The sequence below is a fragment of the Phyllobates terribilis genome, unplaced genomic scaffold (assembly GCF_046119375.1).
Source record: "Phyllobates terribilis strain yellow unplaced genomic scaffold, ASM4611937v1 Scaffold_8__6_contigs__length_399053987, whole genome shotgun sequence".
NCBI classification, from domain to species: Eukaryota; Metazoa; Chordata; class Amphibia; order Anura; family Dendrobatidae; genus Phyllobates; species Phyllobates terribilis.
In genome coordinates this window covers 378,607,752-378,751,930 of record NW_027362768.1, presented here as the reverse complement: position 1 = coordinate 378,751,930, position 144,179 = coordinate 378,607,752, and positions in this window count along the sequence as shown.

Sequence of the window (144,179 nt, the reverse complement as noted above, 5' to 3'; positions counted from 1 at the left end):
AACCATGGAAGAGTTCCAAAGCATGTTTAAACTTCAGCAGAATTCCGAGAACAATGGAAGAGTTCTGAAGCATTTTTAAACTTCAGCAGAATTCCGAGAACAAAGGAAGAGTTCCGAAGCATTTTTAAACTTCAGCAGAATTCCGAGAACAATGGAAGAGTTGCAAAGCATTTTTAAACTTCAGTAGAATTCCGAGAACAATGGAAGAGTTCCGAAGCATGTTTAAACTTCAGCAGAATTCCGAGAACCACGGAAGATTTCCGAAGCATGTTTAAACATCAGCAGAATTCTGAGAACAATGGAAGATTTCTGAAGCATGTTTAAACTTCAGCAGAAATCCGAGAACAATGGAAGAGTTACGAAGCATGTTTAAACTTCAGCAGAATTCCGAGAACTATGGAAGTGTTACAAAGCATGTTTAAACTTCAGCAGAATTCCGAGAACTAAGGAAGAGTTCCGAAGCATGTTTAAACATCGGCAGAATTCCGAGAACAATGGAGGATTTCAGAAGCATGATTAAACTTCAGCAGAAATCCGAGAACAATAGAAGATTTCCGAAGCATGTTTAAACTTCAGCAGAATTCCGAGAACAATGGAAGAGTTCCGTAGCATTTTTAAACTTCAGCAGAATTGCGAGAACAATGGAAGTGTTCCGAAGCATTTTTAAACTTCAGCAGAATTCCGAGAACAATGGAAGAGTTCCGAAGCATGTTTAAACTTCAGCAGAATTTCGAGAACAATGGAAGAGTTCCGAAGCATTTTTAAAGTTCAGTAGAATTTCGAGAACAATGGAAGAGTTCTGAAGCATTTTTAATCTGCAGCAGAATTCCGAGAACTATGGAAGAGTTCCAAAGCATGTTTAAACTTCAGCAGAATTCCGAGAACAATGGAAGAGTTCTGAAGCATTTTTAAACTTCAGCAGAATTCCGAGAACAAAGGAAGAGTTCCAAAGCATTTTTAAACTTCAGCAGAATTCCGAGAACAATGGAAGAGTTCCAAAGCATTTTTAAACTTCAGTAGAATTCCGAGAACAATGGAAGAGTTCCGAAGCATGTTTAAACTTCAGCAGAATTCCGAGAACCACGGAAGAGTTCCGAAGCATGTTTAAACATCAGCAGAATTCCGAGAACAATGGAAGATTTCTGAAGCATGTTTAAACTTCAGCAGAATTCCGAGAACAATGAAAGAGCTCCGAAGCATGTTTAAACTATAGCAGAATTCCGAGAATAATGGAAGAGTTCCGAAGCATTTTTAAACTTCAGCAGAATTCCGAGAACAAAGGAACAGTTCCGAAGCATTTTTAAAATTCAGCAGAGTTCCTAGAACAATGGAAGTGTTCCGAAGCATTTTTAAACTTCAGCAGAATTCCGAAAACAATGGAAGAGTTCCGAAGCATGTTTAAACTTCAGCAGAATTCTGAGAACAATGGAAGAGTTTCGAAGCATGTTTAAACTTCAGCAGAATTCCGAGATTAATGGAAGAATTCCGAAGCATTTTTAAACTTCAGCAGAATTCCGAAAACAATGGAAGAGTTCCGAAGCATTTTTAAACTTCAGCAGAATTCCGAGAACAATGGAAGAGTTTCGTAGCATTCTTAAACTTCAGCAGAATTCAGAGAACAGTGGAAGAGTTCCGAAGCATTTTTAAACTTCAGCAGAATTCCGAGAACAATGGAAAAGTTCCGAAGAATTTTTAAACTTCAGCAGAATTCCGAGAACAATGGAAGAGTTCCGAAGCATGTTTAAACTTCAGCAGAATTCCGAAAACAAAGGAAGAGTTCCGAAGCATTTTTAAACTTCAGCAGAATTCCGAGAACAATGGAAGAGTTCTGAAGCATGTTTAAACTTCAGCAGAATTCCGAGAACAATGGAAGAGCTCTGAAGCATGTTTAAACTATAGAAGAATTCCGAGAATAATGGAAGAGTTCCTAAGAATTTTTAAACTTCAGCAGAATTCCGAGAACAATGGAAAAGTTCCGAACCATTTTTAAACTTCAGAAGAATTCCGAGAACAATGGAAGAGTTCCGAAGCATTTTTAAACTTCAGAACAAATACGAGAACAATGGAAGAGTACCGAAGCATGTTTAAACTTCAGCAGAATTACGAGAACAATGGAAGAGTTCCGAAGCATTTTTAAAGTTCAGTAGAATTTCGAGAACAATGGAAGAGCTCTGAAGCATTTTTAAACTGCAGCAGAATTCCGAGAACTATGGAAGAGTTCCAAAGCATGTTTAAACTTCAGCAGAATTCCGAGAACAATGGAAGAGTTCTGAAGCATTTTTAAACTTCAGCAGAATTCCGAGAACAAAGGAAGAGTTCCAAAGCATTTTTAAACTTCAGCAGAATTCCGAGAACAATGGAAGAGTTCCAAAGCATTTTTAAACTTAAGTAGAATTCCGAGAACAATGGAAGAGTTCCGAAGCATGTTTAAACTTCAGCAGAATTCCGAGAACCACGGAAGAGTTCCGAAGCATGTTTAAACATCAGCAGAATTCCGAGAACAATGGAAGATTTCTGAAGCATGTTTAAACTTCAGCAGAAATCCGAGAACAATGGAAGAGTTACGAAGCATGTTTAAACATCAGCAGAATTCCGAGAACAATGGAAGATTTCTGAAGCATGTTTAAACTTCAGCAGAATTCCGAGAACTATGGAAGTGTTACAAAGCATGTTTAAACATCAGCAGAATTCCGAGAACAATGGAGGATTTCAGAAGCATGTTTAAACTTCAGCAGAAATCCGAGAACAATAGAAGATTTCCGAAGCATGTTTAAACTTCAGCAGAATTCCGAGAACTATGGAATTGTACCGGAGCATTTTTAAACTTCAGCAGAATTCCGAGAACAATGAAAGAGTTCCGTAGCATTTTTAAACTTCAGCAGAACTGCGAGAACAATGGAAGTGTTCCGAAGCATTTTTAAACTTCAGCAGAATTCCGAGAACAATGGAAGAGTTCCGAAGCATGTTTAAACTTCAGCAGAATTCCGAAAACAATGGAAGAGTTTCGAAGCATGTTTAAACTTCAGCAGAATTCCGAGAACAATGGAAGAATTCCGAAGCATTTTTAAACTTCAGCATTATTCCGAGAACAATGGAAGAGTTCCGAAGCATTTTTAAACTTCAGCAGAATTCCGAGAACAAAGGAAGAGTTCCAAAGCATTTTTAAAATTCAGCAGAATTCCTAGAAAAATGGAAGTGTTCCGAAGCATTTTTAAACTTCAGCAGAATTCCGAGAACAATGGAAGAGTTCCGAAGCATGTTTAAACTTCAGCAGAATTCCGAGAACAATGGAAGAGTTCCGAAGCATGTTTAAACTTCAGCAGAATTCCGAGAACAATGAAAGAGCTCCGAAGCATGTTTAAACTATAGCAGAATTCCGAGAATAATGGAAGAGTTCCGAAGCATTTTTAAACTTCAGCAGAATTCCGAGAACAAAGGAAGAGTTCTGAAGCATTTTTAAAACTCAGCAGAGTTCCTAGAACAATGGAAGTGTTCCGAAGCATTTTTAAACTTCAGCAGAATTCCGAAAACAATGGAAGAGTTCCGAAGCATGTTTAAACTTCAGCAGAATTCCGAGAACAATGGAAGAGTTTCGAAGCATGTTTAAACTTCAGCAGAATTCCGAGATTAATGGAAGAATTCCGAAGCATTTTTAAACTTCAGCAGAATTCTGAAAACAATGGAAGAGTTCCGAAGCATTTTTAAACTTCAGCAGAATTCCGAGAACAATGGAAGAGTTCCGTAGCATTTTTAAACTTCAGCAGAATTCAGAGAACAGTGGAAGAGTTCCGAAGCATTTTTAAACTTCAGCAGAATTCCGAGAACAATGGAAAAGTTCCGAAGAATTTTTAAACTCCAGCAGAATTCCGAGAACAATGGAAGAGTTCCGAAGCATGTTTAAACTTCAGCAGAATTCCGAAAACAAAGGAAGAGTTCCGAAGCATTTTTAAACTTCAGCAGAATTCTGAGAACAATGGAAGAGTTCCAAAGCATTTGTAAACTTCAGTAGAATTCCGAGAACAATGGAAGAGTTCCGAAGCATGTTTAAACTTCAGCAGAATTCGAGAACAATGGAAGAGTTCCGAAGCATGTTTAAACTTCAGAAGAATTCCGAGAACAATGGAAGAGTTCCGAAGCATGTTTAAACTTCAGCAGAATTACGAGAACAATGGAAGAGTTCCGAAGCATTTTTAAACTTCAGTAGAATTCCGAGAACAATGGAAGAGTTCTGAAGCATTTTTAAACTTCAGCAGAATTCCGAGAACAATGGAAGCGTTCCAAAGCATGTTTAAACTTCAGCAGAATTCCGAGAATAATGGAAGAGTTCCGAAGCATTTTTAAACTTCAGCAGAATTCCGAGAACAATGGAAGAGTTCCGAAGCATTTTTAAACTTCAGCAGAATTCCGAGAACAATGGAAGAGTTCCGAAGCATTTTTAAACTTCAGAATAAATACGAGAACAATGGAAGAGTACCGAAGCATGTTTAAACTTCAGCAGAATTACGAGAACAATGGAAGAGTTCCGAAGCATTTTTAAACTGCAGCAGAATTCCGAGAACTATGGAAGAGTTCCAAAGCATGTTTAAACTTCAGCAGAATTCCGAGAACAAAGGAAGAGTTCCGAAGCATTTTTAAACTTCAGCAGAATTCCGAGAACCACGGAAGATTTCCGAAGCATGTTTAAACATCAGCAGAATTCCGAGAACAATGGAAGATTTCTGAAGCATGTTTAAACTTCAGCAGAAATCCGAGAACAATGGAAGAGTTACGAAGCATGTTTAAACTTCAGCAGAATTCCGAGAACTATGGAAGTGTTACAAAGCATGTTTAAACTTCAGCAGAATTCCGAGAACCACGGAAGAGTTCCGAAGCATGTTTAAACATCAGCAGAATTCCGAGAACAATGGAGGATTTCAGAAGCATGTTTAAACTTCAGCAGAAATCCGAGAACAATAGAAGATTTCCGAAGCATGTTTAAACTTCAGCAGAATTCCGAGAACTATGGAATTGTACCGGAGCATTTTTAAACTTCAGCAGAATTCCGAGAACAATGGAAGAGTTCCGTAGCATTTTTAAACTTCAGCAGAATTGCGAGAACAATGGAAGTGTTCCGAAGCATTTTTAAACTTCAGCAGAATTCCGAGAACAATGGAAGAGTTCCGAAGCATGTTTAAACTTCAGCAGAATTCCGAGAACAATGGAAGAGTTCCGAAGCATGTTTAAACTTCAGCAGAATTCCGGGAACAATGAAAGAGCTCCGAAGCATGTTTAAACTATAGCAGAATTCCGAGAATAATGGAAGAGTTCCGAAGCATTTTTAAAGTTCTGCAGAATTCCGAGAACAAAGGAAGAGTTCCGAAGCATTTTTAAAATTCAGCAGAGTTCCTAGAACAATGGAAGTGTTCCGAAGCATTTTTAAACTTCAGCAGAATTCCGAAAACAATGGAAGAGTTCCGAAGCATGTTTAAACTTCAGCAGAATTCCGAGAACAATGGAAGAGTTTCGAAGCATGTTTAAACTTCAGCAGAATTCCGAGATTAATGGAAGAATTCTGAAGCATTTTTAAACTTCAGCAGAATTCCTAAAACAATGGAAGAGTTCCGAAGCATTTTTAAACTTCAGCAGAATTCCGAGAACAATGGAAGAGTTCCGTAGCATTTTTAAACTTCAGCAGAATTCAGAGAACAGTGGAAGAGTTCCGAAGCATTTTTAAACTTCAGCAGAATTCCGAGAACAATGGAAAAGTTCCGAAGAATTTTTAAACTTCAGCAGAATTCCGAGAACAATGGAAGAGTTCCGAAGCATGTTTAAACTTCAGCAGAATTCCGAAAACAAAGGAAGAGTTCCGAAGCATTTTTAAACTTCAGCAGAATTCCGAGAACAATGGAAGAGTTCCAAAGCATTTTTAAACTTCAGTAGAATTCCGAGAACAATGGAAGAGTTCCGAAGCATGTTTAAATTTCAGCAGAATTTCGAGAACAATGGAAGAGTTCCGAATCATGTTTAAACTTCAGAAGAATTCCGAGAACAATGGAAGAGTTCCGAAGCATGTTTAAACTTCAGCAGAATTACGAGAACAATGGAAGAGTTCCGAAGCATTTTTAAACTTCAGTAGAATTCCGAGAACAATGGAAGAGTTCTGAAGCATTTTTAAACTTCAGCAGAATTCCGAGAACAATGGAAGCGTTCCAAAGCATATTTAAACTTCAGCAGAATTCCGAGAACAATGGAAGAGTTCCGAAGCATTTTTAAACTTCAGCAGAATTCCGAGAACAATGGAAGAGTTCCGAAGCATGTTTAAACTTCAGCAGAATTCCGAGAACAATGGAAGAGCTCTGAAGCATGTTTAAACTATAGCAGAATTCCGAGAATAATGGAAGAGTTCCTAAGAATTTTTAAACTTCAGCAGAATTCCGAGAACAATGGAAAAGTTCTGAAGCATTTTTAAACTTCAGCAGAATTCCGAGAACAATGGAAGAGTTCCGAAGCATTTTTAAACTTCAGAACAAATACGAGAACAATGGAAGAGTACCGAAGCATGTTTAAACTTCAGCAGAATTACGAGAACAATGGAAGAGTTCCGGAGCATTTTTAAAGTTCAGTAGAATTTCGAGAACAATGGAAGAGTTCTGAAGCATTTTTAAACTGCAGCAGAATTCCGAGAACTATGGAAGAGTTCCAAAGCATGTTTAAACTTCAGCAGAATTCCGAGAACAATGGAAGAGTTCTGAAGCATTTTTAAACTTCAGCAGAATTCCGAGAACAAAGGAAGAGTTCCGAAGCATTTTTAAACTTCAGCAGAATTCCGAGAACAATGGAAGAGTTCCAAAGCATTTTTAAACTTCAGTAGAATTCCGAGAACAATGGAAGAGTTCCGAAGCATGTTTAAACTTCAGCAGAATTCCGAGAACCACGGAAGAGTTCCGAAGCATGTTTAAACATCAGCAGAATTCCGAGAACAATGGAAGATTTCTGAAGCATGTTTAAACTTCAGCAGAAATCCGAGAACAATGCAAGATTTCCGAAGCATGTTTAAACTTCAGCAGAATTCCGAGAACTATCGAAGTGTTACAAAGCATGTTTAAACTTCAGCAGAATTCCGAGAACCACGGAAGAGTTCCGAAGCATGTTTAAACATCAGCAGAATTCCGAGAACAATGGAAGATTTCAGAAGCATATTTAAACTTCAGCAGAAATCCGAGAACAATAGAAGATTTCCGAAGCATATTTAAACTTCAGCAGAATTCCGAGAACTATGGAATTGTACCGGAGCATTTTTAAACTTCAGCAGAATTCCGAGAAAAATGGAAGAGTTCCGTAGCATTTTTAAACTTCAGCAGAATTCCGAGAACAATGGAAGTGTTCCGAAGCATTTTTAAACTTCAGCAGAATTCCGAGAACAATGGAAGAGTTCCGAAGCATGATTAAACTTCAGCAGAATTCCGAAAACAATGGAAGAGTTTTGAAGCATGTTTAAACTTCAGCAGAATTCCGAGAACAAAGGAAGAGTTCCGTAGCATTTTTAAAATTCAGCAGAATTCCTAGAAAAATGGAAGTGTTCCGAAGCATTTTTAAACTTCAGCAGAATTCAGAGAACAATGGAAGAGTTCCGAAGCATGTTTAAACTTCAGCAGAATTCCGAGAACAATGGAAGAGTTCCGAAGCATGTTTAAACTTCAGCAGAATTCCGAGAACAATGGAAGAGCTCCGAAGCATGTTTAAACTATAGCAGAATTCCGAGAATAATGGAAGATTTCCGAAGCATTTTTAAACTTCAGCAGAATTCCGAGAACAAAGGAAGAGTTCCAAAGCATTTTTAAAATTCAGCAGAATTCCTAGAACTATGGAAGTGTTCCGAAGCATTTTTAAACTTCAGCAGAATTCTGAAAACAATGGAAGAGTTCCGAAGCATGTTTAAACTTCAGCAGAATTCCGAGAACAATGGAAGAGTTTCGAAGCATGTTTAAACTTCAGTAGAATTCCGAGAATAATGGAAGAATTCCGAAGCATTTTTAAACTTCAGCAGAATTCCGAGAACAATGGAAGAGTTCCGAAGCATTTTAAACTTCAGCAGAATTCCGAGAACAATGGAAGAGTTCCGTAGCATTTTTAAACTTCAGCAGAATTCAGAGAACAGTGGAAGAGTTTCGAAGCATTTTTAAACTTCAGCAGAATTCCGAGAACAATGGAAGAGTTCCAAAGCATTTTTAAACTTCAGCAGAATTCCGAGAACAATGGAAGAGTTCCGAAGCATGTTTAAACTTCAGCAGAATTCCGAAAACAAAGGAAGAGTTCCGAAGCATTTTTAAACTTCAGCAGAATTCCGAGAACAATGGAAGAGTTCCAAAGCATTTTTAAACTTCAGTACAATTCCGAGAACAATGGAAGAGTTCCGAAGCATGTTTAAACTTCAGCAGAATTTCGAGAACAATGGAAGAATTCCGAAGCATGTTTAAACTTCAGAAGAATTCCGAGAACAATGGAAGAGTTCCGAAGCATGTTTAAACTTCAGCAGAATTACGAGAACAATGGAAGAGTTCCGAAGCATTTTTAAACTTCAGTAGAATTCCGAGAACAATGGAAGAGTTCTGAAGCATTTTTAATCTTCAGCAGAATTCCGAGAACAATGGAAGCGTTCCAAAGCATGTTTAAACTTCAGCAGAAATCCGAGAACAATGGAAGAGTTCCGAAGCATTTTTAAACTTCAGCAGTATTCCGAGAACAATGGAAGAGTTCCGAAGCATTTTTAAACTTCAGCAGAATTCCAAGAAAAATGGAAGAGTTCCGACGCATGTTTAAACTTCAGCAGAATTCCGAGAACAATGGAAGAGTGCCGAAGCATGTTTAAACTTCAGCAGAATTCCGAGAACAATGGAAGAGTTCCGAAGCATGTTTAAACTTCAGCAGAATTCCGAGAACAATGAAAGAGCTCCGAAGCATGTTTAAACTATAGCAGAATTCCGAGAATAATGGAAGAGTTCCGAAGCATTTTTAAACTTCAGCAGAATTCCGAGAACAAAGGAAGAGTTCCGAAGCATTTTTAAACTTCAGCAGAATTCCGAAAACAATGGAAGAGTTCCGAAGCATTTTTAAACTTCAGCAGTATTCCGAAAACAATGGAAGAATTCCGAAGCATTTTTAAACTTCAGCAGAATTCCGAGAACAATGGAAGAGTTCCGTAGCATTTTTAAACTTCAGCAGAATTCAGAGAACAGTGGAAGAGTTCCGAAGCATTTTTAAACTTCAGCAGAATTCCGAGAACAATGGAAAAGTTCCGAAGAATTTTTAAACTTCAGCAGAATTCCGAGAACAATGGAAGAGTTCCGAAGCATGTTTAAACTTCAGCAGAATTCCGAAAACAAAGGAAGAGTTCCGAAGCATTTTTAAACTTCAGCAGAATTCCGAGAACAATGGAAGAGTTCCAAAGCATGTTTAAACTTCAGCAGAATTACGAGAACAATGGAAGAGATCCGAAGCATTTTTAAACTTCAGTAGAATTCCGAGAACAATGGAAGAGTTCTGAAGCATTTTTAAACTTCAGCAGAATTCCGAGAACAATGGAAGCATTCCAAAGCATGTTTAAACTTCAGCAGAATTCCAAGAACAATGGAAGAGTTCCGAAGCATTTTTAAACTTCTGCAGAATTCAGAGAACAGTGGAAGAGTTCCGAAGCATTTTTAAACTTCAGCAGAATTCCGAGAACAATGGAAAAGTTCCGAAGAATTTTTAAACTTCAGCAGAATTCCGAGAACAATGGAAGAGTTCCGAAGCATGTTTAAACTTCAGCAGAATTCCGAAAACAAAGGAAGAGTTCCGAAGCATTTTTAAACTTCAGCAGAATTCCGAGAACAATGGAAGAGTTCCAAAGCATTTTTAAACTTCAGTAGAATTCCGAGAACAATGGAAGAGTTCCGAAGCATGTTTAAATTTCAGCAGAATTTCGAGAACAATGGAAGAGTTCCGAATCATGTTTAAACTTCAGAAGAATTCCGAGAACAATGGAAGAGTTCCGAAGCATGTTTAAACTTCAGCAGAATTACGAGAACAATGGAAGAGTTCCGAAGCATTTTTAAACTTCAGTAGAATTCCGAGAACAAGGGAAGAGTTCTGAAGCATTTTTAAACTTCAGCAGAATTCCGAGAACAATGGAAGCGTTCCAAAGCATATTTAAACTTCAGCAGAATTCCGAGAACAATGTAAGAGTTCCGAAGCATTTTTAAACTTCAGCAGAATTCCGAGAACAATGGAAGAGTTCCGAAGCATGTTTAAACTTCAGCAGAATTCCGAGAACAATGGAAGAGCTCTGAAGCATGTTTAAACTATAGCAGAATTCCGAGAATAATGGAAGAGTTCCTAAGAATTTTTAAACTTCAGCAGAATTCCGAGAACAATGGAAAAGTTCTGAAGCATTTTTAAACTTCAGCAGAATTCCGAGAACAATGGAAGAGTTCCGAAGCATTTTTAAACTTCAGAACAAATACGAGAACAATGGAAGAGTACCGAAGCATGTTTAAACTTCAGCAGAATTACGAGAACAATGGAAGAGTTCCGGAGCATTTTTAAAGTTCAGTAGAATTTCGAGAACAATGGAAGAGTTCTGAAGCATTTTTAAACTGCAGCAGAATTCCGAGAACTATGGAAGAGTTCCAAAGCATGTTTAAACTTCAGCAGAATTCCGAGAACAATGGAAGAGTTCTGAAGCATTTTTAAACTTCAGCAGAATTCCGAGAACAAAGGAAGAGTTCCGAAGCATTTTTAAACTTCAGCAGAATTCCGAGAACAATGGAAGAGTTCCAAAGCATTTTTAAACTTCAGTAGAATTCCGAGAACAATGGAAGAGTTCCGAAGCATGTTTAAACTTCAGCAGAATTCCGAGAACCACGGAAGAGTTCCGAAGCATGTTTAAACATCAGCAGAATTCCGAGAACAATGGAAGATTTCTGAAGCATGTTTAAACTTCAGCAGAAATCCGAGAACAATGCAAGATTTCCGAAGCATGTTTAAACTTCAGCAGAATTCCGAGAACTATCGAAGTGTTACAAAGCATGTTTAAACTTCAGCAGAATTCCGAGAACCACGGAAGAGTTCCGAAGCATGTTTAAACATCAGCAGAATTCCGAGAACAATGGAAGATTTCAGAAGCATATTTAAACTTCAGCAGAAATCCGAGAACAATAGAAGATTTCCGAAGCATATTTAAACTTCAGCAGAATTCCGAGAACTATGGAATTGTACCGGAGCATTTTTAAACTTCAGCAGAATTCCGAGAACAATGGAAGAGTTCCGTAGCATTTTTAAACTTCAGCAGAATTCCGAGAACAATGGAAGTGTTCCGAAGCATTTTTAAACTTCAGCAGAATTCCGAGAACAATGGAAGAGTTCCGAAGCATGATTAAACTTCAGCAGAATTCCGAAAACAATGGAAGAGTTTTGAAGCATGTTTAAACTTCAGCAGAATTCCGAGAACAAAGGAAGAGTTCCGTAGCATTTTTAAAATTCAGCAGAATTCCTAGAAAAATGGAAGTGTTCCGAAGCATTTTTAAACTTCAGCAGAATTCAGAGAACAATGGAAGAGTTCCGAAGCATGTTTAAACTTCAGCAGAATTCCGAGAACAATGGAAGAGTTCCGAAGCATGTTTAAACTTCAGCAGAATTCCGAGAACAATGGAAGAGCTCCGAAGCATGTTTAAACTATAGCAGAATTCCGAGAATAATGGAAGATTTCCGAAGCATTTTTAAACTTCAGCAGAATTCCGAGAACAAAGGAAGAGTTCCAAAGCATTTTTAAAATTCAGCAGAATTCCTAGAACTATGGAAGTGTTCCGAAGCATTTTTAAACTTCAGCAGAATTCTGAAAACAATGGAAGAGTTCCGAAGCATGTTTAAACTTCAGCAGAATTCCGAGAACAATGGAAGAGTTTCGAAGCATGTTTAAACTTCAGTAGAATTCCGAGAATAATGGAAGAATTCCGAAGCATTTTTAAACTTCAGCAGAATTCCGAGAACAATGGAAGAGTTCCGAAGCATTTTAAACTTCAGCAGAATTCCGAGAACAATGGAAGAGTTCCGTAGCATTTTTAAACTTCAGCAGAATTCAGAGAACAGTGGAAGAGTTTCGAAGCATTTTTAAACTTCAGCAGAATTCCGAGAACAATGGAAGAGTTCCGAAGCATTTTTAAACTTCAGCAGAATTCCGAGAACAATGGAAGAGTTCCGAAGCATGTTTAAACTTCAGCAGAATTCCGAAAACAAAGGAAGAGTTCCGAAGCATTTTTAAACTTCAGCAGAATTCCGAGAACAATGGAAGAGTTCCAAAGCATTTTTAAACTTCAGTACAATTCCGAGAACAATGGAAGAGTTCCGAAGCATGTTTAAACTTCAGCAGAATTTCGAGAACAATGGAAGAATTCCGAAGCATGTTTAAACTTCAGAAGAATTCCGAGAACAATGGAAGAGTTCCGAAGCATGTTTAAACTTCAGCAGAATTACGAGAACAATGGAAGAGTTCCGAAGCATTTTTAAACTTCAGTAGAATTCCGAGAACAATGGAAGAGTTCTGAAGCATTTTTAATCTTCAGCAGAATTCCGAGAACAATGGAAGCGTTCCAAAGCATGTTTAAACTTCAGCAGAAATCCGAGAACAATGGAAGAGTTCCGAAGCATTTTTAAACTTCAGCAGTATTCCGAGAACAATGGAAGAGTTCCGAAGCATTTTTAAACTTCAGCAGAATTCCAAGAAAAATGGAAGAGTTCCGACGCATGTTTAAACTTCAGCAGAATTCCGAGAACAATGGAAGAGTTCCGAAGCATGTTTAAACTTCAGCAGAATTCCGAGAACAATGGAAGAGTTCCGAAGCATGTTTAAACTTCAGCAGAATTCCGAGAACAATGAAAGAGCTCCGAAGCATGTTTAAACTATAGCAGAATTCCGAGAATAATGGAAGAGTTCCGAAGCATTTTTAAACTTCAGCAGAATTCCGAGAACAAAGGAAGAGTTCCGAAGCATTTTTAAACTTCAGCAGAATTCCGAAAACAATGGAAGAGTTCCGAAGCATTTTTAAACTTCAGCAGTATTCCGAAAACAATGGAAGAATTCCGAAGCATTTTTAAACTTCAGCAGAATTCCGAGAACAATGGAAGAGTTCCGTAGCATTTTTAAACTTCAGCAGAATTCAGAGAACAGTGGAAGAGTTCCGAAGCATTTTTAAACTTCAGCAGAATTCCGAGAACAATGGAAAAGTTCCGAAGAATTTTTAAACTTCAGCAGAATTCCGAGAACAATGGAAGAGTTCCGAAGCATGTTTAAACTTCAGCAGAATTCCGAAAACAAAGGAAGAGTTCCGAAGCATTTTTAAACTTCAGCAGAATTCCGAGAACAATGGAAGAGTTCCAAAGCATGTTTAAACTTCAGCAGAATTACGAGAACAATGGAAGAGATCCGAAGCATTTTTAAACTTCAGTAGAATTCCGAGAACAATGGAAGAGTTCTGAAGCATTTTTAAACTTCAGCAGAATTCCGAGAACAATGGAAGCGTTCCAAAGCATGTTTAAACTTCAGCAGAATTCCAAGAACAATGGAAGAGTTCCGAAGCATTTTTAAACTTCTGCAGAATTCAGAGAACAGTGGAAGAGTTCCGAAGCATTTTTAAACTTCAGCAGAATTCCGAGAACAATGGAAAAGTTCCGAAGAATTTTTAAACTTCAGCAGAATTCTGAGAACAATGGAAGAGTTCCGAAGCATGTTTAAACTTCAGCAGAATTCCGAAAACAAAGGAAGAGTTCCGAAGCATTTTTAAACTTCAGCAGAATTCCGAGAACAATGGAAGAGTTCCAAAGCATTTTTAAACTTCAGTAGAATTCCGAGAACAATGGAAGAGTTCCGAAGCATGTTTAAATTTCAGCAGAATTTCGAGAACAATGGAAGAGTTCCGAATCATGTTTAAACTTCAGAAGAATTCCGAGAACAATGGAAGAGTTCCGAAGCATGTTTAAACTTCAGCAGAATTACGAGAACAATGGAAGAGTTCCGAAGCATTTTTAAACTTCAGTAGAATTCCGAGAACAATGGAAGAGTTCTGAAGCATTTTTAAACTTCAGCAGAATTCCGAGAACAATGGAAGCGTTCCAAAGCATATTTAAACTTCAGCAGAATTCCGAGAACAATGTAAGAGTTCCGAAGCATTTTTAAACTTCAGCAGAATTCCGAGAACAATGGAAGAGTTCCGAAGCATGTTTAAACTTCAGCAGAATTCCGAGAACAATGGAAGAGCTCTGAAGCATGTTTAAACTATAGCAGAATTCCGAGAATAATGGAAGAGTTCCTAAGAATTTTTAAACTTCAGCAGAATTCCGAGAACAATGGAAAAGTTCTGAAGCATTTTTAAACTTCAGCAGAATTCCGAGAACAATGGAAGAGTTCCGAAGCATTTTTAAACTTCAGAACAAATACGAGAACAATGGAAGAGTACCGAAGCATGTTTAAACTTCAGCAGAATTACGAGAACAATGGAAGAGTTCCGGAGCATTTTTAAAGTTCAGTAGAATTTCGAGAACAATGGAAGAGTTCTGAAGCATTTTTAAACTGCAGCAGAATTCCGAGAACTATGGAAGAGTTCCAAAGCATGTTTAAACTTCAGCAGAATTCCGAGAACAATGGAAGAGTTCTGAAGCATTTTTAAACTTCAGCAGAATTCCGAGAACAAAGGAAGAGTTCCGAAGCATTTTTAAACTTCAGCAGAATTCCGAGAACAATGGAAGAGTTCCAAAGCATTTTTAAACTTCAGTAGAATTCCGAGAACAATGGAAGAGTTCCGAAGCATGTTTAAACTTCAGCAGAATTCCGAGAACCACGGAAGAGTTCCGAAGCATGTTTAAACATCAGCAGAATTCCGAGAACAATGGAAGATTTCTGAAGCATGTTTAAACTTCAGCAGAAATCCGAGAACAATGCAAGATTTCCGAAGCATGTTTAAACTTCAGCAGAATTCCGAGAACTATCGAAGTGTTACAAAGCATGTTTAAACTTCAGCAGAATTCCGAGAACCACGGAAGAGTTCCGAAGCATGTTTAAACATCAGCAGAATTCCGAGAACAATGGAAGATTTCAGAAGCATATTTAAACTTCAGCAGAAATCCGAGAACAATAGAAGATTTCCGAAGCATATTTAAACTTCAGCAGAATTCCGAGAACTATGGAATTGTACCGGAGCATTTTTAAACTTCAGCAGAATTCCGAGAACAATGGAAGAGTTCCGTAGCATTTTTAAACTTCAGCAGAATTCCGAGAACAATGGAAGTGTTCCGAAGCATTTTTAAACTTCAGCAGAATTCCGAGAACAATGGAAGAGTTCCGAAGCATGATTAAACTTCAGCAGAATTCCGAAAACAATGGAAGAGTTTTGAAGCATGTTTAAACTTCAGCAGAATTCAGAGAACAATGGAAGAGTTCCGAAGCATTTTTAAACTTCAGCAGAATTCCGAGAACAAAGGAAGAGTTCCGAAGCATGATTAAACTTCAGCAGAATTCCTAGAAAAATGGAAGTGTTCCGAAGCATTTTTAAACTTCAGCAGAATTCAGAGAACAATGGAAGAGTTCCGAAGCATGTTTAAACTTCAGCAGAATTCCGAGAACAATGGAAGAGTTCCGAAGCATGTTTAAACTTCAGCAGAATTCCGAGAACAATGGAAGAGCTCCGAAGCATGTTTAAACTATAGCAGAATTCCGAGAATAATGGAAGATTTCCGAAGCATTTTTAAACTTCAGCAGAATTCCGAGAACAAAGGAAGAGTTCCAAAGCATTTTTAAAATTCAGCAGAATTCCTAGAACTATGGAAGTGTTCCGAAGCATTTTTAAACTTCAGCAGAATTCTGAAAACAATGGAAGAGTTCCGAAGCATGTTTAAACTTCAGGAGAATTCCGAGAACAATGGAAGAGTTTCGAAGCATGTTTAAACTTCAGTAGAATTCCGAGAATAATGGAAGAATTCCGAAGCATTTTTAAACTTCAGCAGAATTCCGAGAACAATGGAAGAGTTCCGAAGCATTTTAAACTTCAGCAGAATTCCGAGAACAATGGAAGAGTTCCGTAGCATTTTTAAACTTCAGCAGAATTCAGAGAACAGTGGAAGAGTTTCGAAGCATTTTTAAACTTCAGCAGAATTCCGAGAACAATGGAAGAGTTCCGAAGCATTTTTAAACTTCAGCAGAATTCCGAGAACAATGGAAGAGTTCCGAAGCATTTTTAAACTTCAGCAGAATTCCGAGAACAAAGGAAGAGTTCCGAAGCATTTTTAAACTTCAGCAGAATTCCGAGAACAATGGAAGAGTTCCAAAGCATTTTTAAACTTCAGTAGAATTCCGAGAACAATGGAAGAGTTCCGAAGCATGTTTAAACTTCAGCAGAATTCCGAGAACCACGGAAGAGTTCCGAAGCATGTTTAAACATCAGCAGAATTCCGAGAACAATGGAAGATTTCTGAAGCATGTTTAAACTTCAGCAGAAATCCGAGAACAATGCAAGATTTCCGAAGCATGTTTAAACTTCAGCAGAATTCCGAGAACTATCGAAGTGTTACAAAGCATGTTTAAACTTCAGCAGAATTCCGAGAACCACGGAAGAGTTCCGAAGCATGTTTAAACATCAGCAGAATTCCGAGAACAATGGAAGATTTCAGAAGCATATTTAAACTTCAGCAGAAATCCGAGAACAATAGAAGATTTCCGAAGCATATTTAAACTTCAGCAGAATTCCGAGAACTATGGAATTGTACCGGAGCATTTTTAAACTTCAGCAGAATTCCGAGAACAATGGAAGAGTTCCGTAGCATTTTTAAACTTCAGCAGAATTCCGAGAACAATGGAAGTGTTCCGAAGCATTTTTAAACTTCAGCAGAATTCCGAGAACAATGGAAGAGTTCCGAAGCATGATTAAACTTCAGCAGAATTCCGAAAACAATGGAAGAGTTTTGAAGCATGTTTAAACTTCAGCAGAATTCCGAGAACAAAGGAAGAGTTCCGTAGCATTTTTAAAATTCAGCAGAATTCCTAGAAAAATGGAAGTGTTCCGAAGCATTTTTAAACTTCAGCAGAATTCAGAGAACAATGGAAGAGTTCCGAAGCATGTTTAAACTTCAGCAGAATTCCGAGAACAATGGAAGAGTTCCGAAGCATGTTTAAACTTCAGCAGAATTCCGAGAACAATGGAAGAGCTCCGAAGCATGTTTAAACTATAGCAGAATTCCGAGAATAATGGAAGATTTCCGAAGCATTTTTAAACTTCAGCAGAATTCCGAGAACAAAGGAAGAGTTCCAAAGCATTTTTAAAATTCAGCAGAATTCCTAGAACTATGGAAGTGTTCCGAAGCATTTTTAAACTTCAGCAGAATTCTGAAAACAATGGAAGAGTTCCGAAGCATGTTTAAACTTCAGGAGAATTCCGAGAACAATGGAAGAGTTTCGAAGCATGTTTAAACTTCAGTAGAATTCCGAGAATAATGGAAGAATTCCGAAGCATTTTTAAACTTCAGCAGAATTCCGAGAACAATGGAAGAGTTCCGAAGCATTTTAAACTTCAGCAGAATTCCGAGAACAATGGAAGAGTTCCGTAGCATTTTTAAACTTCAGCAGAATTCAGAGAACAGTGGAAGAGTTTCGAAGCATTTTTAAACTTCAGCAGAATTCCGAGAACAATGGAAGAGTTCCGAAGCATTTTTAAACTTCAGCAGAATTCCGAGAACAATGGAAGAGTTCCGAAGCATGTTTAAACTTCAGCAGAATTCCGAAAACAAAGGAAGAGTTCCGAAGCATTTTTAAACTTCAGCAGAATTCCGAGAACAATGGAAGAGTTCCAAAGCATTTTTAAACTTCAGTACAATTCCGAGAACAATGGAAGAGTTCCGAAGCATGTTTAAACTTCAGCAGAATTTCGAGAACAATGGAAGAATTCCGAAGCATGTTTAAACTTCAGAAGAATTCCGAGAACAATGGAAGAGTTCCGAAGCATGTTTAAACTTCAGCAGAATTACGAGAACAATGGAAGAGTTCCGAAGCATTTTTAAACTTCAGTAGAATTCCGAGAACAATGGAAGAGTTCTGAAGCATTTTTAATCTTCAGCAGAATTCCGAGAACAATGGAAGCGTTCCAAAGCATGTTTAAACTTCAGCAGAAATCCGAGAACAATGGAAGAGTTCCGAAGCATTTTTAAACTTCAGCAGTATTCCGAGAACAATGGAAGAGTTCCGAAGCATTTTTAAACTTCAGCAGAATTCCAAGAAAAATGGAAGAGTTCCGACGCATGTTTAAACTTCAGCAGAATTCCGAGAACAATGGAAGAGTTCCGAAGCATGTTTAAACTTCAGCAGAATTCCGAGAACAATGGAAGAGTTCCGAAGCATGTTTAAACTTCAGCAGAATTCCGAGAACAATGAAAGAGCTCCGAAGCATGTTTAAACTATAGCAGAATTCCGAGAATAATGGAAGAGTTCCGAAGCATTTTTAAACTTCAGCAGAATTCCGAGAACAAAGGAAGAGTTCCGAAGCATTTTTAAACTTCAGCAGAATTCCGAAAACAATGGAAGAGTTCCGAAGCATTTTTAAACTTCAGCAGTATTCCGAAAACAATGGAAGAATTCCGAAGCATTTTTAAACTTCAGCAGAATTCCGAGAACAATGGAAGAGTTCCGTAGCATTTTTAAACTTCAGCAGAATTCAGAGAACAGTGGAAGAGTTCCGAAGCATTTTTAAACTTCAGCAGAATTCCGAGAACAATGGAAAAGTTCCGAAGAATTTTTAAACTTCAGCAGAATTCCGAGAACAATGGAAGAGTTCCGAAGCATGTTTAAACTTCAGCAGAATTCCGAAAACAAAGGAAGAGTTCCGAAGCATTTTTAAACTTCAGCAGAATTCCGAGAACAATGGAAGAGTTCCAAAGCATGTTTAAACTTCAGCAGAATTCCGAGAACAATGGAAGAGATCCGAAGCATTTTTAAACTTCAGTAGAATTCCGAGAACAATGGAAGAGTTCTGAAGCATTTTTAAACTTCAGCAGAATTCCGAGAACAATGGAAGCGTTCCAAAGCATGTTTAAACTTCAGCAGAATTCCAAGAACAATGGAAGAGTTCCGAAGCATTTTTAAACTTCAGCAGAATTCCGAGAACAATGGAAGAGTTCCGAAGCATGTTTAAACTTCAGCACAATTACGAGAACAATGGATGAGCTCTGAAGCATGTTTAAACTATAGCAGAATTCGAGAATAATGGAAGAGTTCCGAAGAATTTTTAAACTTCAGCAGAATTCCGAGAACAATGGAAAAGTTCCGAAGCATTTTTAAACTTCAGCAGAATTCCGAGAACAATGGAAGAGTTCCGAAGCATTTTTAAACTTCAGAACAAATACGAGAACAAAGGAAGAGTACCGAAGCATGTTTAAACTTCAGCAGAATTACGAGAACAATGGAAGAGTTCCGAAGCATTTTTGAAGTTCAGTAGAATTTCGAGAACAATGGAAGAGTTCTGAAGCATTTTTAAACTGCAGCAGAATTCCGATAACTATGGAAGGGTTCCAAAGCATGTTTAAACTTCAGCAGAATTCCGAGAACAATGGAAGAGTTCTGAAGCATTTTAAAACTTCAGCAGAATTCCGAGAACAAAGGAAGAGTTCCGAAGCATTTTTAAACTTCAGCAGAATTCCAAGAACAATGGAAGAGTTCCAAAGCATTTTTAAACTTCAGTAGAATTCCGAGAACAATGGAAGAGTTCCGAAGCATGTTTAAACTTCAGCAGAATTCCGAGAACCACGGAAGCGTTCCGAAGCATGTTTAAACATCAGCAGAATTCCGAGAACAATGGAAGATTTCTGAAGCATGTTTAAACTTCAGCAGAAATCCGAGAAAAATGGAAGAGTTACGAAGCATGTTTAAACTTCAGCAGAATTCCGAGAACTATGGAAATGATACAAAGCATGTTTAAACTTCAGCAGAATTCCGAGAACCACGGAAGAGTTCCGAAGCATGTTTAAACATCAGCAGAATTCCGAGAACAATGGAAGATTTCAGAAGCATGTTTAAACTTCAGCAGAAATCCGAGAACAATAGAAGATTTCCGAAGCATGTTTAAACTTCAGCAGAATTCCGAGAACTATGGAATTGTACCGGAGCATTTTTAAACTTCAGCAGAATTCCGAGAACAATGGAAGAGTTCCGTAGCATTTTTAAACTTCAGCAGAATTGCGAGAACAATGGAAGTGTTCCGAAGCATTTTTAAACTTCAGCAGAATTCCGAGAACAATGGAAGAGTTCCGAAGCATGTTTAAACTTCAGCAGAATTCCGAAAACAATGGAAGAGTTTTGAAGCATTTTTAAACTTCAGCATTATTCCGAGAACAATGGAAGAGTTCCGAAGCATTTTTAAACTTCAGCAGAATTCCGAGAACAAAGGAAGAGTTCCAAAGCATTTTTAAAATTCAGCAGAATTCCTAGAAAAATGGAAGTGTTCCGAAGCATTTTTAAACATCAGCAGAATTCAGAGAACAATGGAAGAGTTGCGAAGCATGTTTAAACTTCAGCAGAATTCCGAGAACAATGGAAGAGTTCCGAAGCATGTTTAAACTTCAGCAGAATTCCGAGAACAATGGAAGAGCTCCGAAGCATGTTTAAACAATAGCAGAATTCCGAGAATAATGGAAGATTTCCGAAGCATTTTTAAACTTCAGCAGAATTCCGAGAACAAAGGAAGAGTTCCAAAGCATTTTTAAAATTCAGCAGAATTCCTAGAACTATGGAGGTGTTCCGAAGCATTTTTAAACTTCAGCAGAATTCCGAAAACAATGGAAGAGTTCCGAAGCATGTTTAAACTTCAGCAGAATTCCGAGAACAATGGAAGAGTTTCGAAGCATGTTTAAACTTCAGCAGAATTCCGAGAATAATGGAAGAATTCCGAAGCATTTTTAAACTTCAGCAGAATTCAGAGAACAATGGAAGAGTTCCGAAGCATTTTAAACTTCAGCAGAATTCAGAGAACAATGGAAGAGTTCCGTAGCATTTTTAAACTTCAGCAGAATTCAGAGAACAGTGGAAGAGTTTCGAAGCATTTTTAAACTTCAGCAGAATTCCGAGAATAATGGAAGAGTTCCGAAGCATTTTTAAACTTCAGCAGAATTCCGAGAATAATGGAAGAGTTCCGAAGCATGTTTAAACTTCAGCAAAATTCCGAGAACAAAGGAAGAGTTCCGAAGCATTTTTAAACTTCAGCAGAATTCCGAGAACAATGGAAGAGTTCCAAAGCATTTTTAAACTTCAGTAGATTTCCGAGAACAATGGAAGAGTTCCGAAGCATGTTTAAACTTCAGCAGAATTTCGAGAACAATGGAAGAGTTCCGAAGCATGTTTAAACTTCAGAAGAATTCCGAGAACAATGGAAGAGTTCCGAAGCATGTTTAAACTTCAGCAGAATTACGAGAACAATGGAAGAGTTCCGAAGCATTTTTAAACTTCAGTAGAATTCCGAGAACAATGGAAGAGTTCTGAAGCATTTTTGATCTTCAGCAGAATTCCGAGAACAATGGAAGCGTTCCAAAGCATGTTTAAACTTCAGCAGAAATACGAGAACAATGGGAGAGTTCCGAAGCATTTTTAAACTTCAGCAGAATTCCGAGAACAATGGAAGAGTTCCAAAGCATTTTTAAACTTCAGCAGAATTCCAAGAAAAATGGAAGAGTTTCGACGCAGGTTTAAACTTCAGCAGAATTCCGAGAACAATGGAAGAGTTCCGAAGCATGTTTAAACTTCAGCAGAATTCCGAGAACAATGGAAGAGTTCCGAAGCATGTTTAAACTTCAGCAGAATTCCGAGAACAATGGAAGAGCTCTGAAGCTTGTTTAAACTATAGCAGAATTCCGAGAATAATGGAAGAGTTCCGAAGAATTTTTAAACTTCAGCAGAATTCCGAGAACAATGGAAAAGTTCCGAAGCATTTTTAAACTTCAGCAGCATTCCGAGAACAATGGAAGAGTTCTGAAGCATTTTTAAACTTCAGAACAAATACGAGAACAATGGAAGGGTTCCGAAGCATGTTTAAACTTCAGCAGAATTACGAGAACAATGGAAGAGTTCCGAAGCATTTTTAAAGTTCAGTAGAATTTCAAGAACAATGGAAGAGTTCTGAAGCATTTTTAAACTGCAGCAGAATTCCGAGAACTATGGAAGAGTTCCAAAGCATGTTTAAACTTCAGCAGAATTCCGAGAACAATGGAAAAGTTCTGAAGCATTTTTAAACTTCAGCAGAATTCCGAGAACAAAGGAAAAGTTCCGAAGCATTTTTAAACTTCAGCAGAATTCCGAGAACAATGGAAGAGTTCCAAAGCATTTTTAAACTTCAGTAGAATTCCGAGAACAATGGAAGAGTTCCGAAGCATGTTTAAACTTCAGCAGAATTTCGAGAACAATGGAAGAATTCCGAAGCATGTTTAAACTTCAGAAGAATTCCGAGAACAATGGAAGAGTTCCGAAGCATGTTTAAACTTCAGCAGAATTACGAGAACAATGGAAGAGTTCCGAAGCATTTTTAAACTTCAGTAGAATTCCGAGAACAATGGAAGAGTTCTGAAGCATTTTTAATCTTCAGCAGAATTCCGAGAACAATGGAAGCGTTCCAAAGCATGTTTAAACTTCAGCAGAAATCCGAGAACAATGGAAGAGTTCCGAAGCATTTTTAAACTTCAGCAGTATTCCGAGAACAATGGAAGAGTTCCGAAGCATTTTTAAACTTCAGCAGAATTCCAAGAAAAATGGAAGAGTTCCGACGCATGTTTAAACTTCAGCAGAATTCCGAGAACAATGGAAGAGTTCCGAAGCATGTTTAAACTTCAGCAGAATTCCGAGAACAATGGAAGAGTTCCGAAGCATGTTTAAACTTCAGCAGAATTCCGAGAACAATGAAAGAGCTCCGAAGCATGTTTAAACTATAGCAGAATTCCGAGAATAATGGAAGAGTTCCGAAGCATTTTTAAACTTCAGCAGAATTCCGAGAACAAAGGAAGAGTTCCGAAGCATTTTTAAACTTCAGCAGAATTCCGAAAACAATGGAAGAGTTCCGAAGCATTTTTAAACTTCAGCAGTATTCCGAAAACAATGGAAGAATTCCGAAGCATTTTTAAACTTCAGCAGAATTCCGAGAACAATGGAAGAGTTCCGTAGCATTTTTAAACTTCAGCAGAATTCAGAGAACAGTGGAAGAGTTCCGAAGCATTTTTAAACTTCAGCAGAATTCCGAGAACAATGGAAAAGTTCCGAAGAATTTTTAAACTTCAGCAGAATTCCGAGAACAAAGGAAGAGTTCCGAAGCATTTTTAAACTTCAGCAGAATTCCGAGAACAATGGAAGAGTTCCAAAGCATTTTTAAACTTCAGTAGATTTCCGAGAACAATGGAAGAGTTCCGAAGCATGTTTAAACTTCAGCAGAATTTCGAGAACAATGGAAGAGTTCCGAAGCATGTTTAAACTTCAGAAGAATTCCGAGAACAATGGAAGAGTTCCGAAGCATGTTTAAACTTCAGCAGAATTACGAGAACAATGGAAGAGTTCCGAAGCATTTTTAAACTTCAGTAGAATTCCGAGAACAATGGAAGAGTTCTGAAGCATTTTTGATCTTCAGCAGAATTCCGAGAACAATGGAAGCGTTCCAAAGCATGTTTAAACTTCAGCAGAAATACGAGAACAATGGGAGAGTTCCGAAGCATTTTTAAACTTCAGCAGAATTCCGAGAACAATGGAAGAGTTCCAAAGCATTTTTAAACTTCAGCAGAATTCCAAGAAAAATGGAAGAGTTTCGACGCAGGTTTAAACTTCAGCAGAATTCCGAGAACAATGGAAGAGTTCCGAAGCATGTTTAAACTTCAGCAGAATTCCGAGAACAATGGAAGAGTTCCGAAGCATGTTTAAACTTCAGCAGAATTCCGAGAACAATGGAAGAGCTCTGAAGCTTGTTTAAACTATAGCAGAATTCCGAGAATAATGGAAGAGTTCCGAAGAATTTTTAAACTTCAGCAGAATTCCGAGAACAATGGAAAAGTTCCGAAGCATTTTTAAACTTCAGCAGAATTCCGAGAACAATGGAAGAGTTCTGAAGCATTTTTAAACTTCAGAACAAATACGAGAACAATGGAAGGGTTCCGAAGCATGTTTAAACTTCAGCAGAATTACGAGAACAATGGAAGAGTTCCGAAGCATTTTTAAAGTTCAGTAGAATTTCAAGAACAATGGAAGAGTTCTGAAGCATTTTTAAACTGCAGCAGAATTCCGAGAACTATGGAAGAGTTCCAAAGCATGTTTAAACTTCAGCAGAATTCCGAGAACAATGGAAAAGTTCTGAAGCATTTTTAAACTTCAGCAGAATTCCGAGAACAAAGGAAAAGTTCCGAAGCATTTTTAAACTTCAGCAGAATTCCGAGAACAATGGAAGAGTTCCAAAGCATTTTTAAACTTCAGTAGAATTCCGAGAACAATGGAAGAGTTCCGAAGCATGTTTAAACTTCAGCAGAATTCCGAGAACCATGGAAGAGTTACGAAGCATGTTTAAACATTAGCAGAATTCCGAGAAAAATGGAAGTGTTCCGAAGCATGTTTAAACTTCAGCAGAATTCCGAGAACCACGGAAGAGTTCCGAAGCATGTTTAAACATCAGCAGAATTCCGAGAACAATGTAAGATTTCAGAAGCATGTTTAAACTTCAGCAGAAATCCGAGAACAATAGAAGATTTCCGAAGCATGTTTAAACCTCAGCAGAATTCCGAGAACTATGGAATTGTACCGGAGCATTTTTAAACTTCAGCAGAATTCCGAGAACAATGGAAGAGTTCCGTAGCATTTTTAAACTTCAGCAGAATTGCGAGAACAATGGAAGAGTTCCGAAGCATGTTTAAACTTCAGCAGAATTCCGAAAACAATGGAAGAGTTTTGAAACATGTTTAAACTTCAGCAGAATTCCGAGAACAATGGAAGAATTCCGAAGCATTTTTAAACTTCAGCATTATTCCGAGAAAAATGGAAGAGTTCCGAAGCATTTTTAAACTTCAGCAGAATTCCGAGAACAAAGGAAGAGTTCCAAAGCATATTTAAAATTCAGCAAAGTTCCTAGAAAAATGGAAGTGTTCCGAAGCATTTTTAAACTTCAGCAGAATTGCGAGAACAATGGAAGTGTTCCGAAGCATTTTTAAACTTCAGCAGAATTCCGAGAACAATGGAAGAGTTCCGAAGCATGTTTAAACTTCAGCAGAATTCCGAAAACAATGGAAGAGTTTTGAAGCATGTTTAAACTTCAGCAGAATTCCGAGAACAATGGAAGAATTCCGAAGCATTTTTAAACTTCAGCATTATTCCGAGAACAATGGAAGATATCCGAAGCATTTTTAAACTTCAGCAGAATTCCGAGAACAAAGGAAGAGTTCCAAAGCATTTTTAAAATTCAGCAGAATACCTAGAAAAATGGAAGTGTTCCGAAGCATTTTTAAACATCAGCAGAATTCAGAGAACAATGGAAGAGTTGCGAAGCATGTTTAAACTTCAGCAGAATTCCGAGAACAATGGAAGAGTTCCGAAGCATGTTTAAACTTCAGCAGAATTCCGAGAACAATGGAAGAGCTCCGAAGCATGTTTAAACAATAGCAGAATTCCGAGAATAATGGAAGATTTCCGAAGCATTTTTAAACTTCAGCAGAATTCCGAGAACAAAGGAAGAGTTCCAAAGCATTTTTAAAATTCAGCAGAATTCCTAGAACTATGGAGGTGTTCCGAAGCATTTTTAAACTTCAGCAGAATTCCGAAAACAATGGAAGAGTTCCGAAGCATGTTTAAACTTCAGCAGAATTCCGAGAACAATGGAAGAGTTTCGAAGCATGTTTAAACTTCAGCAGAATTCCGAGAATAATGGAAGAATTCCGAAGCATTTTTAAACTTCAGCAGAATTCAGAGAACAATGGAAGAGTTCCGAAGCATTTTAAACTTCAGCAGAATTCAGAGAACAATGGAAGAGTTCCGTAGCATTTTTAAACTTCAGCAGAATTCAGAGAACAGTGGAAGAGTTTCGAAGCATTTTTAAACTTCAGCAGAATTCCAAGAATAATGGAAGAGTTCCGAAGCATTTTTAAACTTCAGCAGAATTCCGAGAATAATGGAAGAGTTCCGAAGCATGTTTAAACTTCAGCAAAATTCCGAGAACAAAGGAAGAGTTCCGAAGCATTTTTAAACTTCAGCAGAATTCCGAGAACAATGGAAGAGTTCCAAAGCATTTTTAAACTTCAGTAGATTTCCGAGAACAATGGAAGAGTTCCGAAGCATGTTTAAACTTCAGCAGAATTTCGAGAACAATGGAAGAGTTCCGAAGCATGTTTAAACTTCAGAAGAATTCCGAGAACAATGGAAGAGTTCCGAAGCATGTTTAAACTTCAGCAGAATTACGAGAACAATGGAAGAGTTCCGAAGCATTTTTAAACTTCAGTAGAATTCCGAGAACAATGGAAGAGTTCTGAAGCATTTTTGATCTTCAGCAGAATTCCGAGAACAATGGAAGCGTTCCAAAGCATGTTTAAACTTCAGCAGAAATACGAGAACAATGGGAGAGTTCCGAAGCATTTTTAAACTTCAGCAGAATTCCGAGAACAATGGAAGAGTTCCAAAGCATTTTTAAACTTCAGCAGAATTCCAAGAAAAATGGAAGAGTTTCGACGCATGTTTAAACTTCAGCAGAATTCCGAGAACAATGGAAGAGTTCCGAAGCATGTTTAAACTTCAGCAGAATTCCGAGAACAATGGAAGAGCTCTGAAGCTTGTTTAAACTATAGCAGAATTCCGAGAATAATGGAAGAGTTCCGAAGAATTTTTAAACTTCAGCAGAATTCCGAGAACAATGGAAAAGTTCCGAAGCATTTTTAAACTTCAGCAGAATTCCGAGAACAATGGAAGAGTTCTGAAGCATTTTTAAACTTCAGAACAAATACGAGAACAATGGAAGGGTTCCGAAGCATGTTTAAACTTCAGCAGAATTACGAGAACAATGGAAGAGTTCCGAAGCATTTTTAAACTGCAGCAGAATTCCGAGAACTATGGAAGAGTTCCAAAGCATGTTTAAACTTCAGCAGAATTCCGAGAACAATGGAAAAGTTCTGAAGCATTTTTAAACTTCAGCAGAATTCCGAGAACAAAGGAAAAGTTCAGAAGCATTTTTAAACTTCAGCAGAATTCCGAGAACAATGGAAGAGTTCCAAAGCATTTTTAAACTTCAGTAGAATTCCGAGAACAATGGAAGAGTTCCGAAGCATGTTTAAACTTCAGCAGAATTCCGAGAACCATGGAAGAGTTACGAAGCATGTTTAAACATTAGCAGAATTCCGAGAAAAATGGAAGTGTTCCGAAGCATGTTTAAACTTCAGCAGAATTCCGAGAACCACGGAAGAGTTCCGAAGTATGTTTAAACATCAGCAGAATTCCGAGAACAATGGAAGATTTCAGAAGCATGTTTAAACTTCAGCAGAAATCCGAGAACAATAGAAGATTTCCGAAGCATGTTTAAACCTCAGCAGAATTCCGAGAACTATGGAATTGTACCGGAGCATTTTTAAACTTCAGCAGAATTCCGAGAACAATGGAAGAGTTCCGTAGCATTTTTAAACTTCAGCAGAATTGCGAGAACAATGGAAGAGTTCCGAAGCATGTTTAAACTTCAGCAGAATTCCGAAAACAATGGAAGAGTTTTGAAACATGTTTAAACTTCAGCAGAATTCCGAGAACAATGGAAGAATTCCGAAGCATTTTTAAACTTCAGCATCATTCCGAGAAAAATGGAAGAGTTCCGAAGCATTTTTAAACTTCAGCAGAATTCCGAGAACAAAGGAAGAGTTCCAAAGCATATTTAAAATTCAGCAAAATTCCTAGAAAAATGGAAGTGTTCCGAAACATTTTTAAACTTCAGCAGAATTCAGAGAACAATGGAAGAGTTCCGAAGCATTTTTAAACTTCAGCAGAATTCCGAGAACAATGGAAGAGTTCCGAAGCATGTTTAAACTTCAGCAGAATTCCGAGAAAAATGGAAGAGCTCCGAAGCATGTTTAAGCTATAGCAGAATTCCGAGAATAATGGAAGATTTCCGAAGCATTTTTAAACTTCAGCAGAATTCCGAGAACAAAGGAAGAGTTCCAAAGCATTTTTAAAATTCAGCAGAATTCCTAGAACTATGGAAGTGTTCCGAAGCATTTTTAAACTTCAGCAGAATTCCGAAAACAATGGAAGAGTTCCGAAGCATGTTTAAACTTCAGCAGAATTCCGAGAACAATGGAAGAGTTTCGAAGCATGTTTAAACTTCAGCAGAATTCCGAGAATAATGGAAGAATTCCGAAGCATTTTTAAACTTCAGCAGAATTCCGAGAACAATGGAAGAGTTCCGAAGCATTTTAAACTTCAGCAGAATTCCGAGAACAATGGAAGAGTTCCGTAGCATTTTTAAACTTCAGCAGAATTCAGAGAACAGTGAAAGAGTTTCGAAGCATTTTTAAACTTCAGCAGAATTCCGAGAACAATGGAAGAGTTCCGAAGCATTTTTAAACTTCAACAGAATTCCGAGAACAATGGAAGAGTTCCGAAGCATGTTTAAACTTCAGCAGAATTCCGAGAACAAAGGAAGAGTTCCGAAGCATTTTTAAACTTCAGCAGAATTCCGAGAACAATGGAAGAGTTCCAAAGCATTTTTAAACTTCAGTAGAATTCCGAGAACAATGGAAGAGTTCCGAAGCATGTTTAAACTTCAGCAGAATTTCGAGAACAATGGAAGAGTTCCGAAGCATGTTTAAACTTCAGAAGAATTCCGAGAACAATGGAAGAGTTCCGAAGCATGTTTAAACTTCAGCAGAATTACGAGAACAATGGAAGAGTTCCGAAGCATTTTTAAACTTCAGTAGAATTCCGAGAACAATGGAAGAGTTCTGAAGGATTTTTAATCTTCAACAGAATTACGAGAACAATGGAAGCGTTCCAAAGCATGTTTAAACTTCAGCAGAAATCCGAGAACAATGGAAGAGTTCCGAAGCATTTTTAAACTTCAGCAGAATTCCGAGAACAATGGAAGAGTTCCGAAGCATTTTTAAACTTCAGCAGAATTCCAAGAAAAATGGAAGAGTTCCGACGCATGTTTAAACTTCAGCAGAATTCCGAGAACAATGGAAGAGTTCCGAAGCATGTTTAAACTTCAGCACAATTCCGAGAACAATGGAAGAGTTCCAAAGCATGTTTAAACTTCAGCAGAATTCCGAGAACAATGAAAGAGCTCTGAAGCATGTTTAAACTATAGCAGAATTCCGAGAATAATGGAAGAGTTCCGAAGCATTTTTAAACTTCAGAAGAATTCCGAGAACAAAGGAAGAGTTCCGAAGCATTTTTAAAATTTAGCAGAGTTCCTAGAACAATGGAAGTGTTCCGAAGCATTTTTAAACTTCAGCAGAATTCCGAAAACAATGGAAGAGTTCCGAAGCATGTTTAAACTTCAGCAGAATTCCGAGAATAATGGACGAATTCCAAAGCATTTTTAAACTTCAGCAGAATTCCGAGAACAATGGAAGAGTTCCGAAGCATTTTAAACTTCAGCAGAATTCCGAGAACAATGGAAGAGTTCCGTAGCATTTTTAAACTTCAGCAGAATTGCGAGAACAATGGAAGAGTTCCGAAGCATGTTTAAACTTCAGCAGAATTCCGAAAACAATGGAAGAGTTTTGAAACATGTTTAAACTTCAGCAGAATTCCGAGAACAATGGAAGAATTCCGAAGCATTTTTAAACTTCAGCATCATTCCGAGAAAAATGGAAGAGTTCCGAAGCATTTTTAAACTTCAGCAGAATTCCGAGAACAAAGGAAGAGTTCCAAAGCATATTTAAAATTCAGCAAAATTCCTAGAAAAATGGAAGTGTTCCGAAGCATTTTTAAACTTCAGCAGAATTCAGAGAACAATGGAAGAGTTCCGAAGCATTTTTAAACTTCAGCAGAATTCCGAGAACAATGGAAGAGTTCCGAAGCATGTTTAAACTTCAGCAGAATTCCGAGAAAAATGGAAGAGCTCCGAAGCATGTTTAAGCTATAGCAGAATTCCGAGAATAATGGAAGATTTCCGAAGCATTTTTAAACTTCAGCAGAATTCCGAGAACAAAGGAAGAGTTCCAAAGCATTTTTAAAATTCAGCAGAATTCCTAGAACTATGGAAGTGTTCCGAAGCATTTTTAAACTTCAGCAGAATTCCGAAAACAATGGAAGAGTTCCGAAGCATGTTTAAACTTCAGCAGAATTCCGAGAACAATGGAAGAGTTTCGAAGCATGTTTAAACTTCAGCAGAATTCCGAGAATAATGGAAGAATTCCGAAGCATTTTTAAACTTCAGCAGAATTCCGAGAACAATGGAAGAGTTCCGAAGCATTTTAAACTTCAGCAGAATTCCGAGAACAATGGAAGAGTTCCGTAGCATTTTTAAACTTCAGCAGAATTCAGAGAACAGTGAAAGAGTTTCGAAGCATTTTTAAACTTCAGCAGAATTCCGAGAACAATGGAAGAGTTCCGAAGCATTTTTAAACTTCAACAGAATTCCGAGAACAATGGAAGAGTTCCGAAGCATGTTTAAACTTCAGCAGAATTCCGAGAACAAAGGAAGAGTTCCGAAGCATTTTTAAACTTCAGCAGAATTCCGAGAACAATGGAAGAGTTCCAAAGCATTTTTAAACTTCAGTAGAATTCCGAGAACAATGGAAGAGTTCCGAAGCATGTTTAAACTTCAGCAGAATTTCGAGAACAATGGAAGAGTTCCGAAGCATGTTTAAACTTCAGAAGAATTCCGAGAACAATGGAAGAGTTCCGAAGCATGTTTAAACTTCAGCAGAATTACGAGAACAATGGAAGAGTTCCGAAGCATTTTTAAACTTCAGTAGAATTCCGAGAACAATGGAAGAGTTCTGAAGGATTTTTAATCTTCAACAGAATTACGAGAACAATGGAAGCGTTCCAAAGCATGTTTAAACTTCAGCAGAAATCCGAGAACAATGGAAGAGTTCCGAAGCATTTTTAAACTTCAGCAGAATTCCGAGAACAATGGAAGAGTTCCGAAGCATTTTTAAACTTCAGCAGAATTCCAAGAAAAATGGAAGAGTTCCGACGCATGTTTAAACTTCAGCAGAATTCCGAGAACAATGGAAGAGTTCCGAAGCATGTTTAAACTTCAGCACAATTCCGAGAACAATGGAAGAGTTCCAAAGCATGTTTAAACTTCAGCAGAATTCCGAGAACAATGAAAGAGCTCTGAAGCATGTTTAAACTATAGCAGAATTCCGAGAATAATGGAAGAGTTCCGAAGCATTTTTAAACTTCAGAAGAATTCCGAGAACAAAGGAAGAGTTCCGAAGCATTTTTAAAATTTAGCAGAGTTCCTAGAACAATGGAAGTGTTCCGAAGCATTTTTAAACTTCAGCAGAATTCCGAAAACAATGGAAGAGTTCCGAAGCATGTTTAAACTTCAGCAGAATTCCGAGAATAATGGACGAATTCCAAAGCATTTTTAAACTTCAGCAGAATTCCGAGAACAATGGAAGAGTTCCGAAGCATTTTAAACTTCAGCAGAATTCCGAGAACAATGGAAGAGTTCCGTAGCATTTTTAAACTTCAGCAGAATTCAGAGAACAGTGGAAGAGTTTCGAAGCATTTTTAAACTTCAGCAGAATTCCGAGAACAATGGAAGAGTTCCGAAGCATTTTTAAACTTCAACAGAATTCCGAGAAAAATGGAAGAGTTCCGAAGCATGTTTAAACTTCAGCAGAATTCCGAGAACAAAGGAAGAGTTCCGAAGCATTTTTAAACTTCAGCAGAATTCCGAGAACAATGGAAGAGTTCCAAAGCATTTTTAAACTTCAGTAGAATTCCGAGAACAATGGAAGAGTTCCGAAGCATGTTTAAACTTCAGCAGAATTTCGAGAACAATGGAAGAGTTCCGAAGCATGTTTAAACTTCAGAAGAATTCCGAGAACAATGGAAGAGTTCCGAAGCATGTTTAAACTTCAGCAGAATTCCGAGAACAATGGAAGAGTTCCAAAGCATGTTTAAACTTCAGCAGAATTCCGAGAACAATGAAAGAGCTCTGAAGCATGTTTAAACTATAGCAGAATTCCGAGAATAATGGAAGAGTTCCGAAGCATTTTTAAACTTCAGCAGAATTCCGAGAACAAAGGAAGAGTTCCGAAGCATTTTTAAAATTTAGCAGAGTTCCTAGAACAATGGAAGTGTTCCGAAGCATTTTTAAACTTCAGCAGAATTCCGAAAACAATGGAAGAGTTCCGAAGCATGTTTAAACTTCAGCAGAATTCCGAGAATAATGGACGAATTCCAAAGCATTTTTAAACTTCAGCAGAATTCCGAGAACAATGGAAGAGTTCCAAAGCATTTTAAACTTCAGCAGAATTCCGAGAACAATGGAAGAGTTCCGTAGCATTTTTAAACTTCAGCAGAATTCAGAGAACAGTGGAAGAGTTTCGAAGCATTTTTAAACTTCAGCAGAATTCCGAGAACAATGGAAGAGTTCCGAAGCATTTTTAAACTTCAACAGAATTCCGAGAACAATGGAAGAGTTCCGAAGCATGTTTAAACTTCAGCAGAATTCCGAGAACAAAGGAAGAGTTCCGAAGCATTTTTAAACTTCAGCAGAATTCCGAGAACAATGGAAGAGTTCCAAAGCATTTTTAAACTTCAGTAGAATTCCGAGAACAATGGAAGAGTTCCGAAGCATGTTTAAACTTCAGCAGAATTTCGAGAACAATGGAAGAGTTCCGAAGCATGTTTAAACTTCAGAAGAATTCCGAGAACAATGGAAGAGTTCCGAAGCATGTTTAAACTTCAGCAGAATTACGAGAACAATGGAAGAGTTCCGAAGCATTTTTAAACTTCAGTAGAATTCCGAAAACAATGGAAGAGTTCTGAAGCATTTTTAATCTTCAACAGAATTCCGAGAACAATGGAAGCGTTCCAAAGCATGTTTAAACTTCAGCAGAAATCCGAGAACAATGGAAGAGTTCCGAAGCATTTTTAAACTTCAGCAGAATTCCGAGAACAATGGAAGAGTTCCGAAGCATTTTTAAACTTCAGCAGAATTCCGAGAACAATGGAAGAGTTCCGAAGCATGTTTAAACTTCAGCAGAATTCCGAGAACAATGGAAGAGTTCCGAAGCATGTTTAAACTTCAGCAGAATTCCGAGAACAATGGAAGAGTTCCGAAGCATGTTTAAACTTCAGCAGAATTCCGAGAACAATGAAAGAGCTCTGAAGCATGTTTAAACTATAGCAGAATTCCGAGAATAATGGAAGAGTTCCGAAGCATTTTTAAACTTCAGCAGAATTCCGAGAACAAAGGAAGAGTTCCGAAGCATTTTTAAACTTCAGTAGAATTCCGAGAATAATGGAAGAGTTCCGAAGCATGTTTAAACTTCAGCAGAATTTCGAGAACAATGGAAGAGTTCCGAAGCATGTTTAAACTTCAGAAGAATTACGAGAACAATGGAAGAGTTCCAAAGCATGTTTAAACTTCAGCAGAATTACGAGAACAATGGAAGAGTTCCGAAGCATTTTTAAACTTCAGCAGTATTCCGAGTACAATGGAAGAGTTCCAAAGCATGTTGAAACTTCAGCAGAATTCCAACAACAATGGAAGTGTTTCAAAGCATGTTTAAACTTCAGCAGAATTCCGAGAACAATGGATGAGTTCCGAATAATGTTTAAACTTCAGCAGAATTCCGAGAACAATGGAAGAGTTCCAAAGCATATTTAAACTTCAGCAGAATTCCGAGAACAAAGGAAGAGTTCCGAAGCATTTTTAAACTTCAGCAGAATTCCGAGAACAATGGAAGAGTTCCGAAGCATTTTAACACTTCAGCAGAATTCCGAGAACAATGGAAGAGTTCTGAAGCATTTTTAAACTTCAGCAGAATTCCGAGAACAATGGAAGAGTTCCGAAGCATTTTTAAGCTTCAGCAGAATTCCGAGAACAATGGAAGAGTTCCGAAGCATTTTTAAACTTCAGCAGATTTCCGAGAACAATGGAAGATTTTCGAAGTAATTTTAAACTTCAGCAGAATTCCGAGAACGATGGAAGAGTTCCGAAGCATTTTTAAACTTCAGCAGAATTCCGAGAACAATGGAAGAGTTCCGAAGCATTTTTAAACTTCAGCAGAATTCTGAGAACAATGGAAGAGTTCCGAAGCATTTTTAAACTTCAGCAGAATTCCGAGAACAAAGGAAGAGTTCTGAAGCATTTTTAAACTTCAGCAGTATTCCGAGTACAATGGAAGAGTTCCAAGGCATATTTAAACTTCAGCAGAATTCCAAGAACAATGGAAGTGTTTTAAAGCATTTTTAAACTTCAGCAGAATTCCGAGAACAATGGAAGGGTTCCGAAAGCATTTTTAAACTTCAGCAGAATTCCGAGAACAATGGAAGAGGTCCGAAGTATGTTTAAACTTCAGCAGAATTCCAAGAACAATGGCAGAGTTCCAAACCATATTTAAACTTCAGCAGAATTCCGAGAACAATGGAAGAGTTCCGAAGCATTTTTAAACTTCAGCAGAATTCCGAGAACAATGGAAGAGTTCCGAAGCATGTTTAAACTTCAGCAGAATTCCGAGAACAATGGAAGAGTTCCGAAGCATGTTTAAACTTCAGCAGAATTCCGAGAACAATGGAAGAGTTCCGAAGCATGTTTAAACTTCAGCAGAATTCCGAGAACAATGAAAGAGCTCTGAAGCATGTTTAAACTATAGCAGAATTCCGAGAATAATGGAAGAGTTCCGAAGCATTTTTAAACTTCAGCAGAATTCCGAGAACAAAGGAAGAGTTCCGAAGCATTTTTAAAATTAGCAGAGTTCCTAGAACAATGGAAGTGTTCCAAAGCATTTTTAAACTTCAGCAGAATTCCGAAAACAATGGAAGAGTTCCGAAGCATGTTTAAACTTCAGCAGAATTCCGAGAACAATGGAAGAGTTTCGAGGCATGTTTAAACTTCAGCAGAATTCCGAGATTAATGGAAGAATTCCGAAGCATTTTTAAACTTCAGCAGAATTCCGAAAACAATGGAAGAGTTCCGAAGCATTTTTAACCTTCAGCAGAATTCCGAGAACAATGGAAGAGTTCCGTAGCATTTTTAAACTTCAGCAGAATTCAGAGAACAGTGGAAGAGTTCCGAAGCATTTTTAAACTTCAGCAGAATTCCGAGAACAATGGAAAAGTTCCGAAGAATTTTTAAACTTCAGCAGAATTCCGAGAACAATGGAAGAGTTCCGAAGCATGTTTAAACTTCAGCAGAATTCCGAAAACAAAGGAAGAGTTCCGAAGCATTTTTAAACTTCAGTAGAATTCCGAGAATAATGGAAGAGTTCCGAAGCATGTTTAAACTTCAGCAGAATTTCGAGAACAATGGAAGAGTTCCGAAGCATGTTTAAACTTCAGAAGAATTACGAGAACAATGGAAGAGTTCCAAAGCATGTTTAAACTTCAGCAGAATTACGAGAACAATGGAAGAGTTCCGAAGCATTTTTAAACTTCAGTAGAATTCCGAGAACAATGGAAGAGTTCTGAAGCATTTTTAAACTTCAGCAGAATTCCGAGAACAATGGAAGCGTTCCAAAGCATGTTTAAACTTCAGCAGAATTCCGAGAACAATGGAAGAGTTCCGAAGCATTTTTAAACTTCAGCAGAATTCCGAGAACAATGGAAGAGTTCCGAAGCATGTTTAAACTTCAGCAGAATTCCGAGAACAATGGAAGAGCTCTGAAGCATGTTTAAACTATAGCAGAATTCCGAGAATAATGGAAGAGTTCCGAAGAATTTTTAAACTTCAGCAGAATTCCGAGAACAATGGAAAAGTTCCGAAGCATTTTTAAACTTCAGCAGAATTCCGAGAACAATGGAAGAGTTCCGAAGCATTTTTAAACTTCAGAACAAATATGAGAACAATGCAAGAGTACCGAAGCATGTTTAAACTTCAGCAGAATTACGAGAACAATGGAAGAGTTCCGAAGCATTTTTAAAGTTCAGTAGAATTCCGAGAACAAAGGAAGAGTTCCGAAGCATTTTTAAAATTTAGCAGAGTTCCTAGAACAATGGAAGTGTTCCGAAGCATTTTTAAACTTCAGCAGAATTCCGAGAAAAGAGTTTCGAAGCATGTTTAAACTTCAGCAGAATTCCGAGATTAATGGAAGAATTCCGAAGCATTTTTAAACTTCAGCAGAATTCCGAAAACAATGGAAGAGTTCCGAAGCATTTTTAAACTTCAGCAGAATTCCGAGAACAATGGAAGAGTTCCGTAGCATTTTTAAACTTCAGCAGAATTCAGAGAACAGTGGAAGAGTTCCGAAGCATTTTTAAACTTCAGCAGAATTCCGAGAACAATGGAAAAGTTCCGAAGAATTTTTAAACTTCAGCAGAATTCCGAGAACAATGGAAGAGTTCCGAAGCATGTTTAAACTTCAGCAGAATTCCGAAAACAAAGGAAGAGTTCCGAAGCATTTTTAAACTTCAGCAGAATTCCGAGAACAATGGAAGAGTTCCTAAGCATTTTTAAACTTCAGTAGAATTCCGAGAACAATGGAAGAGTTCCGAAGCATGTTTAAACTTCAGCAGAATTTCGAGAAGAATGGAAGAGTTCCGAAGCATGTTTAAACTTCAGAAGAATTCCGAGAACAATGGAAGAGTTCCGAAGCATGTTTAAACTTCAGCAGAATTACGAGAACAATGGAAGAGTTCCGAAGCATTTTTAAACTTCAGTAGAATTCCGAGAACAATGGAAGAGTTCTAAAGCATTTTTAAACTTCAGCAGAATTCCGAGAACAATGGAAGCGTTCCAAAGCATGTTTAAACTTCAGCAGAATTCCGAGAACAATGGAAGAGTTCCGAAGCATTTTTAAACTTCAGCAGAATTCCGAGAACAATGGAAGAGTTACGAAGCATGTTTAAACTTCAGCAGAATTCCGAGAACAATGGAAGAGCTCTGAAGCATGTTTAAACTATAGCAGAATTCCGAGAATAATGTAAGAGTTCCGAAGAATTTTTAAACTTCAGCAGAATTCCGAGAACAATGGAAAAGTTCCGAAGCATTTTTAAACTTCAGCAGAATTCCGAGAACAATGGAAGAGTTCCGAAGCATTTTTAAACTTCAGAACAAATACGGGAACAATGCAAGAGTACCGAAGCATGTTTAAACTTCAGCAGAATTACGAGAACAATGGAAGAGTTCCGAAGCATTTTTAAAGTTCAGTAGAATTTCGAGAACAATGGAAGAGTTCTGAAGCATTTTTAAACTGCAGCAGAATTCCGAGAACTATGGAAGAGTTCCAAAGCATGTTTAAGCTTCAGCAGAATTCCGAGAACAATGGAAGAGTTCTGAAGCATTTTTAAACTTCAGCAGATTTCCGAGAACAAAGGAAGAGTTCCGAAGCATTTTTAAACTTCAGCAGAATTCCGAGAACAATGGAAGAGTTCCAAAGCATTTTTAAACTTCAGTAGAATTCCGAGAACAATGAAAGAGTTCCGAAGCATGTTTAAACTTCAGCAGAATTCCGAAAACAAAGGAAGAGTTCCGAAGCATTTTTAAACTTCAGCAGAATTCCGAGAACAATGGAAGAGTTCCAAAGCATTTTTAAACTTCAGTAGAATTCCGAGAACAATGGAAGAGTTCCGAAGCATGTTTAAACTTCAGCAGAATTTCGAGAACAATGGAAGAGTTCCGAAGCATGTTTAAACTTCAGAAGAATTCCGAGAACAATGGAAGAGTTCCAAAGCATGTTTAAACTTCAGCAGAATTACGAGAACAATGGAAGAGTTCCGAAGCATTTTTAAACTTCAGTAGAATTCCGAGAACAATGGAAGAGTTCTGAAGCATTTTTAAACTTCAGCAGAATTCCGAGAACAATGGAAGCGTTCCAAAGCATGTTTAAACTTCAGCAGAATTCCGAGAACAATGGAAGAGTTCCGAAGCATTTTTAAACTTCAGCAGAATTCCGAGAACAATGGAAGAGTTCCGAAGCATGTTTAAACTTCAGCAGAATTCCGAGAACAATGGAAGAGCTCTGAAGCATGTTTAAACTATAGCAGAATTCCGAGAATAATGGAAGAGTTCCGAAGAATTTTTAAACTTCAGCAGAATTCCGAGAACAATGGAAAAGTTCCGAAGCATTTTTAAACTTCAGCAGAATTCCGAGAACAATGGAAGAGTTCCGAAGCATTTTTAAACTTCAGAACAAATATGAGAACAATGCAAGAGTACCGAAGCATGTTTAAACTTCAGCAGAATTACGAGAACAATGGAAGAGTTCCGAAGCATTTTTAAAGTTCAGTAGAATTCCGAGAACAAAGGAAGAGTTCCGAAGCATTTTTAAAATTTAGCAGAGTTCCTAGAACAATGGAAGTGTTCCGAAGCATTTTTAAACTTCAGCAGAATTCCGAGAAAAGAGTTTCGAAGCATGTTTAAACTTCAGCAGAATTCCGAGATTAATGGAAGAATTCCGAAGCATTTTTAAACTTCAGCAGAATTCCGAAAACAATGGAAGAGTTCCGAAGCATTTTTAAACTTCAGCAGAATTCCGAGAACAATGGAAGAGTTCCGTAGCATTTTTAAACTTCAGCAGAATTCAGAGAACAGTGGAAGAATTCCGAAGCATTTTTAAACTTCAGCAGAATTCCGAGAACAATGGAAAAGTTCCGAAGAATTTTTAAACTTCAGCAGAATTCCGAGAACAATGGAAGAGTTCCGAAGCATGTTTAAACTTCAGCAGAATTCCGAAAACAAAGGAAGAGTTCTGAAGCATTTTTAAACTTCAGCAGAATTCCGAGAACAATGGAAGAGTTCCTAAGCATTTTTAAACTTCAGTAGAATTCCGAGAACAATGGAAGAGTTCCGAAGCATGTTTAAACTTCAGCAGAATTTCGAGAAGAATGGAAGAGTTCCGAAGCATGTTTAAACTTCAGAAGAATTCCGAGAACAATGGAAGAGTTCCGAAGCATGTTTAAACTTCAGCAGAATTACGAGAACAATGGAAGAGTTCCGAAGCATTTTTAAACTTCAGTAGAATTCCGAGAACAATGGAAGAGTTCTAAAGCATTTTTAAACTTCAGCAGAATTCCGAGAACAATGGAAGCGTTCCAAAGCATGTTTAAACTTCAGCAGAATTCCGAGAACAATGGAAGAGTTCCGAAGCATTTTTAAACTTCAGCAGAATTCCGAGAACAATGGAAGAGTTACGAAGCATGTTTAAACTTCAGCAGAATTCCGAGAACAATGGAAGAGCTCTGAAGCATGTTTAAACTATAGCAGAATTCCGAGAATAATGTAAGAGTTCCGAAGAATTTTTAAACTTCAGCAGAATTCCGAGAACAATGGAAAAGTTCCGAAGCATTTTTAAACTTCAGCAGAATTCCGAGAACAATGGAAGAGTTCCGAAGCATTTTTAAACTTCAGAACAAATACGGGAACAATGCAAGAGTACCGAAGCATGTTTAAACTTCAGCAGAATTACGAGAACAATGGAAGAGTTCCGAAGCATTTTTAAAGTTCAGTAGAATTTCGAGAACAATGGAAGAGTTCTGAAGCATTTTTAAACTGCAGCAGAATTCCGAGAACTATGGAAGAGTTCCAAAGCATGTTTAAGCTTCAGCAGAATTCCGAGAACAATGGAAGAGTTCTGAAGCATTTTTAAACTTCAGCAGATTTCCGAGAACAAAGGAAGAGTTCCGAAGCATTTTTAAACTTCAGCAGAATTCCGAGAACAATGGAAGAGTTCCAAAGCATTTTTAAACTTCAGTAGAATTCCGAGAACAATGGAAGAGTTCCGAAGCATGTTTAAACTTCAGCAGAATTCCGAGAACCACGGAAGAGTTCCGAAGCATGTTTAAACATCAGCAGAATTCCGAGAACAATGGAAGATTTCTGAAGCATGTTTAACCTTCAGCAGAAATCCGAGAACAATGGAAGAGTTACGAAGCATGTTTAAACTTCAGCAGAATTCCGAGAACTATGGAAGTGTTACAAAGCATGTTTAAACTTCAGCAGAATTCCGAGAACCACGGAAGAGTTCCGAAGCATGTTTAAACATCAGCAGAATTCCGAGAACAATGGAAGATTTCAGAAGCATGTTTAAACTTCAGCAGAAATCCGAGAACGATAGAAGATTTCCGAAGCATGTTTAAACTTCAGCAGAATTCCGAGAACTATGGAATTGTACCGGAGCATTTTTAAACTTCAGCAGAATTCCGAGAACAATGGAAGAGTTCCGTAGCATTTTTAAACTTCATCAGAATTGCGAGAACAATGGAAGTGTTCCGAAGCATTTTTAAACTTCAGCAGAATTCCGAGAACAATGGAAGAGTACCGAAGCATGTTTAAACTTCAGCAGAATTCCGAAAACAATGGAAGAGTTTTGAAGCATGTTTAAACTTCAGCAGAATTCCGAGAACAATGGAAGAATTCCGAAGCATTTTTAAACTTCAGCATTATTCCGAGAACAAAGGAAGAGTTCCGAAGCATTTTTAACTTCAGCAGAATTCCGAGAACAAAGGAAGAGTTCCAAAGCATTTTTAAAATTCAGCAGAATTCCTAGAAAAATGGAAGTGTTCCGAAGCATTTTTAAACTTCAGCAGAATTCAGAGAACAATGGAAGAGTTCCGAAGCATGTTTAAACTTCAGCAGAATTCCGAGAACAATGGAAGAGTTCCGAAGCATGTTTAAACTTCAGCAGAATTCCGAGAACAATGGAAGAGCTCCGAAGCATGTTTAATCTATAGCAGAATTCCGAGAATAATGGAAGGTTTCCGAAGCATTTTTAAACTTCAGCAGAATTCCGAGAACAAAGGAAGAGTTCCAAAGCATTTTTAAAATTCAGCAGTATTCTTAGAACTATGGAAGTGTTCCGAAGCATTTTTAAACTTCAGCAGAATTCCGAAAACAATGGAAGAGTTCCGAAGCATATTTAAACTTCAGCAGAATTCTGAGAACAATGGAAGAGTTTCGAAGCATGTTTAAACTTCAGCAGAATTCCGAGAATAATGGAAGAATTCCAAATCATTTTTAAACTTCAGCAGAATTCCGAGAACAATGGAAGAGTTCCGAAGCATTTTAAACTTCAGCAGAATTCCGAGAACAATGGAAGAGTTCCGTAGCATTTTTAAACTTCAGCAGAGTTCAGAGAACAGTGGAAGAGTTTCGAAGCATTTTTAAACTTCAGCAGAATTCCGAGAACAATGGAAGAGTTCCGAAGCATTTTTAAACTTCAGCAGAATTCCGAGAACAATGGAAGAGATCCGAAGCATGTTTAAACTTCAGCAGAATTCCGAGAACAATGGAAGAGTTCTGAAGCATTTTTAATCTTCAGCAGAATTCCGAGAACAATGGAAGCGTTCCAAAGCATGTTTAAACTTCAGCAGAAATCCGAGAACAATGGAAGAGTTCCGAAGCATTTTTAAACTTCAGCAGAATTCCGAGAACAATGGAAGACTTTCGAAGCATTTTTAAACTTCAGCAGAATTCCAAGAAAAATGGAAGAGTTCCGAAGCATGTTTAAACTTCAGCAGAATTCCTAGAACAATGGAATAGTTCCGAAGCATGTTTAAACTTCAGCAGAATTCCGAGAACAATGGAAGAGTTCCGAAGCACGTTTAAACTTCAGCAGAATTCCGAGAACAATGGAAGAGTTCCGAAGCATTTTTAAACTTCAGCAAAATTCCGAGAACAATGGAAGAGTTCCGAAGCATTTTTAAACTTCAGCAGAATTCTGAGAACAATGGAAGAGTTCCGAAGCATTTTTAAGCTTCAGCAGAATTCCGAGAACAATGGAAGAGTTCCGAAGCATTTTTAAACTTCAGCAGATTTCCGAGAACAATGGAAGATTTTCGAAGTAATTTTAAACTTCAGCAGAATTCCGAGAACAATGGAAGAGTTCCGAAGCATTTTTAAACTTCAGCAGAATTCCGAGAACAATAGAAGAGTTCCGAAGCATTTTTAAACTTCAGCAGAATTCCGAGAACAATGGAAGAGTTCCGAAGCATTTTTAAACTTCAGCAGAATTCCGAGAACAATGGAAGAGTTCCGAAGCATTTTTAAACTTCAGCAGTATTCCGAGTACAATGGAAGAGTTCCAAAGCATGTTGAAACTTCAGCAGAATTCCAACAACAATGGAAGTGTTTCAAAGCATGTTTAAACTTCAGCAGAATTCCGAGAACAATGGATGAGTTCCGAATAATGTTTAAACTTCAGCAGAATTCCGAGAACAATGGAAGAGTTCCAAAGCATATTTAAACTTCAGCAGAATTCCGAGAACAAAGGAAGAGTTCCGAAGCATTTTTAAACTTCAGCAGAATTCCGAGAACAATGGAAGAGTTCCGAAGCATTTTAACACTTCAGCAGAATTCCGAGAACAATGGAAGAGTTCTGAAGCATTTTTAAACTTCAGCAGAATTCCGAGAACAATGGAAGAGTTCCGAAGCATTTTTAAGCTTCAGCAGAATTCCGAGAACAATGGAAGAGTTCCGAAGCATTTTTAAACTTCAGCAGATTTCCGAGAACAATGGAAGATTTTCGAAGTAATTTTAAACTTCAGCAGAATTCCGAGAACGATGGAAGAGTTCCGAAGCATTTTTAAACTTCAGCAGAATTCCGAGAACAATGGAAGAGTTCCGAAGCATTTTTAAACTTCAGCAGAATTCTGAGAACAATGGAAGAGTTCCGAAGCATTTTTAAACTTCAGCAGAATTCCGAGAACAAAGGAAGAGTTCTGAAGCATTTTTAAACTTCAGCAGTATTCCGAGTACAATGGAAGAGTTCCAAGGCATATTTAAACTTCAGCAGAATTCCAAGAACAATGGAAGTGTTTTAAAGCATTTTTAAACTTCAGCAGAATTCCGAGAACAATGGAAGGGTTCCGAAAGCATTTTTAAACTTCAGCAGAATTCCGAGAACAATGGAAGAGGTCCGAAGTATGTTTAAACTTCAGCAGAATTCCAAGAACAATGGCAGAGTTCCAAACCATATTTAAACTTCAGCAGAATTCCGAGAACGATGGAAGAGTTCCGAAGCATTTTTAAACTTCAGCAGAATTCCGAGAACAATGGAAGAGTTCTGAAGGATTTTTAAACTTCAGCAGAATTCCGAGAACAATGGAAGAGTTTCGAAGCATTTTTAAGCTTCAGAAGAATTCCGAGAACAATGGAAGAGTTCCGAAGCATGTTTAAACTTCAGCAGAATTCCGAGAACAATGGAAGAGTTCCAAAGCATGTTTAAACTTCAGCAGAATTCCGAGAACAATGAAAGAGCTCTGAAGCATGTTTAAACTATAGCAGAATTCCGAGAATAATGGAAGAGTTCCGAAGCATTTTTAAACTTCAGCAGAATTCCGAGAACAAAGGAAGAGTTCTGAAGCATTTTTAAAATTTAGCAGAGTTCCTAGAACAATGGAAGTGTTCCGAAGCATTTTTAAACTTCAGCAGAATTCCGAAAACAATGGAAGAGTTCCGAAGCATGTTTAAACTTCAGCAGAATTCCGAGAATAATGGACGAATTCCAAAGCATTTTTAAACTTCAGCAGAATTCCGAGAACAATGGAAGAGTTCCGAAGCATTTTAAACTTCAGCAGAATTCCGAGAACAATGGAAGAGTTCCGTAGCATTTTTAAACTTCAGCAGAATTCAGAGAACAGTGGAAGAGTTTCGAAGCATTTTTAAACTTCAGCAGAATTCCGAGAACAATGGAAGAGTTCTGAAGCATTTTTAAACTTCAGCAGATTTCCGAGAACAAAGGAAGAGTTCCGAAGCATTTTTAAACTTCAGCAGAATTCCGAGAACAATGGAAGAGTTCCAAAGCATTTTTAAACTTCAGTAGAATTCCGAGAACAATGGAAGAGTTCCGAAGCATGTTTAAACTTCAGCAGAATTCCGAGAACCACGGAAGAGTTCCGAAGCATGTTTAAACATCAGCAGAATTCCGAGAACAATGGAAGATTTCTGAAGCATGTTTAACCTTCAGCAGAAATCCGAGAACAATGGAAGAGTTACGAAGCATGTTTAAACTTCAGCAGAATTCCGAGAACTATGGAAGTGTTACAAAGCATGTTTAAACTTCAGCAGAATTCCGAGAACCACGGAAGAGTTCCGAAGCATGTTTAAACATCAGCAGAATTCCGAGAACAATGGAAGATTTCAGAAGCATGTTTAAACTTCAGCAGAAATCCGAGAACGATAGAAGATTTCCGAAGCATGTTTAAACTTCAGCAGAATTCCGAGAACTATGGAATTGTACCGGAGCATTTTTAAACTTCAGCAGAATTCCGAGAACAATGGAAGAGTTCCGTAGCATTTTTAAACTTCATCAGAATTGCGAGAACAATGGAAGTGTTCCGAAGCATTTTTAAACTTCAGCAGAATTCCGAGAACAATGGAAGAGTACCGAAGCATGTTTAAACTTCAGCAGAATTCCGAAAACAATGGAAGAGTTTTGAAGCATGTTTAAACTTCAGCAGAATTCCGAGAACAATGGAAGAATTCCGAAGCATTTTTAAACTTCAGCATTATTCCGAGAACAAAGGAAGAGTTCCGAAGCATTTTTAACTTCAGCAGAATTCCGAGAACAAAGGAAGAGTTCCAAAGCATTTTTAAAATTCAGCAGAATTCCTAGAAAAATGGAAGTGTTCCGAAGCATTTTTAAACTTCAGCAGAATTCAGAGAACAATGGAAGAGTTCCGAAGCATGTTTAAACTTCAGCAGAATTCCGAGAACAATGGAAGAGTTCCGAAGCATGTTTAAACTTCAGCAGAATTCCGAGAACAATGGAAGAGCTCCGAAGCATGTTTAATCTATAGCAGAATTCCGAGAATAATGGAAGGTTTCCGAAGCATTTTTAAACTTCAGCAGAATTCCGAGAACAAAGGAAGAGTTCCAAAGCATTTTTAAAATTCAGCAGTATTCTTAGAACTATGGAAGTGTTCCGAAGCATTTTTAAACTTCAGCAGAATTCCGAAAACAATGGAAGAGTTCCGAAGCATATTTAAACTTCAGCAGAATTCTGAGAACAATGGAAGAGTTTCGAAGCATGTTTAAACTTCAGCAGAATTCCGAGAATAATGGAAGAATTCCAAATCATTTTTAAACTTCAGCAGAATTCCGAGAACAATGGAAGAGTTCCGAAGCATTTTAAACTTCAGCAGAATTCCGAGAACAATGGAAGAGTTCCGTAGCATTTTTAAACTTCAGCAGAGTTCAGAGAACAGTGGAAGAGTTTCGAAGCATTTTTAAACTTCAGCAGAATTCCGAGAACAATGGAAGAGTTCCGAAGCATTTTTAAACTTCAGCAGAATTCCGAGAACAATGGAAGAGATCCGAAGCATGTTTAAACTTCAGCAGAATTCCGAGAACAATGGAAGAGTTCTGAAGCATTTTTAATCTTCAGCAGAATTCCGAGAACAATGGAAGCGTTCCAAAGCATGTTTAAACTTCAGCAGAAATCCGAGAACAATGGAAGAGTTCCGAAGCATTTTTAAACTTCAGCAGAATTCCGAGAACAATGGAAGACTTTCGAAGCATTTTTAAACTTCAGCAGAATTCCAAGAAAAATGGAAGAGTTCCGAAGCATGTTTAAACTTCAGCAGAATTCCTAGAACAATGGAATAGTTCCGAAGCATGTTTAAACTTCAGCAGAATTCCGAGAACAATGGAAGAGTTCCGAAGCACGTTTAAACTTCAGCAGAATTCCGAGAACAATGGAAGAGTTCCGAAGCATTTTTAAACTTCAGCAAAATTCCGAGAACAATGGAAGAGTTCCGAAGCATTTTTAAACTTCAGCAGAATTCTGAGAACAATGGAAGAGTTCCGAAGCATTTTTAAGCTTCAGCAGAATTCCGAGAACAATGGAAGAGTTCCGAAGCATTTTTAAACTTCAGCAGATTTCCGAGAACAATGGAAGATTTTCGAAGTAATTTTAAACTTCAGCAGAATTCCGAGAACAATGGAAGAGTTCCGAAGCATTTTTAAACTTCAGCAGAATTCCGAGAACAATAGAAGAGTTCCGAAGCATTTTTAAACTTCAGCAGAATTCCGAGAACAATGGAAGAGTTCCGAAGCATTTTTAAACTTCAGCAGAATTCCGAGAACAATGGAAGAGTTCCGAAGCATTTTTAAACTTCAGCAGTATTCCGAGTACAATGGAAGAGTTCCAAAGCATGTTGAAACTTCAGCAGAATTCCAACAACAATGGAAGTGTTTCAAAGCATGTTTAAACTTCAGCAGAATTCCGAGAACAATGGATGAGTTCCGAATAATGTTTAAACTTCAGCAGAATTCCGAGAACAATGGAAGAGTTCCAAAGCATATTTAAACTTCAGCAGAATTCCGAGAACAAAGGAAGAGTTCCGAAGCATTTTTAAACTTCAGCAGAATTCCGAGAACAATGGAAGAGTTCCGAAGCATTTTAACACTTCAGCAGAATTCCGAGAACAATGGAAGAGTTCTGAAGCATTTTTAAACTTCAGCAGAATTCCGAGAACAATGGAAGAGTTCCGAAGCATTTTTAAGCTTCAGCAGAATTCCGAGAACAATGGAAGAGTTCCGAAGCATTTTTAAACTTCAGCAGATTTCCGAGAACAATGGAAGATTTTCGAAGTAATTTTAAACTTCAGCAGAATTCCGAGAACGATGGAAGAGTTCCGAAGCATTTTTAAACTTCAGCAGAATTCCGAGAACAATGGAAGAGTTCCGAAGCATTTTTAAACTTCAGCAGAATTCTGAGAACAATGGAAGAGTTCCGAAGCATTTTTAAACTTCAGCAGAATTCCGAGAACAAAGGAAGAGTTCTGAAGCATTTTTAAACTTCAGCAGTATTCCGAGTACAATGGAAGAGTTCCAAGGCATATTTAAACTTCAGCAGAATTCCAAGAACAATGGAAGTGTTTTAAAGCATTTTTAAACTTCAGCAGAATTCCGAGAACAATGGAAGGGTTCCGAAAGCATTTTTAAACTTCAGCAGAATTCCGAGAACAATGGAAGAGGTCCGAAGTATGTTTAAACTTCAGCAGAATTCCAAGAACAATGGCAGAGTTCCAAACCATATTTAAACTTCAGCAGAATTCCGAGAACGATGGAAGAGTTCCGAAGCATTTTTAAACTTCAGCAGAATTCCGAGAACAATGGAAGAGTTCTGAAGGATTTTTAAACTTCAGCAGAATTCCGAGAACAATGGAAGAGTTTCGAAGCATTTTTAAGCTTCAGAAGAATTCCGAGAACAATGGAAGAGTTCCGAAGCATGTTTAAACTTCAGCAGAATTCCGAGAACAATGGAAGAGTTCCAAAGCATGTTTAAACTTCAGCAGAATTCCGAGAACAATGAAAGAGCTCTGAAGCATGTTTAAACTATAGCAGAATTCCGAGAATAATGGAAGAGTTCCGAAGCATTTTTAAACTTCAGCAGAATTCCGAGAACAAAGGAAGAGTTCTGAAGCATTTTTAAAATTTAGCAGAGTTCCTAGAACAATGGAAGTGTTCCGAAGCATTTTTAAACTTCAGCAGAATTCCGAAAACAATGGAAGAGTTCCGAAGCATGTTTAAACTTCAGCAGAATTCCGAGAATAATGGACGAATTCCAAAGCATTTTTAAACTTCAGCAGAATTCCGAGAACAATGGAAGAGTTCCGAAGCATTTTAAACTTCAGCAGAATTCCGAGAACAATGGAAGAGTTCCGTAGCATTTTTAAACTTCAGCAGAATTCAGAGAACAGTGGAAGAGTTTCGAAGCATTTTTAAACTTCAGCAGAATTCCGAGAACAATGGAAGAGTTCCGAAGCATTTTTAAACTTCAACAGAATTCCGAGAACAATGGAAGAGTTCCGAAGCATGTTTAAACTTCAGCAGAATTCCGAGAACAAAGGAAGAGTTCCGAAGCATTTTTAAACTTCAGCAGAATTCCGAGAACAATGGAAGAGTTCCAAAGCATTTTTAAACTTCAGTAGAATTCCGAGAACAATGGAAGAGTTCCGAAGCATGTTTAAACTTCAGCAGAATTTTGAGAACAATGGAAGAGTTCCGAAGCATGTTTAAACTTCAGAAGAATTCCGAGAACAATGGAAGAGTTCCGAAGCATGTTTAAACTTCAGCAGAATTACGAGAACAATGGAAGAGTTCCGAAGCATTTTTAAACTTCAGTAGAATTCCGAAAACAATGGAAGAGTTCTGAAGCATTTTTAATCTTCAACAGAATTCCGAGAACAATGGAAGCGTTCCAAAGCATGTTTAAACTTCAGCAGAAATCCGAGAACAATGGAAGAGTTCCGAAGCATTTTTAAACTTCAGCAGAATTCCGAGAACAATGGAAGAGTTCCGAAGCATTTTTAAACTTCAGCAGAATTCCAAGAAAAATGGAAGAGTTCCGACGCATGTTTAAACTTCAGCAGAATTCCGAGAACAATGGAAGAGTTCCGAAGCATGTTTAAACTTCAGCAGAATTCCGAGAACAATGGAAGAGTTCCGAAGCATGTTTAAACTTCAGCAGAATTCCGAGAACAATGAAAGAGCTCTGAAGCATGTTTAAACTATAGCAGAATTCCGAGAATAATGGAAGAGTTCCGAAGCATTTTTAAACTTCAGCAGAATTCCGAGAACAAAGGAAGAGTTCCGAAGCATTTTTAAAATTAGCAGAGTTCCTAGAACAATGGAAGTGTTCCAAAGCATTTTTAAACTTCAGCAGAATTCCGAAAACAATGGAAGAGTTCCGAAGCATGTTTAAACTTCAGCAGAATTCCGAGAACAATGGAAGAGTTTCGAAGCATGTTTAAACTTCAGCAGAATTCCGAGATTAATGGAAGAATTCCGAAGCATTTTTAAACTTCAGCAGAATTCCGAAAACAATGGAAGAGTTCCGAAGCATTTTTAAACTTCAGCAGAATTCCGAGAACAATGGAAGAGTTCCGTAGCATTTTTAAACTTCAGCAGAATTCAGAGAACAGTGGAAGAGTTCCGAAGCATGTTAAAACTTCAGCAGAATTCCGAGAACAATGGAAAAGTTCCGAAGAATTTTTAAACTTCAGCAGAATTCCGAGAACAATGGAAGAGTTCCGAAGCATGTTTAAACTTCAGCAGAATTCCGAAAACAAAGGAAGAGTTCCGAAGCATTTTTAAACTTCAGCAGAATTCCGAGAACAATGGAAGAGTTCCAAAGCATTTTTAAACTTCAGTAGAATTCCGAGAACAATGGAAGAGTTCCGAAGCATGTTTAAACTTCAGCAGAATTTCGAGAACAATGGAAGAGTTCCGAAGCATGTTTAAACTTCAGAAGAATTCCGAGAACAATGGAAGAGTTCCGAAGCATGTTTAAACTTCAGCAGAATTACGAGAACAATGGAAGAGTTCCGAAGCATTTTTAAACTTCAGTAGAATTCCGAGAACAATGGAAGAGTTCTGAAGCATTTTTAAACTTCAGCAGAATTCCGAGAACAATGGAAGCGTTCCAAAGCATGTTTAAACTTCAGCAGAATTCCGAGAACAATGGAAGAGTTCCGAAGCATTTTTAAACTTCAGCAGAATTCCGAGAACAATGGAAGAGTTCCGAAGCATGTTTAAACTTCAGCAGAATTCCGAGAACAATGGAAGAGCTCTGAAGCATGTTTAAACTATAGCAGAATTCCGAGAATAATGGAAGAGTTCCGAAGAATTTTTAAACTTCAGCAGAATTCCGAGAACAATGGAAAAGTTCCGAAGCATTTTTAAACTTCAGCAGAATTCCGAGAACAATGGAAGAGTTCCGAAGCATTTTTAAAATTTAGCAGAGTTCCAAGAACAATGGAAGTGTTCCGAAGCATTTTTAAACTTCAGCAGAATTCCGAGAACAATGGAAGAGTTTCGAAGCATGTTTAAACTTCAGCAGAATTCCGAGATTAATGGAAGAATTCCGAAGCATTTTTAAACTTCAGCAGAATTCCGAAAACAATGGAAGAGTTCCAAAGCATTTTTAAACTTCAGCAGAATTCCGAGAACAATGGAAGAGTTCCGTAGCATTTTTAAACTTCAGCAGAATTCAGAGAACAGTGGAAGAGTTCCGAAGCATTTTTAAACTTCAGCAGAATTCCGAGAACAATGGAAAAGTTCCGAAGAATTTTTAAACTTCAGCAGAATTCCGAGAACAATGGAAGAGCTCCGAAGCATGTTTAATCTATAGCAGAATTCCGAGAATAATGGAAGGTTTCCGAAGCATTTTTAAACTTCAGCAGAATTCCGAGAACAAAGGAAGAGTTCCAAAGCATTTTTAAAATTCAGCAGTATTCCTAGAACTATGGAAGTGTTCCGAAGCATTTTTAAACTTCAGCAGAATTCCGAAAACAATGGAAGAGTTCCGAAGCATATTTAAACTTCAGCAGAATTCCGAGAACAATGGAAGAGTTTCGAAGCATGTTTAAACTTCAGCAGAATTCCGAGAATAATGGAAGAATTCCAAATCATTTTTAAACTTCAGCAGAATTCCGAGAACAATGGAAGAGTTCCGAAGCATTTTAAACTTCAGCAGAATTCCGAGAACAATGGAAGAGTTCCGTAGCATTTTTAAACTTCAGCAGAGTTCAGAGAACAGTGGAAGAGTTTCGAAGCATTTTTAAACTTCAGCAGAATTCCGAGAACAATGGAAGAGTTCCGAAGCATTTTTAAACTTCAGCAGAATTCCGAGAACAATGGAAGAGTTCCGAAGCATGTTTAAACTTCAGCAGAATTCCGAGAACAATGGAAGAGTTCTGAAGCATTTTTAATCTTCAGCAGAATTCCGAGAACAATGGAAGCGTTCCAAAGCATGTTTAAACTTCAGCAGAAATCCGAGAACAATGGAAGAGTTCCGAAGCATTTTTAAACTTCAGCAGAATTCCGAGAACAATGGAAGACTTCCGAAGCATTTTTAAACTTCAGCAGAATTCCAAGAAAAATGGAAGAGTTCCGAAGCATGTTTAAACTTCAGCAGAATTCCTAGAACAATGGAAGAGTTCCGAAGCATGTTTAAACTTCAGCAGAATTCCGAGAACAATGGAAGAGTTCCGAAGCACGTTTAAACTTCAGCAGATTTCCGAGAACAATGGAAGAGTTCCGAAGCATTTTTAAACTTCAGCAAAATTCCGAGAACAATGGAAGAGTTCCGAAGCATTTTTAAACTTCAGCAGAATTCTGAGAACAATGGAAGAGTTCCGAAGCATTTTTAAGCTTCAGCAGAATTCCGAGAACAATGGAAGAGTTCCGAAGCATTTTTAAACTTCAGCAGATTTCCGAGAACAATGGAAGATTTTCGAAGTTATTTTAAACTTCAGCAGAATTCCGAGAACAATGGAAGAGTTCCGAAGCATTTTTAAACTTCAGCAGAATTCCGAGAACAATGGAAGAGTTCCGAAGCATTTTTAAACTTCAGCAGAATTCCGAGAACAATGGAAGAGTTCCGAAGCATTTTTAAACTTCAGCAGAATTCCGAGAACAATGGAAGAGTTCCGAAGCATTTTTAAACTTCAGCAGTATTCCGAGTACAATGGAAGAGTTCCAAAGCATGTTGAAACTTCAGCAGAATTCCAACAACAATGGAAGTGTTTCAAAGCATGTTTAAACTTCAGCAGAATTCCGAGAACAATGGATGAGTTCCGAAGAATGTTTAAACTTCAGCAGAATTCCGAGAACAATGGAAGAGTTCCAAAGCATATTTAAACTTCAGCAGAATTCCGAGAACAAAGGAAGAGTTCCGAAGCATTTTTAAACTTCAGCAGAATTCCGAGAACAATGGAAGAGTTCCGAAGCATTTTAACACTTCAGCAGAATTCCGAGAACAATGGAAGAGTTCTGAAGCATTTTTAAACTTCAGCAGAATTCCGAGAACAATGGAAGAGTTCCGAAGCATTTTTAAGCTTCAGCAGAATTCCGAGAACAATGGAAGAGTTCCGAAGCATTTTTAAACTTCAGCAGATTTCCGAGAACAATGGAAGATTTTCAAAGTAATTTTAAACTTCAGCAGAATTCCGAGAACGATGGAAGAGTTCCGAAGCATTTTTAAACTTCAGCAGAATTCCGAGAACAATGGAAGAGTTCCGAAGCATTTTTAAACTTCAGCAGAATTCTGAGAACAATGGAAGAGTTCCGAAGCATTTTTAAACTTCAGCAGAATTCCGAGAACAAAGGAAGAGTTCTGAAGCATTTTTAAACTTCAGCAGTATTCCGAGTACAATGGAAGAGTTCCAAAGCATATTTAAACTTCAGCAGAATTCCAAGAACAATGGAAGTGTTTTAAAGCATTTTTAAACTTCAGCAGAATTCCAAGAAAAATGGAAGAGTTCCGAAGCATGTTTAAACTTCAGCAGAATTCCTAGAACAATGGAAGAGTTCCGAAGCATGTTTAAACTTCAGCAGAATTCCGAGAACAATGGAAGAGTTCCGAAGCACGTTTAAACTTCAGCAGATTTCCGAGAACAATGGAAGAGTTCCGAAGCATTTTTAAACTTCAGCAAAATTCCGAGAACAATGGAAGAGTTCCGAAGCATTTTTAAACTTCAGCAGAATTCTGAGAACAATGGAAGAGTTCCGAAGCATTTTTAAGCTTCAGCAGAATTCCGAGAACAATGGAAGAGTTCCGAAGCATTTTTAAACTTCAGCAGATTTCCGAGAACAATGGAAGATTTTCGAAGTTATTTTAAACTTCAGCAGAATTCCGAGAACAATGGAAGAGTTCCGAAGCATTTTTAAACTTCAGCAGAATTCCGAGAACAATGGAAGAGTTCCGAAGCATTTTTAAACTTCAGCAGAATTCCGAGAACAATGGAAGAGTTCCGAAGCATTTTTAAACTTCAGCAGAATTCCGAGAACAATGGAAGAGTTCCGAAGCATTTTTAAACTTCAGCAGTATTCCGAGTACAATGGAAGAGTTCCAAAGCATGTTGAAACTTCAGCAGAATTCCAACAACAATGGAAGTGTTTCAAAGCATGTTTAAACTTCAGCAGAATTCCGAGAACAATGGATGAGTTCCGAAGAATGTTTAAACTTCAGCAGAATTCCGAGAACAATGGAAGAGTTCCAAAGCATATTTAAACTTCAGCAGAATTCCGAGAACAAAGGAAGAGTTCCGAAGCATTTTTAAACTTCAGCAGAATTCCGAGAACAATGGAAGAGTTCCGAAGCATTTTAACACTTCAGCAGAATTCCGAGAACAATGGAAGAGTTCTGAAGCATTTTTAAACTTCAGCAGAATTCCGAGAACAATGGAAGAGTTCCGAAGCATTTTTAAGCTTCAGCAGAATTCCGAGAACAATGGAAGAGTTCCGAAGCATTTTTAAACTTCAGCAGATTTCCGAGAACAATGGAAGATTTTCGAAGTAATTTTAAACTTCAGCAGAATTCCGAGAACGATGGAAGAGTTCCGAAGCATTTTTAAACTTCAGCAGAATTCCGAGAACAATGGAAGAGTTCCGAAGCATTTTTAAACTTCAGCAGAATTCTGAGAACAATGGAAGAGTTCCGAAGCATTTTTAAACTTCAGCAGAATTCCGAGAACAAAGGAAGAGTTCTGAAGCATTTTTAAACTTCAGCAGTATTCCGAGTACAATGGAAGAGTTCCAAAGCATATTTAAACTTCAGCAGAATTCCAAGAACAATGGAAGTGTTTTAAAGCATTTTTAAACTTCAGCAGAATTCCGAGAACAATGGAAGGGTTCCGAAAGCATTTTTAAACTTCAGCAGAATTCCGAGAACAATGGAAGAGGTCCGAAGTATGTTTAAACTTCAGCAGAATTCCAAGAACAATGGCAGAGTTCCAAACCATATTTAAACTTCAGCAGAATTCCGAGAACGATGGAAGAGTTCCGAAGCATTTTTAAACTTCAGCAGAATTCCGAGAACAATGGAAGGGTTCCGAAGGATTTTTAAACTTCAGCAGAATTCCGAGAACAATGGAAGAGTTTCGAAGCTTTTTTAAGCTTCAGAAGAATTCCGAGAACAATGGAAGAGTTCCGAAGCATGTTTAAACTTCAGCAGAATTCCGAGAACAATGGAAGAGTTCCAAAGCATGTTTAAACTTCAGCAGAATTCCGAGAACAATGAAAGAGCTCTGAAGCATGTTTAAACTATAGCAGAATTCCGAGAATAATGGAAGAGTTCCGAAGCATTTTTAAACTTCAGCAGAATTCCGAGAACAAAGGAAGAGTTCCGAAGCATTTTTAAAATTTAGCAGAGTTCCTAGAACAATGGAAGTGTTCCGAAGCATTTTTAAACTTCAGCAGAATTCCGAAAACAATGGAAGAGTTCCGAAGCATGTTTAAACTTCAGCAGAATTCCGAGAATAATGGACGAATTCCAAAGCATTTTTAAACTTCAGCAGAATTCCGAGAACAATGGAAGAGTTCCGAAGCATTTTAAACTTCAGCAGAATTCCGAGAACAATGGAAGAGTTCCGAAGCATTTTTAAACTTCAGCAGAATTCCGAGAACAATGGAAGAGTTCCGAAGCATGTTTAAACTTCAGCAGAATTCCGAGAACAATGGAAGAGCTCTGAAGCATGTTTAAACTATAGCAGAATTCCGAGAATAATGGAAGAGTTCCGAAGAATTTTTAAACTTCAGCAGAATTCCGAGAACAATGGAAAAGTTCCGAAGCATTTTTAAACTTCAGCAGAATTCCGAGAACAATGGAAGAGTTCCGAAGCATTTTTAAAATTTAGCAGAGTTCCTAGAACAATGGAAGTGTTCCGAAGCATTTTTAAACTTCAGCAGAATTCCGAGAACAATGGAAGAGTTTCGAAGCATGTTTAAACTTCAGCAGAATTCCGAGATTAATGGAAGAATTCCGAAGCATTTTTAAACTTCAGCAGAATTCCGAAAACAATGGAAGAGTTGAAAAGCATTTTTAAACTTCAGCAGAATTCCGAGAACAATGGAAGAGTTCCGTAGCATTTTTAAACTTCAGCAGAATTCAGAGAACAGTGGAAGAGTTCCGAAGCATTTTTAAACTTCAGCAGAATTCCGAGAACAATGGAAAAGTTCCGAAGAATTTTTAAACTTCAGCAGAATTCCGAGAACAATGGAAGAGCTCCGAAGCATGTTTAATCTATAGCAGAATTCCGAGAATAATGGAAGGTTTCCGAAGCATTTTTAAACTTCAGCAGAATTCCGAGAACAAAGGAAGAGTTCCAAAGCATTTTTAAAATTCAGCAGTATTCCTAGAACTATGGAAGTGTTCCGAAGCATTTTTAAACTTCAGCAGAATTCCGAAAACAATGGAAGAGTTCCGAAGCATATTTAAACTTCAGCAGAATTCCGAGAACAATGGAAGAGTTTCGAAGCATGTTTAAACTTCAGCAGAATTCCGAGAATAATGGAAGAATTCCAAATCATTTTTAAACTTCAGCAGAATTCCGAGAACAATGGAAGAGTTCCGAAGCATTTTAAACTTCAGCAGAATTCCGAGAACAATGGAAGAGTTCCGTAGCATTTTTAAACTTCAGCAGAGTTCAGAGAACAGTGGAAGAGTTTCGAAGCATTTTTAAACTTCAGCAGAATTCCGAGAACAATGGAAGAGTTCCGAAGCATTTTTAAACTTCAGCAGAATTCCGAGAACAATGGAAGAGTTCCGAAGCATGTTTAAACTTCAGCAGAATTCCGAGAACAATGGAAGAGTTCTGAAGCATTTTTAATCTTCAGCAGAATTCCGAGAACAATGGAAGCGTTCCAAAGCATGTTTAAACTTCAGCAGAAATCCGAGAACAATGGAAGAGTTCCGAAGCATTTTTAAACTTCAGCAGAATTCCGAGAACAATGGAAGACTTCCGAAGCATTTTTAAACTTCAGCAGAATTCCAAGAAAAATGGAAGAGTTCCGAAGCATGTTTAAACTTCAGCAGAATTCCGAGAACAATGGAAGAGTTCCGAAGCACGTTTAAACTTCAGCAGAATTCCGAGAACAATGGAAGAGTTCCGAAGCATTTTTAAACTTCAGCAGATTTCCGAGAACAATGGAAGATTTTCGAAGTTATTTTAAACTTCAGCAGAATTCCGAGAACAATGGAAGAGTTCCGAAGCATTTTTAAACTTCAGCAGAATTCCGAGAACAATGGAAGAGTTCCGAAGCATTTTTAAACTTCAGCAGAATTCCGAGAACAATGGAAGAGTTCCGAAGCATTTTTAAACTTCAGCAGAATTCCGAGAACAATGGAAGAGTTCCGAAGCATTTTTAAACTTCAGCAGTATTCCGAGTACAATGGAAGAGTTCCAAAGCATGTTGAAACTTCAGCAGAATTCCAACAACAATGGAAGTGTTTCAAAGCATGTTTAAACTTCAGCAGAATTCCGAGAACAATGGATGAGTTCCGAAGAATGTTTAAACTTCAGCAGAATTCCGAGAACAATGGAAGAGTTCCAAAGCATATTTAAACTTCAGCAGAATTCCGAGAACAAAGGAAGAGTTCCGAAGCATTTTTAAACTTCAGCAGAATTCCGAGAACAATGGAAGAGTTCCGAAGCATTTTAACACTTCAGCAGAATTCCGAGAACAATGGAAGAGTTCTGAAGCATTTTTAAACTTCAGCAGAATTCCGAGAACAATGGAAGAGTTCCGAAGCATTTTTAAGCTTCAGCAGAATTCCGAGAACAATGGAAGAGTTCCGAAGCATTTTTAAACTTCAGCAGATTTCCGAGAACAATGGAAGATTTTCGAAGTAATTTTAAACTTCAGCAGAATTCCGAGAACGATGGAAGAGTTCCGAAGCATTTTTAAACTTCAGCAGAATTCCGAGAACAATGGAAGAGTTCCGAAGCATTTTTAAACTTCAGCAGAATTCTGAGAACAATGGAAGAGTTCCGAAGCATTTTTAAACTTCAGCAGAATTCCGAGAACAAAGGAAGAGTTCTGAAGCATTTTTAAACTTCAGCAGTATTCCGAGTACAATGGAAGAGTTCCAAAGCATATTTAAACTTCAGCAGAATTCCAAGAACAATGGAAGTGTTTTAAAGCATTTTTAAACTTCAGCAGAATTCCGAGAACAATGGAAGGGTTCCGAAAGCATTTTTAAACTTCAGCAGAATTCCGAGAACAATGGAAGAGGTCCGAAGTATGTTTAAACTTCAGCAGAATTCCAAGAACAATGGCAGAGTTCCAAACCATATTTAAACTTCAGCAGAATTCCGAGAACGATGGAAGAGTTCCGAAGCATTTTTAAACTTCAGCAGAATTCCGAGAACAATGGAAGGGTTCCGAAGGATTTTTAAACTTCAGCAGAATTCCGAGAACAATGGAAGAGTTTCGAAGCTTTTTTAAGCTTCAGAAGAATTCCGAGAACAATGGAAGAGTTCCGAAGCATGTTTAAACTTCAGCAGAATTCCGAGAACAATGGAAGAGTTCCAAAGCATGTTTAAACTTCAGCAGAATTCCGAGAACAATGAAAGAGCTCTGAAGCATGTTTAAACTATAGCAGAATTCCGAGAATAATGGAAGAGTTCCGAAGCATTTTTAAACTTCAGCAGAATTCCGAGAACAAAGGAAGAGTTCCGAAGCATTTTTAAAATTTAGCAGAGTTCCTAGAACAATGGAAGTGTTCCGAAGCATTTTTAAACTTCAGCAGAATTCCGAAAACAATGGAAGAGTTCCGAAGCATGTTTAAACTTCAGCAGAATTCCGAGAATAATGGACGAATTCCAAAGCATTTTTAAACTTCAGCAGAATTCCGAGAACAATGGAAGAGTTCCGAAGCATTTTAAACTTCAGCAGAATTGCGAGAACAATGGAAGAGTTCCGCAGCATTTTTAAACTTCAGCAGAATTCAGAGAACAGTGGAAGAGTTTCGAAGCATTTTTAAACTTCAGCAGAATTCCGAGAACAATGGAAGAGTTCCAAAGCATTTTTAAACTTCAACAGAATTCCGAGAACAATGGAAGAGTTCCGAAGCATGTTTAAACTTCAGCAGAATTCCGAGAACAAAGGAAGAGTTCCGAAGCATTTTTAAACTTCAGCAGAATTCCGAGAACAATGGAAGAGTTCCAAAGCATTTTTAAACTTCAGTAGAATTCCGAGAACAATGGAAGAGTTCCGAAGCATGTTTAAACTCCAGCAGAATTTCGAGAACAATGGAAGAGTTCCGAAGCATGTTTAAACTTCAGAAGAATTCCGAGAACAATGGAAGAGTTCCGAAGCATGTTTAAACTTCAGCAGAATTACGAGAACAATGGAAGAGTTCCGAAGCATTTTTAAACTTCAGTAGAATTCCGAAAACAATGGAAGAGTTCTGAAGCATTTTTAATCTTCAACAGAATTCCGAGAACAATGGAAGCGTTCCAAAGCATGTTTAAACTTCAGCAGAAATCCGAGAACAATGGAAGAGTTCCGAAGCATTTTTAAACTTCAGCAGAATTCCGAGAACAATGGAAGAGTTCCGTAGCATTTTTAAACTTCAGCAGAATTCAGAGAACAGTGGAAGAGTTCCGAAGCATTTTTAAACTTCAGCAGAATTCCGAGAACAATGGAAAAGTTCCGAAGAATTTTTAAACTTCAGCAGAATTCCGAGAACAATGGAAGAGTTCCGAAGCATGTTTAAACTTCAGCAGAATTCCGAAAACAAAGGAAGAGTTCCGAAGCATTTTTAAACTTCAGCAGAATTCCGAGAACAATGGAAGAGCTCCAAAGCATTTTTAAACTTCAGTAGAATTCCGAGAACAATGGAAGAGTTCCGAAGCATGTTTAAACTTCAGCAGAATTTCGAGAACAATGGAAGAGTTCCGAAGCATGTTTAAACTTCAGAAGAATTCCGAGAACAATGGAAGAGTTCCGAAGCATGTTTAAACTTCAGCAGAATTACGAGAACAATGGAAGAGTTCCGAAGCATTTTTAAACTTCAGTAGAATTCCGAGAACAATGGAAGAGTTCTGAAGCATTTTTAAACTTCAGCAGAATTCCGAGAACAATGGAAGCGTTCCAAAGCATGTTTAAACTTCAGCAGAATTCCGAAAACAATGGAAGAGTTGAAAAGCATTTTTAAACTTCAGCAGAATTCCGAGAACAATGGAAGAGTTCCGTAGCATTTTTAAACTTCAGCAGAATTCAGAGAACAGTGGAAGAGTTCCGAAGCATTTTTAAACTTCAGCAGAATTCCGAGAACAATGGAAAAGTTCCGAAGAATTTTTAAACTTCAGCAGAATTCCGAGAACAATGGAAGAGCTCCGAAGCATGTTTAATCTATAGCAGAATTCCGAGAATAATGGAAGGTTTCCGAAGCATTTTTAAACTTCAGCAGAATTCCGAGAACAAAGGAAGAGTTCCAAAGCATTTTTAAAATTCAGCAGTATTCCTAGAACTATGGAAGTGTTCCGAAGCATTTTTAAACTTCAGCAGAATTCCGAAAACAATGGAAGAGTTCCGAAGCATATTTAAACTTCAGCAGAATTCCGAGAACAATGGAAGAGTTTCGAAGCATGTTTAAACTTCAGCAGAATTCCGAGAATAATGGAAGAATTCCAAATCATTTTTAAACTTCAGCAGAATTCCGAGAACAATGGAAGAGTTCCGAAGCATTTTAAACTTCAGCAGAATTCCGAGAACAATGGAAGAGTTCCGTAGCATTTTTAAACTTCAGCAGAGTTCAGAGAACAGTGGAAGAGTTTCGAAGCATTTTTAAACTTCAGCAGAATTCCGAGAACAATGGAAGAGTTCCGAAGCATTTTTAAACTTCAGCAGAATTCCGAGAACAATGGAAGAGTTCCGAAGCATGTTTAAACTTCAGCAGAATTCCGAGAACAATGGAAGAGTTCTGAAGCATTTTTAATCTTCAGCAGAATTCCGAGAACAATGGAAGCGTTCCAAAGCATGTTTAAACTTCAGCAGAAATCCGAGAACAATGGAAGAGTTCCGAAGCATTTTTAAACTTCAGCAGAATTCCGAGAACAATGGAAGACTTCCGAAGCATTTTTAAACTTCAGCAGAATTCCAAGAAAAATGGAAGAGTTCCGAAGCATGTTTAAACTTCAGCAGAATTCCGAGAACAATGGAAGAGTTCCGAAGCACGTTTAAACTTCAGCAGAATTCCGAGAACAATGGAAGAGTTCCGAAGCATTTTTAAACTTCAGCAGATTTCCGAGAACAATGGAAGATTTTCGAAGTTATTTTAAACTTCAGCAGAATTCCGAGAACAATGGAAGAGTTCCGAAGCATTTTTAAACTTCAGCAGAATTCCGAGAACAATGGAAGAGTTCCGAAGCATTTTTAAACTTCAGCAGAATTCCGAGAACAATGGAAGAGTTCCGAAGCATTTTTAAACTTCAGCAGAATTCCGAGAACAATGGAAGAGTTCCGAAGCATTTTTAAACTTCAGCAGTATTCCGAGTACAATGGAAGAGTTCCAAAGCATGTTGAAACTTCAGCAGAATTCCAACAACAATGGAAGTGTTTCAAAGCATGTTTAAACTTCAGCAGAATTCCGAGAACAATGGATGAGTTCCGAAGAATGTTTAAACTTCAGCAGAATTCCGAGAACAATGGAAGAGTTCCAAAGCATATTTAAACTTCAGCAGAATTCCGAGAACAAAGGAAGAGTTCCGAAGCATTTTTAAACTTCAGCAGAATTCCGAGAACAATGGAAGAGTTCCGAAGCATTTTAACACTTCAGCAGAATTCCGAGAACAATGGAAGAGTTCTGAAGCATTTTTAAACTTCAGCAGAATTCCGAGAACAATGGAAGAGTTCCGAAGCATTTTTAAGCTTCAGCAGAATTCCGAGAACAATGGAAGAGTTCCGAAGCATTTTTAAACTTCAGCAGATTTCCGAGAACAATGGAAGATTTTCGAAGTAATTTTAAACTTCAGCAGAATTCCGAGAACGATGGAAGAGTTCCGAAGCATTTTTAAACTTCAGCAGAATTCCGAGAACAATGGAAGAGTTCCGAAGCATTTTTAAACTTCAGCAGAATTCTGAGAACAATGGAAGAGTTCCGAAGCATTTTTAAACTTCAGCAGAATTCCGAGAACAAAGGAAGAGTTCTGAAGCATTTTTAAACTTCAGCAGTATTCCGAGTACAATGGAAGAGTTCCAAAGCATATTTAAACTTCAGCAGAATTCCAAGAACAATGGAAGTGTTTTAAAGCATTTTTAAACTTCAGCAGAATTCCGAGAACAATGGAAGGGTTCCGAAAGCATTTTTAAACTTCAGCAGAATTCCGAGAACAATGGAAGAGGTCCGAAGTATGTTTAAACTTCAGCAGAATTCCAAGAACAATGGCAGAGTTCCAAACCATATTTAAACTTCAGCAGAATTCCGAGAACGATGGAAGAGTTCCGAAGCATTTTTAAACTTCAGCAGAATTCCGAGAACAATGGAAGGGTTCCGAAGGATTTTTAAACTTCAGCAGAATTCCGAGAACAATGGAAGAGTTTCGAAGCTTTTTTAAGCTTCAGAAGAATTCCGAGAACAATGGAAGAGTTCCGAAGCATGTTTAAACTTCAGCAGAATTCCGAGAACAATGGAAGAGTTCCAAAGCATGTTTAAACTTCAGCAGAATTCCGAGAACAATGAAAGAGCTCTGAAGCATGTTTAAACTATAGCAGAATTCCGAGAATAATGGAAGAGTTCCGAAGCATTTTTAAACTTCAGCAGAATTCCGAGAACAAAGGAAGAGTTCCGAAGCATTTTTAAAATTTAGCAGAGTTCCTAGAACAATGGAAGTGTTCCGAAGCATTTTTAAACTTCAGCAGAATTCCGAAAACAATGGAAGAGTTCCGAAGCATGTTTAAACTTCAGCAGAATTCCGAGAATAATGGACGAATTCCAAAGCATTTTTAAACTTCAGCAGAATTCCGAGAACAATGGAAGAGTTCCGAAGCATTTTAAACTTCAGCAGAATTGCGAGAACAATGGAAGAGTTCCGCAGCATTTTTAAACTTCAGCAGAATTCAGAGAACAGTGGAAGAGTTTCGAAGCATTTTTAAACTTCAGCAGAATTCCGAGAACAATGGAAGAGTTCCAAAGCATTTTTAAACTTCAACAGAATTCCGAGAACAATGGAAGAGTTCCGAAGCATGTTTAAACTTCAGCAGAATTCCGAGAACAAAGGAAGAGTTCCGAAGCATTTTTAAACTTCAGCAGAATTCCGAGAACAATGGAAGAGTTCCAAAGCATTTTTAAACTTCAGTAGAATTCCGAGAACAATGGAAGAGTTCCGAAGCATGTTTAAACTCCAGCAGAATTTCGAGAACAATGGAAGAGTTCCGAAGCATGTTTAAACTTCAGAAGAATTCCGAGAACAATGGAAGAGTTCCGAAGCATGTTTAAACTTCAGCAGAATTACGAGAACAATGGAAGAGTTCCGAAGCATTTTTAAACTTCAGTAGAATTCCGAAAACAATGGAAGAGTTCTGAAGCATTTTTAATCTTCAACAGAATTCCGAGAACAATGGAAGCGTTCCAAAGCATGTTTAAACTTCAGCAGAAATCCGAGAACAATGGAAGAGTTCCGAAGCATTTTTAAACTTCAGCAGAATTCCGAGAACAATGGAAGAGTTCCGTAGCATTTTTAAACTTCAGCAGAATTCAGAGAACAGTGGAAGAGTTCCGAAGCATTTTTAAACTTCAGCAGAATTCCGAGAACAATGGAAAAGTTCCGAAGAATTTTTAAACTTCAGCAGAATTCCGAGAACAATGGAAGAGTTCCGAAGCATGTTTAAACTTCAGCAGAATTCCGAAAACAAAGGAAGAGTTCCGAAGCATTTTTAAACTTCAGCAGAATTCCGAGAACAATGGAAGAGTTCCAAAGCATTTTTAAACTTCAGTAGAATTCCGAGAACAATGGAAGAGTTCCGAAGCATGTTTAAACTTCAGCAGAATTTCGAGAACAATGGAAGAGTTCCGAAGCATGTTTAAACTTCAGAAGAATTCCGAGAACAATGGAAGAGTTCCGAAGCATGTTTAAACTTCAGCAGAATTACGAGAACAATGGAAGAGTTCCGAAGCATTTTTAAACTTCAGTAGAATTCCGAGAACAATGGAAGAGTTCTGAAGCATTTTTAAACTTCAGCAGAATTCCGAGAACAATGGAAGCGTTCCAAAGCATGTTTAAACTTCAGCAGAATTCCGAGAACAATGGAAGAGTTCCGAAGCATTTTTAAACTTCAGCAGAATTCCGAGAACAATGGAAGAGTTCCGAAGCATGTTTAAACTTCAGCAGAATTCCGAGAACAATGGAAGAGCTCTGAAGCATGTTTAAACTATAGCAGAATTCCGAGAATAATGGAAGAGTTCCGAAGAATTTTTAAACTTCAGCAGAATTCCGAGAACAATGGAAAAGTTCCGAAGCATTTTTAAACTTCAGCAGAATTCCGAGAACAATGGAAGAGTTCCGAAGCATTTTTAAAATTTAGCAGAGTTCCTAGAACAATGGAAGTGTTCCGAAGCATTTTTAAACTTCAGCAGAATTCCGAGAACAATGGAAGAGTTTCGAAGCATGTTTAAACTTCAGCAGAATTCCGAGATTAATGGAAGAATTCCGAAGCATTTTTAAACTTCAGCAGAATTCCGAAAACAATGGAAGAGTTCCAAAGCATTTTTAAACTTCAGCAGAATTCCGAGAACAATGGAAGAGTTCCGTAGCATTTTTAAACTTCAGCAGAATTCAGAGAACAGTGGAAGAGTTCCGAAGCATTTTTAAACTTCAGCAGAATTCCGAGAACAATGGAAAAGTTCCGAAGAATTTTTAAACTTTAGCAGAATTCCGAGAACAATGGAAGAGCTCCGAAGCATGTTTAATCTATAGCAGAATTCCGAGAATAATGGAAGGTTTCCGAAGCATTTTTAAACTTCAGCAGAATTCCGAGAACAAAGGAAGAGTTCCAAAGCATTTTTAAAATTCAGCAGTATTCCTAGAACTATGGAAGTGTTCCGAAGCATTTTTAAACTTCAGCAGAATTCCGAAAACAATGGAAGAGTTCCGAAGCATATTTAAACTTCAGCAGAATTCCGAGAACAATGGAAGAGTTTCGAAGCATGTTTAAACTTCAGCAGAATTCCGAGAATAATGGAAGAATTCCAAATCATTTTTAAACTTCAGCAGAATTCCGAGAACAATGGAAGAGTTCCGAAGCATTTTAAACTTCAGCAGAATTCCGAGAACAATGGAAGAGTTCCGTAGCATTTTTAAACTTCAGCAGAGTTCAGAGAACAGTGGAAGAGTTTCGAAGCATTTTTAAACTTCAGCAGAATTCCGAGAACAATGGAAGAGTTCCGAAGCATTTTTAAACTTCAGCAGAATTCCGAGAACAATGGAAGAGTTCCGAAGCATGTTTAAACTTCAGCAGAATTCCGAGAACAATGGAAGAGTTCTGAAGCATTTTTAATCTTCAGCAGAATTCCGAGAACAATGGAAGCGTTCCAAAGCATGTTTAAACTTCAGCAGAAATCCGAGAACAATGGAAGAGTTCCGAAGCATTTTTAAACTTCAGCAGAATTCCGAGAACAATGGAAGACTTCCGAAGCATTTTTAAACTTCAGCAGAATTCCAAGAAAAATGGAAGAGTTCCGAAGCATGTTTAAACTTCAGCAGAATTCCTAGAACAATGGAAGAGTTCCGAAGCATGTTTAAACTTCAGCAGAATTCCGAGAACAATGGAAGAGTTCCGAAGCACGTTTAAACTTCAGCAGATTTCCGAGAACAATGGAAGAGTTCCGAAGCATTTTTAAACTTCAGCAAAATTCCGAGAACAATGGAAGAGTTCCGAAGCATTTTTAAACTTCAGCAGAATTCTGAGAACAATGGAAGAGTTCCGAAGCATTTTTAAGCTTCAGCAGAATTCCGAGAACAATGGAAGAGTTCCGAAGCATTTTTAAACTGCAGCAGATTTCCGAGAACAATGGAAGATTTTCGAAGTTATTTTAAACTTCAGCAGAATTCCGAGAACAATGGAAGAGTTCCGAAGCATTTTTAAACTTCAGCAGAATTCCGAGAACAATGGAAGAGTTCCGAAGCATTTTTAAACTTCAGCAGAATTCCGAGAACAATGGAAGAGTTCCGAAGCATTTTTAAACTTCAGCAGAATTCCGAGAACAATGGAAGAGTTCCGAAGCATTTTTAAACTTCAGCAGTATTCCGAGTACAATGGAAGAGTTCCAAAGCATGTTGAAACTTCAGCAGAATTCCAACAACAATGGAAGTGTTTCAAAGCATGTTTAAACTTCAGCAGAATTCCGAGAACAATGGATGAGTTCCGAAGAATGTTTAAACTTCAGCAGAATTCCGAGAACAATGGAAGAGTTCCAAAGCATATTTAAACTTCAGCAGAATTCCGAGAACAAAGGAAGAGTTCCGAAGCATTTTTAAACTTCAGCAGAATTCCGAGAACAATGGAAGAGTTCCGAAGCATTTTAACACTTCAGAAGAATTCCGAGAACAATGGAAGAGTTCTGAAGCATTTTTAAACTTCAGCAGAATTCCGAGAACAATGGAAGAGTTCCGAAGCATTTTTAAGCTTCAGCAGAATTCCGAGAACAATGGAAGAGTTCCGAAGCATTTTTAAACTTCAGCAGATTTCCGAGAACAATGGAAGATTTTCGAAGTAATTTTAAACTTCAGCAGAATTCCGAGAACGATGGAAGAGTTCCGAAGCATTTTTAAACTTCAGCAGAATTCCGAGAACAATGGAAGAGTTCCGAAGCATTTTTAAACTTCAGCAGAATTCCGAGAACAAAGGAAGAGTTCTGAAGCATTTTTAAACTTCAGCAGTATTCCGAGTACAATGGAAGAGTTCCAAAGCATATTTAAACTTCAGCAGAATTCCAAGAACAATGGAAGTGTTTTAAAGCATTTTTAAACTTCAGCAGAATTCCGAGAACAATGGAAGGGTTCCGAAAGCATTTTTAAACTTCAGCAGAATTCCGAGAACAATGGAAGAGGTCCGAAGTATGTTTAAACTTCAGCAGAATTCCAAGAACAATGGCAGAGTTCCAAACCATATTTAAACTTCAGCAGAATTCCGAGAACGATGGAAGAGTTCCGAAGCATTTTTAAACTTCAGCAGAATTCCGAGAACAATGGAAGGGTTTCGAAGGATTTTTAAACTTCAGCAGAATTCCGAGAACAATGGAAGAGTTTCGAAGCATTTTTAAGCTTCAGAAGAATTCCGAGAACAATGGAAGAGTTCCGAAGCATGTTTAAACTTCAGCAGAATTCCGAGAGCAATGGAAGAGTTCCAAAGCATGTTTAAACTTCAGCAGAATTCCGAGAACAATGAAAGAGCTCTGAAGCATGTTTAAACTATAGCAGAATTCCGAGAATAATGGAAGAGTTCCGAAGCATTTTTAAACTTCAGCAGAATTCCGAGAACAAAGGAAGAGTTCCGAAGCATTTTTAAAATTTAGCAGAGTTCCTAGAACAATGGAAGTGTTCCGAAGCATTTTTAAACTTCAGCAGAATTCCGAAAACAATGGAAGAGTTCCGAAGCATGTTTAAACTTCAGCAGAATTCCAAGAATAATGGACGAATTCCAAAGCATTTTTAAACTTCAGCAGAATTCCGAGAACAATGGAAGAGTTCTGAAGCATTTTAAACTTCAGCAGAATTCCGAGAACAATGGAAGAGTTCCGTAGCATTTTTAAACTTCAGCAGAATTCAGAGAACAGTGGAAGAGTTTCGAAGCATTTTTAAACTTCAGCAGAATTCCGAGAACAATGGAAGAGTTCCGAAGCATTTTTAAACTTCAACAGAATTCCGAGAACAATGGAAGAGTTCCGAAGCATGTTTAAACTTCAGCAGAATTCCGAGAACAAAGGAAGAGTTCCGAAGCATTTTTAAACTTCAGCAGAATTCCGAGAACAATGGAAGAGTTCCAAAGCATTTTTAAACTTCAGTAGAATTCCGAGAACAATGGAAGAGTTCCGAAGCATGTTTAAACTCCAGCAGAATTTCGAGAACAATGGAAGAGTTCCGAAGCATGTTTAAACTTCAGAAGAATTCCGAGAACAATGGAAGAGTTCCGAAGCATGTTTAAACTTCAGCAGAATTACGAGAACAATGGAAGAGTTCCGAAGCATTTTTAAACTTCAGTAGAATTCCGAAAACAATGGAAGAGTTCTGAAGCATTTTTAATCTTCAACAGAATTCCGAGAACAATGGAAGCGTTCCAAAGCATGTTTAAACTTCAGCAGAAATCCGAGAACAATGGAAGAGTTCCGAAGCATTTTTAAACTTCAGCAGAATTCCGAGAACAATGGAAGAGTTCCGAAGCATTTTTAAACTTCAGCAGAATTCCAAGAAAAATGGAAGAGTTCCGACGCATGTTTAAACTTCAGCAGAATTCCGAGAACAATGGAAGAGTTCCGAAGCATGTTTAAACTTCAGCAGAATTCCGAGAACAATGGAAGAGTTCCGAAGCATGTTTAAACTTCAGCAGAATTCCGAGAACAATGAAAGAGCTCTGAAGCATGTTTAAACTATAGCAGAATTCCGAGAATAATGGAAGAGTTCCGAAGCATTTTTAAACATCAGCAGAATTCCGAGAACAAAGGAAGAGTTCCGAAGCATTTTTAAAATTAGCAGAGTTCCTAGAACAATGGAAGTGTTCCAAAGCATTTTTAAACTTCAGCAGAATTCCGAAAACAATGGAAGAGTTCCGAAGCATGTTTAAACTTCAGCAGAATTCCGAGAACAATGGAAGAGTTTCGAAGCATGTTTAAACTTCAGCAGAATTCCGAGATTAATGGAAGAATTCCGAAGCATTTTTAAACTTCAGCAGAATTCCGAAAACAATGGAAGAGTTCCGAAGCATTTTTAAACTTCAGCAGAATTCCGAGAACAATGGAAGAGTTCCGTAGCATTTTTAAACTTCAGCAGAATTCAGAGAACAGTGGAAGAGTTCCGAAGCATTTTTAAACTTCAGCAGAATTCCGAGAACAATGGAAAAGTTCCGAAGAATTTTTAAACTTCAGCAGAATTCCGAGAACAATGGAAGAGTTCCGAAGCATGTTTAAACTTCAGCAGAATTCCGAAAACAAAGGAACAGTTCCGAAGCATTTTTAAACTTCAGCAGAATTCCGAGAACAATGGAAGAGTTCCAAAGCATTTTTAAACTTCAGTAGAATTCCGAGAACAATGGAAGAGTTCCGAAGCATGTTTAAACTTCAGCAGAATTTCGAGAACAATGGAAGAGTTCCGAAGCATGTTTAAACTTCAGAAGAATTCCGAGAACAATGTAAGAGTTCCGAAGCATGTTTAAACTTCAGCAGAATTATGAGAACAATGGAAGAGTTCCGAAGCATTTTTAAACTTCAGTAGAATTCCGAGAACAATGGAAGAGTTCTGAAGCATTTTTAAACTTCAGCAGAATTCCGAGAACAATGGAAGCGTTCCAAAGCATGTTTAAACTTCAGCAGAATTCCGAGAACAATGGAAGAGTTCCGAAGCATTTTTAAACTTCAGCAGAATTCCGAGAACAATGGAAGAGTTCCGAAGCATTTTAACACTTCAGAAGAATTCCGAGAACAATGGAAGAGTTCTGAAGCATTTTTAAACTTCAGCAGAATTCCGAGAACAATGGAAGAGTTCCGAAGCATTTTTAAGCTTCAGCAGAATTCCGAGAACAATGGAAGAGTTCCGAAGCATTTTTAAACTTCAGCAGATTTCCGAGAACAATGGAAGATTTTCGAAGTAATTTTAAACTTCAGCAGAATTCCGAGAACGATGGAAGAGTTCCGAAGCATTTTTAAACTTCAGCAGAATTCCGAGAACAATGGAAGAGTTCCGAAGCATTTTTAAACTTCAGCAGAATTCCGAGAACAAAGGAAGAGTTCTGAAGCATTTTTAAACTTCAGCAGTATTCCGAGTACAATGGAAGAGTTCCAAAGCATATTTAAACTTCAGCAGAATTCCAAGAACAATGGAAGTGTTTTAAAGCATTTTTAAACTTCAGCAGAATTCCGAGAACAATGGAAGGGTTCCGAAAGCATTTTTAAACTTCAGCAGAATTCCGAGAACAATGGAAGAGGTCCGAAGTATGTTTAAACTTCAGCAGAATTCCAAGAACAATGGCAGAGTTCCAAACCATATTTAAACTTCAGCAGAATTCCGAGAACGATGGAAGAGTTCCGAAGCATTTTTAAACTTCAGCAGAATTCCGAGAACAATGGAAGGGTTCCGAAGGATTTTTAAACTTCAGCAGAATTCCGAGAACAATGGAAGAGTTTCGAAGCATTTTTAAGCTTCAGAAGAATTCCGAGAACAATGGAAGAGTTCCGAAGCATGTTTAAACTTCAGCAGAATTCCGAGAGCAATGGAAGAGTTCCAAAGCATGTTTAAACTTCAGCAGAATTCCGAGAACAATGAAAGAGCTCTGAAGCATGTTTAAACTATAGCAGAATTCCGAGAATAATGGAAGAGTTCCGAAGCATTTTTAAACTTCAGCAGAATTCCGAGAACAAAGGAAGAGTTCCGAAGCATTTTTAAAATTTAGCAGAGTTCCTAGAACAATGGAAGTGTTCCGAAGCATTTTTAAACTTCAGCAGAATTCCGAAAACAATGGAAGAGTTCCGAAGCATGTTTAAACTTCAGCAGAATTCCGAGAATAATGGACGAATTCCAAAGCATTTTTAAACTTCAGCAGAATTCCGAGAACAATGGAAGAGTTCTGAAGCATTTTAAACTTCAGCAGAATTCCGAGAACAATGGAAGAGTTCCGTAGCATTTTTAAACTTCAGCAGAATTCAGAGAACAGTGGAAGAGTTTCGAAGCATTTTTAAACTTCAGCAGAATTCCGAGAACAATGGAAGAGTTCCGAAGCATTTTTAAACTTCAACAGAATTCCGAGAACAATGGAAGAGTTCCGAAGCATGTTTAAACTTCAGCAGAATTCCGAGAACAAAGGAAGAGTTCCGAAGCATTTTTAAACTTCAGCAGAATTCCGAGAACAATGGAAGAGTTCCAAAGCATTTTTAAACTTCAGTAGAATTCCGAGAACAATGGAAGAGTTCCGAAGCATGTTTAAACTCCAGCAGAATTTCGAGAACAATGGAAGAGTTCCGAAGCATGTTTAAACTTCAGAAGAATTCCGAGAACAATGGAAGAGTTCCGAAGCATGTTTAAACTTCAGCAGAATTACGAGAACAATGGAAGAGTTCCGAAGCATTTTTAAACTTCAGTAGAATTCCGAAAACAATGGAAGAGTTCTGAAGCATTTTTAATCTTCAACAGAATTCCGAGAACAATGGAAGCGTTCCAAAGCATGTTTAAACTTCAGCAGAAATCCGAGAACAATGGAAGAGTTCCGAAGCATTTTTAAACTTCAGCAGAATTCCGAGAACAATGGAAGAGTTCCGAAGCATTTTTAAACTTCAGCAGAATTCCAAGAAAAATGGAAGAGTTCCGACGCATGTTTAAACTTCAGCAGAATTCCGAGAACAATGGAAGAGTTCCGAAGCATGTTTAAACTTCAGCAGAATTCCGAGAACAATGGAAGAGTTCCGAAGCATGTTTAAACTTCAGCAGAATTCCGAGAACAATGAAAGAGCTCTGAAGCATGTTTAAACTATAGCAGAATTCCGAGAATAATGGAAGAGTTCCGAAGCATTTTTAAACATCAGCAGATTTCCGAGAACAAAGGAAGAGTTCCGAAGCATTTTTAAAATTAGCAGAGTTCCTAGAACAATGGAAGTGTTCCAAAGCATTTTTAAACTTCAGCAGAATTCCGAAAACAATGGAAGAGTTCCGAAGCATGTTTAAACTTCAGCAGAATTCCGAGAACAATGGAAGAGTTTCGAAGCATGTTTAAACTTCAGCAGAATTCCGAGATTAATGGAAGAATTCCGAAGCATTTTTAAACTTCAGCAGAATTCCGAAAACAATGGAAGAGTTCCGAAGCATTTTTAAACTTCAGCAGAATTCCGAGAACAATGGAAGAGTTCCGTAGCATTTTTAAACTTCAGCAGAATTCAGAGAACAGTGGAAGAGTTCCGAAGCATTTTTAAACTTCAGCAGAATTCCGAGAACAATGGAAAAGTTCCGAAGAATTTTTAAACTTCAGCAGAATTCCGAGAACAATGGAAGAGTTCCGAAGCATGTTTTAACTTCAGCAGAATTCCGAAAACAAAGGAAGAGTTCCGAAGCATTTTTAAACTTCAGCAGAATTCCGAGAACAATGGAAGAGTTCCAAAGCATTTTTAAACTTCAGTAGAATTCCGAGAACAATGGAAGAGTTCCGAAGCATGTTTAAACTTCAGCAGAATTCCGAGAACAATGGAAGAGTTCCGAAGCATGTTTAAACTTCAGAAGAATTCCGAGAACAATGTAAGAGTTCCGAAGCATGTTTAAACTTCAGCAGAATTATGAGAACAATGGAAGAGTTCCGAAGCATTTTTAAACTTCAGTAGAATTCCGCGAACAATGGAAGAGTTCTGAAGCATTTTTAAACTTCAGCAGAATTCCGAGAACAATGGAAGCGTTCCAAAGCATGTTTAAACTTCAGCAGAATTCCGAGAACAATGGAAGAGTTCCGAAGCATTTTTAAACTTCAGCAGAATTCCGAGAACAATGGAAGAGTTCCGAAGCATGTTTAAACTTCAGCAGAATTCCGAGAACAATGGAAGAGCTCTGAAGCATGTTTAAACTATAGCAGAATTCCGAGAATAATGGAAGAGTTCCGAAGAATTTTTAAACTTCAGCAGAATTCCGAGAACAATGGAAAAGTTCCGAAGCATTTTTAAACTTCAGCAGAATTCCGAGAACAATGGAAGAGTTCCGAAGCATTTTTAAACTTCAGAACAAATATGAGAACAATGCAAGAGTACCGAAGCATGTTTAAACTTCAGCAGAATTACGAGAACAATGGAAGAGTTCCGAAGCATTTTTAAAGTTCAGTAGAATTCCGAGAACAAAGGAAGAGTTCCGAAGCATTTTTAAAATTTAGCAGAGTTCCTAGAACAATGGAAGTGTTCCGAAGCATTTTTAAACTTCAGCAGAATTCCGAGAACAATGGAAGAGTTTCGAAGCATGTTTAAACTTCAGCAGAATTCCGAGATTAATGGAAGAATTCCGAAGCATTTTTAAACTTCAGCAGAATTCCGAAAACAATGGAAGAGTTCCGAAGCATTTTTAAACTTCAGCAGAATTCCGAGAACAATGGAAGAGTTCCGTAGCATTTTTAAACTTCAGCAGAATTCAGAGAACAGTGGAAGAGTTCCGAAGCATTTTTAAACTTCAGCAGAATTCCGAGAACAATGGAAAAGTTCCGAAGAATTTTTAAACTTCAGCAGAATTCCGAGAACAATGGAAGAGTTCCGAAGCATGTTTAAACTTCAGCAGAATTCCGAAAACAAAGGAACAGTTCCGAAGCATTTTTAAACTTCAGCAGAATTCCGAGAACAATGGAAGAGTTCCAAAGCATTTTTAAACTTCAGTAGAATTCCGAGAACAATGGAAGAGTTCCGAAGCATGTTTAAACTTCAGCAGAATTTCGAGAACAATGGAAGAGTTCCGAAGCATGTTTAAACTTCAGAAGAATTCCGAGAACAATGGAAGAGTTCCGAAGCATGTTTAAACTTCAGCAGAATTACGAGAACAATGGAAGAGTTCCGAAGCATTTTTAAACTTCAGTAGAATTCCGAGAACAATGGAAGAGTTCTGAAGCATTTTTAAACTTCAGCAGAATTCCGAGAACAATGGAAGCGTTCCAAAGCATGTTTAAACTTCAGCAGAATTCCGAGAACAATGGAAGAATTCCGAAGCATTTTTAAACTTCAGCAGAATTCCGAGAACAATGGAAGAGTTCCGAAGAATGTTTAAACTTCAGCAGAATTCCGAGAACAATGGAAGAGCTCTGAAGCATGTTTAAACTATAGCAGAATTCCGAGAATAATGGAAGAGTTCCGAAGAATTTTTAAACTTCAGCAGAATTCCGAGAACAATGGAAAAGTTCCGAAGCATTTTTAAACTTCAGCAGAATTCCGAGAACAATGGAAGAGTTCCGAAGCATTTTTAAACTTCAGAACAAATACGGGAACAATGCAAGAGTACCGAAGCATGTTTAAACTTCAGCAGAATTACGAGAACAATGGAAGAGTTCCGAAGCATTTTTAAAGTTCAGTAGAATTTCGAGAACAATGGAAGAGTTCTGAAGCATTTTTAAACTGCAGCAGAATTCCGAGAACTATGGAAGAGTTCCAAAGCATGTTTAAGCTTCAGTAGAATTCCGAGAACAATGGAAGAGTTCTGAAGCATTTTTAAACTTCAGCAGATTTCCGAGAACAAAGGAAGAGTTCCGAAGCATTTTTAAACTTCAGCAGAATTCCGAGAACAATGGAAGAGTTCCAAAGCATTTTTAAACTTCAGTAGAATTCCGAGAACAATGGAAGAGTTCCGAAGCATGTTTAAACTTCAGCAGAATTCCGAGAACAATGGAAGAGTTCTGAAGCATTTTTAAACTTCAGCAGAATTCCGAGAACAATGGAAGAGTTCCGAAGCATTTTTAAGCTTCAGCAGAATTCCGAGAACAATGGAAGAGTTCCGAAGCATTTTTAAACTTCAGCAGATTTCCGAGAACAATGGAAGATTTTCGAAGTAATTTTAAACTTCAGCAGAATTCCGAGAACGATGGAAGAGTTCCGAAGCATTTTTAAACTTCAGCAGAATTCCGAGAACAATGGAAGAGTTCCGAAGCATTTTTAAACTTCAGCAGAATTCTGAGAACAATGGAAGAGTTCCAAAGCATATTTAAACTTCAGCAGAATTCCAAGAACAATGGAAGTGTTTTAAAGCATTTTTAAACTTCAGCAGAATTCCGAGAACAATGGAAGGGTTCCGAAAGCATTTTTAAACTTCAGCAGAATTCCGAGAACAATGGAAGAGGTCCGAAGTATGTTTAAACTTCAGCAGAATTAAAAGAACAATGGCAGAGTTCCAAACCATATTTAAACTTCAGCAGAATTCCGAGAACGATGGAAGAGTTCCGAAGCATTTTTAAACTTCAGCAGAATTCCGAGAACAATGGAAGGGTTCCGAAGGATTTTTAAACTTCAGCAGAATTCCGAGAACAATGGAAGAGTTCCGAAGCATGTTTAAACTTCAGCAGAATTCCGAGAACAATGGAAGAGTTCCAAAGCATGTTTAAACTTCAGCAGAATTCCGAGAACAATGAAAGAGCTCTGAAGCATGTTTAAACTATAGCAGAATTCCGAGAATAATGGAAGAGTTCCGAAGCATTTTTAAACTTCAGCAGAATTCCGAGAACAAAGGAAGAGTTCCGAAGCATTTTTAAAATTTAGCAGAGTTCCTAGAACAATGGAAGTGTTCCGAAGCATTTTTAAACTTCAGCAGAATTCCGAAAACAATGGAAGAGTTCCGAAGCATGTTTAAACTTCAGCAGAATTCCGAGAATAATGGACGAATTCCAAAGCATTTTTAAACTTCAGCAGAATTCCGAGAACAATGGAAGAGTTCCGAAGCATTTTAAACTTCAGCAGAATTCCGAGAACAATGGAAGAGTTCCGTAGCATTTTTAAACTTCAGCAGAATTCAGAGAACAGTGGAAGAGTTTCGAAGCATTTTTAAACTTCAGCAGAATTCCGAGAACAATGGAAGAGTTCCGAAGCATTTTTAAACTTCAACAGAATTCCGAGAACAATGGAAGAGTTCCGAAGCATGTTTAAACTTCAGCAGAATTCCGAGAACAAAGGAAGAGTTCCGAAGCATTTTTAAACTTCAGCAGAATTCCGAGAACAATGGAAGAGTTCCGAAGCATGTTTAAACTTCAGCAGAATTACGAGAACAATGGAAGAGTTCCGAAGCATTTTTAAACTTCAGTAGAATTCCGAAAACAATGGAAGAGTTCTGAAGCATTTTTAATCTTCAACAGAATTCCGAGAACAATGGAAGCGTTCCAAAGCATGTTTAAACTTCAGCAGAAATCCGAGAACAATGGAAGAGTTCCGAAGCATTTTTAAACTTCAGCAGAATTCCGAGAACAATGGAAGAGTTCCGAAGCATTTTTAAACTTCAGCAGAATTCCAAGAAAAATGGAAGAGTTCCGACGCATGTTTAAACTTCAGCAGAATTCCGAGAACAATGGAAGAGTTCCGAAGCATGTTTAAACTTCAGCAGAATTCCGAGAACAATGGAAGAGTTCCGAAGCATGTTTAAACTTCAGCAGAATTCCGAGAACAATGAAAGAGCTCTGAAGCATGTTTAAACTATAGCAGAATTCCGAGAATAATGGAAGAGTTCCGAAGCATTTTTAAACTTCAGCAGAATTCCGAGAACAAAGGAAGAGTTCCGAAGCATTTTTAAAATTAGCAGAGTTCCTAGAACAATGGAAGTGTTCCAAAGCATTTTTAAACTTCAGCAGAATTCCGAAAACAATGGAAGAGTTCCGAAGCATGTTTAAACTTCAGCAGAATTCCGAGAACAATGGAAGAGTTTCGAAGCATGTTTAAACTTCAGCAGAATTCCGAGATTAATGGAAGAATTCCGAAGCATTTTTAAACTTCAGCAGAATTCCGAAAACAATGGAAGAGTTCCGAAGCATTTTTAAACTTCAGCAGAATTCCGAGAACAATGGAAGAGTTCCGTAGCATTTTTAAACTTCAGCAGAATTCAGAGAACAGTGGAAGAGTTCCGAAGCATTTTTAAACTTCAGCAGAATTCCGAGAACAATGGAAAAGTTCCGAAGAATTTTTAAACTTCAGCAGAATTCCGAGAACAATGGAAGAGTTCCGAAGCATGTTTAAACTTCAGCAGAATTCCGAAAACAAAGGAAGAGTTCCGAAGCATTTTTAAACTTCAGCAGAATTCCGAGAACAATGGAAGAGTTCCAAAGCATTTTTAAACTTCAGTAGAATTCCGAGAACAATGGAAGAGTTCCGAAGCATGTTTAAACTTCAGCAGAATTCCGAGAACAATGGAAGAGTTCCGAAGCATGTTTAAACTTCAGCAGAATTCCGAGAACAATGAAAGAGCTCTGAAGCATGTTTAAACTATAGCAGAATTCCGAGAATAATGGAAGAGTTCCGAAGCATTTTTAAACTTCAGCAGAATTCCGAGAACAAAGGAAGAGTTCCGAAGCATTTTTAAAATTAGCAGAGTTCCTAGAACAATGGAAGTGTTCCAAAGCATTTTTAAACTTCAGCAGAATTCCGAAAACAATGGAAGAGTTCCGAAGCATGTTTAAACTTCAGCAGAATTCCGAGAACAATGGAAGAGTTTCGAAGCATGTTTAAACTTCAGCAGAATTCCGAGATTAATGGAAGAATTCCGAAGCATTTTTAAACTTCAGCAGAATTCCGAAAACAATGGAAGAGTTCCGAAGCATTTTTAAACTTCAGCAGAATTCCGAGAACAATGGAAGAGTTCCGTAGCATTTTTAAACTTCAGCAGAATTCAGAGAACAGTGGAAGAGTTCCGAAGCATTTTTAAACTTCAGCAGAATTCCGAGAACAATGGAAAAGTTCCGAAGAATTTTTAAACTTCAGCAGAATTCCGAGAACAATGGAAGAGTTCCGAAGCATGTTTAAACTTCAGCAGAATTCCGAAAACAAAGGAAGAGTTCCGAAGCATTTTTAAACTTCAGCAGAATTCCGAGAACAATGGAAGAGTTCCAAAGCATTTTTAAACTTCAGTAGAATTCCGAGAACAATGGAAGAGTTCCGAAGCATGTTTAAACTTCAGCAGAATTTCGAGAACAATGGAAGAGTTCCGAAGCATGTTTAAACTTCAGAAGAATTCCGAGAACAATGTAAGAGTTCCGAAGCATGTTTAAACTTCAGCAGAATTATGAGAACAATGGAAGAGTTCCGAAGCATTTTTAAACTTCAGTAGAATTCCGAGAACAATGGAAGAGTTCTGAAGCATTTTTAAACTTCAGCAAAATTCCGAGAACAATGGAAGCGTTCCAAAGCATGTTTAAACTTCAGCAGAATTCCCAGAACAATGGAAGAGTTCCGAAGCATTTTTAAACTTCAGCAGAATTCCGAGAACAATGGAAGAGTTCCGAAGCATGTTTAAACTTCAGCAGAATTCCGAGAACAATGGAAGAGCTCTGAAGCATGTTTAAACTATAGCAGAATTCCGAGAATAATGGAAGAGTTCCGAAGAATTTTTAAACTTCAGCAGAATTCCGAGAACAATGGAAAAGTTCCGAAGCATTTTTAAACTTCAGCAGAATTCCGAGAACAATGGAAGAGTTCCGAAGCATTTTTAAAATTCAGAACAAATATGAGAACAATGCAAGAGTACCGAAGCATGTTTAAACTTCAGCAGAATTACGAGAACAATGGAAGAGTTACGAAGCATTTTTAAAGTTCAGTAGAATTCCGAGAACAAAGGAAGAGTTCCGAAGCATTTTTAAATTTTAGCAGAGTTCCTAGAACAATGGAAGTGTTCCGAAGCATTTTTAAACTTCAGCAGAATTCCGAAAACAATGGAAGAGTTCCGAAGCATTTTTAAACTTCAGCAGAATTCCGAGAACAATGGAAGAGTTCCGTAGCATTTTTAAACTTCAGCAGAATTCAGAGAACAGTGGAAGAGTTCCGAAGCATTTTTAAACTTCAGCAGAATTCCGAGAACAATGGAAAAGTTCCGAAGAATTTTTAAACTTCAGCAGAATTCCGAGAACAATGGAAGAGTTCCGAAGCATGTTTAAACTTCAGCAGAATTCCGAAAACAAAGGAAGAGTTCCGAAGCATTTTTAAACTTCAGCAGAATTCCGAGAACAATGGAAGAGTTCCAAAGCATTTTTAAACTTCAGTAGAATTCCGAGAACAATGGAAGAGTTCCGAAGCATGTTTAAACTTCAGCAGAATTTCGAGAACAATGGAAGAGTTCCGAAGCATGTTTAAACTTCAGAAGAATTCCGAGAACAATGGAAGAGTTCCGAACCATGTTTAAACTTCAGCAGAATTACGAGAACAATGGAAGAGTTCCGAAGCATTTTTAAACTTCAGTAGAATTCCGAGAACAATGGAAGAGTTCTGAAGCATTTTTAAACTTCAGCAGAATTCCGAGAACAATGGAAGCGTTCCAAAGCATGTTTAAACTTCAGCAGAATTCCGAGAACAATGGAAGAATTCCGAAGCATTTTTAAACTTCAGCAGAATTCCGAGAACAATGGAAGAGTTCCGAAGCATGTTTAAACTTCAGCAGAATTCCGAGAACAATGGAAGAGCTCTGAAGCATGTTTAAACTATAGCAGAATTCCGAGAATAATGGAAGAGTTCCGAAGAATTTTTAAACTTCAGCAGAATTCCGAGAACAATGGAAAAGTTCCGAAGCATTTTTAAACTTCAGCAGAATTCCGAGAACAATGGAAGAGTTCCGAAGCATTTTTAAACTTCAGAACAAATACGGGAACAATGCAAGAGTACCGAAGCATGTTTAAACTTCAGCAGAATTACGAGAACAATGGAAGAGTTCCGAAGCATTTTTAAAGTTCAGTAGAATTTCGAGAACAATGGAAGAGTTCTGAAGCATTTTTAAACTGCAGCAGAATTCCGAGAACTATGGAAGAGTTCCAAAGCATGTTTAAGCTTCAGTAGAATTCCGAGAACAATGGAAGAGTTCTGAAGCATTTTTAAACTTCAGCAGATTTCCGAGAACAAAGGAAGAGTTCCGAAGCATTTTTAAACTTCAGCAGAATTCCGAGAACAATGGAAGAGTTCCAAAGCATTTTTAAACTTCAGTAGAATTCCGAGAACAATGTAAGAGTTCCGAAGCATGTTTAAACTTCAGCAGAATTCCGAGAACCACGGAAGAGTTCCGAAGCATGTTTAAACATCAGCAGAATTCCGAGAACAATGGAAGATTTCTGAAGCATGTTTAACCTTCAGCAGAAATCCGAGAACAATGGAAGAGTTACGAAGCATGTTTAAACTTCAGCAGAATTCCGAGAACTATGGAAGTGTTACAAAGCATGTTTAAACTTCAGCAGAATTCCGAGAACCACGGAAGAGTTCCGAAGCATGTTAAAACATCAGCAGAATTCCGAGAACAATGGAAGATTTCAGAAGCATGTTTAAACTTCAGCAGAAATCCGAGAACGATAGAAGATTTCCGAAGCATGTTTAAACTTCAGCAGAATTCAGAGAACTATGGAATTGTACCGGAGCATTTTTAAACTTCAGCAGAATTCCGAGAACAATGGAAGAGTTCCGAAGCATGTTTAAACTTCAGCAGAAATCCAAGAACATTGGAAGTGTTTCAAAGCTTTTTTAAACTACAGCAGAATTCCGAGAACAATGGAAGAGTTCCGAAGCATTTTTAAACTTCAGTAAAGTTCCGAGAACAATGGAAGAGTTCCAAAGCATGTTTAAACTTCAGCAGAATTCCGAGAACAATGGAAAAGTTCCGAAGTATGTTTAAACTTCAGCAGTATTCTGAGAACAATGGAAGAGTTCCGAAGCATGTTTAAACTTCAGCAGAATTCCGAGAACAATGGAAGAGTTGCGAAGCATTTTTAAACTTCAGCAGATTTCCGAGAACAATGGAAGATTTTCGAAGTAATTTTAAACTTCAGCAGAATTCCGAGAACAAGGGAATAGTTCCGAAGCATGTTTAAACTTCAGCAGAATTCCGAGAACAATGGAAGAGTTTCGAAGCATGTTTAAACTTCAGCAGAATTCCGAGATTAATGGAAGAATTCCGAAGCATTTTTAAACTTCAGCAGAATTCAGAGAACAGTGGAAGAGTTCCGAAGCATTTTTAAACTTCAGCAGAATTCCGAGAACAATGGAAAAGTTCCGAAGAATTTTTAAACTTCAGCAGAATTCCGAGAACAATGGAAGAGTTCCGAAGCATGTTTAAACTTCAGCAGAATTCCGAGAACAATGGAAGAGTTTCGAAGCATGTTTAAACTTCAGCAGAATTCCGAAGCATTTTTAAACTTCAGCAGAATTCCGAAAACAATGGAAGAGTTCCAAAGCATTTTTAAACTTCAGCAAAATTCCGAGAACAATGGAAGAGTTCCGTAGCATTTTTAAACTTCAGCAGAATTCAGAGAACAGTGGAAGAGTTCCGAAGCATTTTTAAACTTCAGCAGAATTCCGAGAACAATGGAAAAGTTCCGAAGAATTTTTAAACTTCAGCAGAATTCCGAGAACAATGGAAGAGTTCCGAAGCATGTTTAAACTTCAGCAGAATTCCGAAAACAAAGGAAGAGTTCCGAAGCATTTTTAAACTTCAGCAGAATTCCGAGAACAATGGAAGAGTTCCAAAGCATTTTTAAACTTCAGTAGAATTCCGAGAACAATGGAAGAGTTCCGAAGCATGTTTAAACTTCAGCAGAATTTCGAGAACAATGGAAGAGTTCCGAAGCATGTTTAAACTTCAGAAGAATTCCGAGAACAATGGAAGAGTTCCGGAGCATGTTTAAACTTCAGCAGAATTACGAGAACAATGGAAGAGTTCCGAAGCATTTTTAAACTTCAGTAGAATTCCGAGAACAATGGAAGAGTTCTGAAGCATTTTTAAACTTCAGCAGAATTCCGAGAACAATGGAAGCATTCCAAAGCATGTTTAAACTTCAGCAGAATTCCGAGAACAATGGAAGAGTTCCGAAGCATTTTTAAACTTCAGCAGAATTCCGAGAACAATGGAAGAGTTCCGAAGCATGTTTAAACTTCAGCAGAATTCCGAGAACAATGGAAGAGCTCTGAAGCATGTTTAAACTATAGCAGAATTCCGAGAATAATGGAAGAGTTCCGAAGAATTTTTAAACTTCAGCAGAATTCCGAGAACAATGGAAAAGTTCCGAAGCATTTTTAAACTTCAGCAGAATTCCGAGAACAATGGAAGAGTTCCGAAGCATTTTTAAACTTCAGAACAAATATGAGAACAATGCAAGAGTACCGAAGCATGATTAAACTTCAGCAGAATTACGAGAACAATGGAAGAGTTCCGAAGCATTTTTAAAGTTCAGTAGAATTCCGAGAACAAAGGAAGAGTTCCGAAGCATTTTTAAAATTTAGCAGAGTTCCTAGAACAATGGAATTGTTCCGAAGCATTTTTAAACTTCAGCAGAATTCTGAAAACAATGGAAGAGTTCCGAAGCATGTTTAAACTTCAGCAGAATTCCGAGAACAATGGAAGAGTTTCGAAGCATGTTTAAACTTCAGCAGAATTCCGAGATTAATGGAAGAATTCCGAAGCATTTTTAAACTTCAGCAGAATTCCGAAAACAATGGAAGAGTTCCGAAGCATTTTTAAACTTCAGCAGAATTCCGAAAACAATGGAAGAGTTCCGTAGCATTTTTAAACTTCAGCAGAATTCAGAGAACAGTGGAAGAGTTCCGAAGCATTTTTAAACTTCAGCAGAATTCCGAGAACAATGGAAAAGTTCCGAAGAATTTTTAAACTTCAGCAGAATTCCGCGAACAATGGAAGAGTTCCGAAGCATGTTTAAACTTCAGCAGAATTCCGAAAACAAAGGAAGAGTTCCGAAGCATTTTTAAACTTCAGCAGAATTCCGAGAACAATGGAAGAGTTCCAAAGCATTTTTAAACTTCAGTAGAATTCCGAGAACAATGGAAGAGTTCCGAAGCATGTTTAAACTTCAGCAGAATTTCGAGAACAATGGAAGACTTCCGAAGCATGTTTAAACTTCAGAAGAATTCCGAGAACAATGGAAGAGTTCCGAAGCATGTTTAAACTTCAGCAGAATTACGAGAACAATGGAAGAGTTCCGAAGCATTTTTAAACTTCAGTAGAATTCCGAGAACAATGGAAGAGTTCTGAAGCATTTTTAAACTTCAGCGGAATTCCGAGAACAATGGAAGCGTTCCAAAGCATGTTTAAACTTCAGCAGAATTCCGAGAACAATGGAAGAGTTCCGAAGCATTTTTAAACTTCAGCGGAATTCCGAGAACAATGGAAGAGTTCCGAAGCATGTTTAAACTTCAGCAGAATTCCGAGAACAATGGAAGAGCTCTGAAGCATGTTTAAACAATAGCAGAATTCCGAGAATAATGGAAGAGTTCCGAAGAATTTTTAAACTTCAGCAGAATTCCGAGAACAATGGAAGAGTTCCGAAGCATTTTTAAACTTCAGAACAAATACGGGAACAATGCAAGAGTACCGAAGCATGTTTAAACTTCAGCAGAATTACGAGAACAATGGAAGAGTTCCAAAGCATTTTTAAAGTTCAGTAGAATTTCGAGAACAATGGAAGAGTTCTGAAGCATTTTTAAACTGCAGCAGAATTCCGAGAACTATGGAAGAGTTCCAAAGCATGTTTAAGCTTCAGCAGAATTCCGAGAACAATGGAAGAGTTCTGAAGCATTTTTAAACTTCAGCAGATTTCCGAGAACAAAGGAAGAGTTCCGAAGCATTTTTAAACTTCAGCAGAATTCCGAGAACAATGGAAGAGTTCCAAAGCATTTTTAAACTTCAGTAGAATTCCGAGAACAATGGAAGAGTTCCGAAGCATGTTTAAGCTTCAGCAGAATTCCGAGAACCACGGAAGAGTTCCGAAGCATGTTTAAACATCAGCAGAATTCCGAGAACAATGGAAGATTTCTGAAGCATGTTTAAACTTCAGCAGAAATCCGAGAACAATGGAAGAGTTACGAAGCATGTTTAAACTTCAGCAGAATTCCGAGAACTATGGAAGTGTTACAAAGCATGTTTAAACTTCAGCAGAATTCCGAGAACCACGGAAGAGTTCCGAAGCATGTTTAAACATCAGCAGAAATCCGAGAACAATGGAAGATTTCAGAAGCATGTTTAAACTTCAGCAGAAATCCGAGAACGATAGAAGATTTCCGAAGCATGTTTAAACTTCAGCAGAATTCCGAGAACTATGGAATTGTACCGGAGCATTTTTAAACTTCAGCAGAATTCCGAGAACAATGGAAGAGTTCCGTAGCATTTTTAAACTTCAGCAGAATTGCGAGAACAATGGAAGTGTTCCGAAGCATTTTTAAACTTCAGCAGAATTCCGAGAACAATGGAAGAGTTCCGAAGCATGTTTAAACTTCAGCAGAATTCCGAAAACAATGGAAGAGTTTTGAAGCATGTTTAAACTTCAGCAGAATTCCGAGAACAATGGAAGAATTCCGAAGCATTTTTAAACTTCAGCATTATTCCGAGAACAAAGGAAGAGTTCCGAAGCATTTTTAACTTCAGCAGAATTCCGAGAACAAAGGAAGAGTTCCAAAGCATTTTTAAAATTCAGCAGAATTCCTAGAAAAATGGAAGTGTTCCGAAGCATTTTTAAACTTCAGCAGAATTCAGAGAACAATGGAAGAGTTCCGAAGCATGTTTAAACTTCAGCAGAATTCCGAGAACAATGGAAGAGTTCCGAAGCATGTTTAAACTTCAGCAGAATTCCGAGAACAATGGAAGAGCTCCGAAGCATGTTTAATCTATAGCAGAATTCCGAGAATAATGGAAGGTTTCCGAAGCATTTTTAAACTTCAGCAGAATTCCGAGAACAAAGGAAGAGTTCCAAAGCATTTTTAAAATTCAGCAGTATTCCTAGAACTATGGAAGTGTTCCGAAGCATTTTTAAACTTCAGCAGAATTCCGAAAACAATGGAAGAGTTCCGAAGCATATTTAAACTTCAGCAGAATTCCGAGAACAATGGAAGAGTTTCGAAGCATGTTTAAACTTCAGCAGAATTGCGAGAATAATGGAAGAATTCCAAATCATTTTTAAACTTCAGCAGAATTCCGAGAACAATGGAAGAGTTCCGAAGCATTTTAAACTTCAGCAGAATTCCGAGAACAATGGAAGAGTTCCGTAGCATTTTTAAACTTCAGCAGAGTTCAGAGAACAGTGGAAGAGTTTCGAAGCATTTTTAAACTTCAGCAGAATTCCGAGAACAATGGAAGAGTTCCGAAGCATTTTTAAACTTCAGCAGAAATCCGAGAACAATGGAAGAGTTCCGAAGCATTTTTAAACTTCAGCAGAATTCCGAGAAAAATGGAAGAGTTCCGAAGCATTTTTAAACTTCAGCAGAATTCCAAGAAAAATGGAAGAGTTCCGAAGCATGTTTAAACTTCAGCAGAATTCCGAGAACAATGGAAGAGTTCCGAAGCACGTTTAAACTTCAGCAGAATTCCGAGAACAATGGAAGAGTTCCGAAGCACGTTTAAACTTCAGCAGAATTCCGAGAACAATGGAAGAGTTCCGAAGCATTTTTAAACTTCAGCAGAATTCCGAGAACAATGGAAGCGTTCTGAAGCATTTTTAAACTTCAGCGGAATTCCGAGAACAATGGAAGCGTTCCAAAGCATGTTTAAACTTCAGCAGAATTCCGAGAACAATGGAAGAGTTCCGAAGCATTTTTAAACTTCAGCGGAATTCCGAGAACAATGGAAGAGTTCCGAAGCATGTTTAAACTTCAGCAGAATTCCGAGAACAATGGAAGAGCTCTGAAGCATGTTTAAACAATAGCAGAATTCCGAGAATAATGGAAGAGTTCCGAAGAATTTTTAAACTTCAGCAGAATTCCGAGAACAATGGAAAAGTTCCGAAGCATTTTTAAACTTCATCAGAATTCCGAGAACAATGGAAGAGTTCCGAAGCATTTTTAAACTTCAGAACAAATACGGGAACAATGCAAGAGTACCGAAGCATGTTTAAACTTCAGCAGAATTACGAGAACAATGGAAGAGTTCCGAAGCATTTTTAAAGTTCAGTAGAATTTCGAGAACAATGGAAGAGTTCTGAAGCATTTTTAAACTGCAGCAGAATTCCGAGAACTATGGAAGAGTTCCAAAGCATGTTTAAGCTTCAGCAGAATTCCGAGAACAATGGAAGAGTTCTGAAGCATTTTTAAACTTCAGCAGATTTCCGAGAACAAAGGAAGAGTTCCGAAGCATTTTTAAACTTCAGCAGAATTCCGAGAACAATGGAAGAGTTCCAAAGCATTTTTAAACTTCAGTAGAATTCCGAGAACAATGGAAGAGTTCCGAAGCATGTTTAAGCTTCAGCAGAATTCCGAGAACCACGGAAGAGTTCCGAAGCATGTTTAAACATCAGCAGAATTCCGAGAACAATGGAAGATTTCTGAAGCATGTTTAAACTTCAGCAGAAATCCGAGAACAATGGAAGAGTTACGAAGCATGTTTAAACTTCAGCAGAATTCCGAGAACTATGGAAGTGTTACAAAGCATGTTTAAACTTCAGCAGAATTCCGAGAACCACGGAAGAGTTCCGAAGCATGTTTAAACATCAGCAGAAATCCGAGAACAATGGAAGATTTCAGAAGCATGTTTAAACTTCAGCAGAAATCCGAGAACGATAGAAGATTTCCGAAGCATGTTTAAACTTCAGCAGAATTCCGAGAACTATGGAATTGTACCGGAGCATTTTTAAACTTCAGCAGAATTCCGAGAACAATGGAAGAGTTCCGTAGCATTTTTAAACTTCAGCAGAATTGCGAGAACAATGGAAGTGTTCCGAAGCATTTTTAAACTTCAGCAGAATTCCGAGAACAATGGAAGAGTTCCGAAGCATGTTTAAACTTCAGCAGAATTCCGAAAACAATGGAAGAGTTTTGAAGCATGTTTAAACTTCAGCAGAATTCCGAGAACAATGGAAGAATTCCGAAGCATTTTTAAACTTCAGCATTATTCCGAGAACAAAGGAAGAGTTCCGAAGCATTTTTAACTTCAGCAGAATTCCGAGAACAAAGGAAGAGTTCCAAAGCATTTTTAAAATTCAGCAGAATTCCTAGAAAAATGGAAGTGTTCCGAAGCATTTTTAAACTTCAGCAGAATTCAGAGAACAATGGAAGAGTTCCGAAGCATGTTTAAACTTCAGCAGAATTCCGAGAACAATGGAAGAGTTCCGAAGCATGTTTAAACTTCAGCAGAATTCCGAGAACAATGGAAGAGCTCCGAAGCATGTTTAATCTATAGCAGAATTCCGAGAATAATGGAAGGTTTCCGAAGCATTTTTAAACTTCAGCAGAATTCCGAGAACAAAGGAAGAGTTCCAAAGCATTTTTAAAATTCAGCAGTATTCCTAGAACTATGGAAGTGTTCCGAAGCATTTTTAAACTTCAGCAGAATTCCGAAAACAATGGAAGAGTTCCGAAGCATATTTAAACTTCAGCAGAATTCCGAGAACAATGGAAGAGTTTCGAAGCATGTTTAAACTTCAGCAGAATTGCGAGAATAATGGAAGAATTCCAAATCATTTTTAAACTTCAGCAGAATTCCGAGAACAATGGAAGAGTTCCGAAGCATTTTAAACTTCAGCAGAATTCCGAGAACAATGGAAGAGTTCCGTAGCATTTTTAAACTTCAGCAGAGTTCAGAGAACAGTGGAAGAGTTTCGAAGCATTTTTAAACTTCAGTAGAATTCCGAGAACAATGGAAGAGTTCCGAAGCATTTTTAAACTTCAGCAGAAATCCGAGAACAATGGAAGAGTTCCGAAGCATTTTTAAACTTCAGCAGAATTCCGAGAAAAATGGAAGAGTTCCGAAGCATTTTTAAACTTCAGCAGAATTCCAAGAAAAATGGAAGAGTTCCGAAGCATGTTTAAACTTCAGCAGAATTCCGAGAACAATGGAAGAGTTCCGAAGCACGTTTAAACTACAGCAGAATTCCGAGAACAATGGAAGAGTTCCGAAGCACGTTTAAACTTCAGCAGAATTCCGAGAACAATGGAAGAGTTCCGAAGCATTTTTAAACTTCAGCAGAATTCCGAGAACAATGGAAGCGTTCTGAAGCATTTTTAAACTTCAGCGGAATTCCGAGAACAATGGAAGCGTTCCAAAGCATGTTTAAACTTCAGCAGAATTCCGAGAACAATGGAAGAGTTCCGAAGCATTTTTAAACTTCAGCGGAATTCCGAGAACAATGGAAGAGTTCCGAAGCATGTTTAAACTTCAGCAGAATTCCGAGAACAATGGAAGAGCTCTGAAGCATGTTTAAACAATAGCAGAATTCCGAGAATAATGGAAGAGTTCCGAAGAATTTTTAAACTTCAGCAGAATTCCGAGAACAATGGAAAAGTTCCGAAGCATTTTTAAACTTCATCAGAATTCCGAGAACAATGGAAGAGTTCCGAAGCATTTTTAAACTTCAGAACAAATACGGGAACAATGCAAGAGTACCGAAGCATGTTTAAACTTCAGCAGAATTACGAGAACAATGGAAGAGTTCCGAAGCATTTTTAAAGTTCAGTAGAATTTCGAGAACAATGGAAGAGTTCTGAAGCATTTTTAAACTGCAGCAGAATTCCGAGAACTATGGAAGAGTTCCAAAGCATGTTTAAGCTTCAGCAGAATTCCGAGAACAATGGAAGAGTTCTGAAGCATTTTTAAACTTCAGCAGATTTCCGAGAACAAAGGAAGAGTTCCGAAGCATTTTTAAACTTCAGCAGAATTCCGAGAACAATGGAAGAGTTCCAAAGCATTTTTAAACTTCAGTAGAATTCCGAGAACAATGGAAGAGTTCCGAAGCATGTTTAAGCTTCAGCAGAATTCCGAGAACCACGGAAGAGTTCCGAAGCATGTTTAAACATCAGCAGAATTCCGAGAACAATGGAAGATTTCTGAAGCATGTTTAAACTTCAGCAGAAATCCGAGAACAATGGAAGAGTTACGAAGCATGTTTAAACTTCAGCAGAATTCCGAGAACTATGGAAGTGTTACAAAGCATGTTTAAACTTCAGCAGAATTCCGAGAACCACGGAAGAGTTCCGAAGCATGTTTAAACATCAGCAGAAATCCGAGAACAATGGAAGATTTCAGAAGCATGTTTAAACTTCAGCAGAAATCCGAGAACGATAGAAGATTTCCGAAGCATGTTTAAACTTCAGCAGAATTCCGAGAACTATGGAATTGTACCGGAGCATTTTTAAACTTCAGCAGAATTCCGAGAACAATGGAAGAGTTCCGTAGCATTTTTAAACTTCAGCAGAATTGCGAGAACAATGGAAGTGTTCCGAAGCATTTTTAAACTTCAGCAGAATTCCGAGAACAATGGAAGAGTTCCGAAGCATGTTTAAACTTCAGCAGAATTCCGAAAACAATGGAAGAGTTTTGAAGCATGTTTAAACTTCAGCAGAATTCCGAGAACAATGGAAGAATTCCGAAGCATTTTTAAACTTCAGCATTATTCCGAGAACAAAGGAAGAGTTCCGAAGCATTTTTAACTTCAGCAGAATTCCGAGAACAAAGGAAGAGTTCCAAAGCATTTTTAAAATTCAGCAGAATTCCTAGAAAAATGGAAGTGTTCCGAAGCATTTTTAAACTTCAGCAGAATTCAGAGAACAATGGAAGAGTTCCGAAGCATGTTTAAACTTCAGCAGAATTCCGAGAACAATGGAAGAGTTCCGAAGCATGTTTAAACTTCAGCAGAATTCCGAGAACAATGGAAGAGCTCCGAAGCATGTTTAATCTATAGCAGAATTCCGAGAATAATGGAAGGTTTCCGAAGCATTTTTAAACTTCAGCAGAATTCCGAGAACAAAGGAAGAGTTCCAAAGCATTTTTAAAATTCAGCAGTATTCCTAGAACTATGGAAGTGTTCCGAAGCATTTTTAAACTTCAGCAGAATTCCGAAAACAATGGAAGAGTTCCGAAGCATATTTAAACTTCAGCAGAATTCCGAGAACAATGGAAGAGTTTCGAAGCATGTTTAAACTTCAGCAGAATTGCGAGAATAATGGAAGAATTCCAAATCATTTTTAAACTTCAGCAGAATTCCGAGAACAATGGAAGAGTTCCGAAGCATTTTAAACTTCAGCAGAATTCCGAGAACAATGGAAGAGTTCCGTAGCATTTTTAAACTTCAGCAGAGTTCAGAGAACAGTGGAAGAGTTTCGAAGCATTTTTAAACTTCAGCAGAATTCCGAGAACAATGGAAGAGTTCCGAAGCATTTTTAAACTTCAGCAGAAATCCGAGAACAATGGAAGAGTTCCGAAGCATTTTTAAACTTCAGCAGAATTCCGAGAAAAATGGAAGAGTTCCGAAGCATTTTTAAACTTCAGCAGAATTCCAAGAAAAATGGAAGAGTTCCGAAGCATGTTTAAACTTCAGCAGAATTCCGAGAACAATGGAAGAGTTCCGAAGCACGTTTAAACTTCAGCAGAATTCCGAGAACAATGGAAGAGTTCCGAAGCACGTTTAAACTTCAGCAGAATTCCGAGAACAATGGAAGAGTTCCGAAGCATTTTTAAACTTCAGCAGAATTCCGAGAACAATGGAAGCGTTCCGAAGCATTTTTAAACTTCAGCAGAATTCTGAGAACAATGGAAGAGTTCCGAAGCATTTTTAAGCTTCAGCAGAATTCCGAGAACAATGGAAGAGTTCCGAAGCATTTTTAAACTTCAGCAGATTTCCGAGAACAATGGAAGATTTTCGAAGTAATTTTAAACTTCAGCAGAATTCCGACAACAATGGAAGAGTTCCGAAGCATTTTTAAACTTCAGCAGAATTCCGAGAACAATGGAAGAGTTCCGAAGCATTTTTAAACTTCAGCAGAATTCCGAGAACAATGGAAGAGTTCCGAAGCATTTTTAAACTTCAGCAGAATTCCGAGAACAATGGAAGAGTTCCGAAGCATTTTTAAACTTCAGCAGTATTCCGAGTACAATGGAAGAGTTCCAAAGCATGTTGAAACTTCAGCAGAATTCCAACAACAATGGAAGTGTTTCAAAGCATGTTTAAACTTCAGCAGAATTCCGAGAACAATGGATGAGTTCCGAAGAATGTTTAAACTTCAGCAGAATTCCGAGAACAATGGAAGAGTTCCAAAGCATATTTAAACTTCAGCAGAATTCCGAGAACAAAGGAAGAGTTCCGAAGCATTTTTAAACTTCAGCAGAATTCCGAGAACAATGGAAGAGTTCCGAAGCATTTTTACACTTCAGCAGAATTCCGAGAACAATGGAAGAGTTCTGAAGCATTTTTAAACTTCAGCAGAATTCCGAGAACAATGGAAGAGTTCCGAAGCATTTTTAAGCTTCAGCAGAATTCCGAGAACAATGGAAGAGTTTCGAAGCATTTTTAAACTTCAGCAGATTTCCGAGAACAATGGAAGATTTTCGAAGTAATTTTAAACTTCAGCAGAATTCCGAGAACGATGGAAGAGATCCGAAGCATTTTTAAACTTCAGCAGAATTCCGAGAACAATGGAAGAGTTCCGAAGCATTTTTAAACTTCAGCAGAATTCTGAGAACAATGGAAGAGTTCCGAAGCATTTTTAAACTTCAGCAGAATTCCGAGAACAAAGGAAGAGTTCTGAAGCATTTTTAAACTTCAGCAGTATTCCGAGTACAATGGAAGAGTTCCAAAGCATATTTAAACTTCAGCAGAATTCCAAGAACAATGGAAGTGTTTCAAAGCATTTTTAAACTTCAGCAGAATTCCGAGAACAATGGAAGGGTTCCGAAAGCATTTTTAAACTTCAGCAGAATTCCGAGAACAATGGAAGAGGTCCGAAGTATGTTTAAACTTCAGCAGAATTCCAAGAACAATGGCAGAGTTCCAAACCATATTTAAACTTCAGCAGAATTCCGAGAACGATGGAAGAGTTCCGAAGCATTTTTAAACTTCAGCAGAATTCCGAGAACAATGGAAGAGTTCCAAAGCATTTTTAAACTTCAGTAGAATTCCGAGAACAATGGAAGAGTTCCGAAGCATGTTTAAACTTCAGCAGAATTTCGAGAACAATGGAAGAGTTCCGAAGCATGTTTAAACTTCAGAAGAATTCCGAGAACAATGGAAGAGTTCCGGAGCATGTTTAAACTTCAGCAGAATTACGAGAACAATGGAAGAGTTCCGAAGCATTTTTAAACTTCAGTAGAATTCCGAGAACAATGGAAGAGTTCTGAAGCATTTTTAAACTTCAGCAGAATTCCGAGAACAATGGAAGCATTCCAAAGCATGTTTAAACTTCAGCAGAATTCCGAGAACAATGGAAGAGTTCCGAAGCATTTTTAAACTTCAGCAGAATTCCGAGAACAATGGAAGAGTTCCGAAGCATGTTTAAACTTCAGCAGAATTCCGAGAACAATGGAAGAGCTCTGAAGCATGTTTAAACTATAGCAGAATTCCGAGAATAATGGAAGAGTTCCGAAGAATTTTTAAACTTCAGCAGAATTCGGAGAACAATGGAAGAGTTCCGAAGCATTTTTAAACTTCAGAACAAATATGAGAACAATGCAAGAGTACCGAAGCATGTTTAAACTTCAGCAGAATTACAAGAACAATGGAAGAGTTCCGAAGCATTTTTAAAGTTCAGTAGAATTCCGAGAACAAAGGAAGAGTTCCGAAGCATTTTTAAAATTTAGCAGAGTTCCTAGAACAATGGAAGTGTTCCGAAGCATTTTTAAACTTCAGCAGAATTCCGAAAACAATGGAAGAGTTCCGAAGCATGTTTAAACTTCAGCAGAATTCCGAGAACAATGGAAGAGTTTCGAAGCATGTTTAAACTTTAGCAGAATTCCGAGATTAATGGAAGAATTCCGAAGCATTTTTAAACTTCAGCAGAATTCCGAAAACAATGGAAGAGTTCCGAAGCATTTTTAAACTTCAGCAGAATTCCGAGAACAATGGAAGAGTTCCGTAGCATTTTTAAACTTCAGCAGAATTCAGAGAACAGTGGAAGAGTTCCGAAGCATTTTTAAACTTCAGCAGAATTCCGAGAACAATGGAAAAGTTCCGAAGAATTTTTAAACTTCAGCAGAATTCCGAGAACAATGGAAGAGTTCCGAAGCATGTTTAAACTTCAGCAGAATTCCGAAAACAAAGGAAGAGTTCCGAAGCATTTTTAAACTTCAGCAGAATTCCGAGAACAATGGAAGAGTTCCAAAGCATTTTTAAACTTCAGTAGAATTCCGAGAACAATGGAAGAGTTCCGAAGCATGTTTAAACTTCAGCAGAATTTCGAGAACAATGGAAGAGTTCCGAAGCATGTTTAAACTTCAGAAGAATTCCGAGAACAATGGAAGAGTTCCGAAGCATGTTTAAACTTCAGCAGAATTACGAGAACAATGGAAGAGTTCCGAAGCATTTTTAAACTTCAGTAGAATTCCGAGAACAATGGAAGAGTTCTGAAGCATTTTTAAACTTCAGCGGAATTCCGAGAACAATGGAAGCGTTCCAAAGCATGTTTAAACTTCACCAGAATTCCGAGAACAATGGAAGAGTTCCGAAGCATTTTTAAACTTCAGCAGAATTCCGAGAACAATGGAAGAGTTCCGAAGCATGTTTAAACTTCAGCAGAATTCCGAGAACTATGGAAGTGTTACAAAGCATGTTTAAACTTCAGCAGAATTCCGAGAACCACGGAAGAGTTCCGAAGCATGTTTAAACATCAGCAGAATTCCGAGAACAATGGAAGATTTCAGAAGCATGTTTAAACTTCAGCAGAAATCCGAGAACGATAGAAGATTTCCGAAGCATGTTTAAACTTCAGCAGAATTCAGAGAACTATGGAATTGTACCGGAGCATTTTTCAACTTCAGCAGAATTCCGAGAACAATGGAAGAGTTCCGAAGCATGTTTAAACTTCAGCAGAATTCCAAGAACATTGGAAGTGTTTCAAAGCTTTTTTAAACTTCAGCAGAATTCCGAGAACAATGGAAGAGTTCCGAAGCATTTTTAAACTTCAGTAAAGTTCCGAGAACAATGGAAGAGTTCCAAAGCATGTTTAAACTTCAGCAGAATTCCGAGAACAATGGAAAAGTTCCGAAGTATGTTTAAACTTCAGCAGTATTCTGAGAACAATGGAAGAGTTCCGAAGCATGTTTAAACTTCAGCAGAATTCCGAGAACAATGGAAGAGTTGCGAAGCATTTTTAAACTTCAGCAGATTTCCGAGAACAATGGAAGATTTTCGAAGTAATTTTAAACTTCAGCAGAATTCCGAGAACAATGGAATAGTTCCGAAGCATGTTTAAACTTCAGCAGAGTTCCGAGAACAATGGAAGAGTTTCGAAGCATGTTTAAACTTCAGCAGAAATCCGAGATTAATGGAAGAATTCCGAAGCATTTTTAAACTTCAGCAGAATTCAGAGAACAGTGGAAGAGTTCCGAAGCATTTTTAAACTTCAGCAGAATTCCGAGAACAATGGAAAAGTTCCGAAGAATTTTTAAACTTCAGCAGAATTCCGAGAACAATGGAAGAGTTGCGAAGCATGTTTAAACTTCAGCAGAATTCCGAGAACAATGGAAGAGTTTCGAAGCATGTTTAAACTTCAGCAGAATTCCGAAGCATTTTTAAACTTCAGCAGAATTCCGAAAACAATGGAAGAGTTCCAAAGCATTTTTAAACTTCAGCAAAATTCCGAGAACAATGGAAGAGTTCCGTAGCATTTTTAAACTTCAGCAGAATTCAGAGAACAGTGGAAGAGTTCCGAAGCATTTTTAAACTTCAGCAGAATTCCGAGAACAATGGAAAAGTTCCGTAGAATTTTTAAACTTCAGCAGAATTCCGAGAACAATGGAAGAGTTCCGAAGCATGTTTAAACTTCAGCAGAATTCCGAAAACAAAGGAAGAGTTCCGAAGCATTTTTAAACTTCAGCAGAATTCCGAGAACAATGGAAGAGTTCCAAAGCATTTTTAAACTTCAGTAGAATTCCGAGAACAATGGAAGAGTTCCGAAGCATGTTTAAACTTCAGCAGAATTTCGAGAACAATGGAAGAGTTCCGAAGCATGTTTAAACTTCAGAAGAATTCCGAGAACAATGGAAGAGTTCCGGAGCATGTTTAAACTTCAGCAGAATTACGAGAACAATGGAAGAGTTCCGAAGCATTTTTAAACTTCAGTAGAATTCCGAGAACAATGGAAGAGTTCTGAAGCATTTTTAAACTTCAGCAGAATTCCGAGAACAATGGAAGCATTCCAAAGCATGTTTAAACTTCAGCAGAATTCCGAGAACAATGGAAGAGTTCCGAAGCATTTTTAAACTTCAGCAGAATTCCGAGAACAATGGAAGAGTTCCGAAGCATGTTTAAACTTCAGCAGAATTCCGAGAACAATGGAAGAGCTCTGAAGCATGTTTAAACTATAGCAGAATTCCGAGAATAATGGAAGAGTTCCGAAGAATTTTTAAACTTCAGCAGAATTCCGAGAACAATGGAAAAGTTCCGAAGCATTTTTAAACTTCAGCAGAATTCCGAGAACAATGGAAGAGTTCCGAAGCATTTTTAAACTTCAGAACAAATATGAGAACAATGCAAGAGTACCGAAGCATGATTAAACTTCAGCAGAATTACGAGAACAATGGAAGAGTTCCGAAGCATTTTTAAAGTTCAGTAGAATTCCGAGAACAAAGGAAGAGTTCCGAAGCATTTTTAAAATTTAGCAGAGTTCCTAGAACAATGGAAGTGTTCCGAAGCATTTTTAAACTTCAGCAGAATTCCGAAAACAATGGAAGAGTTCCGAAGCATGTTTAAACTTCAGCAGAATTCCGAGAACAATGGAAGAGTTTCGAAGCATGTTTAAACTTCAGCAGAATTCCGAGATTAATGGAAGAATTCCGAAGCATTTTTAAACTTCAGCAGAATTCCGAAAACAATGGAAGAGTTCCGAAGCATTTTTAAACTTCAGCAGAATTCCGAGAACAATGGAAGAGTTCCGTAGCATTTTTAAACTTCAGCAGAATTCAGAGAACAGTGGAAGAGTTCCGAAGCATTTTTAAACTTCAGCAGAATTCCGAGAACAATGGAAAAGTTCCGAAGAATTTTTAAACTTCAGCAGAATTCCGCGAACAATGGAAGAGTTCCGAAGCATGTTTAAACTTCAGCAGAATTCCGAAAACAAAGGAAGAGTTCCGAAGCATTTTTAAACTTCAGCAGAATTCCGAGAACAATGGAAGAGTTCCAAAGCATTTTTAAACTTCAGTAGAATTCCGAGAACAATGGAAGAGTTCCGAAGCATGTTTAAACTTCAGCAGAATTTCGAGAACAATGGAAGAGTTCCGAAGCATGTTTAAACTTCAGAAGAATTCCGAGAACAATGGAAGAGTTCCGAAGCATGTTTAAACTTCAGCAGAATTACGAGAACAATGGAAGAGTTCCGAAGCATTTTTAAACTTCAGTAGAATTCCGAGAACAATGGAAGAGTTCTGAAGCATTTTTAAACTTCAGCGGAATTCCGAGAACAATGGAAGCGTTCCAAAGCATGTTTAAACTTCAGCAGAATTCCGAGAACAATGGAAGAGTTCCGAAGCATTTTTAAACTTCAGCAGAATTCCGAGAACAATGGAAGAGTTCCGAAGCATGTTTAAACTTCAGCAGAATTCCGAGAACAATGGAAGAGCTCTGAAGCATGTTTAAACAATAGCAGAATTCCGAGAATAATGGAAGAGTTCCGAAGAATTTTTAAACTTCAGCAGAATTCCGAGAACAATGGAAAAGTTCCGAAGCATTTTTAAACTTCATCAGAATTCCGAGAACAATGGAAGAGTTCCGAAGCATTTTTAAACTTCAGAACAAATACGGGAACAATGCAAGAGTACCGAAGCATGTTTAAACTTCAGCAGAATTACGAGAACAATGGAAGAGTTCCGAAGCATTTTTAAAGTTCAGTAGAATTTCGAGAACAATGGAAGAGTTCTGAAGCATTTTTAAACTGCAGCAGAATTCCGAGAACTATGGAAGAGTTCCAAAGCATGTTTAAGCTTCAGCAGAATTCCGAGAACAATGGAAGAGTTCTGAAGCATTTTTAAACTTCAGCAGATTTCCGAGAACAAAGGAAGAGTTCCGAAGCATTTTTAAACTTCAGCAGAATTCCGAGAACAATGGAAGAGTTCCAAAGCATTTTTAAACTTCAGTAGAATTCCGAGAACAATGGAAGAGTTCCGAAGCATGTTTAAGCTTCAGCAGAATTCCGAGAACCACGGAAGAGTTCCGAAGCATGTTTAAACATCAGCAGAATTCCGAGAACAATGGAAGATTTCTGAAGCATGTTTAAACTTCAGCAGAAATCCGAGAACAATGGAAGAGTTACGAAGCATGTTTAAACTTCAGCAGAATTCCGAGAACTATGGAAGTGTTACAAAGCATGTTTAAACTTCAGCAGAATTCCGAGAACCACGGAAGAGTTCCGAAGCATGTTTAAACATCAGCAGAAATCCGAGAACAATGGAAGATTTCAGAAGCATGTTTAAACTTCAGCAGAAATCCGAGAACGATAGAAGATTTCCGAAGCATGTTTAAACTTCAGCAGAATTCCGAGAACTATGGAATTGTACCGGAGCATTTTTAAACTTCAGCAGAATTCCGAGAACAATGGAAGAGTTCCGTAGCATTTTTAAACTTCAGCAGAATTGCGAGAACAATGGAAGTGTTCCGAAGCATTTTTAAACTTCAGCAGAATTCCGAGAACAATGGAAGAGTTCCGAAGCATGTTTAAACTTCAGCAGAATTCCGAAAACAATGGAAGAGTTTTGAAGCATGTTTAAACTTCAGCAGAATTCCGAGAACAATGGAAGAATTCCGAAGCATTTTTAAACTTCAGCATTATTCCGAGAACAAAGGAAGAGTTCCGAAGCATTTTTAACTTCAGCAGAATTCCGAGAACAAAGGAAGAGTTCCAAAGCATTTTTAAAATTCAGCAGAATTCCTAGAAAAATGGAAGTGTTCCGAAGCATATTTAAACTTCAGCAGAATTCAGAGAACAATGGAAGAGTTCCGAAGCATGTTTAAACTTCAGCAGAATTCCGAGAACAATGGAAGAGTTCCGAAGCATGTTTAAACTTCAGCAGAATTCCGAGAACAATGGAAGAGCTCCGAAGCATGTTTAATCTATAGCAGAATTCCGAGAATAATGGAAGGTTTCCGAAGCATTTTTAAACTTCAGCAGAATTCCGAGAACAAAGGAAGAGTTCCAAAGCATTTTTAAAATTCAGCAGTATTCCTAGAACTATGGAAGTGTTCCGAAGCATTTTTAAACTTCAGCAGAATTCCGAAAACAATGGAAGAGTTCCGAAGCATATTTAAACTTCAGCAGAATTCCGAGAACAATGGAAGAGTTTCGAAGCATGTTTAAACTTCAGCAGAATTGCGAGAATAATGGAAGAATTCCAAATCATTTTTAAACTTCAGCAGAATTCCGAGAACAATGGAAGAGTTCCGAAGCATTTTAAACTTCAGCAGAATTCCGAGAACAATGGAAGAGTTCCGTAGCATTTTTAAACTTCAGCAGAGTTCAGAGAACAGTGGAAGAGTTTCGAAGCATTTTTAAACTTCAGCAGAATTCCGAGAACAATGGAAGAGTTCCGAAGCATTTTTAAACTTCAGCAGAATTCCGAGAACAATGGAAGAGTTCCGAAGCATGTTTAAACTTCAGCAGAATTCCGAGAACAATGGAAGAGTTCTGAAGCATTTTTAATCTTCAGCAGAATTCCGAGAACAATGGAAGCGTTCCAAAGCATGTTTAAACTTCAGCAGAAATCCGAGAACAATGGAAGAGTTCCGAAGCATTTTTAAACTTCAGCAGAATTCCGAGAAAAATGGAAGAGTTCCGAAGCATTTTTAAACTTCAGCAGAATTCCAAGAAAAATGGAAGAGTTCCAAAGCATGTTTAAACTTCAGCAGAATTCCGAGAACAATGGAAGAGTTCCGAAGCACGTTTAAACTTCAGCAGAATTCCGAGAACAATGGAAGAGTTCCGAAGCACGTTTAAACTTCAGCAGAATTCCGAGAACAATGGAAGAGTTCCGAAGCACGTTTAAACTTCAGCAGAATTCCGAGAACAATGGAAGAGTTCCGAAGCATTTTTAAACTTCAGCAGAATTCCGAGAACAATGGAAGCGTTCCGAAGCATTTTTAAACTTCAGCAGAATTCTGAGAACAATGGAAGAGTTCCGAAGCATTTTTAAGCTTCAGCAGAATTCCGAGAACAATGGAAGAGTTCCGAAGCATTTTTAAACTTCAGCAGATTTCCGAGAACAATGGAAGATTTTCGAAGTAATTTTAAACTTCAGCAGAATTCCGACAACAATGGAAGAGTTCCGAAGCATTTTTAAACTTCAGCAGAATTCCGAGAACAATGGAAGAGTTCCGAAGCATTTTTAAACTTCAGCAGAATTCCGAGAACAATGGAAGAGTTCCGAAGCATTTTTAAACTTCAGCAGAATTCCGAGAACAATGGAAGAGTTCCGAAGCATTTTTAAACTTCAGCAGTATTCCGAGTACAATGGAAGAGTTCCAAAGCATGTTGAAACTTCAGCAGAATTCCAACAACAATGGAAGTGTTTCAAAGCATGTTTAAACTTCAGCAGAATTCCGAGAACAATGGATGAGTTCCGAAGAATGTTTAAACTTCAGCAGAATTCCGAGAACAATGGAAGAGTTCCAAAGCATATTTAAACTTCAGCAGAATTCCGAGAACAAAGGAAGAGTTCCGAAGCATTTTTAAACTTCAGCAGAATTCCGAGAACAATGGAAGAGTTCCGAAGCATTTTTACACTTCAGCAGAATTCCGAGAACAATGGAAGAGTTCTGAAGCATTTTTAAACTTCAGCAGAATTCCGAGAACAATGGAAGAGTTCCGAAGCATTTTTAAGCTTCAGCAGAATTCCGAGAACAATGGAAGAGTTTCGAAGCATTTTTAAACTTCAGCAGATTTCCGAGAACAATGGAAGATTTTCGAAGTAATTTTAAACTTCAGCAGAATTCCGAGAACGATGGAAGAGATCCGAAGCATTTTTAAACTTCAGCAGAATTCCGAGAACAATGGAAGAGTTCCGAAGCATTTTTAAACTTCAGCAGAATTCTGAGAACAATGGAAGAGTTCCGAAGCATTTTTAAACTTCAGCAGAATTCCGAGAACAAAGGAAGAGTTCTGAAGCATTTTTAAACTTCAGCAGTATTCCGAGTACAATGGAAGAGTTCCAAAGCATATTTAAACTTCAGCAGAATTCCAAGAACAATGGAAGTGTTTCAAAGCATTTTTAAACTTCAGCAGAATTCCGAGAACAATGGAAGGGTTCCGAAAGCATTTTTAAACTTCAGCAGAATTCCGAGAACAATGGAAGAGGTCCGAAGTATGTTTAAACTTCAGCAGAATTCCAAGAACAATGGCAGAGTTCCAAACCATATTTAAACTTCAGCAGAATTCCGAGAACGATGGAAGAGTTCCGAAGCATTTTTAAACTTCAGCAGAATTCCGAGAACAATGGAAGAGTTCCAAAGCATTTTTAAACTTCAGTAGAATTCCGAGAACAATGGAAGAGTTCCGAAGCATGTTTAAACTTCAGCAGAATTTCGAGAACAATGGAAGAGTTCCGAAGCATGTTTAAACTTCAGAAGAATTCCGAGAACAATGGAAGAGTTCCGGAGCATGTTTAAACTTCAGCAGAATTACGAGAACAATGGAAGAGTTCCGAAGCATTTTTAAACTTCAGTAGAATTCCGAGAACAATGGAAGAGTTCTGAAGCATTTTTAAACTTCAGCAGAATTCCGAGAACAATGGAAGCATTCCAAAGCATGTTTAAACTTCAGCAGAATTCCGAGAACAATGGAAGAGTTCCGAAGCATTTTTAAACTTCAGCAGAATTCCGAGAACAATGGAAGAGTTCCGAAGCATGTTTAAACTTCAGCAGAATTCCGAGAACAATGGAAGAGCTCTGAAGCATGTTTAAACTATAGCAGAATTCCGAGAATAATGGAAGAGTTCCGAAGAATTTTTAAACTTCAGCAGAATTCGGAGAACAATGGAAGAGTTCCGAAGCATTTTTAAACTTCAGAACAAATATGAGAACAATGCAAGAGTACCGAAGCATGTTTAAACTTCAGCAGAATTACAAGAACAATGGAAGAGTTCCGAAGCATTTTTAAAGTTCAGTAGAATTCCGAGAACAAAGGAAGAGTTCCGAAGCATTTTTAAACTTCAGCAGAATTCCGAAAACAATGGAAGAGTTCCGAAGCATGTTTAAACTTCAGCAGAATTCCGAGAACAATGGAAGAGTTTCGAAGCATGTTTAAACTTTAGCAGAATTCCGAGATTAATGGAAGAATTCCGAAGCATTTTTAAACTTCAGCAGAATTCCGAAAACAATGGAAGAGTTCCGAAGCATTTTTAAACTTCAGCAGAATTCCGAGAACAATGGAAGAGTTCCGTAGCATTTTTAAACTTCAGCAGAATTCAGAGAACAGTGGAAGAGTTCCGAAGCATTTTTAAACTTCAGCAGAATTCCGAGAACAATGGAAAAGTTCCGAAGAATTTTTAAACTTCAGCAGAATTCCGAGAACAATGGAAGAGTTCCGAAGCATGTTTAAACTTCAGCAGAATTCCGAAAACAAAGGAAGAGTTCCGAAGCATTTTTAAACTTCAGCAGAATTCCGAGAACAATGGAAGAGTTCCAAAGCATTTTTAAACTTCAGTAGAATTCCGAGAACAATGGAAGAGTTCCGAAGCATGTTTAAACTTCAGCAGAATTTCGAGAACAATGGAAGAGTTCCGAAGCATGTTTAAACTTCAGAAGAATTCCGAGAACAATGGAAGAGTTCCGAAGCATGTTTAAACTTCAGCAGAATTACGAGAACAATGGAAGAGTTCCGAAGCATTTTTAAACTTCAGTAGAATTCCGAGAACAATGGAAGAGTTCTGAAGCATTTTTAAACTTCAGCGGAATTCCGAGAACAATGGAAGCGTTCCAAAGCATGTTTAAACTTCACCAGAATTCCGAGAACAATGGAAGAGTTCCGAAGCATTTTTAAACTTCAGCAGAATTCCGAGAACAATGGAAGAGTTCCGAAGCATGTTTAAACTTCAGCAGAATTCCGAGAACTATGGAAGTGTTACAAAGCATGTTTAAACTTCAGCAGAATTCCGAGAACCACGGAAGAGTTCCGAAGCATGTTTAAACATCAGCAGAATTCCGAGAACAATGGAAGATTTCAGAAGCATGTTTAAACTTCAGCAGAAATCCGAGAACGATAGAAGATTTCCGAAGCATGTTTAAACTTCAGCAGAATTCAGAGAACTATGGAATTGTACCGGAGCATTTTTCAACTTCAGCAGAATTCCGAGAACAATGGAAGAGTTCCGAAGCATGTTTAAACTTCAGCAGAATTCCAAGAACATTGGAAGTGTTTCAAAGCTTTTTTAAACTTCAGCAGAATTCCGAGAACAATGGAAGAGTTCCGAAGCATTTTTAAACTTCAGTAAAGTTCCGAGAACAATGGAAGAGTTCCAAAGCATGTTTAAACTTCAGCAGAATTCCGAGAACAATGGAAAAGTTCCGAAGTATGTTTAAACTTCAGCAGTATTCTGAGAACAATGGAAGAGTTCCGAAGCATGTTTAAACTTCAGCAGAATTCCGAGAACAATGGAAGAGTTGCGAAGCATTTTTAAACTTCAGCAGATTTCCGAGAACAATGGAAGATTTTCGAAGTAATTTTAAACTTCAGCAGAATTCCGAGAACAATGGAATAGTTCCGAAGCATGTTTAAACTTCAGCAGAGTTCCGAGAACAATGGAAGAGTTTCGAAGCATGTTTAAACTTCAGCAGAAATCCGAGATTAATGGAAGAATTCCGAAGCATTTTTAAACTTCAGCAGAATTCAGAGAACAGTGGAAGAGTTCCGAAGCATTTTTAAACTTCAGCAGAATTCCGAGAACAATGGAAAAGTTCCGAAGAATTTTTAAACTTCAGCAGAATTCCGAGAACAATGGAAGAGTTGCGAAGCATGTTTAAACTTCAGCAGAATTCCGAGAACAATGGAAGAGTTTCGAAGCATGTTTAAACTTCAGCAGAATTCCGAAGCATTTTTAAACTTCAGCAGAATTCCGAAAACAATGGAAGAGTTCCAAAGCATTTTTAAACTTCAGCAAAATTCCGAGAACAATGGAAGAGTTCCGTAGCATTTTTAAACTTCAGCAGAATTCAGAGAACAGTGGTAGAGTTCCGAAGCATTTTTAAACTTCAGCAGAATTCCGAGAACAATGGAAAAGTTCCGTAGAATTTTTAAACTTCAGCAGAATTCCGAGAACAATGGAAGAGTTCCGAAGCATGTTTAAACTTCAGCAGAATTCCGAAAACAAAGGAAGAGTTCCGAAGCATTTTTAAACTTCAGCAGAATTCCGAGAACAATGGAAGAGTTCCAAAGCATTTTTAAACTTCAGTAGAATTCCGAGAACAATGGAAGAGTTCCGAAGCATGTTTAAACTTCAGCAGAATTTCGAGAACAATGGAAGAGTTCCGAAGCATGTTTAAACTTCAGAAGAATTCCGAGAACAATGGAAGAGTTCCGGAGCATGTTTAAACTTCAGCAGAATTACGAGAACAATGGAAGAGTTCCGAAGCATTTTTAAACTTCAGTAGAATTCCGAGAACAATGGAAGAGTTCTGAAGCATTTTTAAACTTCAGCAGAATTCCGAGAACAATGGAAGCATTCCAAAGCATGTTTAAACTTCAGCAGAATTCCGAGAACAATGGAAGAGTTCCGAAGCATTTTTAAACTTCAGCAGAATTCCGAGAACAATGGAAGAGTTCCGAAGCATGTTTAAACTTCAGCAGAATTCCGAGAACAATGGAAGAGCTCTGAAGCATGTTTAAACTATAGCAGAATTCCGAGAATAATGGAAGAGTTCCGAAGAATTTTTAAACTTCAGCAGAATTCCGAGAACAATGGAAAAGTTCCGAAGCATTTTTAAACTTCAGCAGAATTCCGAGAACAATGGAAGAGTTCCGAAGCATTTTTAAACTTCAGAACAAATATGAGAACAATGCAAGAGTACCGAAGCATGATTAAACTTCAGCAGAATTACGAGAACAATGGAAGAGTTCCGAAGCATTTTTAAAGTTCAGTAGAATTCCGAGAACAAAGGAAGAGTTCCGAAGCATTTTTAAAATTTAGCAGAGTTCCTAGAACAATGGAAGTGTTCCGAAGCATTTTTAAACTTCAGCAGAATTCCGAAAACAATGGAAGAGTTCCGAAGCATGTTTAAACTTCAGCAGAATTCCGAGAACAATGGAAGAGTTTCGAAGCATGTTTAAACTTCAGCAGAATTCCGAGATTAATGGAAGAATTCCGAAGCATTTTTAAACTTCAGCAGAATTCCGAAAACAATGGAAGAGTTCCGAAGCATTTTTAAACTTCAGCAGAATTCCGAGAACAATGGAAGAGTTCCGTAGCATTTTTAAACTTCAGCAGAATTCAGAGAACAGTGGAAGAGTTCCGAAGCATTTTTAAACTTCAGCAGAATTCCGAGAACAATGGAAAAGTTCCGAAGAATTTTTAAACTTCAGCAGAATTCCGCGAACAATGGAAGAGTTCCGAAGCATGTTTAAACTTCAGCAGAATTCCGAAAACAAAGGAAGAGTTCCGAAGCATTTTTAAACTTCAGCAGAATTCCGAGAACAATGGAAGAGTTCCAAAGCATTTTTAAACTTCAGTAGAATTCCGAGAACAATGGAAGAGTTCCGAAGCATGTTTAAACTTCAGCAGAATTTCGAGAACAATGGAAGAGTTCCGAAGCATGTTTAAACTTCAGAAGAATTCCGAGAACAATGGAAGAGTTCCGAAGCATGTTTAAACTTCAGCAGAATTACGAGAACAATGGAAGAGTTCCGAAGCATTTTTAAACTTCAGTAGAATTCCGAGAACAATGGAAGAGTTCTGAAGCATTTTTAAACTTCAGCGGAATTCCGAGAACAATGGAAGCGTTCCAAAGCATGTTTAAACTTCAGCAGAATTCCGAGAACAATGGAAGAGTTCCGAAGCATTTTTAAACTTCAGCAGAATTCCGAGAACAATGGAAGAGTTCCGAAGCATGTTTAAACTTCAGCAGAATTCCGAGAACAATGGAAGAGCTCTGAAGCATGTTTAAACAATAGCAGAATTCCGAGAATAATGGAAGAGTTCCGAAGAATTTTTAAACTTCAGCAGAATTCCGAGAACAATGGAAAAGTTCCGAAGCATTTTTAAACTTCATCAGAATTCCGAGAACAATGGAAGAGTTCCGAAGCATTTTTAAACTTCAGAACAAATACGGGAACAATGCAAGAGTACCGAAGCATGTTTAAACTTCAGCAGAATTACGAGAACAATGGAAGAGTTCCGAAGCATTTTTAAAGTTCAGTAGAATTTCGAGAACAATGGAAGAGTTCTGAAGCATTTTTAAACTGCAGCAGAATTCCGAGAACTATGGAAGAGTTCCAAAGCATGTTTAAGCTTCAGCAGAATTCCGAGAACAATGGAAGAGTTCTGAAGCATTTTTAAACTTCAGCAGATTTCCGAGAACAAAGGAAGAGTTCCGAAGCATTTTTAAACTTCAGCAGAATTCCGAGAACAATGGAAGAGTTCCAAAGCATTTTTAAACTTCAGTAGAATTCCGAGAACAATGGAAGAGTTCCGAAGCATGTTTAAGCTTCAGCAGAATTCCGAGAACCACGGAAGAGTTCCGAAGCATGTTTAAACATCAGCAGAATTCCGAGAACAATGGAAGATTTCTGAAGCATGTTTAAACTTCAGCAGAAATCCGAGAACAATGGAAGAGTTACGAAGCATGTTTAAACTTCAGCAGAATTCCGAGAACTATGGAAGTGTTACAAAGCATGTTTAAACTTCAGCAGAATTCCGAGAACCACGGAAGAGTTCCGAAGCATGTTTAAACATCAGCAGAAATCCGAGAACAATGGAAGATTTCAGAAGCATGTTTAAACTTCAGCAGAAATCCGAGAACGATAGAAGATTTCCGAAGCATGTTTAAACTTCAGCAGAATTCCGAGAACTATGGAATTGTACCGGAGCATTTTTAAACTTCAGCAGAATTCCGAGAACAATGGAAGAGTTCCGTAGCATTTTTAAACTTCAGCAGAATTGCGAGAACAATGGAAGTGTTCCGAAGCATTTTTAAACTTCAGCAGAATTCCGAGAACAATGGAAGAGTTCCGAAGCATGTTTAAACTTCAGCAGAATTCCGAAAACAATGGAAGAGTTTTGAAGCATGTTTAAACTTCAGCAGAATTCCGAGAACAATGGAAGAATTCCGAAGCATTTTTAAACTTCAGCATTATTCCGAGAACAAAGGAAGAGTTCCGAAGCATTTTTAACTTCAGCAGAATTCCGAGAACAAAGGAAGAGTTCCAAAGCATTTTTAAAATTCAGCAGAATTCCTAGAAAAATGGAAGTGTTCCGAAGCATATTTAAACTTCAGCAGAATTCAGAGAACAATGGAAGAGTTCCGAAGCATGTTTAAACTTCAGCAGAATTCCGAGAACAATGGAAGAGTTCCGAAGCATGTTTAAACTTCAGCAGAATTCCGAGAACAATGGAAGAGCTCCGAAGCATGTTTAATCTATAGCAGAATTCCGAGAATAATGGAAGGTTTCCGAAGCATTTTTAAACTTCAGCAGAATTCCGAGAACAAAGGAAGAGTTCCAAAGCATTTTTAAAATTCAGCAGTATTCCTAGAACTATGGAAGTGTTCCGAAGCATTTTTAAACTTCAGCAGAATTCCGAAAACAATGGAAGAGTTCCGAAGCATATTTAAACTTCAGCAGAATTCCGAGAACAATGGAAGAGTTTCGAAGCATGTTTAAACTTCAGCAGAATTGCGAGAATAATGGAAGAATTCCAAATCATTTTTAAACTTCAGCAGAATTCCGAGAACAATGGAAGAGTTCCGAAGCATTTTAAACTTCAGCAGAATTCCGAGAACAATGGAAGAGTTCCGTAGCATTTTTAAACTTCAGCAGAGTTCAGAGAACAGTGGAAGAGTTTCGAAGCATTTTTAAACTTCAGCAGAATTCCGAGAACAATGGAAGAGTTCCGAAGCATTTTTAAACTTCAGCAGAATTCCGAGAACAAAGGAAGAGTTCCGAAGCATGTTTAAACTTCAGCAGAATTCCGAGAACAATGGAAGAGTTCTGAAGCATTTTTAATCTTCAGCAGAATTCCGAGAACAATGGAAGCGTTCCAAAGCATGTTTAAACTTCAGCAGAAATCCGAGAACAATGGAAGAGTTCCGAAGCATTTTTAAACTTCAGCAGAATTCCGATAAAAATGGAAGAGTTCCGAAGCATTTTTAAACTTCAGCAGAATTCCAAGAAAAATGGAAGAGTTCCGAAGCATGTTTAAACTTCAGCAGAATTCCGAGAACAATGGAAGAGTTCCGAAGCACGTTTAAACTTCAGCAGAATTCCGAGAACAATGGAAGAGTTCCGAAGCACGTTTAAACTTCAGCAGAATTCCGAGAACAATGGAAGAGTTCCGAAGCATTTTTAAACTTCAGCAGAATTCCGAGAACAATGGAAGAGTTCCGAAGCATTTTTAAACTTCAGCAGAATTCTGAGAACAATGGAAGAGTTCCGAAGCATTTTTAAGCTTCAGCAGAATTCCGAGAACAATGGAAGAGTTCCGAAGCATTTTTAAACTTCAGCAGATTTCCGAGAACAATGGAAGATTTTCGAAGTAATTTTAAACTTCAGCAGAATTCCGACAACAATGGAAGAGTTCCGAAGCATTTTTAAACTTCAGCAGAATTCCGAGAACAATGGAAGAGTTCCGAAGCATTTTTAAACTTCAGCAGAATTCCGAGAACAATGGAAGAGTTCCGAAGCATTTTTAAACTTCAGCAGAATTCCGAGAACAATGGAAGAGTTCCGAAGCATTTTTAAACTTCAGCAGTATTCCGAGTACAATGGAAGAGTTCCAAAGCATGTTGAAACTTCAGCAGAATTCCAACAACAATGGAAGTGTTTCAAAGCATGTTTAAACTTCAGCAGAATTCCGAGAACAATGGATGAGTTCCGAAGAATGTTTAAACTTCAGCAGAATTCCGAGAACAATGGAAGAGTTCCAAAGCATATTTAAACTTCAGCAGAATTCCGAGAACAAAGGAAGAGTTCCAAAGCATTTTTAAACTTCAGCAGAATTCCGAGAACAATGGAAGAGTTCCGAAGCATTTTTACACTTCAGCAGAATTCCGAGAACAATGGAAGAGTTCTGAAGCATTTTTAAACTTCAGCAGAATTCCGAGAACAATGAAAGAGTTCCGAAGCATTTTTAAGCTTCAGCAGAATTCCGAGAACAATGGAAGAGTTCCGAAGCATTTTTAAACTTCAGCAGATTTCCGAGAACAATGGAAGATTTTCGAAGTAATTTTAAACTTCAGCAGAATTCCGAGAACGATGGAAGAGTTCCGAAGCATTTCTAAACTTCAGCAGAATTCCGAGAACAATGGAAGAGTTCCGAAGCATTTTTAAACTTCAGCAGAATTCTGAGAACAATGGAAGAGTTCCGAAGCATTTTTAAACTTCAGCAGAATTCCGAGAACAAAGGAAGAGTTCTGAAGCATTTTTAAACTTCAGCAGTATTCCGAGTACAATGGAAGAGTTCCGAAGCATATTTAAACTTCAGCAGAATTCCAAGAACAATGGAAGTGTTTCAAAGCATTTTTAAACTTCAGCAGAATTCCGAGAACAATGGAAGGGTTCCGAAAGCATTTTTAAACTTCAGCAGAATTCCGAGAACAATGGAAGAGGTCCGAAGTATGTTTAAACTTCAGCAGAATTCCAAGAACAATGGCAGAGTTCCAAACCATATTTAAACTTCAGCAGAATTCCGAGAATAATGGAAGAGTTCTGAAGCATGTTTAAACTTCAGCAGAATTATGAGAACAATGGAAGAGTTCCGAAGCATTTTTAAAGTTCAGTAGAATTCCGAGAACAAAGGAAGAGTTCCGAAGCATTTTTAAAATTTAGCAGAGTTCCTAGAACAATGGAAGTGTTCCGAAGCATTTTTAAACTTCAGCAGAATTCCGAAAACAATGGAAGAGTTCCGAAGCATGTTTAAACTTCAGCAGAATTCCGAGAACAATGGAAGAGTTTCGAAGTAATTTTAAACTTCAGCAGAATTCCGACAACAATGGAAGAGTTCCGAAGCATTTTTAAACTTCAGCAGAATTCCGAGAACAATGGAAGAGTTCCGAAGCATTTTTAAACTTCAGCAGAATTCCGAGAACAATGGAAGAGTTCCGAAGCATTTTTAAACTTCAGCAGAATTCCGAGAACAATGGAAGAGTTCCGAAGCATTTTTAAACTTCAGCAGTATTCCGAGTACAATGGAAGAGTTCCAAAGCATGTTGAAACTTCAGCAGAATTCCAACAACAATGGAAGTGTTTCAAAGCATGTTTAAACTTCAGCAGAATTCCGAGAACAATGGATGAGTTCCGAAGAATGTTTAAACTTCAGCAGAATTCCGAGAACAATGGAAGAGTTCCAAAGCATATTTAAACTTCAGCAGAATTCCGAGAACAAAGGAAGAGTTCCAAAGCATTTTTAAACTTCAGCAGAATTCCGAGAACAATGGAAGAGTTCCGAAGCATTTTTACACTTCAGCAGAATTCCGAGAACAATGGAAGAGTTCTGAAGCATTTTTAAACTTCAGCAGAATTCCGAGAACAATGAAAGAGTTCCGAAGCATTTTTAAGCTTCAGCAGAATTCCGAGAACAATGGAAGAGTTCCGAAGCATTTTTAAACTTCAGCAGATTTCCGAGAACAATGGAAGATTTTCGAAGTAATTTTAAACTTCAGCAGAATTCCGAGAACGATGGAAGAGTTCCGAAGCATTTTTAAACTTCAGCAGAATTCCGAGAACAATGGAAGAGTTCCGAAGCATTTTTAAACTTCAGCAGAATTCTGAGAACAATGGAAGAGTTCCGAAGCATTTTTAAACTTCAGCAGAATTCCAAGAACAAAGGAAGAGTTCTGAAGCATTTTTAAACTTCAGCAGTATTCCGAGTACAATGGAAGAGTTCCAAAGCATATTTAAACTTCAGCAGAATTCCAAGAACAATGGAAGTGTTTCAAAGCATTTTTAAACTTCAGCAGAATTCCGAGAACAATGGAAGGGTTCCGAAAGCATTTTTAAACTTCAGCAGAATTCCGAGAACAATGGAAGAGTTCCGAAGCATGTTTAAACTTCAGCAGAATTCCGAGAACAATGGAAGAGTTTCGAAGCATGTTTAAACTTTAGCAGAATTCCGAGATTAATGGAAGAATTCCGAAGCATTTTTAAACTTCAGCAGAATTCCGAAAACAATGGAAGAGTTCCGAAGCATTTTTAAACTTCAGCAGAATTCCGAGAACAATGGAAGAGTTCCGTAGCATTTTTAAACTTCAGCAGAATTCAGAGAACAGTGGAAGAGTTCCGAAGCATTTTTAAACTTCAGCAGAATTCCGAGAACAATGGAAAAGTTCCGAAGAATTTTTAAACTTCAGCAGAATTCCGAGAACAATGGAAGAGTTCCGAAGCATGTTTAAACTTCAGCAGAATTCCGAAAACAAAGGAAGAGTTCCGAAGCATTTTTAAACTTCAGCAGAATTCCGAGAACAATGGAAGAGTTCCAAAGCATTTTTAAACTTCAGTAGAATTCCGAGAACAATGGAAGAGTTCCGAAGCATGTTTAAACTTCAGCAGAATTTCGAGAACAATGGAAGAGTTCCGAAGCATGTTTAAACTTCAGAAGAATTCCGAGAACAATGGAAGAGTTCCGAAGCATGTTTAAACTTCAGCAGAATTACGAGAACAATGGAAGAGTTCCGAAGCATTTTTAAACTTCAGTAGAATTCCGAGAACAATGGAAGAGTTCTGAAGCATTTTTAAACTTCAGCGGAATTCCGAGAACAATGGAAGCGTTCCAAAGCATGTTTAAACTTCAGCAGAATTCCGAGAACAATGGAAGAGTTCCGAAGCATTTTTAAACTTCAGCAGAATTCCGAGAACAATGGAAGAGTTCCGAAGCATGTTTAAACTTCAGCAGAATTCCGAGAACTATGGAAGTGTTACAAAGCATGTTTAAACTTCAGCAGAATTCCGAGAACCACGGAAGAGTTCCGAAGCATGTTTAAACATCAGCAGAATTCCGAGAACAATGGAAGATTTCAGAAGCATGTTTAAACTTCAGCAGAAATCCGAGAACGATAGAAGATTTCCGAAGCATGTTTAAACTTCAGCAGAATTCAGAGAACTATGGAATTGTACCGGAGCATTTTTAAACTTCAGCAGAATTCCGAGAACAATGGAAGAGTTCCGAAGCATGTTTAAACTTCAGCAGAATTCCAAGAACATTGGAAGTGTTTCAAAGCTTTTTTAAACTTCAGCAGAATTCCGAGAACAATGGAAGAGTTCCGAAGCATTTTTAAACTTCAGTAAAGTTCCGAGAACAATGGAAGAGTTCCAAAGCATGTTTAAACTTCAGCAGAATTCCGAGAACAATGGAAAAGTTCCGAAGTATGTTTAAACTTCAGCAGTATTCTGAGAACAATGGAAGAGTTCCGAAGCATGTTTAAACTTCAGCAGAATTCCGAGAACAATGGAAGAGTTGCGAAGCATTTTTAAACTTCAGCAGATTTCCGAGAACAATGGAAGATTTTCGAAGTAATTTTAAACTTCAGCAGAATTCCGAGAACAATGGAATAGTTCCGAAGCATGTTTAAACTTCAGCAGAATTCCGAGAACAATGGAAGAGTTTCGAAGCATGTTTAAACTTCAGCAGAATTCCGAGATTAATGGAAGAATTCCGAAGCATTTTTAAACTTCAGCAGAATTCAGAGAACAGTGGAAGAGTTCCGAAGCATTTTTAAACTTCAGCAGAATTCCGAGAACAATGGAAAAGTTCCGAAGAATTTTTAAACTTCAGCAGAATTCCGAGAACAATGGAAGAGTTCCGAAGCATGTTTAAACTTCAGCAGAATTCCGAGAACAATGGAAGAGTTTCGAAGCATGTTTAAACTTCAGCAGAATTCCGAAGCATTTTTAAACTTCAGCAGAATTCCGAAAACAATGGAAGAGTTCCAAAGCATTTTTAAACTTCAGCAAAATTCCGAGAACAATGGAAGAGTTCCGTAGCATTTTTAAACTTCAGCAGAATTCAGAGAACAGTGGAAGAGTTCCGAAGCATTTTTAAACTTCAGCAGAATTCCGAGAACAATGGAAAAGTTCCGAAGAATTTTTAAACTTCAGCAGAATTCCGAGAACAATGGAAGAGTTCCGAAGCATGTTTAAACTTCAGCAGAATTCCGAAAACAAAGGAAGAGTTCCGAAGCATTTTTAAACTTCAGCAGAATTCCGAGAACAATGGAAGAGTTCCAAAGCATTTTTAAACTTCAGTAGAATTCCGAGAACAATGGAAGAGTTCCGAAGCATGTTTAAACTTCAGCAGAATTTCGAGAACAATGGAAGAGTTCCGAAGCATGTTTAAACTTCAGAAGAATTCCGAGAACAATGGAAGAGTTCCGGAGCATGTTTAAACTTCAGCAGAATTACGAGAACAATGGAAGAGTTCCGAAGCATTTTTAAACTTCAGTAGAATTCCGAGAACAATGGAAGAGTTCTGAAGCATTTTTAAACTTCAGCAGAATTCCGAGAACAATGGAAGCATTCCAAAGCATGTTTAAACTTCAGCAGAATTCCGAGAACAATGGAAGAGTTCCAAAGCATTTTTAAACTTCAGCAGAATTCCGAGAACAATGGAAGAGTTCCGAAGCATGTTTAAACTTCAGCAGAATTCCGAGAACAATGGAAGAGCTCTGAAGCATGTTTAAACTATAGCAGAATTCCAAGAATAATGGAAGAGTTCCGAAGAATTTTTAAACTTCAGCAGAATTCCGAGAACAATGGAAAAGTTCCGAAGCATTTTTAAACTTCAGCAGAATTCCGAGAACAATGGAAGAGTTCCGAAGCATTTTTAAACTTCAGAACAAATATGAGAACAATGCAAGAGTACCGAAGCATGATTAAACTTCAGCAGAATTACGAGAACAATGGAAGAGTTCCGAAGCATTTTTAAAGTTCAGTAGAATTCCGAGAACAAAGGAAGAGTTCCGAAGCATTTTTAAAATTTAGCAGAGTTCCTAGAACAATGGAAGTGTTCCGAAGCATTTTTAAACTTCAGCAGAATTCCGAAAACAATGGAAGAGTTCCGAAGCATGTTTAAACTTCAGCAGAATTCCGAGAACAATGGAAGAGTTTCGAAGCATGTTTAAACTTCAGCAGAATTCCGAGATTAATGGAAGAATTCCGAAGCATTTTTAAACTTCAGCAGAATTCCGAAAACAATGGAAGAGTTCCGAAGCATTTTTAAACTTCAGCAGAATTCCGAGAACAATGGAAGAGTTCCGTAGCATTTTTAAACTTCAGCAGAATTCAGAGAACAATGGAAGAGTTCCGAAGCATTTTTAAACTTCAGCAGTATTCCGAGTACAATGGAAGAGTTCCAAAGCATGTTGAAACTTCAGCAGAATTCCAACAACAATGGAAGTGTTTCAAAGCATGTTTAAACTTCAGCAGAATTCCGAGAACAATGGATGAGTTCCGAAGAATGTTTAAACTTCAGCAGAATTCCGAGAACAATGGAAGAGTTCCAAAGCATATTTAAACTTCAGCAGAATTCCGAGAACAAAGGAAGAGTTCCAAAGCATTTTTAAACTTCAGCAGAATTCCGAGAACAATGGAAGAGTTCCGAAGCATTTTTACACTTCAGCAGAATTCCGAGAACAATGGAAGAGTTCTGAAGCATTTTTAAACTTCAGCAGAATTCCGAGAACAATGAAAGAGTTCCGAAGCATTTTTAAGCTTCAGCAGAATTCCGAGAACAATGGAAGAGTTCCGAAGCATTTTTAAACTTCAGCAGATTTCCGAGAACAATGGAAGATTTTCGAAGTAATTTTAAACTTCAGCAGAATTCCGAGAACGATGGAAGAGTTCCGAAGCATTTTTAAACTTCAGCAGAATTCCGAGAACAATGGAAGAGTTCCGAAGCATTTTTAAACTTCAGCAGAATTCTGAGAACAATGGAAGAGTTCCGAAGCATTTTTAAACTTCAGCAGAATTCCGAGAACAAAGGAAGAGTTCTGAAGCATTTTTAAACTTCAGCAGTATTCCGAGTACAATGGAAGAGTTCCAAAGCATATTTAAACTTCAGCAGAATTCCAAGAACAATGGAAGTGTTTCAAAGCATTTTTAAACTTCAGCAGAATTCCGAGAACAATGGAAGGGTTCCGAAAGCATTTTTAAACTTCAGCAGAATTCCGAGAACAATGGAAGAGGTCCGAAGTATGTTTAAACTTCAGCAGAATTCCAAGAACAATGGCAGAGTTCCAAACCATATTTAAACTTCAGCAGAATTCCGAGAATAATGGAAGAGTTCTGAAGCATGTTTAAACTTCAGCAGAATTATGAGAACAATAGAAGAGTTCTGAAGCATTTTTAAAGTTCAGTAGAATTCCGAGAACAAAGGAAGAGTTCCGAAGCATTTTTAAAATTTAGCAGAGTTCCTAGAACAATGGAAGTGTTCCGAAGCATTTTTAAACTTCAGCAGAATTCCGAAAACAATGGAAGAGTTCCGAAGCATGTTTAAACTTCAGCAGAATTCCGAGAACAATGGAAGAGTTTCGAAGCATGTTTAAACTTTAGCAGAATTCCGAGATTAATGGAAGAATTCCGAAGCATTTTTAAACTTCAGCAGAATTCCGAAAACAATGGAAGAGTTCCGAAGCATTTTTAAACTTCAGCAGAATTCCGAGAACAATGGAAGAGTTCCGTAGCATTTTTAAACTTCAGCAGAATTCAGAGAACAGTGGAAGAGTTCCGAAGCATTTTTAAACTTCAGCAGAATTCCGAGAACAATGGAAAAGTTCCGAAGAATTTTTAAACTTCAGCAGAATTCCGAGAACAATGGAAGAGTTCCGAAGCATGTTTAAACTTCAGCAGAATTCCGAAAACAAAGGAAGAGTTCCGAAGCATTTTTAAACTTCAGCAGAATTCCGAGAACAATGGAAGAGTTCCAAAGCATTTTTAAACTTCAGTAGAATTCCGAGAACAATGGAAGAGTTCCGAAGCATGTTTAAACTTCAGCAGAATTTCGAGAACAATGGAAGAGTTCCGAAGCATGTTTAAACTTCAGAAGAATTCCGAGAACAATGGAAGAGTTCCGAAGCATGTTTAAACTTCAGCAGAATTACGAGAACAATGGAAGAGTTCCGAAGCATTTTTAAACTTCAGTAGAATTCCGAGAACAATGGAAGAGTTCTGAAGCATTTTTAAACTTCAGCGGAATTCCGAGAACAATGGAAGCGTTCCAAAGCATGTTTAAACTTCAGCAGAATTCCGAGAACAATGGAAGAGTTCCGAAGCATTTTTAAACTTCAGCAGAATTCCGAGAACAATGGAAGAGTTCCGAAGCATGTTTAAACTTCAGCAGAATTCCGAGAACTATGGAAGTGTTACAAAGCATGTTTAAACTTCAGCAGAATTCCGAGAACCACGGAAGAGTTCCGAAGCATGTTTAAACATCAGCAGAATTCCGAGAACAATGGAAGATTTCAGAAGCATGTTTAAACTTCAGCAGAAATCCGAGAACGATAGAAGATTTCCGAATCATGTTTAAACTTCAGCAGAATTCAGAGAACTATGGAATTGTACCGGAGCATTTTTAAACTTCAGCAGAATTCCGAGAACAATGGAAGAGTTCCGAAGCATGTTTAAACTTCAGCAGAATTCCAAGAACATTGGAAGTGTTTCAAAGCTTTTTTAAACTTCAGCAGAATTCCGAGAACAATGGAAGAGTTCCGAAGCATTTTTAAACTTCAGTAAAGTTCCGAGAACAATGGAAGAGTTCCAAAGCATGTTTAAACTTCAGCAGAATTCCGAGAACAATGGAAAAGTTCCGAAGTATGTTTAAACTTCAGCAGTATTCTGAGAACAATGGAAGAGTTCCGAAGCATGTTTAAACTTCAGCAGAATTCCGAGAACAATGGAAGAGTTGCGAAGCATTTTTAAACTTCAGCAGATTTCCGAGAACAATGGAAGATTTTCGAAGTAATTTTAAACTTCAGCAGAATTCCGAGAACAATGGAATAGTTCCGAAGCATGTTTAAACTTCAGCAGAATTCCGAGAACAATGGAAGAGTTTCGAAGCATGTTTAAACTTCAGCAGAATTCCGAGATTAATGGAAGAATTCCGAAGCATTTTTAAACTTCAGCAGAATTCAGAGAACAGTGGAAGAGTTCCGAAGCATTTTTAAACTTCAGCAGAATTCCGAGAACAATGGAAAAGTTCCGAAGAATTTTTAAACTTCAGCAGAATTCCGAGAACAATGGAAGAGTTCCGAAGCATGTTTAAACTTCAGCAGAATTCCGAGAACAATGGAAGAGTTTCGAAGCATGTTTAAACTTCAGCAGAATTCCGAAGCATTTTTAAACTTCAGCAGAATTCCGAAAACAATGGAAGAGTTCCAAAGCATTTTTAAACTTCAGCAAAATTCCGAGAACAATGGAAGAGTTCCGTAGCATTTTTAAACTTCAGCAGAATTCAGAGAACAGTGGAAGAGTTCCGAAGCATTTTTAAACTTCAGCAGAATTCCGAGAACAATGGAAAAGTTCCGAAGAATTTTTAAACTTCAGCAGAATTCCGAGAACAATGGAAGAGTTCCGAAGCATGTTTAAACTTCAGCAGAATTCCGAAAACAAAGGAAGAGTTCCGAAGCATTTTTAAACTTCAGCAGAATTCCGAGAACAATGGAAGAGTTCCAAAGCATTTTTAAACTTCAGTAGAATTCCGAGAACAATGGAAGAGTTCCGAAGCATGTTTAAACTTCAGCAGAATTTCGAGAACAATGGAAGAGTTCCGAAGCATGTTTAAACTTCAGAAGAATTCCGAGAACAATGGAAGAGTTCCGGAGCATGTTTAAACTTCAGCAGAATTACGAGAACAATGGAAGAGTTCCGAAGCATTTTTAAACTTCAGTAGAATTCCGAGAACAATGGAAGAGTTCTGAAGCATTTTTAAACTTCAGCAGAATTCCGAGAACAATGGAAGCATTCCAAAGCATGTTTAAACTTCAGCAGAATTCCGAGAACAATGGAAGAGTTCCAAAGCATTTTTAAACTTCAGCAGAATTCCGAGAACAATGGAAGAGTTCCGAAGCATGTTTAAACTTCAGCAGAATTCCGAGAACAATGGAAGAGCTCTGAAGCATGTTTAAACTATAGCAGAATTCCGAGAATAATGGAAGAGTTCCGAAGAATTTTTAAACTTCAGCAGAATTCCGAGAACAATGGAAAAGTTCCGAAGCATTTTTAAACTTCAGCAGAATTCCGAGAACAATGGAAGAGTTCCGAAGCATTTTTAAACTTCAGAACAAATATGAGAACAATGCAAGAGTACCGAAGCATGATTAAACTTCAGCAGAATTACGAGAACAATGGAAGAGTTCCGAAGCATTTTTAAAGTTCAGTAGAATTCCGAGAACAAAGGAAGAGTTCCGAAGCATTTTTAAAATTTAGCAGAGTTCCTAGAACAATGGAAGTGTTCCGAAGCATTTTTAAACTTCAGCAGAATTCCGAAAACAATGGAAGAGTTTCGAAGCATGTTTAAACTTCAGCAGAATTCCGAGATTAATAGAAGAATTCCGAAGCATTTTTAAACTTCAGCAGAATTCCGAAAACAATGGAAGAGTTCCGAAGCATTTTTAAACTTCAGCAGAATTCCGAGAACAATGGAAGAGTTCCGTAGCATTTTTAAACTTCAGCAGAATTCAGAGAACAGTGGAAGAGTTCCGAAGCATTTTTAAACTTCAGCAGAATTCCGAGAACAATGGAAAAGTTCCGAAGAATTTTTAAACTTCAGCAGAATTCCGCGAACAATGGAAGAGTTCCGAAGCATGTTTAAACTTCAGCAGAATTCCGAAAACAAAGGAAGAGTTCCGAAGCATTTTTAAACTTCAGCAGAATTCCGAGAACAATGGAAGAGTTCCAAAGCATTTTTAAACTTCAGTAGAATTCCGAGAACAATGGAAGAGTTCCGAAGCATGTTTAAACTTCAGCAGAATTTCGAGAACAATGGAAGAGTTCCGAAGCATGTTTAAACTTCAGAAGAATTCCGAGAACAATGGAAGAGTTCCGAAGCATGTTTAAACTTCAGCAGAATTACGAGAACAATGGAAGAGTTCCGAAGCATTTTTAAACTTCAGTAGAATTCCGAGAACAATGGAAGAGTTCTGAAGCATTTTTAAACTTCAGCGGAATTCCGAGAACAATGGAAGCGTTCCAAAGCATGTTTAAACTTCAGCAGAATTCCGAGAACAATGGAAGAGTTCCGAAGCATTTTTAAACTTCAGCAGAATTCCGAGAACAATGGAAGAGTTCCGAAGCATGTTTAAACTTCAGCAGAATTCCGAGAACAATGGAAGAGCTCTAAAGCATGTTTAAACAATAGCAGAATTCCGAGAATAATGGAAGAGTTCCGAAGAATTTTTAAACTTCAGCAGAATTCCGAGAACAATGGAAAAGTTCCGAAGCATTTTTAAACTTCATCAGAATTCCGAGAACAATGGAAGAGTTCCGAAGCATTTTTAAACTTCAGAACAAATACGGGAACAATGCAAGAGTACCGAAGCATGTTTAAACTTCAGCAGAATTACGAGAACAATGGAAGAGTTCCGAAGCATTTTTAAAGTTCAGTAGAATTTCGAGAACAATGGAAGAGTTCTGAAGCATTTTTAAACTGCAGCAGAATTCCGAGAACTATGGAAGAGTTCCAAAGCATGTTTAAGCTTCAGCAGAATTCCGAGAACAATGGAAGAGTTCTGAAGCATTTTTAAACTTCAGCAGATTTCCGAGAACAAAGGAAGAGTTCCGAAGCATTTTTAAACTTCAGCAGAATTCCGAGAACAATGGAAGAGTTCCAAAGCATTTTTAAACTTCAGTAGAATTCCGAGAACAATGGAAGAGTTCCGAAGCATGTTTAAGCTTCAGCAGAATTCCGAGAACCACGGAAGAGTTCCGAAGCATGTTTAAACATCAGCAGAATTCCGAGAACAATGGAAGATTTCTGAAGCATGTTTAAACTTCAGCAGAAATCCGAGAACAATGGAAGAGTTACGAAGCATTTTTAAACTTCAGCAGAATTCCGAGAACTATGGAAGTGTTACAAAGCATGTTTAAACTTCAGCAGAATTCCGAGAACCACGGAAGAGTTCCGAAGCATGTTTAAACATCAGCAGAAATCCGAGAACAATGGAAGATTTCAGAAGCATGTTTAAACTTCAGCAGAAATCCGAGAACGATAGAAGATTTCCGAAGCATGTTTAAACTTCAGCAGAATTCCGAGAACTATGGAATTGTACCGGAGCATTTTTAAACTTCAGCAGAATTCCGAGAACAATGGAAGAGTTCCGTAGCATTTTTAAACTTCAGCAGAATTGCGAGAACAATGGAAGTGTTCCGAAGCATTTTTAAACTTCAGCAGAATTCCGAGAACAATGGAAGAGTTCCGAAGCATGTTTAAACTTCAGCAGAATTCCGAAAACAATGGAAGAGTTTTGAAGCATGTTTAAACTTCAGCAGAATTCCGAGAACAATGGAAGAATTCCGAAGCATTTTTAAACTTCAGCATTATTCCGAGAACAAAGGAAGAGTTCCGAAGCATTTTTAACTTCAGCAGAATTCCGAGAACAAAGGAAGAGTTCCAAAGCATTTTTAAAATTCAGCAGAATTCCTAGAAAAATGGAAGTGTTCGGAAGCATTTTTAAACTTCAGCAGAATTCAGAGAACAATGGAAGAGTTCCGAAGCATGTTTAAACTTCAGCAGAATTCCGAGAACAATGGAAGAGTTCCGAAGCATGTTTAAACTTCAGCAGAATTCCGAGAACAATGGAAGAGCTCCGAAGCATGTTTAATCTATAGCAGAATTCCGAGAATAATGGAAGGTTTCCGAAGCATTTTTAAACTTCAGCAGAATTCCGAGAACAAAGGAAGAGTTCCAAAGCATTTTTAAAATTCAGCAGTATTCCTAGAACTATGGAAGTGTTCCGAAGCATTTTTAAACTTCAGCAGAATTCCGAAAACAATGGAAGAGTTCCGAAGCATATTTAAACTTCAGCAGAATTCCGAGAACAATGGAAGAGTTTCGAAGCATGTTTAAACTTCAGCAGAATTGCGAGAACAATGGAAGAATTCCAAATCATTTTTAAACTTCAGCAGAATTCCGAGAACAATGGAAGAGTTCCGAAGCATTTTAAACTTCAGCAGAATTCCGAGAACAATGGAAGAGTTCCGTAGCATTTTTAAACTTCAGCAGAGTTCAGAGAACAGTGGAAGAGTTTCGAAGCATTTTTAAACTTCAGCAGAATTCCGAGAACAATGGAAGAGTTCCGAAGCATTTTTAAACTTCAGCAGAATTCCGAGAACAATGGAAGAGTTCCGAAGCATGTTTAAACTTCAGCAGAATTCCGAGAACAATGGAAGAGTTCTGAAGCATTTTTAATCTTCAGCAGAATTCCGAGAACAATGGAAGCGTTCCAAAGCATGTTTAAACTTCAGCAGAAATCCGAGAACAATGGAAGAGTTCCGAAGCATTTTTAAACTTCAGCAGAATTCCGAGAAAAATGGAAGAGTTCCGAAGCATTTTTAAACTTCAGCAGAATTCCAAGAAAAATGGAAGAGTTCCGAAGCATGTTTAAACTTCAGCAGAATTCCGAGAACAATGGAAGAGTTCCGAAGCACGTTTAAACTTCAGCAGAATTCCGAGAACAATGGAAGAGTTCCGAAGCACGTTTAAACTTCAGCAGAATTCCGAGAACAATGGAAGAGTTCCGAAGCATTTTTAAACTTCAGCAGAATTCCGAGAACAATGGAAGAGTTCCGAAGCATTTTTAAACTTCAGCAGAATTCTGAGAACAATGGAAGAGTTCCGAAGCATTTTTAAGCTTCAGTAGAATTCCGAGAACAATGGAAGAGTTCCGAAGCATTTTTAAACTTCAGCAGATTTCCGAGAACAATGGAAGATTTTCGAAGTAATTTTAAACTTCAGCAGAATTCCGACAACAATGGAAGAGTTCCGAAGCATTTTTAAACTTCAGCAGAATTCCGAGAACAATGGAAGAGTTCCGAAGCATTTTTAAACTTCAGCAGAATTCCGAGAACAATGGAAGAGTTCCGAAGCATTTTTAAACTTCAGCAGAATTCCGAGAACAATGAAAGAGTTCCGAAGCATTTTTAAGCTTCAGCAGAATTCCGAGAACAATGGAAGAGTTCGGAAGCATTTTTAAACTTCAGCAGATTTCCGAGAACAATGGAAGATTTTCGAAGTAATTTTAAACTTCAGCAGAATTCCGAGAACGATGGAAGAGTTCCGAAGCATTTTTAAACTTCAGCAGAATTCCGAGAACAATGGAAGAGTTCCGAAGCATTTTTAAACTTCAGCAGAATTCTGAGAACAATGGAAGAGTTCCGAAGCATTTTTAAACTTCAGCAGAATTCCGAGAACAAAGGAAGAGTTCTGAAGCATTTTTAAACTTCAGCAGTATTCCGAGTACAATGGAAGAGTTCCAAAGCATATTTAAACTTCAGCAGAATTCCAAGAACAATGGAAGTGTTTCAAAGCATTTTTAAACTTCAGCAGAATTCCGAGAACAATGGAAGGGTTCCGAAAGCATTTTTAAACTTCAGCAGAATTCCGAGAACAATGGAAGAGGTCCGAAGTATGTTTAAACTTCAGCAGAATTCCAAGAACAATGGCAGAGTTCCAAACCATATTTAAACTTCAGCAGAATTCCGAGAACGATGGAAGAGTTCCGAAGCATTTTTAAACTTCAGCAGAATTCCAAGAACAATGGAAGAGTTCCAAAGCATTTTTAAACTTCAGTAGAATTCCGAGAACAATGGAAGAGTTCCGAAGCATGTTTAAACTTCAGCAGAATTTCGAGAACAATGGAAGAGTTCCGAAGCATGTTTAAACTTCAGAAGAATTCCGAGAACAATGGAAGAGTTCCGGAGCATGTTTAAACTTCAGCAGAATTACGAGAACAATGGAAGAGTTCCGAAGCATTTTTAAACTTCAGTAGAATTCCGAGAACAATGGAAGAGTTCTGAAGCATTTTTAAACTTCAGCAGAATTCCGAGAACAATGGAAGCATTCCAAAGCATGTTTAAACTTCAGCAGAATTCCGAGAACAATGGAAGAGTTCCGAAGCATTTTTAAACTTCAGCAGAATTCCGAGAACAATGGAAGAGTTCCGAAGCATGTTTAAACTTCAGCAGAATTCCGAGAACAATGGAAGAGCTCTGAAGCATGTTTAAACTATAGCAGAATTCCGAGAATAATGGAAGAGTTCCGAAGAATTTTTAAACTTCAGCAGAATTCGGAGAACAATGGAAGAGTTCCGAAGCATTTTTAAACTTCAGAACAAATATGAGAACAATGCAAGAGTACCGAAGCATGTCTAAACTTCAGCAGAATTACGAGAACAATGGAAGAGTTCCGAAGAATTTTTAAAGTTCAGTAGAATTCCGAGAACAAAGGAAGAGTTCCGAAGCATTTTTAAAATTTAGCAGAGTTCCTAGAACAATGGAAGTGTTCCGAAGCATTTTTAAACTTCAGCAGAATTCCGAAAACAATGGAAGAGTTCCGAAGCATGTTTAAACTTCAGCAGAATTCCGAGAACAATGGAAGAGTTTCGAAGCATGTTTAAACTTTAGCAGAATTCCGAGATTAATGGAAGAATTCCGAAGCATTTTTAAACTTCAGCAGAATTCCGAAAACAATGGAAGAGTTCCGAAGCATTTTTAAACTTCAGCAGAATTCCGAGAACAATGGAAGAGTTCCGTAGCATTTTTAAACTTCAGCAGAATTCAGAGAACAGTGGAAGAGTTCCGAAGCATTTTTAAACTTCAGCAGAATTCCGAGAACAATGGAAAAGTTCCGAAGAATTTTTAAACTTCAGCAGAATTCCGAGAACAATGGAAGAGTTCCGAAGCATGTTTAAACTTCAGCAGAATTCCGAAAACAAAGGAAGAGTTCCGAAGCATTTTTAAACTTCAGCAGAATTCCGAGAACAATGGAAGAGTTCCAAAGCATTTTTAAACTTCAGTAGAATTCCGAGAACAATGGAAGAGTTCCGAAGCATGTTTAAACTTCAGCAGAATTTCGAGAACAATGGAAGAGTTCCGAAGCATGTTTAAACTTCAGAAGAATTCCGAGAACAATGGAAGAGTTCCGAAGCATGTTTAAACTTCAGCAGAATTACGAGAACAATGGAAGAGTTCCGAAGCATTTTTAAACTTCAGTAGAATTCCGAGAACAATGGAAGAGTTCTGAAGCATTTTTAAACTTCAGCGGAATTCCGAGAACAATGGAAGCGTTCCAAAGCATGTTTAAACTTCAGCAGAATTCCGAGAACAATGGAAGAGTTCCGAAGCATTTTTAAACTTCAGCAGAATTCCGAGAACAATGGAAGAGTTCCGAAGCATGTTTAAACTTCAGCAGAATTCCGAGAACAATGAAAGAGCTCTGAAGCATGTTTAAACAATAGCAGAATTCCGAGAATAATGGAAGAGTTCCGAAGAATTTTTAAACTTCAGCAGAATTCCGAGAACAATGGAAAAGTTCCGAAGCATTTTTAAACTTCAGCAGAATTCCGAGAACAATGGAAGAGTTCCGAAGCATTTTTAAACTTCAGAAAAAATACGGGAACAATGCAAGAGTACCGAAGCATGTTTAAACTTCAGCAGAATTACGAGAACAATGGAAGAGTTCTGAAGCATTTTTAAAGTTCAGTAGAATTTCGAGAACAATGGAAGAGTTCTGAAGCATTTTTAAACTGCAGCATAATTCCGAGAACTATGGAAGAGTTCCAAAGCATGTTTAAGCTTCAGCAGAATTCCGAGAACAATGGAAGAGTTCTGAAGCATTTTTAAACTTCAGCAGATTTCAGAGAACAAAGGAAGAGTTCCGAAGCATTTTTAAACTTCAGCAGAATTCCGAGAACAATGGAAGAGTTCCAAAGCATTTTTAAACTTCAGTAGAATTCCGAGAACAATGGAAGAGTTCCGAAGCATGTTTAAGCTTCAGCAGAATTCTGAGAACCACGGAAGAGTTCCGAAGCATGTTTAAACATCAGCAGAATTCCGAGAACAATGGAAGATTTCTGAAGCATGTTTAAACTTCAGCAGAAATCCGAGAACAATGGAAGAGTTACGAAGCATGTTTAAACTTCAGCAGAATTCCGAGAACTATGGAAGTGTTACAAAGCATGTTTAAACTTCAGCAGAATTCCGAGAACCACGGAAGAGTTCCGAAGCATGTTTAAACATCAGCAGAAATCCGAGAACAATGGAAGATTTCAGAAGCATGTTTAAACTTCAGCAGAAATCCGAGAACGATAGAAGATTTCCGAAGCATGTTTAAACTTCAGCAGAATTCCGAGAACTATGGAATTGTACCGGAGCATTTTTAAACTTCAGCAGAATTCCGAGAACAATGGAAGAGTTCCGTAGCATTTTTAAACTTCAGCAGAATTGCGAGAACAATGGAAGTGTTCCGAAGCATTTTTAAACTTCAGCAGAATTCCGAGAACAATGGAAGAGTTCCGAAGCATGTTTAAACTTCAGCAGAATTCCGAAAACAATGGAAGAGTTTTGAAGCATGTTTAAACTTCAGCAGAATTCCGAGAACAATGGAAGAATTCCGAAGCATTTTTAAACTTCAGCATTATTCCGAGAACAAAGGAAGAGTTCCGAAGCATTTTTAACTTCAGCAGAATTCCGAGAACAAAGGAAGAGTTCCAAAGCATTTTTAAAATTCAGCAGAATTCCTAGAAAAATGGAAGTGTTCCGAAGCATTTTTAAACTTCAGCTGAATTCAGAGAACAATGGAAGAGTTCCGAAGCATGTTTAAACTTCAGCAGAATTCCGAGAACAATGGAAGAGTTCCGAAGCATGTTTAAACTTCAGCAGAATTCCGAGAACAATGGAAGAGCTCCGAATCATGTTTAATCTATAGCAGAATTCCGAGAATAATGGAAGGTTTCCGAAGCATTTTTAAACTTCAGCAGAATTCCGAGAACAAAGGAAGAGTTCCAAAGCATTTTTAAAATTCAGCAGTATTCCTAGAACTATGGAAGTGTTCCGAAGCATTTTTAAACTTCAGCAGAATTCCGAAAACAATGGAAGAGTTCCGAAGCATATTTAAACTTCAGCAGAATTCCGAGAACAATGGAAGAGTTTCGAAGCATGTTTAAACTTCAGCAGAATTCCGAGAATAATGGAAGAATTCCAAATCATTTTTAAACTTCAGCAGAATTCCGAGAACAATGGAAGAGTTCCGAAGCATTTTAAACTTCAGCAGAATTCCGAGAACAATGGAAGAGTTCCGTAGCATTTTTAAACTTCAGCAGAGTTCAGAGAACAGTGGAAGAGTTTCGAAGCATTTTTAAACTTCAGCAGAATTCCGAGAACAATGGAAGAGTTCCGAAGCATTTTTAAACTTCAGCAGAATTCCGAGAACAATGGAAGAGTTCCGAAGCATGTTTAAACTTCAGCAGAATTCCGAGAACAATGGAAGAGTTCTGAAGCATTTTTAATCTTCAGCAGAATTCCGAGAACAATGGAAGCGTTCCAAAGCATGTTTAAACTTCAGCAGAAATCCGAGAACAATGGAAGAGTTCCGAAGCATTTTTAAACTTCAGCAGAATTCCGAGAAAAATGGAAGAGTTCCGAAGCATTTTTAAACTTCAGCAGAATTCCAAGAAAAATGGAAGAGTTCCGAAGCATGTTTAATCTTCAGCAGAATTCCGAGAACAATGGAAGAGTTCCGAAGCACGTTTAAACTTCAGCAGAATTCCGAGAACAATGGAAGAGTTCCGAAGCATTTTTAAACTTCAGCAGAATTCTGAGAACAATGGAAGAGTTCCGAAGCATTTTTAAGCTTCAGCAGAATTCCGAGAACAATGGAAGAGTTCCGAAGCATTTTTAAACTTCAGCAGATTTCCGAAAACAATGGAAGATTTTCGAAGTAATTTTAAACTTCAGCAGAATTCCGAGAACAATGGAAGAGTTCCGAAGCATTTTTAAACTTCAGCAGAATTCCGAGAACAATGGAAGAGTTCCAAAGCATTTTTAAACTTCAGCAGAATTCCAAGAAAAATGGAAGAGTTCCGAAGCATGTTTAATCTTCAGCAGAATTCCGAGAACAATGGAAGAGTTCCGAAGCACGTTTAAACTTCAGCAGAATTCCGAGAACAATGGAAGAGTTCCGAAGCATTTTTAAACTTCAGCAGAATTCTGAGAACAATGGAAGAGTTCCGAAGCATTTTTAAGCTTCAGCAGAATTCCGAGAACAATGGAAGAGTTCCGAAGCATTTTTAAACTTCAGCAGATTTCCAAAAACAATGGAAGATTTTCGAAGTAATTTTAAACTTCAGCAGAATTCCGAGAACAATGGAAGAGTTCCGAAGCATTTTTAAACTTCAGCAGAATTCCGAGAACAATGGAAGAGTTCCGAAGCATTTTTAAACTTCAGCAGAATTCCGAGAACAATGGAAGAGTTCTGAAGCATTTTTAAACTTCAGCAGAATTCCGAGAACAATGGAAGAGTTCCGAAGCATTTTTAAACTTCAGCAGTATTCCGAGTACAATGGAAGAGTTCCAAAGCATGTTGAAACTTCAGCAGAATTCCAACAACAATGGAAGTGTTTCAAAGCATGTTTAAACTTCAGCAGAATTCCGAGAACAATGGATGAGTTCCGAAGAATGTTTAAACTTCAGCAGAATTCCGAGAACAATGGAAGAGTTCCAAAGCATATTTAAACTTCAGCAGAATTCCGAGAACAAAGGAAGAGTTCCGAAGCATTTTTAAACTTCAGCAGAATTCCGAGAACAATGGAAGAGTTCCGAAGCATTTTTACACTTCAGCAGAATTCCGAGAACAATGGAAGAGTTCTGAAGCATTTTTAAACTTCAGCAGAATTCCGAGAACAATGGAAGAGTTCCGAAGCATTTTTAAGCTTCAGCAGAATTCCGAGAACAATGGAAGAGTTCCGAAGCATTTTTAAACTTCAGCAGATTTCCGAGAACAATGGAAGATTTTCGAAGTAATTTTAAACTTCAGCAGAATTCCGAGAACGATGGAAGAGTTCCGAAGCATTTCTAAACTTCAGCAGAATTCCGAGAACAATGGAAGAGTTCCGAAGCATTTTTAAACTTCAGCAGAATTCTGAGAACAATGGAAGAGTTCCGAAGCATTTTTAAACTTCAGCAGAATTCCGAGAACAAAGGAAGAGTTCTGAAGCATTTTTAAACTTCAGCAGTATTCCGAGTACAATGGAAGAGTTCCAAAGCATATTTAAACTTCAGCAGAATTCCAAGAACAATGGAAGTGTTTCAAAGCATTTTTAAACTTCAGCAGAATTCCGAGAACAATGGAAGGGTTCCGAAAGCATTTTTAAACTTCAGCAGAATTCCGAGAACAATGGAAGAGGTCCGAAGTATGTTTAAACTTCAGCAGAATTCCAAGAACAATGGCAGAGTTCCAAACCATATTTAAACTTCAGCAGAATTCCGAGAACGATGGAAGAGTTCCGAAGCATTTTTAAACTTCAGCAGAATTCCGAGAACAATGGAAGAGTTCCGAAGGATTTTTAAACTTCAGCAGAATTCCGAGAACAATGGAAGAGTTTCGAAGCATTTTTAAGCTTCAGAAGAATTCCGAGAACAATGGCAGAGTTTCGAAGCATTTTTAAACTTCAGCAGATTTCCGAGAACAATGGAAGATTTTCGAAGTAATTTTAAACTTCAGCAGAATTTCGAGAACAATGGAAGAGTTCCGAAGCATTTTTAAACTTCAGCAGAATTCCGAGAACAATGGAAGAGTTCCGAAGCATTTTTAAACTTCAGCAGATTTCCGAGAACAATGGAAGATTTTCAGAGCAATTTTAAACTTCAGAAGAATTTCGAGAACAATGGAAGAGTTCCGAAGCATGTTTAAACTTCAGCAGAATTCCGAGAACAATGGAAGAGGTCCAAAGCATATTTAAGCTTCAGCAGAATTCTGAGAACAATGGAAGAGTTCCGAAGCATTTTTAAACTTCAGCAGAATTCCGAGAACAATGGAAGAGTTTCGAAGCATTTTTAAGCTTCAGAAGAATTCCGAGAACAATGGCAGAGTTTCGAAGCATTTTTAAACTTCAGCAGATTTCCGAGAACAATGGAAGATTTTCGAAGTAATTTTAAACTTCAGCAGAATTTCGAGAACAATGGAAGAGTTCCGAAGCATTTTTAAACTTCAGCAGAATTCCGAGAACAATGGAAGAGTTCCGAAGCATTTTTAAACTTCAGCAGATTTCCGAGAACAATGGAAGATTTTCAGAGCAATTTTAAACTTCAGAAGAATTTCGAGAACAATGGAAGAGTTCCGAAGCATGTTTAAACTTCAGCAGAATTCCGAGAACAATGGAAGAGGTCCAAAGCATATTTAAGCTTCAGCAGAATTCTGAGAACAATGGAAGAGTTCCGAAGCATTTTTAAACTTCAGCAGAATTCCGAGAACAATGGAAGAGTTCCGAAGCATTTTTATACTTCAGCAGAATTCCGAGAACAATGGAAGAATTCTGAAGCATTTTTAAACTTCAGCAGAATTCCAAGAACAATGGAAGTGTTTCAAAGCATTTTTAAACTTCAGCAGAATTCCGAGAACAATGGAAGGGTTCCGAAGCATTTTTAATCTTCAGCAGAATTCCGAGAACAATGGAAGAGTTCCGAAGCATGTTTAAACTTCAGCAGAATTCCGAGAACAATGGAAGAGTTCCGAAGCATGTTTAAACTTCAGCAGAATTCCGAGAACAATGGAAGAGTTCCGAAGCATGCTTAAACTTCAGCAGAATTCCGAGAACAATGGATGAGTTCCGAAGCATGTTTAAACTTCAGTAGAATTCCGAGAACAATGGAAGAGTTCCGAAGCATTTTTAAACTTCAGCAGAATTCCGAGAACAATGGAAGAATTCCGAAGCATGTTTAAACTTCAGCAGAATTCCGAGAACAATGGAAGAGCTCCGAAGCATTTTTAAACTTCAGCAGATTTCCGAGAACAATGGAAGTGTTCTGAAGCAATTTAAACTTCAGAAGAATTCCGAGAACAATGGAAGAGTTCCGAAGCATTTTTAAGCTTCAGCAGAATTCCGAGAACAATGGAAGAGTTCCGAAGCATTTTTAAACTTCAGCAGGTTTCCGAGAACAATGGAAGATTTTCGAAGTAATTTTAAACTTCAGCAGAATTCCGAGAACAATGGAAGAGTTCCGAAGCATTTTTAAACTTCAGCAGAATTCCGCGAACAATGGAAGAGTTCCGAAGGATTTTTAAACTTCAGCAGAATTCCGAGAACAATGGAAGAGTTCCGAAGCATTTTTAAACTTCAGCAGAATTCTGAGAACAATGGAAGAGTTCCGAAGCATTTTTAAACTTCAGCAGTATTCCGAGTACAATGGAAGAGTTCCAAAGCATGTTGAAACTTCAGCAGAATTCCAAGAACAATGGAAGTGTTTCAAAGCATGTTTAAACTTCAGCAGAATTCCGAGAACAATGGATGAGTTCCGAAGCATGTTTAAACTTCAGCAGAATTCCGAGAACAATGGAAGAGTTCCAAAGCATATTTAAACTTCAGCAGAATTCCGAGAACAAAGGAAGAGTTCCGAAGCATTTTTAAACTTCAGCAGAATTCCGAGAACAAGAAAAGAGTTCCGAAGCATTTTTACACTTCAGCAGAATTCCGAGAACAATGGAAGAGTTCTGAAGCATTTTTAAACTTCAGCAGAATTCCGAGAACAATGGAAGAGTTCCGAAGCATTTTGAAGCTTCAGCAGAATTCCGAGAACAATGGAAGAGTTCCGAAGCATTTTTAAACTTCAGCAGATTTCCGAGAACAATGGAAGATTTTCGAAGTAATTTTAAACTTCAGCAGAATTCCGAGAACAATGGAAGAGTTCCGAAGCATTTTTAAACTTCAGCAGAATTCCGAGAACAATGGAAGAGTTCCGAAGCATTTTTAAACTTCAGCAGAATTCTGAGTACAATGGAAGAGTTCCGAAGCATTTTTAAACTTCAGCAGAATTCCGAGAACAAAGGAAGAGTTCTGAAGCATTTTTAAACTTCAGCAGTATTCCGAGTACAATGGAAGAGTTCCGAAGCATGTTTAAACTTCAGCAGAATTCCAAGAACAATGGAAGTGTTTCAAAGCATTTTTAAACTTCAGCAGAATTCCGAGAACAATGGAAGGGTTCCGAAGCATTTTTAAACTTCAGCAAAATTCCGAGAACAATGGAAGAGTTCCGAAGCATGTTTAAACTTCAGCAGAATTCCGAGAACAATGGAAGAGTTCCAAACCATATTTAAACTTCAGCAGAATTCCGATAACGATGGAAGAGTTCCGAAGCATTTTTAAACTTCAGCAGAATTCCGAGAACAATGGAAGAGTTCCGAAGCATTTTTAAACTTCAGCAGAATTTCGAGAACAATGGAAGAGTTCCGAAGCATTTTTAAGCTTCAGAAGAATTCCGAGAACAATGGAAGAGTTTTGAAGCATTTTTAAACTTCAGCAGATTTCCGAGAACAATGGAAGATTTTCGAAGTAATTTTAAACTTCAGCAGAATTTCGAGAACAATGGAAGAGTTCCGAAGCATTTTTAAACTTCAGCAGAATTCCGAGAATAATGGAAGAGTTCTGAAGCATGTTTAAACTTCAGCAGAATTCCGAGAACAATGGAAGAGTTCCGAAGCATGTTTAAACTTCAGCAGAATTCCGAGAACAATGGATGAGTTCCTGTTATGTTCTGCTACCAGAACTAAGGAAAGAGAGGAGATCTGTCCCTACGATAGAAATCAGCTTTATCCCTACGATGTAACAGGGGACCTGATCCTGCGATCAGACCTGCTAAAGTCCTAAGCTAGTCTGTACGGAGACCTAAAGATGTGGGGAAGGAATCCCTACAAGTACTAAGGACTGGGAGGAAAATGGGACACCTCCTAACAGAAATAGTAGCAGACAGACAAACAAACAAAATATATAGAACACTGAGGTCCGTAGACCAAGCAAACTAACAGAGTTAGATACAGAGCACAGGCTAGCTAGAAAGTAGTTATACAATGAAGTCCAGCAAAGCCAGAAGGGCGGAGCAGGATTAAATAGGCCAACAAGGTCATGTGACCAGCAAAGGAAAAAACCTAAGAGCAAGGTTCTAACAGTACCCCCCCTTCTAAGAGGATCCTCCGGATCCCCTAGGACCAGGCTTATCAGGAAATCTCCTGTGAAACGCTCTGATAAGTCTGGACGCGGAAACATCATCTGACCTCACCCAAGAGTTATCCTCGGGTCCGAAACCTTTCCAGGCCACAAGATACTGCAAACTACCTCTATACCGTCTAGAGTTAAGGATGCGAGAAATTTCATATTCCCCGTCCTCCACCACCGGAGGAACAGAGGCAGAGGCGTCACCATCCGACACAACAGCTTTTTTTAACAGAGAGACATGAAATACCGGATTAATTCTCCAGGAGGTAGGAACCTCCAACCTAACAGCAGATTGGTTGACAACCTGAAGCACCTTAAAGGGCCCTACAAACTTGGGACCCAATTTCTTAGAAGGAATCCTCAACCGCAGATTCCTAGAGGACAACCAAACCATGTCACCAACAGCGAACAAAACCTCCTGTCGTTTCCTATCAAAGTAGTCTTCCATTCGTCACCCTCCTTCATGCGCAACAGATTGTATGCCCCCTTAAGGTCAATTTTAGAGAACCACTTGGCCCCCATTAACTGGTTAAACAGATCAGGAATCAATGGCAGTGGGTAAGGATTGCGTACAGTAATTTTGTTAATCTCACAAAAATCCAGACAAGGACGTAAACCGCCGTCCTTTTTTTTTCACAAAAAAAAATCCAACCGCCACAGGAGACTTAGAGGGCCTAATGTGACCGGCGGCCAAACTTGTCTGTATGTATTCCTCCAAAGCTTTCCTCTCAGGAATAGTAAGGTTAAATAAACGACTTTTAGGAAGAGTCGCTCCAGGGACAAATTCAATAGAACTATCATAGTCTCTATGGGGAGGCAAAACCTGCGATTCCTTCTCAGAAAAAACTCTCCAAAAATCCTGAATAGGAACAGGCAATTCTCCCCTATCCAAAGCTGCAATACGCCCGTTACAACACTTGTCATAACATTTATGGCTCCAGGATTTAATTTCACTGGTAGACCAATCCAGTACAGGATTGTGAAATTTTAACCAGGGCAATCCCAATATTACTGGAGAAGGCAAGTTATTCAAAACTACCAAATCCAATTTCTCATGGTGAACACCATTAATAGTGAGAGGAAATTCACAGACCTTGAGAGTAATATTCTTCAAAGGAGAACCATCCACAGAAACCACAGCAATGGGGGATGATAAAGGTTCGGGTTTTAAATTGAGTCTTTCCAAGAATCCCCCATCAATTACATTCAGAGTAGAGCCACAATCAACAAACACCCGAAATTCCATTAATTTTTCCTGAGCAATCGTGGAAGCAGCTAAAAATACACCCTTGGAATTTAAACAGGCAATACGGGCATGACTGACCATTTTTTTTTCTTTCTTCATACGAAGCTCACAGCCTTTAATCAAATGACCAGAATTTCCGCAATAGAAACACAAGCCTTCAAAAAATCTGCGATCTTTTTCTTGAGAGCGAGGTGCCACCGATCCAATCTCCATCGGTTCACCACTGTTAGTACACACATTCTCATAACCAGAAACTGACATAGCAGAGGATTTGCTCTCATTAACCCTTGCACGCAGTCTCCTATCCACCCGTATAGCTAATTGCATAGCCTGTTGCAAATCTTCAGGTGTAGGATAAGCAATTAGCAGGTCTTTAACCCTTTCATTGAGCCCAGCAAGAAATAGACTTTTCAGAGCAGAATCGTTCCACCCTGTTTGAGTAGACCAACAACGGAAATGAGTACAATATTTTTCCACATTACCTGATCCCTGTTTCAAACGTCTCAACTCAGTCTCAGCTGATGCGACACGGTCAGGATCATCATATAATAGCCCCAAAGCAGAAAAAAAACTATCCACTGATCTGAAGCATGTATCACTAGGTTGCAAAGAAAAGGCCCACTCCTGAGGCTCTTTGCGCAAAAGTGACATTATGAACCCTATGCACTGGGATTCATCCCCAGAGGACTTGGGTCTCAAACGAAAATACAATAAGCAAGCATTTTTAAATGAAAAAAATTCTCGGTGTTCACCAAAAAATAAATCCGGCAAACATACCTTAGGCTCCAAGAAATGTGCTCCAGGACAGTTAATCACGTGCTGACGGAGCTCGGCCACCTCCAGAGAGAGTCCCTGCAGGCGATGAGCCAAATCCTGAACCGACACCATGATGGAACAGAAAAATCTTTCCTTAGAGAATTTGCAGGCTGGACTTACTGTTATGTTCTGCTACCAGAGCTAAGGAAAGAGAGGAGATCTGTCCCTACGATAGAACTCAGCTTTATCCCTACGATGTAACAGGGGACCTGATCCTGCGATCAGACCTGCTAAAGTCCTAAGCTAGTCTGTACGGAGACCTAAAGATGTGGGGAAGGAATCCCTACAAGTACTAAGGACTGGGAGGAAAATGGGACACCTCCTAACAGAAATAGTAGCAGACAGACAAACAAACAAAATATATAGAACACTGAGGTCCGTAGACCAAGCAAACTAACAGAGTTAGATACAGAGCACAGGCTAGCTAGAAAGTAGTTATACAATGAAGTCCAGCAAAGCCAGAAGGGCGGAGCAGGATTAAATAGGCCAACAAGGTCATGTGACCAGCAAAGGAAAAAACCTAAGAGCAAGGTTCTAACAGTTCCGAAGCATGTTTAAACTTCAGCAGAATTCCGAGAACAATGGAAGAGTTCCAAAGCATATTTAAACTTCAGCAGAATTCCGAGAACAATGGAAGAGTTCCGAAGCATGTTTAAACTTCAGCAGAATTCCGAGAACAATGGATGAGTTCCTGTTATGTTCTGCTACCAGAACTAAGGAAAGAGAGGAGATCTGTCCCTACGATAGAACTCAGCTTTATCCCTACGATGTAACAGGGGACCTGATCCTGCGATCAGACCTGATAAAGTCCTAAGCTAGTCTGTACGGAGACCTAAAGATGTGGGGAAGGAATCCCTACAAGTACTAAGGACTGGGAGGAAAATGGGACACCTCCTAACAGAAATAGTAGCAGACAGACAAACAAACAAAATATATAGAACACTGAGGTCCGTAGACCAAGCAAACTAACAGAGTTAGATACAGAGCACAGGCTAGCTAGAAAGTAGTTATACAATGAAGTCCAGCAAAGCCAGAAGGGCGGAGCAGGATTAAATAGGCCAACAAGGTCATGTGACCAGCAAAGGAAAAAACCTAAGAGCAAGGTTCTAACAGTTCCGAAGCATGTTTAAACTTCAGCAGAATTCCGAGAACAATGGAAGAGTTCCAAAGCATATTTAAACTTCAGCAGAATTCCGAGAACAATGGAAGAGTTCCGAAGCATTTTTAAATTTCAGCAGAATTCCGAGAACAATGGAAGAGTTCCGAAGCATTTTTACACTTCAGCAGAATTCCGAGAACAATGGAAGAGTTCTGAAGCATTTTTAACACTAGAACTACTGATGGAGTCATTTTGACTCCTTTCGTTTTTTATTTCTCTTCTGTGACTACATTTTTCAGAATTCCGGCTTGAAACTCGGTGACTTTTCCTCAAATATGATGTGAAAAAAGATTTTGTGAGAATAAATAATTTTGGTGAAAAATTTGCGCGTTTTTTTCAAAATTTACCAAGAACTACTGAAGGGAGTCATTTTGAGTCCCTACTATATTTTGAGGTCCTTTTGTCACTAAATGTTGCTATAAAGTTTTGTGCATAATTTTTTCACTCTGTCTTATTTACCCTGATGTTCATATAGATGTAGTTCAATTTACATGTCAACTTTTCACATTTTCCTTGTGTTTTACCTGCTTGTATTACTGTGTAATGCTGAACAAACTCTATCTGATGAGGAGCTATATGCATTCATTGCGATATTCTATGCTCGTGTAATATCTGGCACGAACCGTCACTCGATTAGCAGTATTTGGTGTAATGACTGGGGAATACCGTTTTGCAAAGCGACAATGTCTAGGGACCGCTTTGTTGAAATTATGAGGTTTCTCAGATTTGATGAGAAATCTACTCGATCGGAGAGACTGCAAACGGACAAGTTTGCTCTATTTTCTACTGTGTGGGACAGGTTTATTGAAAATTGTATTGCGTGTTACAAACCTGGCCCATACATAATGGTGGATGAGCAACTTTTCCCAAGCAAAACTAGGTGTCCATTCACGCAGTACATGCCTTCCAAACCAGATAAATATGGCCACAAATATTGGCTAGCTGTTGATAAGAGGAGCAAATATCTGGCAAATGGCTTCCCTTATCTAGGCAAAGATGACACACGCCGTGCTGAGGACCGTTTAGCTGACCATGTGGTAATGAAGTTATTGGACCCGTTTTTGAAAAAAGGTCGCAATGTTACAACCGATAATTATTTTACTTCAGTAAAATTAGCTAAACAGCTAAAAAGCAAAGGAACAACCATCGTGGGAACACTGAACAAGATAAGATGAGAAGTGCCTAAAGAAATAAAATCCATGAAAGAGGAATTGTACAACACTAAAGTGTTTAGAAATGAAGACAATTTTACACTTACAGTATATCAAGGAAAGCCCAACAAAAATGTTGTCATTTTGAGTTCCGTCCATCCAGATGTTGTTGTTGCGTCTGATTCCGCTAAAAAAACTCCAGAAAAGGTAAAGTTTTACAATGAAACAAAATATGGAGTAGATGTAGTGGATCAGATGGCACGAAAATATACCACACGAACATGCACAAGGAGATGGCCTGTTCATGCATTTGAAAATGCCTTAGACTTTGCGGGTATAAATGCATGGATAATATTCAAGGAGATTACCCACCAAAAAATGTCACGCAAGGCATTTTTGCAAACGCTTGTGAGAGAGTTGAGTGGTCCTTATGTCACAGATAGGGAAAAGGGTTCCACGTCCCAAGTTTCTACATGCTCAGAAGTGATGGTTCAAACAAAATTTTGCCAGATCAAAGAAAAGTGCAAGAAAAATAGATCTGTCGGAAATTGTAAGACTTGTGGTAAGTCTTTGTGTGGGCAATGTACTGCCATAAATCAAAGGCAATGCCTAAAATGCGAAACACCAAATGTTTAGAAGGTGAATTCTGCGCCATATTTTCATTTTTATGCTCCTCCACCTACATTTTCTCTGCTTTTTGTTCTTCAGTTGTTGTTTATATGTGTGCACTTGAATAAAAAAAAATGTTTGAAAAACGTCTATTATAATTATTGTTATTTTCTGTAGAAAAATAAGAAAAGCAGAAAAAAAACAATCAAAAGCATTACTGTTGGATCTCACAATAATAATACATTACAAAAAATATAATTATTAATAAATAACCACAAATGAAACTCTAAAAATAAATGAAAACAAGCAAGGAGTCAAAATGACTCCTTTCAGTAGTTCTAGGCGGGGTCACGAGTCCAGTAGTCCTAGTGTTAAACTTCAGCAGAATTCAGAGAACAGTGGAAGAGTTCCGAAGCATTTTTAAACTTCAGCAGAATTCCGAGAACAATGGAAAAGTTCCGAAGAATTTTTAAACTTCAGCAGAATTCCGAGAACAATGGAAGAGTTCCGAAGCATGTTTAAACTTCAGCAGAATTCCGAGAACAATGGAAGAGTTTCGAAGCATGTTTAAACTTCAGCAGAATTCCGAAGCATTTTTAAACTTCAGCAGAATTCCGAAAACAATGGAAGAGTTCCAAAGCATTTTTAAACTTCAGCAAAATTCCGAGAACAATGGAAGAGTTCCGTAGCATTTTTAAACTTCAGCAGAATTCAGAGAACAGTGGAAGAGTTCCGAAGCATTTTTAAACTTCAGCAGAATTCCGAGAACAATGGAAAAGTTCCGAAGAATTTTTAAACTTCAGCAGAATTCCGAGAACAATGGAAGAGTTCCGAAGCATGTTTAAACTTCAGCAGAATTCCGAAAACAAAGGAAGAGTTCCGAAGCATTTTTAAACTTCAGCAGAATTCCGAGAACAATGGAAGAGTTCCAAAGCATTTTTAAACTTCAGTAGAATTCCGAGAACAATGGAAGAGTTCCGAAGCATGTTTAAACTTCAGCAGAATTTCGAGAACAATGGAAGAGTTCCGAAGCATGTTTAAACTTCAGAAGAATTCCGAGAACAATGGAAGAGTTCCGGAGCATGTTTAAACTTCAGCAGAATTACGAGAACAATGGAAGAGTTCCGAAGCATTTTTAAACTTCAGTAGAATTCCGAGAACAATGGAAGAGTTCTGAAGCATTTTTAAACTTCAGCAGAATTCCGAGAACAATGGAAGCATTCCAAAGCATGTTTAAACTTCAGCAGAATTCCGAGAACAATGGAAGAGTTCCAAAGCATTTTTAAACTTCAGCAGAATTCCGAGAACAATGGAAGAGTTCCGAAGCATGTTTAAACTTCAGCAGAATTCCGAGAACAATGGAAGAGCTCTGAAGCATGTTTAAACTATAGCAGAATTCCGAGAATAATGGAAGAGTTCCGAAGAATTTTTAAACTTCAGCAGAATTCCGAGAACAATGGAAAAGTTCCGAAGCATTTTTAAACTTCAGCAGAATTCCGAGAACAATGGAAGAGTTCCGAAGCATTTTTAAACTTCAGAACAAATATGAGAACAATGCAAGAGTACCGAAGCATGATTAAACTTCAGCAGAATTACGAGAACAATGGAAGAGTTCCGAAGCATTTTTAAAGTTCAGTAGAATTCCGAGAACAAAGGAAGAGTTCCGAAGCATTTTTAAAATTTAGCAGAGTTCCTAGAACAATGGAAGTGTTCCGAAGCATTTTTAAACTTCAGCAGAATTCCGAAAACAATGGAAGAGTTTCGAAGCATGTTTAAACTTCAGCAGAATTCCGAGATTAATAGAAGAATTCCGAAGCATTTTTAAACTTCAGCAGAATTCCGAAAACAATGGAAGAGTTCCGAAGCATTTTTAAACTTCAGCAGAATTCCGAGAACAATGGAAGAGTTCCGTAGCATTTTTAAACTTCAGCAGAATTCAGAGAACAGTGGAAGAGTTCCGAAGCATTTTTAAACTTCAGCAGAATTCCGAGAACAATGGAAAAGTTCCGAAGAATTTTTAAACTTCAGCAGAATTCCGCGAACAATGGAAGAGTTCCGAAGCATGTTTAAACTTCAGCAGAATTCCGAAAACAAAGGAAGAGTTCCGAAGCATTTTTAAACTTCAGCAGAATTCCGAGAACAATGGAAGAGTTCCAAAGCATTTTTAAACTTCAGTAGAATTCCGAGAACAATGGAAGAGTTCCGAAGCATGTTTAAACTTCAGCAGAATTTCGAGAACAATGGAAGAGTTCCGAAGCATGTTTAAACTTCAGAAGAATTCCGAGAACAATGGAAGAGTTCCGAAGCATGTTTAAACTTCAGCAGAATTACGAGAACAATGGAAGAGTTCCGAAGCATTTTTAAACTTCAGTAGAATTCCGAGAACAATGGAAGAGTTCTGAAGCATTTTTAAACTTCAGCGGAATTCCGAGAACAATGGAAGCGTTCCAAAGCATGTTTAAACTTCAGCAGAATTCCGAGAACAATGGAAGAGTTCCGAAGCATTTTTAAACTTCAGCAGAATTCCGAGAACAATGGAAGAGTTCCGAAGCATGTTTAAACTTCAGCAGAATTCCGAGAACAATGGAAGAGCTCTAAAGCATGTTTAAACAATAGCAGAATTCCGAGAATAATGGAAGAGTTCCGAAGAATTTTTAAACTTCAGCAGAATTCCGAGAACAATGGAAAAGTTCCGAAGCATTTTTAAACTTCATCAGAATTCCGAGAACAATGGAAGAGTTCCGAAGCATTTTTAAACTTCAGAACAAATACGGGAACAATGCAAGAGTACCGAAGCATGTTTAAACTTCAGCAGAATTACGAGAACAATGGAAGAGTTCCGAAGCATTTTTAAAGTTCAGTAGAATTTCGAGAACAATGGAAGAGTTCTGAAGCATTTTTAAACTGCAGCAGAATTCCGAGAACTATGGAAGAGTTCCAAAGCATGTTTAAGCTTCAGCAGAATTCCGAGAACAATGGAAGAGTTCTGAAGCATTTTTAAACTTCAGCAGATTTCCGAGAACAAAGGAAGAGTTCCGAAGCATTTTTAAACTTCAGCAGAATTCCGAGAACAATGGAAGAGTTCCAAAGCATTTTTAAACTTCAGTAGAATTCCGAGAACAATGGAAGAGTTCCGAAGCATGTTTAAGCTTCAGCAGAATTCCGAGAACCACGGAAGAGTTCCGAAGCATGTTTAAACATCAGCAGAATTCCGAGAACAATGGAAGATTTCTGAAGCATGTTTAAACTTCAGCAGAAATCCGAGAACAATGGAAGAGTTACGAAGCATTTTTAAACTTCAGCAGAATTCCGAGAACTATGGAAGTGTTACAAAGCATGTTTAAACTTCAGCAGAATTCCGAGAACCACGGAAGAGTTCCGAAGCATGTTTAAACATCAGCAGAAATCCGAGAACAATGGAAGATTTCAGAAGCATGTTTAAACTTCAGCAGAAATCCGAGAACGATAGAAGATTTCCGAAGCATGTTTAAACTTCAGCAGAATTCCGAGAACTATGGAATTGTACCGGAGCATTTTTAAACTTCAGCAGAATTCCGAGAACAATGGAAGAGTTCCGTAGCATTTTTAAACTTCAGCAGAATTGCGAGAACAATGGAAGTGTTCCGAAGCATTTTTAAACTTCAGCAGAATTCCGAGAACAATGGAAGAGTTCCGAAGCATGTTTAAACTTCAGCAGAATTCCGAAAACAATGGAAGAGTTTTGAAGCATGTTTAAACTTCAGCAGAATTCCGAGAACAATGGAAGAATTCCGAAGCATTTTTAAACTTCAGCATTATTCCGAGAACAAAGGAAGAGTTCCGAAGCATTTTTAACTTCAGCAGAATTCCGAGAACAAAGGAAGAGTTCCAAAGCATTTTTAAAATTCAGCAGAATTCCTAGAAAAATGGAAGTGTTCGGAAGCATTTTTAAACTTCAGCAGAATTCAGAGAACAATGGAAGAGTTCCGAAGCATGTTTAAACTTCAGCAGAATTCCGAGAACAATGGAAGAGTTCCGAAGCATGTTTAAACTTCAGCAGAATTCCGAGAACAATGGAAGAGCTCCGAAGCATGTTTAATCTATAGCAGAATTCCGAGAATAATGGAAGGTTTCCGAAGCATTTTTAAACTTCAGCAGAATTCCGAGAACAAAGGAAGAGTTCCAAAGCATTTTTAAAATTCAGCAGTATTCCTAGAACTATGGAAGTGTTCCGAAGCATTTTTAAACTTCAGCAGAATTCCGAAAACAATGGAAGAGTTCCGAAGCATATTTAAACTTCAGCAGAATTCCGAGAACAATGGAAGAGTTTCGAAGCATGTTTAAACTTCAGCAGAATTGCGAGAACAATGGAAGAATTCCAAATCATTTTTAAACTTCAGCAGAATTCCGAGAACAATGGAAGAGTTCCGAAGCATTTTAAACTTCAGCAGAATTCCGAGAACAATGGAAGAGTTCCGTAGCATTTTTAAACTTCAGCAGAGTTCAGAGAACAGTGGAAGAGTTTCGAAGCATTTTTAAACTTCAGCAGAATTCCGAGAACAATGGAAGAGTTCCGAAGCATTTTTAAACTTCAGCAGAATTCCGAGAACAATGGAAGAGTTCCGAAGCATGTTTAAACTTCAGCAGAATTCCGAGAACAATGGAAGAGTTCTGAAGCATTTTTAATCTTCAGCAGAATTCCGAGAACAATGGAAGCGTTCCAAAGCATGTTTAAACTTCAGCAGAAATCCGAGAACAATGGAAGAGTTCCGAAGCATTTTTAAACTTCAGCAGAATTCCGAGAAAAATGGAAGAGTTCCGAAGCATTTTTAAACTTCAGCAGAATTCCAAGAAAAATGGAAGAGTTCCGAAGCATGTTTAAACTTCAGCAGAATTCCGAGAACAATGGAAGAGTTCCGAAGCACGTTTAAACTTCAGCAGAATTCCGAGAACAATGGAAGAGTTCCGAAGCACGTTTAAACTTCAGCAGAATTCCGAGAACAATGGAAGAGTTCCGAAGCATTTTTAAACTTCAGCAGAATTCCGAGAACAATGGAAGAGTTCCGAAGCATTTTTAAACTTCAGCAGAATTCTGAGAACAATGGAAGAGTTCCGAAGCATTTTTAAGCTTCAGTAGAATTCCGAGAACAATGGAAGAGTTCCGAAGCATTTTTAAACTTCAGCAGATTTCCGAGAACAATGGAAGATTTTCGAAGTAATTTTAAACTTCAGCAGAATTCCGACAACAATGGAAGAGTTCCGAAGCATTTTTAAACTTCAGCAGAATTCCGAGAACAATGGAAGAGTTCCGAAGCATTTTTAAACTTCAGCAGAATTCCGAGAACAATGGAAGAGTTCCGAAGCATTTTTAAACTTCAGCAGAATTCCGAGAACAATGGAAGAGTTCCGAAGCATTTTTAAACTTCAGCAGTATTCCGAGTACAATGGAAGAGTTCCAAAGCATGTTGAAACTTCAGCAGAATTCCAACAACAATGGAAGTGTTTCAAAGCATGTTTAAACTTCAGCAGAATTCCGAGAACAATGGATGAGTTCCGAAGAATGTTTAAACTTCAGCAGAATTCCGAGAACAATGGAAGAGTTCCAAAGCATATTTAAACTTCAGCAGAATTCCGAGAACAAAGGAAGAGTTCCAAAGCATTTTTAAACTTCAGCAGAATTCCGAGAACAATGGAAGAGTTCCGAAGCATTTTTACACTTCAGCAGAATTCCGAGAACAATGGAAGAGTTCTGAAGCATTTTTAAACTTCAGCAGAATTCCGAGAACAATGAAAGAGTTCCGAAGCATTTTTAAGCTTCAGCAGAATTCCGAGAACAATGGAAGAGTTCGGAAGCATTTTTAAACTTCAGCAGATTTCCGAGAACAATGGAAGATTTTCGAAGTAATTTTAAACTTCAGCAGAATTCCGAGAACGATGGAAGAGTTCCGAAGCATTTTTAAACTTCAGCAGAATTCCGAGAACAATGGAAGAGTTCCGAAGCATTTTTAAACTTCAGCAGAATTCTGAGAACAATGGAAGAGTTCCGAAGCATTTTTAAACTTCAGCAGAATTCCGAGAACAAAGGAAGAGTTCTGAAGCATTTTTAAACTTCAGCAGTATTCCGAGTACAATGGAAGAGTTCCAAAGCATATTTAAACTTCAGCAGAATTCCAAGAACAATGGAAGTGTTTCAAAGCATTTTTAAACTTCAGCAGAATTCCGAGAACAATGGAAGGGTTCCGAAAGCATTTTTAAACTTCAGCAGAATTCTGAGAACAATGGAAGAGGTCCGAAGTATGTTTAAACTTCAGCAGAATTCCAAGAACAATGGCAGAGTTCCAAACCATATTTAAACTTCAGCAGAATTCCGAGAACGATGGAAGAGTTCCGAAGCATTTTTAAACTTCAGCAGAATTCCAAGAACAATGGAAGAGTTCCAAAGCATTTTTAAACTTCAGTAGAATTCCGAGAACAATGGAAGAGTTCCGAAGCATGTTTAAACTTCAGCAGAATTTCGAGAACAATGGAAGAGTTCCGAAGCATGTTTAAACTTCAGAAGAATTCCGAGAACAATGGAAGAGTTCCGGAGCATGTTTAAACTTCAGCAGAATTACGAGAACAATGGAAGAGTTCCGAAGCATTTTTAAACTTCAGTAGAATTCCGAGAACAATGGAAGAGTTCTGAAGCATTTTTAAACTTCAGCAGAATTCCGAGAACAATGGAAGCATTCCAAAGCATGTTTAAACTTCAGCAGAATTCCGAGAACAATGGAAGAGTTCCGAAGCATTTTTAAACTTCAGCAGAATTCCGAGAACAATGGAAGAGTTCCGAAGCATGTTTAAACTTCAGCAGAATTCCGAGAACAATGGAAGAGCTCTGAAGCATGTTTAAACTATAGCAGAATTCCGAGAATAATGGAAGAGTTCCGAAGAATTTTTAAACTTCAGCAGAATTCGGAGAACAATGGAAGAGTTCCGAAGCATTTTTAAACTTCAGAACAAATATGAGAACAATGCAAGAGTACCGAAGCATGTCTAAACTTCAGCAGAATTACGAGAACAATGGAAGAGTTCCGAAGAATTTTTAAAGTTCAGTAGAATTCCGAGAACAAAGGAAGAGTTCCGAAGCATTTTTAAAATTTAGCAGAGTTCCTAGAACAATGGAAGTGTTCCGAAGCATTTTTAAACTTCAGCAGAATTCCGAAAACAATGGAAGAGTTCCGAAGCATGTTTAAACTTCAGCAGAATTCCGAGAACAATGGAAGAGTTTCGAAGCATGTTTAAACTTTAGCAGAATTCCGAGATTAATGGAAGAATTCCGAAGCATTTTTAAACTTCAGCAGAATTCCGAAAACAATGGAAGAGTTCCGAAGCATTTTTAAACTTCAGCAGAATTCCGAGAACAATGGAAGAGTTCCGTAGCATTTTTAAACTTCAGCAGAATTCAGAGAACAGTGGAAGAGTTCCGAAGCATTTTTAAACTTCAGCAGAATTCCGAGAACAATGGAAAAGTTCCGAAGAATTTTTAAACTTCAGCAGAATTCCGAGAACAATGGAAGAGTTCCGAAGCATGTTTAAACTTCAGCAGAATTCCGAAAACAAAGGAAGAGTTCCGAAGCATTTTTAAACTTCAGCAGAATTCCGAGAACAATGGAAGAGTTCCAAAGCATTTTTAAACTTCAGTAGAATTCCGAGAACAATGGAAGAGTTCCGAAGCATGTTTAAACTTCAGCAGAATTTCGAGAACAATGGAAGAGTTCCGAAGCATGTTTAAACTTCAGAAGAATTCCGAGAACAATGGAAGAGTTCCGAAGCATGTTTAAACTTCAGCAGAATTACGAGAACAATGGAAGAGTTCCGAAGCATTTTTAAACTTCAGTAGAATTCCGAGAACAATGGAAGAGTTCTGAAGCATTTTTAAACTTCAGCGGAATTCCGAGAACAATGGAAGCGTTCCAAAGCATGTTTAAACTTCAGCAGAATTCCGAGAACAATGGAAGAGTTCCGAAGCATTTTTAAACTTCAGCAGAATTCCGAGAACAATGGAAGAGTTCCGAAGCATGTTTAAACTTCAGCAGAATTCCGAGAACAATGAAAGAGCTCTGAAGCATGTTTAAACAATAGCAGAATTCCGAGAATAATGGAAGAGTTCCGAAGAATTTTTAAACTTCAGCAGAATTCCGAGAACAATGGAAAAGTTCCGAAGCATTTTTAAACTTCAGCAGAATTCCGAGAACAATGGAAGAGTTCCGAAGCATTTTTAAACTTCAGAACAAATACGGGAACAATGCAAGAGTACCGAAGCATGTTTAAACTTCAGCAGAATTACGAGAACAATGGAAGAGTTCTGAAGCATTTTTAAAGTTCAGTAGAATTTCGAGAACAATGGAAGAGTTCTGAAGCATTTTTAAACTGCAGCATAATTCCGAGAACTATGGAAGAGTTCCAAAGCATGTTTAAGCTTCAGCAGAATTCCGAGAACAATGGAAGAGTTCTGAAGCATTTTTAAACTTCAGCAGATTTCAGAGAACAAAGGAAGAGTTCCGAAGCATTTTTAAACTTCAGCAGAATTCCGAGAACAATGGAAGAGTTCCAAAGCATTTTTAAACTTCAGTAGAATTCCGAGAACAATGGAAGAGTTCCGAAGCATGTTTAAGCTTCAGCAGAATTCTGAGAACCACGGAAGAGTTCCGAAGCATGTTTAAACATCAGCAGAATTCCGAGAACAATGGAAGATTTCTGAAGCATGTTTAAACTTCAGCAGAAATCCGAGAACAATGGAAGAGTTACGAAGCATGTTTAAACTTCAGCAGAATTCCGAGAACTATGGAAGTGTTACAAAGCATGTTTAAACTTCAGCAGAATTCCGAGAACCACGGAAGAGTTCCGAAGCATGTTTAAACATCAGCAGAAATCCGAGAACAATGGAAGATTTCAGAAGCATGTTTAAACTTCAGCAGAAATCCGAGAACGATAGAAGATTTCCGAAGCATGTTTAAACTTCAGCAGAATTCCGAGAACTATGGAATTGTACCGGAGCATTTTTAAACTTCAGCAGAATTCCGAGAACAATGGAAGAGTTCCGTAGCATTTTTAAACTTCAGCAGAATTGCGAGAACAATGGAAGTGTTCCGAAGCATTTTTAAACTTCAGCAGAATTCCGAGAACAATGGAAGAGTTCCGAAGCATGTTTAAACTTCAGCAGAATTCCGAAAACAATGGAAGAG